The sequence below is a fragment of the Triplophysa rosa genome, linkage group LG25 (genome assembly GCF_024868665.1).
Source record: "Triplophysa rosa linkage group LG25, Trosa_1v2, whole genome shotgun sequence".
NCBI lineage: Eukaryota > Metazoa > Chordata > Actinopteri > Cypriniformes > Nemacheilidae > Triplophysa > Triplophysa rosa.
This window is the reverse complement of record NC_079914.1, coordinates 13737846-13877772: the sequence shown is the minus strand read 5'-3', so window position 1 is coordinate 13877772 and position 139927 is coordinate 13737846. Positions and strand designations below refer to the sequence as shown.

General features: G+C 37.4%; 15 protein-coding genes and 2 long non-coding RNA genes across 32 annotated transcripts in view; 14 read left to right on the top strand and 3 right to left on the bottom strand.

Moving 5' to 3' along the window:
- Positions 1-3187, bottom strand: part of LOC130548630 (uncharacterized) — a 3818-nt gene extending 631 nt beyond the window's left edge. Inside the window, exons 1-2 of the long non-coding RNA XR_008962062.1 lie at positions 3139-3187; positions 1-2241 (exon numbers count right to left, since the gene is read on the bottom strand). The exon at positions 1-2241 is cut by the window's left edge and continues 631 nt beyond it. This is a non-coding gene — a long non-coding RNA (uncharacterized LOC130548630). The remainder of the gene's footprint in view (positions 2242-3138) is intronic.
- LOC130548629 (uncharacterized) lies at positions 3164-6396 on the top strand. The gene is made up of 4 exons (XM_057325527.1): positions 3164-3474; positions 3565-3667; positions 3742-3952; positions 4037-6396. Exons 1-4 carry the CDS (start codon positions 3208-3210, stop codon positions 4065-4067), a joined length of 612 nt encoding a protein of 203 aa, XP_057181510.1. The 5' UTR covers positions 3164-3207; the 3' UTR covers positions 4068-6396.
- A 1061-nt stretch (positions 6397-7457) lies between these two features.
- Positions 7458-12322, top strand: LOC130548625 (hepatic and glial cell adhesion molecule-like). The gene is made up of 6 exons (XM_057325519.1): positions 7458-7707; positions 8120-8428; positions 8658-8945; positions 9560-9877; positions 10138-10257; positions 10863-12322. Exons 1-6 carry the CDS (start codon positions 7665-7667, stop codon positions 10973-10975), a joined length of 1191 nt encoding a protein of 396 aa, XP_057181502.1. The 5' UTR covers positions 7458-7664; the 3' UTR covers positions 10976-12322.
- Positions 12323-12611: 289 nt separating this feature from the next.
- On the top strand, positions 12612-17332 carry LOC130548624 (uncharacterized). Its single transcript, XM_057325518.1, has 7 exons — positions 12612-12921; positions 13102-13410; positions 14106-14384; positions 14505-14819; positions 15224-15517; positions 15864-15971; positions 16542-17332. Exons 1-7 carry the CDS (start codon positions 12804-12806, stop codon positions 16655-16657), a joined length of 1539 nt encoding a protein of 512 aa, XP_057181501.1. The 5' UTR covers positions 12612-12803; the 3' UTR covers positions 16658-17332.
- Positions 17333-31641: 14309 nt separating this feature from the next.
- LOC130548593 (natural killer cell receptor 2B4-like) lies at positions 31642-37707 on the top strand. The gene is made up of 5 exons (XM_057325442.1): positions 31642-31663; positions 32910-32984; positions 33400-34408; positions 34505-34768; positions 34857-37707. The coding sequence occupies exons 3-5, from the start codon at positions 34141-34143 to the stop codon at positions 34919-34921; spliced, it is 597 nt and encodes a 198-aa protein (XP_057181425.1). The 5' UTR covers positions 31642-31663; positions 32910-32984; positions 33400-34140; the 3' UTR covers positions 34922-37707.
- Positions 37708-38514: 807 nt separating this feature from the next.
- Positions 38515-54073, top strand: LOC130548590 (uncharacterized). Of its 5 annotated transcripts, XM_057325435.1 has the most exons (10): positions 38515-38529; positions 38623-38698; positions 38988-39010; positions 39682-39967; positions 50222-50530; positions 50605-50874; positions 51275-51361; positions 51946-51999; positions 52237-52311; positions 52416-54073. In XM_057325435.1, exons 2-10 carry the CDS (start codon positions 38650-38652, stop codon positions 52535-52537), a joined length of 1275 nt encoding a protein of 424 aa, XP_057181418.1. In that variant the 5' UTR covers positions 38515-38529; positions 38623-38649; the 3' UTR covers positions 52538-54073. The 5 variants fall into 5 exon arrangements, with proteins under 5 accessions (XP_057181418.1, XP_057181417.1, XP_057181419.1 ...); XM_057325434.1 differs by lacking the exon at positions 38515-38529 and having other exon boundaries at positions 38600-38698; XM_057325436.1 differs by lacking the exon at positions 38515-38529 and having other exon boundaries at positions 38601-38698; positions 51949-51999.
- Positions 54074-62142: 8069 nt separating this feature from the next.
- Positions 62143-67869, bottom strand: LOC130548591 (serine/threonine-protein kinase pim-1-like). The gene is made up of 9 exons (XM_057325440.1): positions 67718-67869; positions 66893-67168; positions 66628-66777; positions 66344-66432; positions 65539-65592; positions 65030-65402; positions 64812-64904; positions 64542-64644; positions 62143-62230 (listed from the first exon to the last, which is right to left on the bottom strand). Exons 2-9 carry the CDS (start codon positions 67125-67127, stop codon positions 62182-62184), a joined length of 1146 nt encoding a protein of 381 aa, XP_057181423.1. The 5' UTR covers positions 67128-67168; positions 67718-67869; the 3' UTR covers positions 62143-62181.
- A 1365-nt stretch (positions 67870-69234) lies between these two features.
- On the top strand, positions 69235-73271 carry LOC130548592 (uncharacterized). The gene is made up of 7 exons (XM_057325441.1): positions 69235-69390; positions 70416-70493; positions 70805-70857; positions 70937-71216; positions 71778-72101; positions 72336-72611; positions 72825-73271. The coding sequence occupies exons 2-7, from the start codon at positions 70436-70438 to the stop codon at positions 72920-72922; spliced, it is 1089 nt and encodes a 362-aa protein (XP_057181424.1). The 5' UTR covers positions 69235-69390; positions 70416-70435; the 3' UTR covers positions 72923-73271.
- A 1060-nt stretch (positions 73272-74331) lies between these two features.
- Positions 74332-78863, top strand: LOC130548521 (uncharacterized). The gene is made up of 7 exons (XM_057325360.1): positions 74332-75459; positions 75596-75648; positions 76471-76729; positions 76900-77202; positions 78087-78386; positions 78614-78708; positions 78840-78863. Exons 1-7 carry the CDS (start codon positions 75399-75401, stop codon positions 78861-78863), a joined length of 1095 nt encoding a protein of 364 aa, XP_057181343.1. The 5' UTR covers positions 74332-75398.
- Positions 78864-78877: 14 nt separating this feature from the next.
- On the top strand, positions 78878-80333 carry LOC130549174 (uncharacterized). The gene is made up of 3 exons (XM_057326377.1): positions 78878-79163; positions 79398-79673; positions 79887-80333. Exons 1-3 carry the CDS (start codon positions 78929-78931, stop codon positions 79982-79984), a joined length of 609 nt encoding a protein of 202 aa, XP_057182360.1. The 5' UTR covers positions 78878-78928; the 3' UTR covers positions 79985-80333.
- Positions 80334-81393: 1060 nt separating this feature from the next.
- LOC130548915 (uncharacterized) lies at positions 81394-87579 on the top strand. Of its 7 annotated transcripts, XM_057325976.1 has the most exons (9): positions 81394-81547; positions 82440-82521; positions 82658-82710; positions 83533-83791; positions 83962-84264; positions 85678-85971; positions 86440-86586; positions 86989-87039; positions 87133-87579. In XM_057325976.1, exons 2-9 carry the CDS (start codon positions 82461-82463, stop codon positions 87237-87239), a joined length of 1275 nt encoding a protein of 424 aa, XP_057181959.1. In that variant the 5' UTR covers positions 81394-81547; positions 82440-82460; the 3' UTR covers positions 87240-87579. The 7 variants fall into 7 exon arrangements, with proteins under 7 accessions (XP_057181959.1, XP_057181957.1, XP_057181958.1 ...); XM_057325974.1 differs by having other exon boundaries at positions 81887-82710; XM_057325975.1 differs by having other exon boundaries at positions 81394-82521.
- A 567-nt stretch (positions 87580-88146) lies between these two features.
- LOC130548288 (uncharacterized) lies at positions 88147-90655 on the top strand. Its single transcript, XM_057324958.1, has 5 exons — positions 88147-88478; positions 88668-89006; positions 89190-89474; positions 89650-89741; positions 89943-90655. The coding sequence occupies exons 1-5, from the start codon at positions 88436-88438 to the stop codon at positions 90006-90008; spliced, it is 825 nt and encodes a 274-aa protein (XP_057180941.1). The 5' UTR covers positions 88147-88435; the 3' UTR covers positions 90009-90655.
- Positions 90656-107678: 17023 nt separating this feature from the next.
- Positions 107679-116131, top strand: LOC130548291 (natural killer cell receptor 2B4-like). 2 transcript variants are annotated; one of them, XM_057324962.1, is made up of 4 exons: positions 107679-108006; positions 114635-114841; positions 115004-115095; positions 115196-116131. In XM_057324962.1, exons 1-4 carry the CDS (start codon positions 107955-107957, stop codon positions 115238-115240), a joined length of 396 nt encoding a protein of 131 aa, XP_057180945.1. In that variant the 5' UTR covers positions 107679-107954; the 3' UTR covers positions 115241-116131. The 2 variants fall into 2 exon arrangements, with proteins under 2 accessions (XP_057180945.1, XP_057180944.1); XM_057324961.1 differs by having other exon boundaries at positions 114596-114841.
- Positions 116132-119412: 3281 nt separating this feature from the next.
- On the bottom strand, positions 119413-120358 carry LOC130548293 (uncharacterized). The gene is made up of 3 exons (XR_008962002.1): positions 120303-120358; positions 119920-119965; positions 119413-119818 (listed from the first exon to the last, which is right to left on the bottom strand). It is a non-coding gene; the product is annotated as an uncharacterized LOC130548293 (long non-coding RNA).
- A 6478-nt stretch (positions 120359-126836) lies between these two features.
- LOC130548292 (natural killer cell receptor 2B4-like) lies at positions 126837-129185 on the top strand. Its single transcript, XM_057324963.1, has 3 exons — positions 126837-127116; positions 127308-127395; positions 127577-129185. Exons 1-3 carry the CDS (start codon positions 126921-126923, stop codon positions 127644-127646), a joined length of 354 nt encoding a protein of 117 aa, XP_057180946.1. The 5' UTR covers positions 126837-126920; the 3' UTR covers positions 127647-129185.
- An 801-nt stretch (positions 129186-129986) lies between these two features.
- Positions 129987-136629, top strand: LOC130548287 (SLAM family member 9-like). 4 transcript variants are annotated; one of them, XR_008962001.1, is made up of 6 exons: positions 129987-130109; positions 134062-134394; positions 134520-134822; positions 135188-135288; positions 135441-135584; positions 135672-136629. XR_008962001.1 is itself a non-coding variant. In XM_057324957.1 (5 exons), exons 1-5 carry the CDS (start codon positions 130058-130060, stop codon positions 135525-135527), a joined length of 801 nt encoding a protein of 266 aa, XP_057180940.1. In that variant the 5' UTR covers positions 129987-130057; the 3' UTR covers positions 135528-136629. The 4 variants fall into 4 exon arrangements, 3 of the variants coding, with proteins under 3 accessions (XP_057180940.1, XP_057180939.1, XP_057180938.1); XM_057324957.1 differs by having other exon boundaries at positions 135263-135288; positions 135441-136629; XM_057324956.1 differs by having other exon boundaries at positions 135191-135288; positions 135441-136629.
- A 1964-nt stretch (positions 136630-138593) lies between these two features.
- LOC130548289 (uncharacterized) overlaps positions 138594-139927 on the top strand; it is a 1829-nt gene continuing 495 nt past the window's right edge. The window contains exons 1-4 of one of the 2 annotated variants that reach the window (XM_057324959.1): positions 138594-138703; positions 138932-139258; positions 139476-139778; positions 139859-139927. The exon at positions 139859-139927 is cut by the window's right edge and continues 26 nt beyond it. In XM_057324959.1, the coding sequence (XP_057180942.1) occupies positions 138970-139258; positions 139476-139778; positions 139859-139927 (661 nt within the window). In that variant the 5' untranslated portion in view covers positions 138594-138703; positions 138932-138969. Of the gene's footprint in view, positions 138704-138790; positions 138819-138931; positions 139259-139475; positions 139779-139858 lie in introns of those variants that run through there. The other variant, XM_057324960.1, reaches the window with a different exon arrangement.

The window sequence follows — 139927 nt, the reverse complement described above, 5'->3', positions numbered from 1 at the left end:
ATTTTTTTATGAAATATTGCAGCATTTATTGTAAATAGTTTATCAATGTGGGTCATTCGCTTTTTAAAAACCATGTGCTCTCTTAATCTTTAGTTAAAGTCTGAAAATGCACTTCTGTCCTGTAACGACTATCCATTGTATATGACTTATGTTAGACGGCTTGGGCGGGGTTAACTCCTCCCCTTCAAATGTCAGTCTGCTCCCAGTTCCATTTCAAAATGCGACGGCTGTTTTTATACATCCAATCAAATCGCAGAGAAAGACGAAAGCCACGGCCGCTATTTTTCTCATTCAAAATTCCATTTCACTCGGAAATGCGTCAAAATGTGGAATTAAAAACGATCGCAACTTCCAGTTCACGGGGACTTTAACAACACATGAGTAACGTTAGATTATTGTCGTCAACAGGGTTTGGCTTTGACTAAAACCCCATTCACACAGACCGCTGTTCCCAGAAAGGTGCTGCTCTACCTGTTATTTACAGGTCAGCTTTGTATTGTTTTAGGAAAAAATAATTGAAGGTTTACCCGAATTTAGGCTTTAAAATAGTGAAAGTCAGTGTTTAGTAAACGTTCCAGTTGGCTGGTTTTAGTGATGCTAACATTACATAAAACACCCACTGTTTACAATAAAAACATAAGATTAAAACATGTTTTCATGTTTTGTTCATCTTCACAGTTTACATGTACGACCATATCTTTTGACTTTAATGAAAAACCTCTCTCACAGCTAAACTTAGTCCCACTGTTAAGTGTGTGTTGTGGAATGCAAATACATTGCTTACATGTATCTTATTTACTTGTTCACTTTAAGATATTTCGTTTAGTGAGATTCTATTTCCATAGATCTTTATTAAGGCCCTTGTCCTGCCCAGATTAAGAGATGAATCAATAGCCAACTAAAGAATGCCTAGATGTCAAGATCTTGCCTCGACTTGCAATTCTTGCAATTCTCTGCATATTGCATCTCATGATCTTATGTTAAAGCATGCCATTACATAACCTCTTTTTTTCATCTTTATCTATGGGGTAAAGCTCATTTTTGTCTTAAAAAACTATGTAACATACTATTTTTCAAACCTAAAGCAATGCAGCTTTGAAGTCTTAACTGAACAAAAATGGTTTCTTGATAGTTAGACACATAAGAACTTGGTGCTTATTACTTTCACATTTCATTATCCAGTATTCCTATCTGACAGACAGGTTTTTACATGCTCATGGCGGGAATTCTGGAAGAGTTCAGCCCTCGCTTATATATTGTACAAGCATTTTTAGCCGCTCCCCAGTCACTGAAAAAAAACAGTTCCTGCATATGTAGGGGTGAAGGATAATGAAGTAGTAGATACGTTTGCCAAAGAATCCATTAAGTCACAAATAATAGAAATGAAAGTTTTATTAAGTAAAGGTGAAGCAAAAACAATTATAAAAGACTATTTCTCAAAAAATATGGCAGAATTATTGGGACACAAACAGTACAGTACAAGACATTTATATAATATTACGAGGTATATTGGTATTAGAAATTTCATGGGGAAAAATAGAAGGGAAGGAGTAGTGCTCTCGCGTCTGAGAAAAGGATACACAGGACTCAATAAGACACTTTATTTAATAAATAAACACCCAAATGGAATATATCAAAAGTTTAGTCAACAAGAATCTGTAGAAAATGGGTTAAAAGGCCCTTTTCACAATGATGTACCTCAACTTTCGCCTTTTCGCAAAGCAGTGTTTCATAACATCCGTCTTGCAACGAACAAGAAGAAGAGGAAGAAGAAGAACGTCTATTTTGCTGTTGCGCTGGAATTTAACAGCAGTGAAAAAAAAAACTGATAGAACACGTATTCAAGTACTTTATCCTAGCACCTTCGCTAACACAAAAAGAAAACAAAACAAAACCTTCAGAATCAAACAGGTACTGTTCAATGAAGAATTTGTATCCTTTATTTAGCTTTGATCTTGTCATAAGCGAAAATTTGTCTGCAAGATGTTGTATATCATCTAGCCGTATTTGTGACAGCTGTGCAAGGGACTTGGTAAACTCCATTCTGAGGCGCTAGCGGAAGTAACGATACACTGCTTCGCGGCAGAACGGAAGATGCGTGACGTCACGTGAAAAGGGCCTATAGAATGTAAAGGATATGATAAAAAAAGGGAATTAAAAGAAGCAGTTGTACAATTGTAATTACAAAATTACAAAAATAATTGGATCCACACTCCAGTTCAGAAGGTGGCGGTAGTGCACCTATAAGCTGGTTTGCCAACCGCCAGTAAAACTCAAGAAGAAAAAAAAATGCGGCAAACGACAACAGCAAACATGCTAAACGATCGTTGATTAAAAATAATATAGAAATTTATGTAAAGATCAGCAAAGCAGAAGCAAAGACAATTATCAAACAAGCTGTAATTAAATCTTGGCAACATAATTGGGATATGGAGAAGACAGGAAGACATTTCTATAATATTCAAAAGAAAGTGGGATTACAAAATAATGAGACCGGAAGTGACTTTAAAAGAAGAGAAGAAGTAATAATGGCCCTGTCCCAAATGGCGCACTTCATGTGGACTTGCGGTCTCGTGGACTTAAATTGCGCTTGCTCGCCAAGTCTACGAGTCCGTAGGGTGTCCCATTTGTCTTTTTAGCGCTCAGATGTCTGCTCGCGAGCGCCTCCTTTGTGCCCTCGATGCGGTGGGGGTATTTGTACGCAGCCTTCCTGACGTCACCAAGCGTGGACACGGAGGAGGTCCACAAGACCGGAGTGCGCCATTTGTGACAGGGCGAATAACAAGACTAAGATTAGGACATTCATCTTTAAATGGAAATTTATATAAAACCAGGAAACATCCTTCTGGATTATGTATATTTTGTGGTGAAACTGAAACAGTGCAGCATATTTTATTACAGTGTAGAGCATACTGTAAAGAGAGACAGTTTCTGGAAACAAAGTTACAGACAGAAGACACAGATCATTATGTTTTTAGAGCTAATATTAGGTAACAAAACATTCAGAAGAATAATAATAAGTTATATAATATACACAGGAAGTTTCATGAGAATATAAGTTATTTTGTTCTATTTTTTATTATTTATTTTTCCCCATTGTCACTTCACACTCCAGTTCGGTTGGTGGCGGTAATGCACCAGAAGTTGGCTTGTCCACCGCCAATAAACCTTACAAGAAGAAGAAGAAGAAACGACGGCAACAACAACATGGTGGTACGTTGTGTATTTGGTTGCGCTCTTCCCCACGTTCTCTTTTCTATCCCCAAACTACCGACTTTGCGTTCCCGCTGGCTCGAATTCCTACATTTTGAAGAAGGAGGAATAAATGAGTATTCGCGTGTGTGCGCAAGGCATTTTCCAAAAGAGTGCTTCACAAATTTGAGGCAATATGAAATGGGCAGCGCGAGCTGTCTGCATTTGACAGACGCGGCTGTGCCATCTCTGTACACGGTCGGAGTGTCAATGAATGTGAAGGTTAGTAAAGCTAATGACTCGAAATAATCGCAACGTTTCTACTTGTTACACATTTTTAAACTCCATTTGCACGTTGCAATTGTTTGACAGCCACTTACACGAGACGTGGCATGCCAGTGTTCCGTCAAATCTGTGAGGAGCACCGGAGCGCAAGCAGCCATCTCACGTCCAAAGCCGAAACTACGGAGTAAAGGTAAAGTCACAGTAAAGCTAGTTCTCTACGTACGTGTCGTTGGTTTGATCATTTTCTTTGTTTTGAAATTTCAGCGATTCAGGTCAAACTTTTTGACTGCTCCACGAAGGATTTTGGCTCCATCTTCAATGCTCCATTTCTAACATCTGCACCAATCAAAAGGCCCCGTTTGGAAGATAGCGCGGATGAGATCGACAACACTTCATTGAGTATACTAAGGGAACCAACAACGTGTGATTCCACACATGAGCCCCATGTGACTATAAAGAGGACAGTCAAAAGAAAGTCAGTGCTGTGTTTGTGAGTTTTGTAATTTAGTTGAGGAATATTGTTCTGTACAAATGTGTTTGTGTCCTGCGTTCTGTATAGGGTTTGCCAACCGCTCTACAGTGCACCATGAGCTTGGATGACAACATGGTTGTGGACATACACAGGGGCGGACTGGCCATCTGGCGTACCGGGAATGTGTTCCCGGTGGGCCGCTAACATATGGGCCTGGAACGGACGCGTTGGCCGCTAACATATGGGGCCGTAACGGACACGTTGGCCGCTTAGATGGACGTATTATAAATGTGAATGCACGCAACGCGAATGCAAAAGGCACGTATGCAAAGAGTCTGTATATAATAATTTTTGTGTGAAAATTATTTGTGCCTCAGAGCGTGCAGATTAAATGCAACAAATCCATGCATGATTTCTTATGGGTTAAGAAATTTATCTGACACAATTAAGATCATTTTTTGTTGTTTCCATCCAGAGATTTTTTTATTTGTGAACAGAGCTTACGAATGATTTATCTGCACACATCAGTTTTTTATTGTTTGTGTACTGTAATCTTTTATAAGAAATAGTAACATGCCATGCAAATTGTTCACAGGTGTACATATTACTAAATTACTGCAATCATGTAGTGAACATGGACAACCATGAGATAAACAAGGCTTTAATACGGCTTAAATTTAGTTTGCCACAAATGCGGTGTAACCGTTAATTTAGAAAAAAAAGAAAATATGGGAAAAGGGAAAATCAGTGACACCAAAACAAAAGAAATAATCAAAACCAAACAACCCAAATATCTAATAACCCCCAACTAAACTAACTACCAAAAAGAAAATGTAGAATTAAACCGAAAGCTTCGGCGTATGAGACGACCAACTAAACTACACTAAATAATGACAAAAGTACAAAGGTGGCCGTCACCTCAAATCTATAATTAACAGAAGAATCGCTAAATCAATAGAAACAGATAAAAAGCTTACCTAACCCCCTTTATCAGAAAAGGATTTGATTGACAAAGACCACGTGCCTTGCACATACAATTATGCTCAGCATTAACGAAGAGAAGACCAAACCTTGAGGAACCGATTTAAACGAGTATCATCTGGAAAACAGCTGTTTCTGTGTTTTGATCGAGGATGTGAACCCTTACGAAAATTGGTAAAAGTTTAGTAACCATGTTTTTGCTGTATGATTACTATTGGCAAAACCATTGTTTAACTATATTTTCAAAACCATGATTATTTTGTGGTTTGGTTGGGCTTCTTTTGGCCTGATGCTGATGCAGTTGCTATAGTAACTGAAGGTGTGTAGTTTTGTTGTGTGTAAAGCTCTAGTTCACAGTTCACGTGGGAGATTGTCTTGATGGAATGATCAATGCTTTCCTGCTTATTTGAGATGTTCTGCTGTATTTGATGCAGCTTGGATTCTCAGATTTACACATTATAGTTACAGTGATTTGTGCAAATGTCATTTGAAGATATTTGAAGTGTATAGAGATCTTAGTTCTGCTGGATCTTTCTCAGTGTTCTTTCCAGTAGTTTAGGAGCTTATTTTTTACTCACTAGTTTAGTTTAGTGAGTTACTGAGACATTCCTGTAATTTTCATAGATCTCAATAAAAAAGTCCAACTAGGGACCAACTATTCCTTTAAAAAAACAAGCCATCGGTGTTTTTAAGAATATTAAATTATGTATCAGTAATCTCCTGCGTATTGCAGTGATCTCGTGTTAATACTATTACAGTGTGGAGGAGATCTACAGTATTCGTCTTAAAAACGAACATACTATTTTTTAAACCTTAAGCAATGCAGCACCAAAGCCTTCATCTTGATCGAACACAAATGATTCCTTGATAGTTACACATTGGAACTCAGTGCTTGTTTAAACTGTCAATTTCACAATTCCATTACTTTCCACTATTCCTGTCTGACAAGAAAGGTTTGCACGGAACGGTTCAGCCCTCATTTTCATATTGTGTTGCTCTTACATGTTTATTAACAATCAACTAATTCCTCTATTCATTTTTAGTTTCTTCTTTAAAAAAAAACAATTTGCACGCACTGTCAACTAAGGAGGGCACAATTGGCAGCCATGCTGATTATATGACTTCAATGTTTTCCTGCTGACGAATGAGGCAATGAAAGTAAAATGCTGCCCTCTAGTGTACACTGTAAAGGTGGAAACTGGCCATAAATGTAACTACACTGGAAATAAGTTATCATTTTTTACCTTCAGTTTGTTGTCACGGTCCTGTCTGTCTCCTATCGATCCCCTGCCTGTTTCTCCCCGTGTTTCCCCCGGACTACACTTCCCATGATGCTCCACGCTCCCTCACCTGTCGCGTATTGACAATCATCCTCGGACTCTTCTATACCGTGTTTGCACACTGTCAGGTCTTACGTTAGTATTGAGTGTTTTTAAAGTGTAGCCTGTCTTTTGTTTAATAAATAATAAATACCTGTCTAGAATCTCTCCGTCTCCGGTCTGTGACTACAACACGTGACGTTTCTGTTACTTGACATAGACCTACAAAATAAGTTCTGGTTCTGATTTTGTTTGTTTGTTGGATTTTCACATTGATTTCAGTGTAATCGGGCTCTAGGAGTCTAGTATTTTTTTAAGGTAAAAGTGTTTTTTTTTTTTTTTTAGAAAAATAGACTGTGTGTTAGCTAGGCCTATTAAAAAAAACAAATGTATCTTTGTTCGTTAATATTAACGAGCCTTAACTAGCCTACATTAAAATGGGAATCGAAATTGAACAACTTTGATGTATAACGTTGTGGCAAAGTGTGCCGCAGCCTGACACATGACACATGACATGGACTGTGGCGAGATTTCCCATAAGCCTTCAACAGTAAATGAATCAGCAATATTTTTGTTGCAAACAATAAGCATTGGCGAACTGGCAAAAGTCAGCGGGAACTTTTATGTAGGGTCGAAGATGTTATAAACCCGACTTTTTATAACTGCGTTACGTGAAGTGTGACAACTGCATTCTTTTCACGGCCTGATGTGCACGCTCATCTCCAGTACGCGCTTTGTCCTCCTCCCCACTCTTCAGCGCGCGCCCTCATCTCCATCACTGAACACTGAAGACAAATTACAGAAACGTACTTAAGTAAATAAAAACGTGGTATTTGTAGCAAAACATGGTTACTTTAACTATAATAAAACTATGATTAATTCATCTTTAAATATTTAATTCTTAGTATTTTATGGGGTGGTGTGTTTAATTTGTTATTGACGTTCAGTGACACAGAAGGATCCCGAATAAAGAGGGTAATTTTCCCAAAAGTGGCCAAATAGACCACAAGGCAAAAGTCCAGTCATCCCCTTAGCTCACATGAGCGGGTGCAGCAATGTGTCTGAAAACCCCCAGTTCCGTTTTTTAATAGTTAAACAAAAGCAATTTAGACACATTTTTTAAGTGCGAAAATGACGTGAGCAAATCCATGCGTTTGAACATTTCGTGTGCTCAAAGAAACACCATTGATCCTTTTCATTTCAAACATCTTGGACATGGATTTTTTTAGATAAGTTTCTTAACAAACATACTTTGCACAGCGTGGTTATACATGAGGCTATAAGCTAACTGTACACAATATTGAAAATGAAAGCTATGCTCTGCCCCAACAGTGCGGTTGCGCGCTTTTAAGTTTGGAGTACGCGCAGTCGCTTCAAATACCCGCACGCACGGATCGATCCAACCGATAAAGAACATGAAGGAATCACAATTACTTATTTTTTTATGTGCCCTCAGTGGTAAGTCGATTTTTTCGTTTTAATGAAATAATACACTTTAAAATTGACTGTATTGTATGCCTCTTTTTGTAATGAACAGCTCTACTTCGTTTCTACACATTTCATTTACACTATATCATTAACTTTAGTGAATTGATACTTACTGTAGCAGATAGGCTACTTTACTATGTATATGGTAAGATAAAAAACTGTAGTATCCCAGATTTTTACTACAGTTTGAATGCATATTTTCCCAATGGGTTTTTTCATTGCTTGGGAAAAAAGCACAAATAATATTTTTCTTCAAGTTGAACCGACATTATTTCTCATCTGCCTCTTATTTGTGAGTTCTCAAATCAAATCACATGCTAGTTTCAAACAACCTGTTGTATAGTATTGATAAGTTGTGTTGGAATCATCATTCCTGTTTCAGGTGTGTTTGGCGCTGATGAAGTGAAGTCAGTGTCAGTGATGGAGGGACATTCTGTTACACTACATACTCATCTTACCGACATACAGACAGATGATCACATATTGTGGATGTTTGGACCTCAAGAGACTCTTATAGCTGAGATCTTCAAGCTGAACAGCTCTGTATGTGATAACAACAGGTTCAGAGACAGATTGAAGCTAGATCATACTGGATCTCTCACCATCACAGACATCAGAATCACAGACACTGGACTTTATCAACTAGAGATTGAGAAAACAAGTAGATCAGCTTTCAACGTCACTGTCTTTGGTTAGTAAACCAGAACCATATGGAACCTTTTGTTATTTAAAAAAAAATGGCACATGTAATCTTAATTTGCTTTTATATTTACAATTCATGCAGAATATTACGCTCAACTATTATTATGCGTTAAAAATCACATTAGAAATCAGTCGACCACATAATGAAATCTAATCCTTTTAATAACAGAGTAACAGTTCATTCAATTATTCAGGTTTTTCTTTTTTATGGGTTTCAGCTCCTCTTCCCAATCCTAAAATGACCATAAAACCGTTTGCATCGGGCAGCTCAGCAAAATGTGAGGTACAGTGTTCATCAAGCAACGTGAGCCACGTGAGCCTCTCTTTGTACAAAAATAGAAGAATATTAAGCTCTGTGACGAACTCGGACTTCAGTAAAAACCTCTTTCTGAGTGTCAATGTGAATTATGAGGATGCAAACACCTTCAGCTGCGTGCTGCGTCATCTAATCAGCAATCAGACTACGTTCTTCAGTATTGCTGACCCCTGTAATATCAATTGTAAAGGTGAGTTTATCATGGACTGATTATTGTATAATACTAATTCGATCAAATGAAGATTTTTCCGAAATCTTATACATTGGTCAGTACTTTCTCTCATACAGTACACAGCAGTCAAACGTTTTTGAACACCTGAGTGAAATGTTTCTTATTTAAGAGGTTTTGATCTGAAGGTGTATGCTTATATGTCTGAAATTAGTTTTATAGACAAGAATATTACAGTGCAAATACAGACATTACAGAAGGAAAAAAAGCAGCCAGTAGGAGCACAGTATAGATGAAAAATCCTTTCATATTCCTTTAAAAAGCATCTCAAGGCGAAACCTCAAGAAGCTGCTGGATCAATTTGCCAAGAGAACACTTTTTCCAACTCTAGGCCAAAGGTGAAGATGCCAAAATATAACAAGTTTTATTTTTATCTTAAATTAAAACATAATTCCCTTTGTGTTATTTTTACAGTTTTGATGAGCTTACTATTTTTTTTAAATGTGGAAAAAATATGAATAAGTGTTCAAAAACGTTTGACTGGTAGTGTAGTCACTTTAAACAAGTGCAAAAAACATAATAATTGAAGATACATGAAGATCTGAAGCAGCGGTATTTTATTGTTTATGATGCAGCTGCACACGAACCGAAGATAGTTTCAGCGACAGCGGGGGTTTCTCTCACACTTCAAGCTGATGAATTTGATAAAGAAGCAGAGGATCACATTCTGTGGACGTTTAGACCTTATGATGCTTATATAGCTGAAATGAAGAAATCCACACATTTTCACCATATATATAGGAACAGTGAAGGGGGGATTTTTACAGATGTGATGCTAGACAATGACACTGGATCTCTCACCATCCTGAACATCACTGAACGACACACTGGTCTCTATAAACGATTCGCTCTGAAAAAGGACAAGTGCTTGATTTTCAATGTCACCCTCTATGGTGAGTAAACGAACAAACCTTTAAAAAAAACCATACTATTGAATGGTCAGGGGTCAGTGGGAAGAGATGAAGTTAGAGAATAGAATAGAATAAAATAACTATTCAGCAAAATGGCCAGTGTTAAAAAGGGTCAAATTAACTTTCACAGTGTTTATATAATCCGCACTTTGAGAGTGTGGATTATATATACACCGTGAGTGTTGATTTGACTTTTTGTAACACTGGCGATTTTACTACACTTAACTGTGTTTTTATTACAGAAGAGATCCACAAGTTAAAGGTTGATAACAACACCTACAACATTGTTGGTGTTGTTGTAGGTGTTTTTGGTGTCCTGGTCTCAGTTGTGTGGGGCCTATACTATTGCAAGGGGTGTAATGGTAAGTATTACCTATAACTGATATATCAACCCTTAGTGTCTGAATGAACTTCCAAATTATTAGTTTATAGTCAACATTTAAGATTAATGAAAATGTTTTATCTTTTAAAAAATATGCATTGTTAAAACAGTGTAGATTTGAAAGGCACAACTCCTTTATTACAGTTTTGTAATACTCAGGTTGCATTGCATTGCTGTGATGTAAAACATACAGTGTTTCTTTAAAGCTTCCTGAGCTTTTTTGTGCAGTATATGACTTCACAGTCATTGGAATACATTAAAGCTTTTATAGCTTTAAGGGAGAGTTCATCCAAACAATGAACGTTCTGTCATCATTTATTCACCCTCATGTCATTCCAAACCTGTGACTTTATTCTTCTGTGGAACACTAAAGAAGATATTTTGAAGAACGTTGATAACCAAACAACACTGGACCCATTTGACTTCAAAATATCCCAACATTTCTCAAAACATTTTATGTGTTCCACAGAAGATTTATATGCTGTACAAGATTTTAACCACACGATGGTTCATAAAAAAGGTAATGAATATAAAAGTTGTCAAATGACATTTTCATGACTGGATGTTTTCATGATGTTGTAACAGGTGCGTTTAGAAATGACTCAGACAGACCAGTGTCAGAGCGGATTCTCCTTTCATCATCTAGCGATCCGTTACTGCCATCCACACCTTCATCTCCTCCGATGTACTGTCTATAGTTACAGAGACCTCCTGTTGCTATATTACATACCAGCCAAATGTTTGGAATCTTAGATTTGTTTGCATTATTACATTTCTATAAAAAATTCCCCTAGTCTGTCTCGAAGTTCTCTTAAAGTTAAAGTTCTCTTGTGACTCCTAATTTTTAAAAACACCAGTGCATTACATTTTTTGTGCATTACACAATATACAGTAAATTTCTCACTGGTATAGTGATGTTATATTATTCATCGAGATCCTGTGATACTATTGTTGTTGTCGTCTTGTTTTTGTGAGTCCGGAGTTTTATCGTCCGGAGATGATGATCCAGCAGGTCACACTTCTCGTCCAAGTATTACTTTGGGTTTTTTCCAGTAAGCTTCTTATGATGTTTCACAATGTGCTGAGTACTGTATATCATAATGTAGTTCCTCAATATTATTGTATTTTCATGTTTAGACTGATCCTAATAATGTCATATGACCTTTTAGCAGTAAACAACCTTTGGACCTCAAATGTTTTCAGAGACTGTTGCAGTCGTGCGGTACATTGACAAATGTGAAGCCAGTTAATGGCCAAAGTGCAATTTAGGAAGTCAGAAATGTCTGACATTGTATTAACAACTCACTAAAGCAAAGTTTTACCTTGTTTTTGCCCAGATATAATATAAATAAGATATGGAAATAAATGAGATTAAAAATGAACAACTTAAAAAAATCTTTTGATGAGTTAACATATGGTGGCATGTCTCAAAGCATCTTCTCACATTTACTTTCAGTTTTTTTGCTTTCTGTTTTTTACAGTCTGTATATGTCTCCCTATACTGGTGCTGTTTGAAATGTACAACTGTGTGGTACTTAATGTCAGCTTTAGTGATGCTAGAAACCAGAGGTGCCTTTCGTGTCCTGATTGAAGTGAAGCCAAGTGATCACCCCCAGATGCCTGGATGGAAAATGGATCATAAATCTCTTTCGGTGTTAACAAATGGGGCATGAGCCAAAATGAAATTAAATGATGGTTTCTGTCATTTTAGTAGTTATAACTCTGATGTATGTTTTTTCTGATAAGTTTGGTTTTAGCGTGAGGCCTGCGGAAATATTTGTCATCCATCTTTGGCAATGCTACCGGACAGAAGAAACATATAGTGCTTTATCTACTGCGATAAAGATGATGGATTTACTACATATAGCTTTCATTATACAATTGCTACATGATGAATGTATGGATTGTCTGCTCCTAAGTCTATTGTCTGCTGTCAATGACTTTGACAGTGTTGGTAAATGTGGCAAAAATGTTAACCTGTAGCTTCCCACTTTATTAACTTCCCATTAAGTGGGGAAGAAATACTTACAGTACACTAAAATTGTTGGTTCAACTTAAAAAAATAAGTTACGTGGTTGCATTGAAATTTTAGTTTATTCAACTTAATAATATTAGTCAACACAACGAGTTTCCATCAAATTCATTGAGTAAACTAATATTTTTAAGTGGAATCAACTCAAAATTTTAAGACAACCAGGTAGCTTGTTTTTTTAAGTTGAACGGACCAACAATTTTTTTTTTACATGAACCCAACTATTGAGGTAGAGAAACATTATGATAGTAAACCATTCTGTACAATCTATTGCTCTATGCACCTGCTTATTTACAGCTAAGCACCAATGAAGAAATAACGTTTGTGGGTTTTCTTACATTTTAACATAACCAAGCAGGAATGACAAAAAAGGAATTATATTAAATCTATAGTGCTTTTTATATGCTGTTATTTTCACAGCGGGACTTTCCAGTCTGACAGGTTCCCATGTGCCATGTGTTCTCATTCAAGGAAGATACACTGATGCACTTTCGATGTGCACTCTTGAAAGGTGCATGTGCAGCAGTGTAAAGATATCTTTTAGAAACCTAATTTTTAAATCGCTAAGGATGAGGTTGTCACTGTTGTTTGTTCTTTTACTGGTGGTCAATGGTAAGTCTGAACTTTTCCAAATTGTTTTCATTTCTGCTGGAACAAAATAAACATTTTGTTTGAATTTGTAAAACATGTTTTACTCTTTCTCATTTGTCTTGGACCAACAGCTCACATAAGACTACATGTTTTCCAGTATTTAGGAGCAGTGTTAAACTCATTCTTTTGTTTTATCAATAGTTGTTGATCCAGATGAAGTGAAGTCAGTGTCGGTGATGGAGGGAAATTCTGTCACTCTACACACTGATCTCACTGAAATACGGGGAGATGATTTGATACTGTGGATGTTTGGACCCCAAGAGACTCCTATAGCTGAGATCTATCAACAGAACATCTCTATATATAATGACGAGAGATTCAGAGACAAACTGATGCTGGACAATCGGACTGGGTCTCTCACCATCACAAACATCAGCATCACAAACTCTGGACTTTATCAACTACTGATCATGACGAGAAACAGAACGAGTTTTAACGTTACTGTCACTGGTAAGTGTAAATTAATTTGTATACATCAAACTCATTTTCTGTCGACATGACTACCGCAGGTATTTATAAACGACAAGCAGGACTGATAGGTTTCTGGCATTCGTTGCGATGTTTAATGTACATTATGAAAAATGTTTGTACTATATCCAGTCTTTCAGGTTTTATGATGTTTCTTGAGATGCATTTGACGTATGAAAATGATAATAAAATGAATGAACTGCATATTCCTCAAATGGAGCGCTATGAAGGGTATATTTTTCTATTATAGCATAAATATCATAAAGTCATATGGTTAAATTACTTAATTGATTTTTAGGGCTAATAACTATTTTTTCTTTAATTTAAGCCTTGTGCTATATTTGTTTATATAGTCCTTTTTAAAAGATGTAAACATCCTCGGTCCTGAAAGCACTTCCTGTTTCAATACATTTCTTAGTCTTAAATATGTTTGTTTAACATTTTGATTCTGTTTGTTCTTTAGTGTAATAAGCTGCTTGAGACAGGCTCACAATTTTTTGTCCAAGAAATATGTACACTTTATAAGGAATATAAGGAAATGTACATAAAAAATGAATTGATTTACATCCTGCATACACAGGATTGACCTTGTCTGCAATAACCCTGTTAAACAGAATGAATTTTTTACACTCAAATTCTAATGACAAACTGGTTCTCTTTTCTATAATGTGTTTCAGCTCCTCTCCCCACTCCTACCCTTACCAGACTGCTTTCTGCATCAAACAATCCCTCACAATGTCAAGTGCGTTGTTCAGTGAGCGATGTACAGCAAGTGCTGCTCTCTTTATACAAAGGAACCAATTTAGTTTCCTCTTCAAGTTGCTCTGGTTTCAGTCAAATCTTCTCTCTGAGTATCGAGGTTGACTATCAGGACCCAAACACCTACATATGTTCGGTGTCTAATCAAAATGACCATAGAAACATGACTATAAAAGAGCCCTGTGTGATTTGTAAAGGTACGTATGCGTTGATGTTGTATATATAGTTATTTCATTTGAAGACATTTACACGGTGAATTCAAAACCTGCTTAATTCATTTATTCGGAGACTGAAATACATTTTTCCACATGATGCAGGTGCAGAGGGTACAAAAATAGTTCCAGTGATAGCCGGAGTTTCTCTCACACTTCAAGCTGATCAATTTGACAAAGAAGCAGAGGATGATATTCTGTGGACCTTTACAGCTGACGAGCATTATATTGCTAAAATGAAGAAATCCACACATGATATCCGTATATATGAAAGTTTTTTTTTTAAAGATGCGTTTCTAAACAATGACACTGGATCTCTCACCATCCCCAATATCAGAGAAGAACACACTGGTCTCTATAAACGAATTGTTCTAGATCAGGGCAAGATCAAGTGCTGGATTTTCAATGTCACCGTCTATGGTGAATAAACAAACCTTGTCATGCATATTTTTACTCGCTGGTTAGGGCGAAATGGAAAGAAATGTGAGAGTTGAATATAGAATAATTTAGACACAGCAAAATCGCCAGTGTCACTTTGAGAGTGTGGTTTATATATACACTGTGCGTGTTAATTTGTTGTTTTTTAACACTGGCGATTGTACTGTGGATGTTATAGTACAATGTTCTGTCAACATAAATACAAGTATGGTAGAAAACTAGTGCAATGCAGCTAACTGTAGAGTTCTACTAAAAGTAGGTGAAATCTTGAAAAAATCATTTTATAAAGCTTTGATTTTTGTTTATTTTGCAAACTACCTAATGTTTTATTTGATTACAATTGTTATTAAAATATTTCTAATGCCAACATTTCTTTTACATTCCAGCTCCTTTGTTCTTCTTTCCTAATATTACCATGGAGCCATCAATAATGAAAATGATCCTCAGCTCAAGATGTGTGTTGTTGTGTTCAGTGATGAATGTGTCACATGTGAGTCTCTCCTGGTACAAAGGAAAGAGTTTATTGTCCAGCATCAGTGTGTCTGATCTCAACATCAGACTCTCTCTACCTCTGGAGGTGGAATATCAGGATACAAACACATACAGATGTGTGGTGTCCAATCCGGTCAGCAACCAGACTCAGTATGTGAATGTGACTGAAGTCTGTCGAAAATGTGCAGGTATGTCAGGGTATGAGAGGAATTCTGAATTAGTCAAAGATATTTTGGTAAACAGAGTACGCTATCATAAATGTGGTACTGGACGCCTTTTCTGCCTTTCTGATACACTGTCAGAACGTAAACAAAAGCTATTGTTGCACTTGAGGATTTTGAAATACAATTTTAAACCTTTAACTGCCATAGATTCATTTTTTTGAGTGTTTGCTAAGGTAAGCATGACTAATCTCATAGTCATTAACATGTTTGAAACATGTAGCATGAGTCCTGAATAATATTTCACATCATGTGGCTCAGTGGCTGTTGAGGATTCATTAATAACACTTGTGTTTTATTTTTTCCTTTACAGAAGAGAGCAACCATTTGAAAAATTTAATCGTTTGTGTCGTGGTTGTGCTTGCGCTCCTGGTTGTGATACTGATAGTGATACTGATAACCAAAAAACTTTGCGGCAACGGTGAGTATTTTATCTATAATAGTCTTAAGAGTTTCAATGAAGTGCAAAAAAATCTGTTGTAGTCACCAATCCAGAGTAGGCCTATTGGGATCCTTTGTATTGCACTCTGTATCGCTATGATATGGAAAACACAACATTTACCATAGATTTGTATTTGTAAGGAGCAATCTTTTTGTGCATTTTCTATGTTTAACAGTCTTTGCCACCACTTCACAAAAAATAAAGTGCAATACATAAAGGTGAGCGGCGACAACGATTAAAGGGTTAGTTCACTTCAGAGTGAAAATTCTGTCATGAAGTACTTACACTGAAGATACACAAATAAAGATAGTTTTGATGAGGTCTGAGAACTTTCTGACTCCCCCATATTACGTGCACTCAAAGCACAGAAAGTTAGTAAAAGCATCATTAAAATAGTGATTCCATGTGACTCCACCTTCATTTTACGAAGCGATGAGAATACCTTTTATGCGCAATAAAACAAAAACTATGACTCTCGTGGATGCAGTTCACGCTCTACATTATCTAATGATTAGTTATTAATAATTGAAATAAATGTGTGTCTAACAGGAACATCTACAGAGGATCTCTTAGAGGACGAGACTAATGATGATTTGACATCCCCTTTATCTCCTACACAGCATCTTGGAGGTGCTAGGGGGCGTCATCAAAGTAGGCCTATTTAAAAAGAAAGCTAAAACAACTAAGCGATAGAACTCAATGTTTGGTTCTTTTTTAGAACAATTATATGAAGAGTTTGGTTCCAAAATGAGAACTCAGTTTTTTAAATATTCAAAAATCATGTTTCTTATTATGTTATCATATTTTTATTGGGTTTTATTTTGTTAGTTAGCTAACAAAGTTAGTTATTATTTGTTTTGATTCATTAAGTACGGTGGCCGTTAAGTGCAAAACAAAACAACAAATCGCAAAACTAAAAACAAATCTAAAAGCAAAATTAAAAATCTAAAATCAAAATGACAAATCTGAAAACGCAATATCAAATCTAAAAACAACGGCATTTTTATTGATAATAATTGGAATGCACAATAAAAAAACATGATTTTTGAAATTGAAAATGAGTTATCTCATTTTGGAACCAAACTCTTCATATATCTTTGTTATGCCAGGCTCTGGAACATTCTACACTTGCTGCCTTAAAAAAAGTGTGAAAACTTCAATTTGAAATTGTGTTATTACAAACTTTACATTCTCATTACACACTACTGTTATATGCACGTTATTTTTATACTTTACACTTTTGTAAATTGGTTTTGTTATATTATGTGGGGAAAGTCTGTTCATAAAATATGATATATTTTATTTTATAAATGTAATTAAAAACTGTTTAATAAATCATTTAACACTACTCAATATGATGTGTATACATGCTGTGTTCCTTATTTTCCAGTCTTTCATTATTGGCTTTATATGAGCTTGTCTAATGTAGACATGAATAATAATCAATTCACAAGTTTGTTATTACAAGTGTCTAAACTCTCAGCAAAGTGAAAGGACAGTGTTACCAGTCAGGGGTGCGTTTCCAAAAAGCATCGTTAGCCAACAGCATAGTTCAACGAAACCATCATTCCAACGAGCAATCGCAAGCAGCATTGCAAAGTTGCCGGTTGGAACTACAGGTTTAGGGCTGTGGAGTTCCTTGATATTATGACATGTAGACTTGCATCATGCTTTTAAGCAAAGTAAGCAAACAACATGCAGTGCATTCTATATCCATCATTCTAAATATATACAATTTCAATTTTACATCTTTTAGCTTGTCAAGAAAATAAGAGGCGTTGTTTTTTAAAAGTGCGCATGCGTTGGGCCTCTAGGACCCTGGGGAATCCCTGGACGGAGTTACGCAGGAGGAAACTTATGAATGAGTTAAATATCGTGAAATAAAACAATATAGTGCAAAAACACGATCCCAAAAATAGTTTTCAGATGCCGTTTACATTTTTTACAGCAATAATATGACATTAAATCGATCTAAACGGATTAATTAGAGGACAGTGGTATTACTCCACCACATATGCGACGTCATCAACTATTTTGTTGAACCAACGTGGTTCAAACGACAGATGTGCGACAAAGTTACTATGTTTTCGGGAAACAGTCGAGTAGCTAGTTAGTTTCTCAAACGATGGTGGTTAAGCGAGTTATGTACGGTTGTTCAGGAAAGGCACCACAGAACAGGAATTTTGGCATGATGCCTTGTTTATTCACTGTAAAAATTGATTTGTTGTTTCAACTTAAAAGATTAGGTTACCCGGGTGCCTTTAAATTTTATTCAACGTAAAAATATTTGTTATTAAATGAATTTGGAGCATGTTAACTAATATTTTTAAGTTGATTAACTAAAAATTTTAAGGCAGCCAACTTCATTTTTTAAGTTAAAACAACAAATCAATTTTACAGTGTTGTTATAAATGTGAACTTGTTTAGTTTCATTTTCATATCATGCTTTACATCTTCATAATAACAGTCACATTTTGCACACTTTAAAATTATGTCTGGCATTGATATCATACAGTGTAACTTGATTTTGTACAGCAGACCAGGGGTGCGTTTCCCAAAAGCATCGTTAGCCAACTATGGTCGCAAGTTCCGTCGTTCCAGCATAGTTGAACGATTTAAGTGTTTCCCGAAACCATCGCTCCAACGATCAATCGCAAACAGCATTGCAAAGTTGCGTTGTTGTAACTACAGGTCTGGTTGTGGTTAGAAGCATAGTTCCTTTTTATTATGACATGTAGACTACAAGCATAATGTCTTTGAGCAAAGACAATTTAATTTTACATCTTTTAGTTTGTTAAGAAAATATAAGCGCTGTTTTTTGAAATGTGCGCATGCGTACGAGTGTACGTGCACCAGGACCCTGGGGAATCCCTGGGCGGAGTGAGGAAACTTATGAATGAATGAAATATCGTGAAATAAAACAACAGGTAACAAAATAGGATAACTAAAGTCGCCGTTAAATGCAACGTATGTTATTTACAGCAAGAATTTGACATTAATTCGATCTGAACGTATTTATTAGTAGACGTCATTACATTTGCATTCTATGCTAAAATCCTTGCTTAAGTACTTTTTTTAGAACCTAGTGATGGAAATGTTACAGTACATTTTACATTCTTTTTTAACATTTGTTGCATTTTTGTGTATTCATTTGGCCGAATATTTACTCGTTGAATTGAGAGATTGTCAGTTTGCAGCTTGTCTTAGAAACTCACAACACAAAAAATAAATTCCACTAACTGAGTTTTTGGTTTCGTCAGTCATTACTTTCAAACCCTTTACTGTATTGTAACTTCAGACCCGAAGAGCACACACGATGCCAAGCTCATGTTCCTTAATAAGAAATGAAAATATTAGGCCTAAAAGCCTTTTTCTAACATTTTATACAGCTTAGTTATAAAATGCACTGTTATTAGACCCATTTGCATTTCTCAACTGCCATGTCCTCAAGCGATGTCATGTGCCATCTCAGTTTGATGGATTTTTGGAAGACAGCCCATTTCACATGCTTCATTCAACCTCCTTAAAAGAATGCGTAAAGTGTTGTCTCTGTGTCTTCCATTCACCCACAATTGTTTGCAAACATTCCAAAAACAAGTCGGACTTGTGCTCACCAGATTTGTTCAATCAAAAACTATTGCATTGAACTGGATTGTACTGGCATTAATGCAAACTATAATGGTCTTTGTTGGTCTCTACTGGTCATGTGTTGGGTGGGACGCTATCTGGCAGATGGTAATTAATAGAACACCATTAAATCCTACTGGAATAATGTCCAAAACACACTACAGAATTTTGTAATGGTTTTAATGGAAAAAGCCAGTGGTTTATAATGGTATTTTAATGGAAAACATTACAATTTATGTGATGATTTCTACTGTTTTAGCAGAGCGTTTGTTTTAATAGTTTTAGATTTATTGTTTTCACCTCATTCGGTGTTCGAGTGAATGAATGACGACTGTCCAATATCCGTGTGTAGATAACAGCCCCATCTGTTGGCTGGAATAGGTACTGCTTTACAATCCAACACATTAATCGTCTAGCTATGTGTCAAATAAAATGTAATCTACCACGGAGGGTGTCATAACAAAATCTGACACCCAGTGAGATTTCGGATACATAATATGACTCCCCTTACTATTAGTTAGCATTAGTTGTGAAGGTGGGCTTTACAGATAGGAACCAGTAAATGATCAGAATAGACATGCCACTAGATGGCGCGATTTTCAATCAAAATCAAGTTTACAGAGAGCGATACCTACAGTACAGGATACTAGATTTGAAACTCTGCCTATGTTAGCTTTTGTTTCACTTTAATGTTTGTATCTCAAATATAAATCAATACATTTAAGATGTTTTATGAAAGTTAAAATACAAATACTGTTATTTTTCTGCCATCATTTACTCTTGACATTTCAAACCTGTATGAGTTTCTTTCTTCTGCAGAACACAAAATAATATATTTTGAAGAATGTTGGTAAAAAAAACCTGGTCCCCATTGACTTGCATTGGTTTTGTGTCCATACAATAAGACTAAATGGGGACCAGCGTTTTTTGGTTACCAGCATTCTTCAAAATATTGTAATGTCATTATAGTTGTGATTTAATGTTATTAGGGGATAGCGTAAGGTAATTACTCCCTGTGCCCTTAAGACGAGAGAGAAGGGGGGGGCTAGGGAGGGAGGGGCTTGTGGGGTTTGGTTAAGGTTGGTGCGTATGTTCGGTGTGTGTTACGGCCAGTGCAGTGAACCTGAATTATATTGTTAAACTCTCCAATAAAGAAGTTGAACGGAGGAACGCCTGGTCATTTTGTTCGAAGAATGCTACAATATCTTCTTTTGTGTTCATTTTGGGGTGAACTATCACTTTAAGAGACATGGATCTGTTTTAGTTCCTGTGATCTGATGGCTTTGCAGGATGTGGTTTGTTGGTGAAAAGTTGGAGAGGTCAGTTAAGGAGGTGAGAGGTCATGTAGGAAAGTGCACCATGTCTGGTAGACTTTAGGTCTGAGTGCTTTTATAATCAGTGCTCATAAATTCTACATAACGTTGATTTGATTCTCTGACATAATACAGGATGTTCAGGATGTTAGAGAAGGTACTATCCGTATAAGAAAAGAGGATGACTGCATTGATGCATTAACTGTTACTGAAGTGCATGCAACATGACAGACATATTGATGCATTAGGCATTTAAAAACCCTCAAGAGCTTTCATGTAAGCGGAAAACAAAGCATCAATATGGGTTGAGCGTACACAGTGTAAATTCTCATGGTCGGGAGATTGTAAGCCCCACATCACAAGTTAGATCACTTTATGACAAATCATACTGATGCCGTGGTACATGTATGACATGACTGTACAACTCTTTCCCCGCCAATGACAAGTTATCTTGTCAATTAAAGTGATAGTTTAGTGATAGTTAATCACTTTAGTTAGTGATAGCCGGCGTCCAGTCCGGTGCAGCCGGCGTCCCAGCCGGCATTCCAGCCGGTGTCCAGTCTGGTGCAGCCGGCCTCCCAGCCGGCGTTCCAGCCGGCGTTCCTGCCGGCGACTTAGCCGGCAGTCCACACGGTCCCTAGCCGTATCCGGCCGGCAGCCAAGCCTACCCCGGCTACTGTCAAGTCCCCCCGAACTCAGCGCTCTCGAACGCCTCCCCCTAAGACTGTCCCACCCTGTCCTAACCCATTTGGACTCCCCCCATGGACTTTAGGGTTCCCCCTCCCTTGTTTGTTATTTTTATTATCCCACCCCAACCCGTTTGTCATTCTTGCTTGTGTGCCCCTAGTTATGTTTACTATGTTCTGTTGGTTATTGTCTCCTACCCAGTCGGTCTTGTCCCGTTAGTCTACCCCTTGGTGAACACCTGGGGGTGTTCATTAAGGGGGGGCTTCTGTCATGATTCTTCCCCATCATGTCATGTCTTTCTTGGTCTTGTGGCAGGATCATGGCAAAGCCTTAGGTTTTATGTGGAGAGAGGAGTTTTGGCCTTGTAGGCCTTCCATATACTCTCTCTACAGTGTCTCGTATTTGGCCCCGCCCCTCTCGTTCTCTCGTTAACTTCCCTTCAGTGTTTCATCCCCGACACCTGTCCCTTGTTAATTATCCTTTGTTTGTTCTCCCTATATAAAGCCCTCGTGTCTTTTGTCTTGGGCTCGTTCGTTGTGTATTCATGGTGTGTATTCATTGTGCTACCGCTGTACCCATGTGCTTACCTGTTTCTCATGCTCTTGTTCCTGTTGTGGATTCTTCTGGCTAGTCTTAGTAAGTGTTGAGTTTAGTTCATGTCTAGTGTTCGTTAGTCTAGTGTTTAGTTAGTCTTCGTTTCTGTTTGCCTGTCTTGTTATCCCCTGTGATTATTGCTTTGCCCCCTTGTGGGTCCTTGCTTTGTGTTTTATAAATAAATCCTTGTGTTAACCCCTTCACTACTGCTGCCTGCAATTGGGTTCTTCTTCGTATTCCCTGACAAGTTCACCTAAAGATGAAAATTCTGTCATCACCCTCTTGTCATTTCAAACCTGTATGACTTCCTTCCTTCCGCAGAACACCAAAGATATTTTGAAGAATGTTGTTAACTGGCACCCATTCACTTGCACTGGTTTGTGTCCATACAGCAGAAGTGAATGGGTGCCACAGCTATTCGATACCAACTTTCTTCCGCTATTAAGCAGTAGGTATACACCTTATAAACAGTACAGCATATACGGATTCAAAAGCAGTAAATACTCTGTGTATGTTTGTTTCATCGTTCTGGATTTGTGGAAAAATGCTGGCGGGGAGAGAGTTAATGTGATAAATATCTTGTTCTTAAGAACCTTCCCTTTAATTTCTCACCCTCATGTGAGATAATACTTTGCTCAACCATGCGGCAGATACACAGATGAAAGCTAATGTAGGCAGGAGACAAAATGATGCTCAACTGAATTAGACATTATAGGTTTATTGAATGATCTAAGTTCCACTGTCTGTCTAAAAGCAGATTTAGTGGGTGTTATTTTACAGTGTCTCATGACGCTGTAAAACACTTGGAGACACCTACAGTATGGTTACTTGTGAAGACGAGACAACACCCAATGTGAGATTAAACAAGTGTTTACAAAGTTGATCCTCTGACATAATACAGGACGTTCAGGATGTTAGAGAAGGTACTATCCGTATAAGAAAAGAGGATGACTGCATTGATGCATTAACTGTTACTGAAGTGCATGCAACATGACAGACATAATGATGCATTAGGCATTTAAAAACCCTCAAGAGCTTTCATGTAATCGGAAAACAAAGCATCAATATGGGTTGAGCGTACACAGTGTAAATTCTCATGGTCGGGAGATTGTAAGCCCCACATCACAAGTTAGATCACTGTATGACAAATCATACTGATGCCGTGATACACGACATGACTGTTTAATCTGACGAATTCCGACGCAAACACAGAACGTTTGCACTATTTATAGTGAAAATTATGTTAGAGGAAGATTATAAATTGCTTGACTATGGATCATGTGTGTTTTTTAATATATTATATTACTGTTTGCATTATCATAAACTATAAACTATTGTTATTTTAATGATTTCATAAACAAAACAAATGCTGTTAAAAATGTTCAGGCCTATCATCCTACTTACAGAGTTTTGTATGAGCAAGTCATGCTTGGGGTAAAATATGGTTTTGGAGATCAAATATCCAGGGGCGTGTTTATCATTTTGGGGGCCCTAAGCAAATACAAGACCTGAGGCCCCCCACACATGCATACTAACTTTTTTTTCTTTGAATTGCACAACAGTAATATTGAGTAGGCCTATATGGAATTATATGTAATATATATATAACCTGGATTTATTTTACTTTGAACCGCATAACAGCACACACAATTGTTTACAGTTTGGTATAAAAATAAACCATCTTTGTTTTGGAATCAAATATTTGATATGTGCGCTTCATGATGGGTGTTATACCAGGGGCGGCACCACTCCAAAACTTGTGGGGCAAATTTTGATACTTTAAAATGTAATAAAATTTGAGCTATCAATAATAATTTAAACTAAATACAGCAGCATGAACACAAATCAAGTAAATATTACTGAAATTATTTTTATTAAATAGTGGCTTTCTAGACATGGTGAACCCAGATTCCACTATACAAATGTAATTGCTGGAGATATTTAGGAATAAAGCAATTTAAGACATATTTAAGTGTATCAAACATCTTTTCCTCCCTAAAAAATTATATGATGGATGCTGTGATCTAACTAACATAAAAACTGACTTAAACTAGGCAATTACAACAATTGCATTAGTCCTATTTTCATTGCTAGATGGTATTCAAACTAACCCTATAAGCAACCTATCTGTTTCCAGGGAAATCAGAATTCAAGGCACTGGTCTCAAATCTGCTTTTTGTCTGTTATTTGTCTATAAAACATACTATGCAGTTTGCTTTTAACGCTATATGGAGCCAGGGTCTAATTATCATACAATTTTAGCAGACGCATCTAATGACAGCAAAATATAATTCACAATATCAGACAGCAGTCATTTTAAGACGTCTTAAAAATCACATGTTGACATTCCGCTGTGTCACTTTACTCTATTTCAGCCTAAACTTATCTCCGCCACCACTTACTTTATTTGAAGGACTCCATATAAAGTATGTTGTTCCTGAAAAGGAACTGATTGAGAGTCAAAGCGAGGGTAACCCCCCTCCTAGCTGAATTAGAAGTTTTGATTGGTTTATCCACCGAGTCAGACCTGTTTGTTATTAGGTGTGTTTAACTTATTTGGTGCAGGCCGATCAGGCGTCTAAACCATCAAATGATTTAACCGCTTTTGGCCCCTAGGGGGCCCCTAAGCTTGCGGGGCCCTATGCATTTGCGTGGTTTGCCTTGTGGTTAACACCGCTACTGCAAATATCCACAGGTTTGTACAGCACGGCCAAAAGTATGTGACTCAAACAGGTGGACTTTGACTCTTTCCCCGCCAATGACAAGTTATTTTGTCAATTAAAGATGAAAATTCTGTCATCACCCTCTTGTCATTTCAAACCTGTATGACTTTCTTTCTTCCGCAGAACACCAAAGATGATATTTTGAAGAACGTTGTTAACCGGTTAACCTGGTTTGTGTCCATACAGCAGATGTGAATGGGTGCCACAGCTATTCTTTACCGACTTTCTTCAAAATATCTTCTTTTGTGTTCTGCGGAAGAAAGAAAGTCATACAGGTTTGAAATGACAAGAGGTTGAGTAAATGATGACAGTATTCTTATTTTTGGGTGAACTGTCCCTTTAAGAGACTTTTACAGCAATCCGTGTTTCCGCTATTAAGCAGGTGGTGCTGCTACCCACATTATAGTACAGCATATACGGATCTAAAAACAGTAAATACGCTGTGTATGGTTGCTTCGTCATTCTGGATCTTTGGAAAAATGCTGGCGGGGATAGAGTTAATGTGATAAATATCTTGTTCTTAAGAACCATTCCTTTAATTTCTAACCCTGATGTGAGATAATACTTTGCTCAACCATGCGGCAGATACACAGATGAAAGGTTACTTGTGAAGACGAGACAACACCCAATGTGAGATTAAACAAGTGTTGAAAAATAAGAATAACGATAAGATTGAATGTTGTAATGAAATGAATGAAGTAAATACATCTATGAGGAATAATAATTACATTTATGATTATGAAATAATGTAAAGATAACACAACAATTGGAAGCTCAGATCCAAAGATACTGAATGTGCTACCACACCACACAATAATGACTCAACATAAAAACTTTAGTTTTAAACTCCATATAGTCATATCTTAAGAACGCATTAGGAGGGGATCAATTACTGTTAATGACAGACTAAACTAGCACTCTTTATTATATAGGGAAGCATCCAACTGGATAAATATAAATAATATTAATAGGATTAATAGTGTAAGAGGCATACTGAAATGTGGAGGGAGTGCCCTGCAAAAAAAAGTTGAATGCAAATTCTGATGGTCTCTGTTATGAGCAGTCAACTGCAGCATTAAACTTTCTGCTGGTTTGTTTTGATAATATGATCAAACATACAATAGAACCCAATACTATTCCCATTATAACCACTGCATCTTTCAAAATGTATTTGATGGTTTCTATTTTATATATTTTTTGTACCTGAAATGGTATCAAATCGCATCAAAATGATACGTGTCGTAGTCAAGCAACTCCACTAGATGGCAGTAGTGCACGCTTCCTTTTCAAACCCTACAAAGGATTACATTTTGGCTCTTACATTTACACATACGTCCACTTGACGGGTACTGGAAACCATAGACATATGCTGGAAACTTTTGCTGATTGGCTTTCAGCCAGGGTTTAATTTGTGCCAGAACAAGCCGGATCCTGCACCTCCGAAATCCGATCCGGCACCTCATTTAGCAGATCGCGAGATTACGACTCCACTGTTTTCCCATACGAAGGTTAGGGTTAGGGTTAGGATTAGGTGTGGGGCGGGATTTAGAGATAGGGACCAATCACAAAGCAGCCTCCTAAGTGAATGAACCAATCAGAAGTAGGGGAGTCGTAATCTCACGGGAGTCGAATTTCGGTACAAGCGCAATCGCTTGAGCTGTTATAACGGCAGAAACTATTTAAAATACTCTGTGATGAGTTTTGGTTCAACAGAGATGACTATGAGTACGTCATTAGATACTGCAAAGTTAGCTACTTTTAGTCGTGTACAGTACACACAACATTGTGCTTTTGTAATATAAAGAAAACTTTCAGGACCCGCAGGTGTAATTTAATTTTTAAATTAAACTTCTGAATTCTACACAAATGTTGAGGGCGGTGTTGTATTTGTTTACATGCACAAATATTCACAACATCATCATTATGACAATAAACTGTTTCCATCACCTTAACGCGCATTTGAACTAAAAGGCATACAAACTCGAGATAAAATCCCATTAAATTTCTTTGATAATTCTGAGATTATCTTCGCATGTCTTTTTATGCGCATTTTAAAAACATCCAAATAGAAAACCCCACAGAGATTACACATTCCGTTACTTCTCCCCACCCCACTAATGTGCCGGATCTGCCACGCCCCCTTATTGCAGCACCTCGAAAAACCCTGCTTTCAGCAGTTTATAATCGACCCGTGTCACATGACACTTCCTGCAGCTCTATACAGTATAAAGGTTGGCCTAATGGTATTTGTGAGTAGAGACGAGAGAGACAGTTTCAGGCAGACGAACCTCAGACACAAAGTAAGTAAAACGTTCAATAGGTTTGCTTGTTTTACCAAGGTATGGCTGTTTACACACGCGTGTTTTCTGTATTTTTTTCGTTAGATTGTGATTGTTAGATTGATCTCACATGTTTGTATTCTGTATTTATGACGGATTTGGATTAGTAGTTTTTGGCAACATTTACTCTATTGTCATATTGTTAATCCGTTTTATTAATGAATATTTACGTGATGTGCACAGATTTCCCGAGGTTTATTCCTTCCCAGCAAACAATTTTTGGTTCCCAGAACGTTAGTTTTTGGTTCCCAGAACGTTATTATCTGGTTATTTAAAAAAAACCCAGCCTGCAACGTTCTGGGAACGTTATTTTCTGGTTGCAAAAATAAAACCGGAAAAGAACGTTCTTAGAACGTTATTTTTTGGTTCTCAGAAAAATAACCAAAAGGGAACCAAAAACTAACGTTAGTGGAACGTTCTGTGTTTGCTGGGTTAAAACACCTAATGATGTAATGTATCGCACACGAAAATATACCGTGGTTCAACGACATTAAATATAATTTGTTTTACTTTAATTAACCATTGTACTATCAAAATTACTATGGGTTCGCTACAATAAGCACAGTCTAACCATGCCCACATAAAAAAACATAGTAAAAAATATAGTATTTATTTTAAGGCTAAAATACACTACAAGACTTTTGCTCAGATTTTGCCCAGATTTTCAGTCTGGACCAGTCTGCAGATTTGATCAGTTAGTGTGTTTCTATCTGAAACTTTCAAAAAGTCTGCAAGTGTAGTCTTGTAAAAAAGTATTGTAGTGTATCCCAGCCATTAGTAAACAGTAAAGTGTTTTTTAAAATTGTACTATAGTTAAATGCCCTGCTAAAAAACTATAGAAACAATCACAGAAATTCCATTTAAATACCAATTATGAAGCATTATTCGCTTTTTCCATTAAAAACATTACAAAACTTGTTTTTGTACTGGGCATTATTCCACTAGGATTTAATGGCGTTCTATTGGTCCCCACCTGCCAGATAACATCCCATCATTAGAATTCATCACATAGCGGACATCATTATAGTTTATATTAAAACCAATACAATTTCCTTTATAATAATTCAATCAAATTAAATGTTTTATTGTGTTTTGGGCAGGGTTGTATTATTTTATTCATATTGGTACTATACGGTAGTAAAATTTACTACAGGACATACTGTAGTATTTTTTTTAAATGGATGGTATTGTAAGTAAAACTATGATAATATTAATGGTAACCAATCTGCCAAAAAGAATGTGATTATTACCAAAGGGATGGCAAATGGTTAGTTCACCTATTACTGTAACTCTTTCATGTGGATGAGTTACATGTCTTTATAAAACATGAAAAATTAGAAGCTTTTAACTCTTAGGGGTGGTTTCCCGTACAGGTTTTAAAACTAGTCCTAGACTAAAATAAATGTTAGAGCTGTCTAAACTGAAAACAGCTTGCACTGGCATCTCTTAAAATGCATGAATACCATAGTTTTGTCTCAAGATGCACACATGTAATGTTTTTTGTAACACATTTTTGTAAAAATTACTTAAATGTCCTAACTTAACTACGACACTGTATAACCTGACAAGTTACTATAACTCAAACCGTTTGAGGAAACCGATAGCCTTAAACCATTCAAGTTTTAAAACTAATAAATATGATTATTGTAAACTCATTTACTTGGAGTTGAAATTAAGTTTATTTCACTCAGTCAGTTTGAATTCAGGTAACAAATCTAAATAAGTCTTCACAACTATATGATTACTTAAATGGTTTGAGGAAACCGATTGCCTCAAATGATTTAAAGGGGTCGTATGACACGGCTAAAACGAATATTATGGTTTGTTTTAGATGTAATGCATGGTGCATACACGATTTAAGGTTCAAAAACGCTGTATTTTCCACATACCATGCATGTTTGTATCTCCTCTTTGCCCCGCCTCTCTGAAACGCACAGATATTTAACAAAACTCATGGCTCTGAAAAGCGAGGTGTGCTATGATTGGCCAGTTCACCAGTGCGTAGTGATTGGTCGAATACTGCAAGCGTGTGACGGAAATGTAACTCCTCTTACCATATTTGGAACATCAGGTTCCAAAGCAATTGTACTGACATGTACGCCCACCTTACTTGCGTAAGGTCTGGGTGAGCATTCGCGTTTAGATAAAATGCATCTTTTGTTCCGACACTTTAATTTTTGCAATTTTACGTGTCTAATACATGCATGGGCAACTTATAACACACCAAAGACACAGAAAAACACGTATTCGCGACTTATGACCCCTTTAAGTTCAACAAACTCAAAGTAATAAAGTTATATTAGACTAAGCAAAAACTAACATTGATACAAAGAAATGATGACAAAACATATTTATTGAAATACAACTTTTACTTTACAAGATGTTTCAAACATTCAAATATAACAAGTCAATGGGCTTGTAGAGTCAAAAATATAACGCTTCAATCTTATCAGACTTCACCAAATACGTCAAAACTGCACAAACAAGGAAATGTTAAAAATGAGTGCAAAAAAAAAAACTTCACCAGTGCACTGACCCAAGACTTGGCACAAGTTGGCAGACATCACCTTATCTTCAAATACAATAAAAACATCCACTGGTTTACTCTTCAATGTTCACTCTTTATTGATGGTGACTGCTGTCTACTGCACCTGTTCAGGATCCCTTTCTAAGTGCAGTGAAAAAACAGTGTATGAGTTAGTGTATGTCACTACATATCATAAAATTACCCTTGTGAGGGTAGACACAATGTGAAAACATATCTAAGTTTTTACATTTACAATATGTTCTGTGCTCTACAATGGATAGACAAAAAGAAAAAAAACAGAATGTATACATTTTTTCTATGTTACTGCGGGGACATTTCCACGCCTCTAAACATGACGTGGCACAAAACTAATCTTGGGCGGGCCTTGGCCAGCAGCCATATCACCCTGTAGCCCAAGACTGGTTGCCCACTGAAGCTAAGCAGGGCTGAGCCTGGTCAGTACCTGGATGGGAGACCTCTTGGGAAAGCTAGGTTGCTGCTGGAAGAGGTGTTAGTGAGACCAGCAGGGGGTGCTCACCCTGTGGTCTGTATGGGTTCTAAGGCCCCAGGATAGTGATGGGGACACTATACTGTAAAAAGCACTGTCCTTCGGATGAGACGTTAAACTGAGGTCCTGACTCCCTGTGGTCATTAAAGATCCCACGGCACTTCTCGTAAAGAGTAGGGGTGTAACCCCGGTGTCCTAGCCAGATCCCCGGCCCTTGTCAATCATGGCCTCCTAATGATCCCCACCCTCTGAATTAGCTCTATCTCTCTCCTCTCCACCTATAGCTGGTGTGTGGTGTGTGGTGTGTGGTGAGCTCACTGGCGCCGTTGTACTGTGGCTGCCGTCGCATCAGCCAGGTGGATGCTGCACACTGGTAGTGGTTGAGGAGAGACCCCCCTCATATGATTGTAAAGTGCTTTGGGTTTACAGCAATACACAGAAAAGCGCTATATAAATGCCTCATTCATTCATTCATTCAAAGAAAGCGTCGATAAGTTCCAGACCTTCATGAAGGAGAGAGAGCGATATATACAGCATTTGTTTTTATTCATTTATTTATTAGAGTTTAATATTTAAAAATGCTAAATAAGTTGTTTGATCTTATTTGTTAACGCTTTTTTATTTCTCCTGATGAAGAATTTTTTGGTCGCTTAAGCTGACGTATGTTGTGACGCAAGATGGGAACACAAGTCTGGTGACTTACTGTAACATGGCGCCGTGACCATCGTAAATCTTCTTCGGTGTGAATTAAGTGCAGACGTCTTCAGTGTGTATAGTACAGTATAAGGCAATTACTCTTAACACTAAAGTAATCATTTCCTGAAATCAATGTACAAAATATGTCCATTCAACATGATACAACACTTACTGCAAGCATGCAGCTTTGGAGTGAATGTGCTTTTTGACGTCATGATTCCTGTTTTTTTAAACATGTTTATTTACTTGCCTAAATGTGAATTTCTTTTTAATGTTTCAGGTGTGTTTGGTGTTGATGCAGATGAAGTGAAGTCAGTGATGGAGGGAGATTCTGTCACTCTACACACTCATCTTACTCACATACAGAGAGATGATCACAAAGTGTGGGTGTTTGGACCTCAAGGGACTCGTATCGCTGAAATCTATGAACAGCATGTTATATACTTTAGAGGCAGACTGAAGTTGGACGGTCAGACTGGATCTCTCACCATCACAAACATCATTATCACAGACTCTGGACTTTATCAACTACTGATCTGCAGACACACAGGAACTTCATACAAGAGATTCAATGTTACTGTCTACGGTGATTAAATTGGGTTTAGAGAACCTGAATCTTCGAACTGCTTGGAGCCGTTTAGAGATCTTTGAGAAATGGTATGATATTAAATGCATATTTTGAGAAAATGACAACGTTATTTGACCTTGGATGCATTTAAACCTGTTGTTGGGGACTCAAATACAATATTAGAACAAAATAGAACATAACGGGCTCCTTTAACACCTGTTAGGCATTTTTTAAACAGTTTCTTCATTTTGTTGAAAATAAATGCCTGTATGATCTAATATGTGATGTGAAAATGAAGACAAGTTAAAGGTGGATTCAAACCTGCAATGCTAAAAGTGTCAAAAATTACTATTCAGGCATCTTACCCACTGCATCATTGAAGCTGTTGATGATCAAGTATTGTTTTTACACTCTAAAATATACATGCTTCCGGTGTCCATGCTAAAGATATACAGTAGTCTAAAATATTTTGATTATCTTTAATGACATCAATATGCACACTTTGTTTCCACTGTTTTGTCTGAATGCTAGGCTATGGAAACAGCCATATGCAAACGCTGCCCCTGCTTGAGACCTTAACTATTCGCATCTGGTCACCTAAAAAAAAATTGCCTTTCACAATATGAGGGCTTTTCTTACAATCTTGGTTTGTACTGTTGTTGTTAATGGTTTGCACTGTTTATTCATATGCACCTCTGTTGCGAATGCTTTATTCTAAGCCTCAGACATCATGCATCAAGGCCTGTCCACACCGGGACGATAATTGCATGCGCTTATCGCCATCGTTTTTCAAGACGTTTTTCGGCGTTCATACCTAAACGATTTTTACTGGCGATGAGCCGAGTGAAAGTGCAAATTCACTCCCTGACATAGATGGCGTTTATTGAAAAACAGAAACACCCCAGTACACAAGGTGGCGCTGCACAACTTTATGCTTCTGACACTCGCTTGTCGCACAGAAGAAGAATTCATTTTGGTTCCTCTTCGTCAATGTGTGCTTGGCAAGACCGTTTTGTGCTTGAGTGCCACCAAGTCATGTTTTACTGTAACTTCAGCAGCTACAGGCATGTGAACAAAAGCGGCAATCTTGGTCGAACAGTTTTTAACGCGGCGCATCAAACCAAAAAAACGAGCCCGAGGCGTTAAAAAAAAATGACGCTTTTACAACTGGTGTTTTGCGCGTCGGTGTGCACACTCACATTGGCGCCCTTTGTTTAGTCATGACGCATTAAACGTCAATGATTATCGTCCCGGTGTGGACAGGCCATAAGGCACACTTTTCTGGAAACACTTCAGCATGTTCAAAGTCGTCATCTCATTGGTTGAATTTCACAGGATTTCCGGGAGACGTACGTGTCGCATTTTTCAACGGTCCGCCTGGAAACAACACAAAGCCGTCTGATCTAAGAAGTAAGCTGCCATGTTTACAACGGTTGCTATAAGAATTCATCACGATCAACTAAACGTTTAATTCTTAAAAGTATGCAAGGTTCACGGCATAAACTTATAATAATTTTGTTGCTGTTAACTTTTGACACGTTCGTGAATTTACACCGGTCTGTTGCTGCGGGGACATTTCCACGCCTCTAAACATGACGCAGCACAAAACTAAATGTGATTGGTTGCTTTACCTGTCAGTCATATGGCCTCATGGGCGGGCCTTGGCCAAAGAAAGCGTCGATAAGTTCCAGACCTTCAGTATGAAGTAGAGAGAGCGATATATACAGCATTTGTTTTTATTCATTTATTTGAGTTTAATATTTAAAAATGCTAAATGAGTTGTTTGATCTTATTTGTTAACGCTTTTTTATTTCTCCTGATGTAGAATTTTTTGGTCGCTTAAGGTGACGTGTGTTGTGACGCAAGATGGGAACACAAGTCTGGTGACTTACTGTAACATGGCGCCGTGACCATCTACGCACTTCTTCGTAATATGGATTTGATACAGCTATATCCAATCTAAATATATATACGTTCAGAAATATGACTCACTACGCAATGTTTCTCTGTTTGTATTTACTTGCTACAAGAAATTTAAAAGGTAAGTAAATTTAAAGTAAATCTTCTTTGGTGTGAATTAAGTGCAGTCGCCTTCAGCATGTATACACTCTAAAAAAAGCAGTAAAAATTGGGCACAATATAGTGTATTAATATGAAGGAATTTTCCGTGATCATTTTTATAGTTGTTTTACCTGTATTTTACATTTTGCACTGCATTCATTTGCATTTTAGCATTAACGGAAATGTCCGTAAAGTAAAGAGGAAAATGTACTGGTAATTTTCTGCCAGTACTTTATCTTTTTTTTACGGGATTTTTTTTACAGTGTAGTACAGTATAATGCAATTACTCTTAACACTAAAGTAATCATTTCCTGAAATCAATGTACAAAATATGTCCATTCAACATGATACAACACATACTGCAAGCATGCAGCTTTGGAGTGAATGTGCGTTTTGACGTCATGATTCCTGTTTTTTGAAACATGTTTATTTACTTGCCTAAATGTGAATTTCTTTTTAATTTTCAGGTGTGTTTGGTGTTGATGCAGATGAAGTGAAGTCAGTGATGGAGGGAGATTCTGTCACTCTACACACTCATCTCACTCACATACAGAGAGACGATTTGATACAGTGGAAGTTTGCTCCTCAAGGGACTCTTATAGCTCAAATCCATAACCAGCGTGTTAAATACTTTAGAGACCGACTGAAGCTGGATTGTCAGACTGGATCTCTCACCATCACAAACATCACAAGCACAGACTCTGGACTTTATAAACTACAGATCAGCAGACGCACAGGACCTTCATACAAGAGATTCAATGTTACTGTCTACGGTGATTAAATTATATACATATATATCTTTCAAAGTTGCTGATGTTGAGAGAAAAAGTGGGATCAGTGGTAACATTCATGTCCTTTTATGTTTCCAGCTCTTCTACCTGTTCCTGTCATCAGCAGAGTCTCAAATTGTTCTGTGTTGTGTTCAGTGATGAATGTGACACATGTGAGTCTCTCCTGGTACAAAGGAAAGAGTTTATTGTCCAGCATCAGTGTGTCTGATCTCAACATCAGACTCTCTCTACCTCTGGAGGTGGAATATCAGGACACAAACACATACAGATGTGTCATCAACAATCCCATCACAAACCACACACAACATCTACACATCAATGATGTCTGTGAGTCGTGTTCAGGTAATGATGGCATATCTTGGCTTGTGTGTTTTTGTGATGGCATAAGATTGGCATTGGCTCTATTCTGTTTTTTGTTTTTTCATTTCAGATCTGAGCCGATCTTTGTACCACGCTGCACTGATAACAGGCCTGGTTCTGTTGGTCATGCTGTGAATGAAAAATCCAAACAATGCAAACTTTTTAGCAGCAGATTTAGTGTGTGCCATAGTGCTTTAGTGTGTGCTATAGTGCTTTAGTGTGTGCCATACTACTTAGTGTGTGCCATACTGCTTTAGTGTGTGCCATACTACTTAGTGTGTGCCATACTGCTTTAGTGTGTGCCATACTGCTTAGTGTGTGCCATACTGCTTTAGTGTGTGCCATACTACTTAGTGTGTGCCATACTGCTTTAGTGTGTGCTATAGTGCTTTAGTGTGTGCCATACTACTTAGTGTGTGCTATAGTGCTTTACTGTGTGCCATACTACTTAGTGTGTGCCATACTGCTTTAGTGTGTGCCATACTACTTAGTGTGTGCCATAGTGCTTTAGCTTCTTCACCATCATTGTAAAACAAAAGAAAAAAATAACTTTGCATTCTTACTTATTATTTCACATACAAAGTTAGTTTTAAAGAAAATCGGACTGTTTGTAGCAAGATGTAAAAAAAAGTAGGGATGGGGAGGGTGTTGGTTTTGGAGGATGTTCGTCAGTTGACCAATCTCAGATCTTCCATCTTTTTGCACTTCGCACAGACAATGAAGAGAATGACAACAATATGATGCAGCAAATCAACGCTATAAAAGCTATTGATAGTAAAATAAGCTTCTTAAAACGATCGTTGCATTTGCCTTAAACTAGACTTTACACACTACAAACACTGTGTTACGATCTTTCTAATATGGGAATACGTAATGGAAAAATAAAGTGGATGGTGGTGAATGAAGTTGCAACAGCAGGGACAAAACAACATGTTTCCAGACCCCCAAAAATGTTCAAATAAAACAATTTGTTTCAAAAAGACAAAGTCAAAATAAACAAAAGAGGGGTGTTGTGTTCAGAAGGGGGTATTGCCAACATAAACATAACCAAACAAACTACTTTTAAACCAACTATACTCAAAAGAAGAGAAAACTAAATACAGCAAACTAAACCAACTACCAAGAGAAAAGTTTTAATCCAACATAAACTGGCACCCACCTCCCTACTAACCCCTAAAAATATATATCAATTCTTAAATTTTAGAATCTTAAACTTTTAAAGCATAATCAAACTTGAATCTGAAGTCTCAGAGAGACAACAGAAATTACATCTGTAAAGATGACGGAAATAATAAAGATTCGCAGAGTAGTGATGTTAGCTGTGACACCAAAGCTCCGATGCGTGTGTCAAAAAATTGAAGCGATTTTCAGTGAAGCTTTGTATCGATGCTTGATTCGTTCTCGTGGGTTGCTCTCGTGTGTTGTTGAGGTGTACTGTATTGCTTTGCATTGAATTGTTTGATTCTAGCCTACTGTAGGAGTTTATTGTTGCGAGAATTTGGGACTCATGGAACCTGTTGCAAAGAGAGGACGTTCTGAGATGTGGGAACACTTTTATTTGCGTTCTCCCAATAAGGTTACTATTATATTTGCCTTTTTATGTGAATCATAAAATGTATTGCTTAAATCACTATCTTTTGGAAATTATACACTGTATATGGCTAATTATATAGCTAGACAAAGGTAGACTACCTCATTATGAGTGCTGAAAAGAATTGGAACATGTCTTCATTTTTCATATATTGTTTTGGGTAGTAATGTAATAATCTGTGAAATAGCTAACATATGGGCCTTGCTACACTACAGTGAATTATTTGTATTAGAAGAATGGGCCAAACTGTGTGTCTGAGTTAATTTATTTTATTCATTAGTTTGCAAACAAGAAAAATGTCTACACCCACAATACAAAACGTTATCTTTATTGTTTTGACTTAAAAGTATGCATTGGAACAGATTGTTGTCATGAACTTCATATACTGATTCATTTATTTATTAATCTCATTCATTTTTGCGTTGGTCTGCTGTGAAACATTTTGCAACACAGCTCATTCCCTCACTTTCACCAGCAGAGGTCCTAGTCGAGCTCTGATTTGAAAAGCTTCGAGTAATGAACCTTTTTCCGAATCATTTTTTTTAAAGCTTCGGTGGTTCAAAAAGCTTCACGTCGCCATCACTATCACTATTACTGAGTCACCACCCAACTGGCGTCATCAGCACCATCAACAAGACTGGGGAAAGTTGAGCCCTCCACTGTTGCAAACAATCAAGCCACCAACACTACTCTGATGATAGCTGCCGTCAGGGCTGGACTGGGAAGAAAAATTTGGCCCTCCACTGAATCTGTCGACGGGGGATGGTGGTGCATGCATGCGTGTCTTTTGCATTCGCGTTGCGTGCATTCGAGTCCGTTACGGCCCCATACGATAGCGGCAATCGTGTCTGTTACGGCACCATACGTTAGCGGCCACAGCCTCCGTTCCGGCCCCATACGTTAGCGGCCCACCGGGAAAACTCCTGGTACGCCAGATGGCCAGTCCGCCCCTGGCTGCCGTTTAAATACTCTCTTTCCCCTCCCATCATCCAATCACAGCTGGGCACTCATTATTGGAGTCAGGTGGTTCTGTGGGGAAAGAGTAACAGAGTGAGAGAGACAAAGAGAGAAAAAACCTTACGAACCTGTGGACGTAACAGCTGATAGTATGAAAGTACAGCGTGCTTGCTTTATACCTGGAGATTTTTAATTGAAAGTGTTCTCGTCTGTTCTGGCCTCTTTTTCTTGGTTTTTAGTTAACATTCAGTATATGACTTGGATTTTTATTCTCGGCTAAATGTTGAGACTTGTTTTCACGTATTTAATTGGTTTTTCTATTAGAAACTTGCAATAAACCCATGTTGAAGCATAACTTTGAATAAACAGCTATTTTCATCTTACAGAGTAGATCTCCTTTTGTCTCAAGATGTACATGTACAATGTCTCCTATCTAAAGCAACGCAGAAGTGTCGTTTTTCAATTTAAATGAACAATTCATTTTTTTTAAGATACATAAGAAAGTTAATAAGAACGTTTATTAATAAAAATGAAACTGAAATAAATGTATATTATGAGTAGTGGTCACCACTCGTGAGAAAACAAACTGTTGGATCATTTCTATGAATGCACTTATTCCTTATAAAACTGTACAAGGGAATTATTAAAGCAATGTCAGACAGGCAATCTCTGTTGTCATATTTAACACAATCTGTGAATACATGCGGTACAAGTCTGATAAACGAATATGAGCCTTTCATCCGGTCCTGCTGGTGTATGAAGAAAAGATAAGGAGGAGAAATGCTGCCCTCTAGCACACACAGTGTGCCTCAGACAACACAGTTTACCTATTAAAAAAATCACAAATTCAAATGGATTTCATTGTTTTAATGGGAATTAGATTGATTAGAGTTGTCTCACGTTTTTATAACTGTATATATGCGATCAAATAAACTGTAATGAAACTTTTTGAGAGTCTTCATAGAAAGGACAAAAAACAGCAGAGACGAGTACTTCCTGAAACTAGATCACAGCTACACCCACACACCCTGCACAGCATGAATTCTAAATGTAATTTAATTTAATAAAAAAGCAATATGTATATTAAGTAGCCTATATTTGATATAATTCTATATTTCATTGTTTTTTCTTTGCTACAGTGTAAACAGAAGCCACCCAGTGAAAGATCAGAGTTGATAATGGAAGTCAGTCAATAGTGAGTGTGAGACACTGTGTAAAGCGTTTTCCTGTGTGGTTAAAGCATGCAGAGGAAGACATTCTGGTTTTGTTTAGGTTCTTTTTTCTTTAGCTTCTTTAGATGCTGAACTGTTGAAGAATGACTCGCTCTCAAATCGTTTTGATTTGTCTGCTATATCTCTCGGATGGTAAATTCAACTTTCTACATTGATAAACGTTTGCATTTTGAGAACAAAAGCCAGGTGTACATCATCAATTGTTTATGCGAATAACAAATTTGCTGCAATGCTTCATTTCATCTCTTTGTTCTAACCACTGCTGACAAAATGGAAAAAACATTAAGTTTGCTTAGTTTTTGCTGGTTTCTTGGAGGTTTGATCAAGTTCCAGACCAGAAAACCAACCAGTTTTTTTTATTTTTCTTACTCGAATCCCATGATTTGATTTTATCTATTACTCATTTCTGTCTGTGTTCCAGGTGTTTTTTATGATGCCGTGGAGGTAAGATGAGCCATTTTTCTTTAATCCTCAAAATATGGGGCATAAGTACAATAAAAGTCTACCGTTTCATATCAAATTAAATGATTATAATACATCTCTCAGTTCAGCACGTGTTGGAACCTTTCAGGTTGTGGGTTTAAATCCTTTGTGGCGCATGTCTTAAATTATATTACAATTCATTTCATTTCGTTATTTATATATTTTTACGATAGATATATATTATTAATTACATAGTTGCGGCCTAAAACGTGATCACATGTCGAGAACATATGACCAATGCAGCATGTGATCACATGTTATTCAAATGAGAATTTACATAGGATTTACACTTAAATGTTCCAAAAAACACACATTTCACGTGTCTTTTCTGTAAGAGTATAACAGTTCCATAAAATGACTTTGACATTAAACAACATCACACTTGATGACTTTGATGATTTTTAACCACTGGCTCAGTTTACCCCACAGCATTTGGCTCACATTGCCCTGCCATTTTGGATAAAACGTGCCAGATTACAAATTCAGATTAAAATTTAGCTAAATTATTTTCTTGTTATTTTAAATGTATGTTTTGGTTTTTTTTGGCCTTTATTCATATATTGGACAGTGGAGACAGACAGGACTCAGGAACATAAGGGTGTGGGACTTGAACTTGAACTTTGACTTTTCAGATCCCACCTCCTAAAATTACCAGAAAATATAAACCATGTACAGGAGGAAAGTCAAGTCAAAATTGCCTTGTCGAATGTTCATTGTTCGATGCGGCACCGGCTCTGCTCTCGTGGTATAACGGAAGCGATCCTCTCTACAACCTCACAGTTTCTCCTCATAACACCAGACTATATCTCGAGGTGGATTGTCAGGATCAAAACAGCTACTTTAACTGTACAGTGTCCAGTTCGGGCGTCAATCAGACGACACATCTCGACAAAAACCTGATCTGTCAACCGTGTCCAGGTATAGGACAGCTGTGACGTTAATACTGTCATTTCATCTTTTGTTTAACTGTCTGTCACTCTTTGTTTCTAACAGAAATCACTAATAATGCAGATTGAGATGGTGTCTGGAAAACTGTATTTTATGTTTTATATGGTTAATGTTTTCTAAAACAGATATAACAATGATGCTCGTGAGTGAGGGGGGGTCTGTCACTTTATCCACCCACCTTAAGGAACGACATAATGAGGACATAGAGTGGGTGTACGAGGAAAACTATCTCATTGCTGAACTCCTTGGACAAAACGATGACTATCATTTCTGTGACGATGGGAGATTTAGAGACAGACTGCAGCTGGACTTTAAGACTGGCTCTCTCACCATCAAAAACATCAGTCAAATCCACTCTGGAACATATGATCCAAAGATCACTGATGACTCAGTAATGGCCCGGCAATGCTTGAGTTATAATGTTACTGTATACGGTGAGTTTGAATTCACTTACCTAAAATCGCTGTGAGGCAGGCGTGACCGTTCTTTGTTCTCTGATGTTCTCCAGATCCTCTGCCCCTGCCTGTCATCACCAAAAACTCAACACGATGTTCTTCATCATCAAAATGTGTGGTGATGTGTTCAGTGAATGTGACTTGTGTGACTCTCTCCTGGTATAATGGAAGCAGATTAAACTCCAGCATCATTGTGTCTGATCTCAAAAGCAACTTTCTGTGTCTGGAGGTGTAATATCAGGACACAAACACATACAGATGTGTGGTGAACAATTCATTCGTCAACAGAACTACACAACTCAACATTGGTGAATTCTGTAAAGGTATGACAACAATTGATATATTCTTGTTTATTTAAGATTATATTTTCTTCTGAGATGAAAATATTTAGAGGATGAGATACCCTTACCATTCCTACCAGTTTGATCAGACAAATTCTTTACCTTTTGACACATTTTATAATAACACCAAACTCATCAAAATTATAATAGAATAATGGAAATCATGTAATGACAAAAAATACTAAAATACTAAAATAATTACATTTAAATAAACATCAGAATATTAGCTTTCTGCAAATGGATTGGCCGTCTATCAGGGTATACTGACCTCTAACTTTCTGGGCATGAGGCGGTTAAGACTCCTGCTCCGTCCCATAACTGTCTCTTGAAAAAAGACTGAAATCTTTTACTCTAATAACTGTTTTCTGTTTGTTCAATACAGATCAAGGGAATAATCTTGGTCTTCTTGGTTTTCTTGGTTTGATCATTCTTTGCCCGATCTGTTACTACCTGTATAAGTGTCAAAAAGGCTAGTATCACCTACAGCATAAATATACATATTTTGTGAAGTGGCATCAGTAAACATCCTTTGATACGCCAGGCACCATAAATTATGTGATGTGTACATATAGGCCCTTTTCACATGACGTCACGCATCTTCCGTTCTGCCGCGAAGCGGTGTATCGTTACGTCCGCTAGCGCCTCAGAATGGAGTTTACCAAGTCCCTTGCACTGCTGTCACAAATACGGCTAAATGATGTACAACGTCTTGCAGACAAATTTTCTCTTATGACAAGATCAACGCTAGATAAAGGATACAAATACTTCGTTGAACAGTACCTGTTTGATTATGAAGGTAAGTGTTTTTTTTTCTTTTTGTGTTAGCGAAGGCGCTAGGATAAGTTCTTGAATAAGTGTTCTGTCAGTTTTTCTGTCACTGTTGTTAAATTCCAGCGCGACGGCAAAACGGAAGTTCTTTTTTTTCTTCTTCTTGTTTGTTGCAAGATGGATGTCATGATACACTGCTATGTTATGAAGTTAAGTGACGTCATTGTGAAAAGGGCCTATTGTACTGTATATATACAGTATTTATACATTATGTGATATAGTTTATGTTCTATTTTTTCACGTTTTTGATACATTTTCTGAGTACAGTAGTGTTCAATATATAAAAACGTTGTTTTGAAAGGATGTGGGTTGATATAGCACAGCAATGACAATCTCACAGTCATTATAACGAGACTCTGAATGTGTGTGTTCAGCAGTTGCCAGCAGAGGTCAACATGTGGTCACTTATACTGCTGCACAAGGAAATGGTAGTTGATGCTTTACATTTTTACAGTACATGGTAAACCACTCAATATGTAAAATAACACAAATAACATTTTGGTAAGACACAACTTTGACGGCATCAAACTTTTTGTTTTGATGTTTACACATGTAAAATTGCAAATGGCACTGAATGTCCAAAACGTTGCGGAGGCCTAAGTGATGCATAAGAACATTAATGAAGTTAAAAAGGAAATAACAGAAATAAAAATGGTCAGACACTGTTTCATCTCACAACTGTGATGAGACTGAATGTGTGTGTTCAGCAGGGACCAGCGGAGGTCACCAGGGGACAAGTGGAGGTCACCAGGGGACCAGTGGAGGTCACCAGGGGACCAGTGGAGGTTACCAGGGGACCAGTGGAGGTTACTAGGGGACCAGTGGAGGTTACCAGGGGACCAGTGGAGGTTACTAGGGGACCAGTGGCACTGCTGCACAAGAGAATGGTAGCTGGTGTTTCATATCTTCACACAGTACATTTCTACAGTTTAAATCATTGAATAAGCTGTGAGTGATTATTTAATGGAAAATGTGTTTATGTAATAGATGCATCTGGACAGGGCACATCAGGCAACGATGCTACTGAAGAGACAAGCCTGATAGATTGTCCATCATCACAGGAGTCCGTGCCCTCAAGTACACTTTGCTGTTCAAAGTCACAGTGACCTTCTGTTATATACACCAAACACTATAAACCATTAGATGTTTTGGAATCACTGAGAAAGCTTCAAGGTTCTGACGAGTCGTCAAATCTCATTGGTTCTTGTGTCTCGTCACTAGTCGCTGTCGTGATAGACACAGATGACTGCATGTGAGAACCAACAAGATTCAGCGTGCCGCCATGTTTAACCTGACCTTGATGAGCTTCACATTTACATTTACATTTAGTCATTTAACAGACGCTTTTATCCAAAGCGACTTACAGATGAGGGAAACAATGGAAGCAATTGGAACAACATAAGGACAACAAAAAGCATGAGTGCAATAAAAGAAAACTGGTCTCATATAGCTTACCACAGTATACAGAGCTAAGTTTTTTTTTTTTTTTGAAAGAGTAGAAAAGAGAATATGAATTACTTTTATGATGAATGGATGCACTTTTCACTGGCATTACAAGCGGAAACCCATTTATCTAAACATATTTTTAACTGATCTTGATGGATGGGTGAGCAAACTGATGTGTTTGTTAAGACAGTTTACTTTCTCTTAGAAAAGCTGTCAATATGGGGAGAGAAAACTAGAAAAACTGTGACTTGCTCAAGATTTCTATGACAGTTTGATTTCAGATTTCAGTATGACAGACCAGATTTCCCTCTTTTGTATTGTCCCTTGTCATGGTTCTGCTCCCACCTTGTCTTGCTTCTTCTTGACCTAGTGGCAGTAACCATGATAGAACCTCTTGTTTTATGTGGAGAGAGCGTTTTGCGCATCCATGTCTCCACCTCTCCGGTGTGGCGTCTCTGTTCCCGCCCTTTCGTCCTCGTTATTGTTTGTTAATTAGTTCATGTCCTGCACCTGTCCCCTCTTGATTTATCCCCTTTATAATGCCCTTGTGTCTTCTGTCTCGTGCTGGTTCATTGTTCTTTGTGTTCGTGTTGTGTCATGTGGTGAGTTACCTGTCTGTTAGTTAGTTTAGTTTATTGTGTGTATGTCAGTGTTGTTATTAGTCTGTTAGTCTTAGTTAGTCCTGTTCCTGTGTCATGTTTGTTATGTTCCCCCACGTGGGTCTTTGTTTTGTTGCTTTTTAGTTATATTAAGTTTCTTGTTAACCCCTTACCCGCTGTCTGCACTTGGGTCCTCTGTCCTTGTCCTCACCACCCACGTTCATGACAGAATGAATCCAGCCAACGTGGACCCAGCAGACAGAGGGATCTCAGCGGAAGGGGTCGATGCCGCCGGGCTCCCCTCCAGGGTCGAAGCCACCGGACTCCCTTACAGGGTTGAGGCCGCTGGGCTCCAGTCCAGAGTCGGGGCCGCCGGGCTCCCTTCCAGGGTCGAGGCTACCGGAACCCCGTCCGGGATCGAGACCGCCGGGGCTCCCTTCCAGGGTTGAGGTCGTCGGATTCCCCTCCAGGGTTGAGGCCGCCGGTGTCCTGTTCTCGCCGCAGATCCCTGCCGGCATCCCAGCTGGTACCCAGGCCTGTCGAGTCGACCCCTTGTCTTGTTTGTTGTTTCTGTCCTTGTTTGGCCATCAGAGAGCGCTGCCCAGCCGTCGGAGATGCTGCCCAGCCGCCGACATCCTGTCCTGTCATGTCGACATCCAGGCCTGCCCAGCCGGTGATAGCCGGTCTCCCAGCCGGCCATCCAGCCGGCGCCATGTCCTGTCCAGCCGGCCTTCCAGCCGGCGCCATGTACTGTCCAGCCGGCCTTCCAGCCGGCACCATGTACTGTCCAGCCGGCCTTCCAGCCGGCGCCATGTACTGTCCAGCCGGCCTTCCAGCCGGCGCCATGTACTGTCCAGCCGGCCTTCCAGCCGGCACCATGTACTGTCCAGCCGGCCTTCCAGCCGGCACCATGTGCTGTCCAGCCGGCCTTCGTGCCGGCACCATGTCTTTGTTTGGACTTTTTTCCCCATGTATCACGTTTTTGGTCGTGTTTTGTATAATGTTTTTTTTGTCACAGTCTGTCTAGTCTTGTTTGTTCCTTGAGGAGCATCAGGATGCTGCTCCTTAAGGAGGGGCTTCTGTCATGGTTCTGCCCCACCTTGTCTTGCTTCTCTTGACCTAGTGGCAGAACCATGATAGAACCTCTTGTTTTATGTGGAGAGATGTTTTGTCCCTCATGGTCTTCCACTCTCCGGTGTGGCGTCTCTGTTCCCGCCCTTTCGTCTCGTTATTGTTTGTTAATTAGTTCATGTCCTGCACCTGTCCCCTCTTGATTTATCCCCTTTATTATGCCCTTGTGTCTTCTGTCTCGTGCTGGTTCATTGTTCTGTTGTGTTCTGTTTGTGTCATGTGGGTGAGTTACTGTCTGTAGTTAGTTTAGTTTATTGTGGTTATGTCAAGTGTTGTTATTATTTCTAGTCTAGTTAGTCCCTGTCCTTGTTGCTATGTTTTGTTATGTTCCCCCACGTGGGTCTTTGTTTTGTATTTTTTAGTTATAATTAAAGTCTGTCTTGTTAACCCCTTACCCGCTGTCTGCACTTGGGTCCTCTGTCCTTGTCCTCACCACCCACGTTCATGACAGCGATGATGATTATCGTGATACTGAGGCAAAGTTTCACTTTCTGTGTTCTCACTGACCTCAAATATACATTTTTTTCCGTTCAATATATTTAACGTTTCTCTACTGTGTAACCAAGTTCCTCTAAAATGTAAAACTTTCTATGGTTCCAAATACACCAGTGAGAATTACATTGGTTACATTTGTTTTTAATTCTTGTTATATATTTGAAAAGGCTTTTTTGTTTGTCTTGTACATTCATCATTGAATGTGAAACTGACTCCAGACTTTTGGAATTGGCACGATTTAGGTTTGGCTAAAACAACCACGAATACTGACCTTGTGGATCTTCTGACAAACAGTTTTGTTGGAAACAGAAGTGTCACTTTTCTCCATCAATGAATTTGTTTAATGTGCTTTTATACAGTATTTATAGCAATATATTTGACTTTACTGTGCCTAATTTTTATATCGAACAGCTATGTAATCTTTGTCTAGCTCTGGAACCGCCAGCCTATTAAACGGAGTTATGGTTGCTGGTTCTGTTATTCCTTTTCTCCTGCTGAGCGCTGGTTAATATCAATAAACTGTCTGTCTGTCTGTGCCTGCACTTCAATACCTGTGTTTTTCCTGACAGTAAGTGAAAGAGGGATGCCGGAAGGTTTCTGTATAGACCACTTCACACGATGTAAACACTGGTGCAGAAGCACTTCCGGTTTCATTTATTTTACTTGATTCGTTTATTTTTTCAATCTTATATGTTTCAATCTTAAAGACATTTGTTTAATATGTTCTGTTGGTTGTATCATGTTCAAACTATGGTGTATTTTTTAAGCACAAACACAAAGTTCTTCTGGACCAGCGTTGTTTACATCTGTTTACATCTACACATGTTAATACACCCATAATGATAGCTAACGCACGCAAGTTTTCACCCATCAGTTGCCCATAATGCAGTCATGCAGGCCCATGATGTGTGCAAAAATATGCATGAGATTTAGTTTGCTCTCACACAGAAAGCAACTTTATATAAATCCATAGTATAAGGTTTACAAATGCTAGTGCAAATTATTAGTTTTTTTACTTAAAATGTCACTCACACCGTGCACAGCATAAACTTTCAGTTTTAAAAAGCATCTGAAATATTAGCAAACAAATCAATATTTTAAAGGCTTTTAATCTGCTTACAATTGCATCAGACTGTGACGTGAGAGGATGTGGTAGATGTGTGCAGAAAGTGAGGAAGCACGACTGTTACATTTCCTCTACCCGAATGTTAAGTTTTCGAAGCGTTTAGTTTTTATGCTTGTTTTTGTTTTCTTTAAGTTTGTCCTGACGGTTGAATGTAAACATGAATCGCTCTCTGATCGTTGTGCTCTGTCTTCTGCAGTTGGATGGTAAATTCTATTTTAACTTTTGCAGTTTTAGCACAAAACCCAGTTTATTAAATCAAGTTTATTGAAATTCGAAATCTTTTTTTAATACCAAATTTGTAACTTGGTGTGTACTAAGCTTCTTTACTTTTGTGTTTCTCTCTTGGATTTAACCACCGCTATCCTGCTGATAACAAAAACAAGATGGTTTAAGAGGATTTGCTGGTTTTAGATGGGTTGGCAAGCTGATCTGTTATGATTTCTGTCTGTGTTCCAGATGTGTCTTGTGATGGACTGAAGACAGGGATGGACAACACTCATAATGCTGAAGTAATACTGATACTTAGACGCTCTAGAAAGTTCCTGTTACTGCTTTATTGCATTATCAAACTGCTTCAGCTTTATCATAATTTTTAGTTTTTAATTGTTTTCTCATGTTTTTTAGATTGCAACTCCAAAAATTACAGGTAGGACAGCTATGATATTACTGTCTAGTCTCTGAGGTGATGCAGCCTCACTTAAATGTCAGTCAGACATTTTGTTTGTTCTCTGTATTCACGTTTCTGTTGACGCCATTTTCTATTGTTATATGTATAATGAAATTTGCCACTGAGATTATACACTCAAAAGGGTAAAAATTGGATGAACCCAAGCGTTGGGTTTTAAATGGACCTGGGTTATTTCAACAAAAAAATGCTGGGTTTTTCTAACCCATTGTTGGGTCAAATACAGTTTTTTTCAACTGCTTACACACATTTTCAAAAAGCTGCCTCTTTTTTTCAAAACTTTACACACAAATCCAAGAATTGCACACACAAAATGCAAAATGCCTCACATCTCTTTCAAAATGAAGCACTACATTAAAAATATCACAAACACATTTCAAAAGCAAACATTTGTCTTCTGTTGCAAACACTTTTACCGTAATGTTATATTTTGGGATATATCATGTACACACAGTTATTCAAAACCTAAAGCTCTTAGTTCATGAGCTCCTCTGTACATTTCTGTACAAGATTGAAAGAAATTGGCAGAGAGATGTTTACAGTAAAATTCACTGTAAAAACAAAAGCCAAACTTTTTATTTCTTGTGTTTATTTATGTTTTTGCTGGTTGTGAATACAGTATTACTGTACACGGTACGGAAAAAAAAATTCTGGAGGACACAATGTATTGTTGAGGGGCTCACAGCATTTATGTTCGCAAAAATTGTGGCATCATTACAGTAAGCATATGGTTGCGTATATTTCACGAATTCTAAAAGCATTATTGGCCAAAACCAAATTCACGATAGCCGTCTCTTGCTCTTCAGTGAACATGAAACCTTCGCCTTTCCACTCTGTAGAAGATTCAGGAACAGTGTGAGTATGTGCCATAAACTGTAACATAATATACTATTTTATACAATAAGGTCAGAATGTCTTCTTACAGTTGGCTGTACTGCTGTACAGTGTGATACCTCACCAGACTGTGACCAATGCAGTGCACCGTAGTAAATGAATGCAAGGGTACTACTGTAAAATACTGTATATGTATTATAGCCTACTGTTTGTGTACATTAGATCATGTGTACATAACAGTAGATTGTTACATACCTGTTCTCATTTCTAAAAGTTCAAATTATACCTGCCACTGTAAATCGACTCAAATTGGGCTGGACTCTCTGTACAGCCTCTCTCGTTGTTACAGTAAACTGTGGTTTATCACATGATCAATGACTGTAGCCCTGATCTCATTCAAGACCACACTTCTTGTTCCTCGTCTTCCTCCTCTTCTTCCGACTCGTCCTCTAATTTGAACTCTGCCTCGTCCTCTGGCTCTCCCTCCAACTCCCCTTACTCTGTCTACATTGTTCGCATCCATTGTTCAAAACCTATAACTTGACCCTTGGCCTATTTATAGGCCTCTGCTGAAGTCATGATTGGTTGGTGTTAAGTAAAGCAATGTGTGTTTGCACATGTGAGGAGTTAGTGTGAGGCACTGAAGAATTAGTGTGGCATTTTGATTGGTTGTGTTTGAAAAAGGAAATCAATATACTTCCTGTAAGATTGTTGTGTGTTACATAGAGAATTGTGTGTTGTGTTTTGCAAAAAGTGATTTATGAAACTGAAAACTGAGTCAAAGGTGGAGAATTAGTGTATGGTTTTGCCGATTTGGTGTGTGGTTCTGGTGTTTGCGTGTCAGGTTTCAGAAATTGTGTGACAAGTAAACATTTTGTGTGTAAGCAGTTGAAAAAAACTGTAATATGTAGCCGAGTCAGTAGGGGGTGCTGTTGGACTGTCACTGCATGCGATAGCAGTTGTAGAAGGAGCGTTGGACCTGTTATACACGCCGCCTCTGTGGCCGTAAGTCATGCCATAGTTAAATTGGTTGGCGTGCTGGTGGTGGTCGGACTCTGGAAGAAGTTGTCGGCGGTAGGTCTTTTAAAAGAGTCTGGTTGTTTGGTTTATATTTGTGATGGTACATGGTTGGTTTTATGACTGTGTTTGTGGTAGTTATCGAGCCGATCTGGGTGCGTGTATGTTACAAGTGGTGGACTGCTTATACAGCCATTGGAAAAGCGGTGGACATTAAATCCACGGTATGTGAATGTGGGGTTGGAATATGCTGCACACACTGGTTATATACACCGTTACGTGTTTCGTGACTGTGTATTTGCATCTCAAAGATTTCGTCCGCTTTGACTATCGGATCGACGAGTGATATTGAGAGTGGCGAGTAACGCCAGACCGCTGTACTTTCCCTCTTCAGAATTGCGCATGCCCTTAAGAGCATGAAGGTAATTATTAAACTCTTAAGTTTTTTATTGTAGATTTTTATACTGGTTTTGTAATAAAGAAATGAATGTTTTAATTGTTTAAATTGAAAAATGTTATAAGATGTGGTGGTATGAGGGTGTGGTGGAGTATGGGTTTTATTGTCATGTTCTTTTTCTTTGCAGCGTTATGTGTGCTTTTGAAGTGTAGATCACCGTTTTCCCTACCTAAGTTTTGGATATGTTTACTTTTATATATTTGTTTATTGTATTAGTTTGATATTTTGTTTCTTTTGTTTGATTGTCGGCCCATGACCACTTTATTATACTGCTTCTTTATTGGACGTGTCCGTGCACTGACTGAGCCATAATTTATATCTGCCCTGCATATAGTGACTGAGAGAGACGCACTTATTCTTATTTTGGGCGTGATGTGGCAGTGACATGTATACACTGATTTGTGTTTGGGTATTGGTGTGACGTGAGATATTGTATTTGGTTTCTTTTGCTTTATTATTCTCTGAAGATACTATATTTGCCTAGGCGACTGTGGCCGGTGTTTGTGCAAGGTCAGACCAACCTGATACCAGTAAATAAAGATTTATGTCTGACTATAATACTCTGCTATATCCATTCATTTATTTGATTGACTGTGTGGGGAACTCATCTGGGAACTCCTACCCGAATCTAATTTGGAGTGGCGTAGTCTTGGGTGGTTGTGTATAACAACCCGCTCTGTTACATATACAAGCCATTTTCTTGGCTGATTGAATCCAGTGTCTGGACATTAAAAATGATTTTAATCCAGAGTTTAATTCAGACAGTGTATGTATCAGTTTTATATGGTCTCTTAATGTTTTCTAAAACAGAAACAACAATGATGCCCGTGAGTGAGGGGGGGTCTGTCACTTTATCCACCCACCTTAAGGAACGACATAATGAGGACATAGAGTGGGTGTACGAGGAAAACTATCTCATTGCTGAACTCCACGGACAAAACGATGACTATCATTTCTGTGATGATGGGAGATTTAGAGACAGACTGCAGCTGGACCTTAAGACTGGCTCTCTCACCATCAAAAACATCAGTCAAATCCACTCTGGAACATATGAACCAAAGATCACTGATGACTCAGTAATGGCCCGGCAATGCTTGAGTTATAATGTTACTGTATACGGTGAGTTTGAATTCACTTACCTAAAATCGCTGTGAGGCAGGCGTGACCGTTCTTTGTTCTCTGATGTTTTCCAGATCCTCTGCCCTTGCCTGTCATCACCAAAAACTCAACACGATGTTCTTCATCATCAAAATGTGTGGTGATGTGCTCAGTGAATGTGACACGTGTGACTCTCTCCTGGTATAATGGAAGCAGATTAAACTCCAGCATCAGTGTGTCTGATCTCAAAAGCAACTTTCTGTGTCTGGAGGTGAAATATCAGGACACAAACACATACAGATGTGTGGTGAACAATTCATTCGTCAACATAACTACACAACTCAACATCGGTGAATTCTGTAAAGGTATGACAACAGTTGATATATTCTTGTTTATTTAAGATTATATTTTCTTCTGAGATGAAAATATTTAGAGGATGAGATGCCCTTACCATTCCTACCAGTTTGATCAGACAAATTCTTTACTATTAAACACATTTTATAATAACACCAAACTCATCAAAATTATAATAGAATAATGGAAATCATGTAATGACAAAAAAAACTAAAATACTAAAATAATTACATTTAAATAATCATCAGAATATTAGCTTTCTGCAAATGGTTTGGCCGTCTATCAGGGTATACTGACCTCTAACTTTCTGGGCATGAGGTGGTTAAGACTCCTGCTCAGTCCCATAACTGTCTCTTGAAAAAAGACTGAAATCTTTTACTCTAATAACTGTTTTCTGTTTGTTCAATACAGATCAAGGGAAATATCTTGGTTATCTTGGTTTTCTTGGTTTGATCATTCTTTGCCCGATCTGTTACTGCCTATATAAGTGTCAAAAAGGCTAGTATCACCTACAGCATAAATATACATATTTCGTGAAGTGGCATCAGTAAACATCCTTTGATACGCCAGGCACCATAAATGATGTGATGTGTACATATAGGCCCTTTTCACATGACGTCACGCATCTTCCGTTCTGCCGCGAAGCGTTGTATCGTTACGTCCGCTAGCGCCTCAGAATGGAGTTTACCAAGTCCCTTGCACCGCTGCCACAAATACGGCTAAATGATGTACAACATCTTGCAGACAAATTTTCGCTTATGACAAGATCAACGCTAGATAAAGGATACAAATACAAAAACGGAAGTTCTTTTTTTTTCTTGTTTGTTGCAAGATGGATGTCATGATACACTGCTATGTTATGAAGTTAAGTGACGTCATTGTGAAAAGGGCCTATTGTACTGTATATATATTTATACATTGTGATATAGTTTATGTTCTATTTTTTCACGTTTCTGATACATTTTCTGAGTACAGTAATGTTAAATATATAAAAACATTGTATTGAAAGGATGTGGGTTGATATAGCACAGCAATGACAATCTCACAGTCATTATAACGAGACTCTGAATGTGTGTGTTCAGCAGATGCCAGCAGAGGTCAACATCCGGTCACTTATACTGTTGCACTAGGAAATGGTAGTTGATGCTTTACATTTTTACAGTACATGGTAAACCACTCAATATGTAAAAACAAATTTGGTAAAAAAAAAACATTTTGGTAAGACACAACTTTGACGGCATCAACCTTTTTGTTGCGGAGGCCTAAGTAATGCAAAAGAACATTAATGAAGTTAAAAGGGAAATAACAGAAATAAAAATGGTCAGACACTGTTTCATCTCACAACTGTGATGAGACTGAATGTGTGTGTTCAGCAGGGACCAGTGGAGGTCACCAGGGGACCAGTGGAGGTCACCAGGAGACCAGTGGCACTGCTGCACAAGAGAATGGTAGCTGGTGTTTCATATCTTCACACAGTACATTTCTACATGCAGTTTAAATCATTGAATAAGCTGTGAGTGATTATTTAATGGAAAATGTGTTTATGTAATAGATGCATCTGGACAGGGCACATCAGGCAACGATGCTATTGAAAAGACAAGCCTGATAGTTCGTCCATCATCATCACAGGAGTCCGTGTCCTCAAATACACTTTGCTGTTCAAAGTCACAGTGACCTTCATGTTATATACACCAAACACTATAAACCATTTGAAGTCTCATCACAACTCGTCACTAGTCCCCATATCTGTCGTGACTCGAGTCTCGACACAGATGACTACATGTGAGAACCCACAAGATTCAGCGTGCCGCCACGTTTGACCTGACTTTGATGATCTTTACTGGATTACTTTTATGATGCCAACGCTGGGAAGTACCATATTATTTTGTTTAACTAGAGAATTCTAATTTGTCTGTGACTGATTTCTCTAATTCTACCAATGCTGCAATTTATTTGAATATTTACAGTAAAAATAATTGCAATTTGACTAAAATTACTGTTTTGGTTTAATTGAATGCTGTTGTCATGATTCTGTCCTTATTGTCATGAGTTTTCTAATCCTGTGGACAGAGTCGCCACAAGTACCATGTATCTTGTGCTTGTTGTGTATGTGTGGAGACACGTGGCCTTTGTTTTGACTTTGCGCCATGTGTCCTCTTGTCGCGTTGCCTTGGCCCCGCCCCCTTGTTTCACTGTCATTTTGTCATTAGTGTTTCATGCCCCTCACCTGCCCTGTGTAATCTCCCTGTTAGTGTTTCATTTCCCTCACCTGCCCAGTGTTATTTCCCCTCATTAGTCTCCCCATTTAAGGTCCTCGTGCGCTCTGTCACATGCGAATGAGATTGTTAATCTATTGTTCTCGGCCCTTGGCCTTGACCTTGGCCTTGACCTTGCATTGTCGTTGTTTGGATTATTCCCTGTGCTTTATTTTGTTTTGCTCCTTGTGGCACGTTTTATGTTTATTCCATGTTTTGAGTTCCTGTTTTCCCCATCGCGGGATTATTTAATAAAAGTGTTTGGCAAAATTTTGCTGTCTGCGCTTTGGTTCTGTCTTCGATTCATGACAGCTGTTTTCTTCTGACTTTTCATTGAAGAATCGCCTTGCAGTGATTAAGCGATGATGATTATCGTGATATTGAGGTCAAGTTTCTCACTGACCTACATTCATTATTGACAATTCCATTCACTATATTTAATGTTTCTCTACGTGTAACTAAATTCCTCTAAAATGTAAAACTTTCTATGGTTCCAAATACACCAGTGAGAATTACATTGGTTACATTTGTTTTTAATTCTTGTTATATATTTGAAAAGGCTTTTTTGTTTATCTTGTACATTCATCATTGAATGTGAAACTGACTCCAGACTTTTGGAATTGGCACGATTTAGGTTTGGCTAAAACAGCTATGAATACTGACCTTGCTGGTCTTCTGACAAACAGTTTTGTTGGAAACAGAAGTGTCACTTTTCTCCATCAATGAATTTGTTTATTGTGCTTTTATACAGTATTTATAGCAATATATTTGACTTTATTGTGCCGAATTTTTATATCGAACAGCTATGTAATCTTTGTCTAGCTCTGGAACCGCCAGCCTATTAAACGGAGTTATGGTTGCTGGTTCTGTTATTCTTTTTCTCCTGCTGAGCGCTGGTTAATATCAATAAACTGTCTGTCTGTGCCTGCACTTCAATACCTGTGTTTTTCCTGACAGTAAGGTGAAAGAGGGATGCCGGAAGGTTTCTGTATAGATGGTTACTGTTCGCGGAATCCTCCATTATTATCATCTTTTAACTCCAAATGTGTGTTGTTCAGTGATGAATGTGACACATGTGAGTCTCTCCTGGTACAAAGGAAAGAGTTTATTGTCCAGCATCATTGTGTCTGATCTCAACATCAGACTCTCTCTACCTCTGGAGGTGGAATATCAGGACACAAACACATACAGATGTGTCATCAACAATCCCATCACAAACCACACATAACATCTACACATCATTTATGTCTGTCAGTCGTGTTCAGGTAGGACAGAAATAATTATTAAAATGTATTAACTGATTTGTTGCATCTCATGTTGTGTGTACTCTGAAAAGGTGACAGAATCATCTTTTGGTAGATTTCTCTTTCTGCTAAAATAATTATATACTGGCTATCCTAAAAATATCATAAACTGTTTTGAAATTAAATAGAAATGAAAGTTTATCATTACAGAACTCCAGTATATACTGCTGATAGCTGCTGGTTCTGTGGGGCTGCTGCTGATTGTACTTGTTATCACATGTGTGTGTGTTGCTGCTTCAACAAGAAAAGCAACCAGGGCAAGTATTTACAAGCAAAAAGTATCCCTTTTTAATAAGCTTTACTTTAGATTCAGAAATTTAGCAGACAAACAGAAATGCAAAGCGCATACAACAGTACACATACAGAAGTTTACTTTCAGGAGAACATCTGTCTTCACATCCATTTGAGAAAACTCATCACTCATCTGTTCTTCCTGTATTCTTTTTCATTTTTTTATTCAGGCTCAAGTCCCTCCATTAGAAACTGAGCTGTCATTCTTTATATGAAAGCAAAGTTCGCCTGCCATTGGCATCGCATCACGGGCAGTGTGAAAAAACATTACTTGAATTGGATGTATGCGGAGTATTTCGGGGGTCAAGTGTTGAGGCTCTTTAGGCATCCGATGTTTTCATCCGTGTCCTCATTTTTATTACTTATATGTGGTGACACATATTGCTTTTGTTGTGAAATTTGCAAAGATCAAAACCAACCATAGCATATTGAACTTCTCAGATCTCTTTAGCAGTTAAAAAACACTAGCAAAGCTAGCAACTGTTTGGACAAACTTTAGCTTAAATATAATCTGTTTCTTTTAAATATGACAGCGCATATTTAATAATTAATAACTCATTTGGCTTGTGGTCATGCCGAGATCTGATTACATGTACTGTATATATCTCATTGTCATCAACCAATTGTAACTAAAATGATGTATCCTCATTACAGCAAATTAGCACTTGAATATATTCAGACATGATAAGGATCATAGTTGTTGAATGAATATTGTCATGTTACGCGAACAGTGACCAGTAGAGGGTATTGAGCTCTATCCACCTGTTGTGTAGTATGGCGTAAGTGATATTATTTATGTTTTGTCGACTGTAAACTACTTATCATCTCTAATGACGTGCAAAAACAAATTAAGACTAATACATTTTTTATTTATAGTTTTTGTTTCTAAATATGTATTTGGCATGAATTATTGTGGTTTCATTAAACAAATCCTTTCTTACTCAATCAGTGATGTCATCCTCATGTGACAACAGACAATGATATATCGTTCTATAATATATAAAATGCAGTAAAGAGAAAGAGGGATGGAGTCTCCCTATGCGTTATTGTGATATCTTGTGATTGCACTGTAGTAAAAGATTTTTATTTTGCATCTTTTTTGTCACTCTTTGTGATAGGGTAATCATATAGGAAAATAGATTAAAAATAAGATACAATAGACATGTAGTGTTTCATTAACAAACCGTATTTAACAGATTTTTAGGTTTAGTAATTATATTAAAGACTTATCAAGAGTAAAACTCTTTCATTAAAATACATGCCACACCACCCTTGCGCTCTAACTCGAGGCAAAGAAAGGTGGAAATCTCCTCATGGTGTATCTTGAAGTCACTTTGGATAGAAATGTCAAATGCATCAATGTAATAGTTTTATGTAAAGGAGACTTAATGTTTCTAGATCAATTCTTGCTATGGAAACCATATCGAGGGCTCAAGTAATACATTTGTTTTTATTTACATTTTTTACTTCACAGTTATTATGTATTACATGTAAACCATCACCTACAGAGACCACAGAAGTAATTAGATGTTAGATGTGCTACATATATTAGATGTGCTACATATTTCCATATAATATTTCCACGTTTCAGTACAGATTTTTTAATAATTATCTAAAGCCTTACTTTTTTGCATGATTAAGACTTTTTGACTAGTACATTAGACATGCTGAGGAGCAGCACACCAGTGAATTAATGAAGAGGAAAAGGGCTATAGAAACAGCAATCCTAAATCTAGTTTTACAAGATTTCATTTTTTTTTATTTACAATGAATATCTTGTTAAATGTGAAAATCAGTAAACATTTGGATAAATAAGGAATGTACTATAATAGCTAACAATAAAAGCAATTTACATTTATTTTTGACCGTCTTTAACCTCCTTAAGCAGAATTCCATAAGGGCGGATGGAGCTTTCCACTATTTCTTTCTCTTTCGCAGGAGATGACCCAGCAGGGATGGGAACCAGCCAATAGTCCTTTTCCTCGGTGAATGTCCTCTTCTCAGGGTGGATTCTTTTCTGCATGATGACTTTGTAAGTCTTTCCATTTTTTTGAGATGTGAATTGCTTGCTACGAGCGTACCCATCTGCCACTTTTATGTCTGGAGTTGAATAAATTCCTCTTCCGTGAACTTCACGGTCGCCCGCCTTGTAGTGGGTTTTGACTACGCCCTCAGCTCCTTCCAAACTGGTTCCATGGTAGGACACTGGCCACTCATTTGGAGTAGATTTGTTCCTCCATCCACCGGTTCCCAGCCAAGCTTTCCCGTCTGGGTACTTATCTCTTACCTTTAGGGCGAAACGTTTCCACCCGTACGGGCGCTTGTACGGCTCGTTCCCGCGCTTGCAGTCAGAATCAGATTTAGACTTGGACTTGTGAGTGAAGTCAAAGTCATACGCTGGGTCAAAGAATTCTTCTGGAATTACAAATAGTACTTTGCGCCCAGAGGGTCTCGCGCTTTTGATTCTTGGGGTTTTTGTGGGCACTGAGTTTGCATCTTGAGTTGCACCTGGCTTTGCATCTTGAGTTCCACCTGGGTTTGCATCTTGACTCGCACCTGGGTTTGCATCTTGAGTTGCACCTGGGTTTGCATCTTGACTCGCACCTGGGTTTGCATCACGAGTTTGCACCTCATCAAGATCAAGCAACCTCCTCAGTAATGAAGTCAAATATGCCCACAGCCCCTTTGCTTCATCACTCAGAAGAACAGCAGCTGGTAGATTGGTAACATCCAACTGAACAGCATCATCTGTATCTAAAACCTCTGACTTCAATATCACTTTTTGTCCTATGAGGGTTGAGAGCGCTTCTGCTAAGATGTGAAAGTTGACATCCATCGCGTTAGTTTGGTGTTTGACCTTGTCGAGAGAGCAGAAGAGCTGATCTGTTGCTACTGTCATCAGGTGAAGGAGATTTATAAGTGTATCACACGCCTATTGAAACTGAAAGGAATTTTTCATTCTTGCGGATTCATATAGAAGACTTCAAAACACTTGGCAGTACTCTTCATGATCTCGAGTTCTGCAGAATTAACCTGTAATTCATATACAGAAGAATGCAATAAACTGGTTTTTCTACAAAAGACAAAGAGAAACTTGGCACAGATGTAAGATCATGTTGGCCATCACCAACAGGGTCTGTAACTTGACAACTGTGAAGAACAAGGCAAAACAACAAGCAGAAAAAAAACTGAACTGATAACCATTGACCTTCTGCTTAAAATAGATCAATGTAATTGAACATGATGAAAATAGCATGTGAGATTGTGAAAATCTTTGCTCTTGTTTAACACGATGTCACTGAGAGGCATTTACTTGTCATTTACACTGTTACATATAGGGAACCTGAGCATTGAAATGCTTGTAATGTGGCTCACACTTGAAGTAGCATAAACATTTTCACTAACATTTACACAACATGAAAGATAACTTAAAGTACTGTTTACAGGGACTACAGGGATTATGACTTCTAACCTTAGCTTGGTTAATAATTTTTTTTTTTAAAGATGTTGTCACAACCCTGCAAAACACAATAGAAACCATTGAAGGGACCGGTGCCTTGGCTCCATTGTGCGCCTGATATATCCTTTTGTGTGATTTTATGAAATTATTAATCAATGAATGATCAGTATACTCGTTGTTAAGATTGATTTAAATATGATTACAAGCAGTGTTGGGTAAGTTACTCTGAAAAAGTAATTAATTACTAGTTACTAATTACATATTCAATAGTGTAATTAGATTACTGTGTAAATGACTCTTTACAAAAAGTATTTAATTACTTATGACTAATTACTTTCTAAATCCTATATCAACCTTGATTAGTTAAGTGATTCAAGGATAGACATGAAACGTCTCTTAATTAATTCAAGCAAATAATATAAAACTACATAAATTATTCTTATTAAAAACAGTATACAAATGTGAGAAGGATACGTTAAAGCATACATTTTAAAGTTAGACTTATAATTTTTATGTCATTTCCACTATTGAATATATTACACAGTATTTAGTTCAATTACATCAGAAGTAACTGTAGTTAAATTACAGAAAAAAATAAGAGTAATCCCTTACTTTATTTTTTCAAAGGGAAAGTAGTTAAATTACAGTAACTAATTACTTAGTAACTAGTTATACCCAACACTGATTACAAGCAAATCATTAGTTAACCTTTCATGGCACAATTGTTATTATATTAGTAGTCTCTCCATCTATTCCTACATGTGTCATTCTAAGATGTCAAGGATGTTAGAATTACAGCCAGACAGGTATCTCTGTGGTATGTGTAAAATTCACAGAGACCCTTACTTTAATTCCTTAAATCAAAACGATTCCTATAACCAGTCATTGTTTAATCTTAGCAAAATGACGTGTGTGTGTGTGTGTGTGATCTATGGAACCATATGTTCTACAACGTATATTCTAAAATTGTTCTGGGCTTTTTGTCCTTTTACAGAGATTATCTTTTGTCTAACCAATCAAGGAAGGATGCCTTAACTAAGTAATGATTTACTCAGAATTTATGCTCTGCATTTAACCCATCCAAGTGCACACACACACCGTGAACACACACCCAGAGCAGTGAGCCATTGCCGCGGCACCCGGGGAGCTCAAGGGTCTCACCTCAGCCGTGGTATTGAAGGTGGAGGAGAGCGCTGATCATTCATTTCCCCCACCTACAACCCCTGCTGGTATGAGGCTCGAACCGGCAACGTTTGGGTTACAAGTCTGAGTCGCTAACCATTAGGACTGCCTTTAGTTGACTCTGTTAGCATAAATATCTCTTGTTTTCCTTGTTCTTTATACCCTGCTTATGTCACTCTGGTTACACAGGTGTGTCTTGTAACACCAGATGCGTTCCTTGCTAACTTCCAAACATTGGTATACCTTGAAATATGTAACCAGCCTACACACCTAATGTTGTGAAAAGAAAAGCCTAAACCGTGGCAGATTTTATTTTGAAATGTTGTTCTAATTGAATATTTAATGTAACTGAAAATGAAACTAAAGTTTTAAAGTGATAGTAATTTGAAATTGACATTTTGATGCTTTTCACTTAACTTCAACAAATCACTTCCACGTAACACAATTGTATAGGCTTCTAGCTCAAACTTGCACTAAAAAAGAAGCTCTTTGTTTGAACATGATTCAATCATGGACATTGGTTCCACATGTTGGAGTCATCTTTTCTTAACATGAAATTAACATGTTGCATGAACATGAGTAAAACGTGTAAACTCAACATGAAAGTAACATGTTAAGTGAACATGACTGAATCAAGTTAACCCAACAATATACGCTTCTGCACAACTCCTGAAACAGACGTCACAAAAACTCTTTAAAATGCCAACACAACAATACTAAATACTGATGGCAAGCAACCATTAAATCAATGTTAAAAATGATTGATTTCTCATTGTTAATGGCATTGAATCAAGATAACTTTTGCACCCGCAGTTCATGTTGAAAAAATGTAATTTTATCAAACCATTATTGTGATCAGTGTTTGCTTTAGTTGGGCTCTTGATTCTTGACATTGTTAAGTCAGTTCCTCCTTTCTTCGTTCTTCAATGCTTGTGAATGTGTTTAATGAATTTACATGTAAAGCACAAAAAGTGATGTGTCACAAGAGGTTTTTGGTATGCTATTAAATAAAGAAGCTGCTTTACATTTATAGTAAGATTGATGATTGATTGATGTGTTCTGGTCACAAATGCAAAATTTCTGGGGCAAAATAGGTGAAGTTGTTTCCGACACGTTTAAACATCAACACGCATTATACAAATATCAACAATGGTGACAATCATCAAACCAATTCAGATAAACGGATCAACAACAATGCATGCTGGGATGTTACACAGCATGCATTGTAGCATGAAGCTTTCTTTTGTTGATTGTTACCATTGTTGAGTTTCATACATTGATTCTTGATGTCTAATTGATTCAACAATATAATTTTCCTCTATATTATCACATATTGTTAACAATAACACAACAATCTCGTGAACAACATATCAACCTCAGTAACTTCATAACACTGGATCCTGCTGGACCCTCATTTTCTTTGCCACAACAAATGTATAACAAAACTATTTCAATAGGCAAAGAAAATCTAACAATAAAAGACAAATCAAGAGCCCAACTAAAGCAAACACTGATCACGATAATGGTGATTTGTTTTTCTACATGTTTATTTCATGTTGAGGTTACTTGATTCATTTAAGTTCTTTCTACGTGTTAATTTCTTGTTGAGAAAACATGACTCAAACATGTGGAACCACTGTCCATGATTGAATTATGTTAAACCAAAGAATCATTTTTTGAGTGCATATTTGGAACAATATGAGGGTGAGTAAATGATGAAAGAATTGTCATTTTTGGATGAAATTTCCTTTTAAGCGTCAGCAAATCGGCAGTGGTTCAACTTTCTTTGGAAATTCTGTGATGATCCTGCCTCACATTGTCATGCTTTTCTAGTCTTGTGAAATTTCCTTTTAAGCGTCAGACATGCCCATGCCCATGGCAAATCGGCAGTGGTTCAAATTCTTTGGAAATTCTGTCATGATCCTTCCTTACCTTGTCATGCTTTTCTAGTCTTGTGACAGGATTATGACAGTCCCACGTGTTTTGTGTGAGACTCAATTTGCTATTGCCATGCCATGTGTTCTCCTGTCTCGTCTCTTGACCCCCCCCCCTTGCTTATGAAATGTATTCATTTATTAATGACTCAAAGACGTTAAGATGTCCCCACCACAAGAAATTTGCAAAAGCGATTTTGTATCCATAGAAAGCCCATTAAATGTAAGTAAAATGTCTACTTTATGGTTTCAACTAAGTTTTGGGAGAATAAAATGTCAAAGTTTGGATGAAATAATGTTACATTGTCATTCAGTGTAACACAATATTTATGTACAAATTCAAACAACAACATTCTGACTTGTACATATTAAAATATATAAAAGAATAAGGACGCATATTACATTTTATTGTGCTTAAAATGAGTAAAAAAATGGGTAAAACCTAGAATAGATGTATTTTTACCACTTTTTTATTTGCCACTAATTAGCATTTGGGGTGAAAGTAATTAGTCTATTAATATGTCATAAATTGATTTTTAAATTAAGTAATATCAGTTTTAGTTATATTTGGGAGGTTGCATTTAATGAGAACTCCTTGAGAATGCGCGGACAATGACTTTTTTGTCATTGCTGGTCACTTACCTTCAGGAACACCGTCCAGACAGCCACGTCTTATCATAACATGCAGCACGCGACCCAAACAACCGACCAGCCAGCCTTGCTGAATTAAAACCTTGCCCTGTAGCGCAAACAAGAATTTATGAGAAAAACTTAAATTCAGCAACAGAGAAACTTAACTCACGGAAGCTTTCAGGGTCTTCGAAGGAATTTAAGATGAGTTCGCCAAGTTCTTGTCCGCAAACGATTGTAGACGTTGTATTTATTTTCCCTACTATGGCAGTAAATGGTGGGTGAGATCTGACATTCTTCCAAATTTCTTCCTGTGTGTTCATCAAAACAAAGACATTTATACAGGTTTAGAACAATCTGGTGAGTAAAGGATGACAGAATTTTCACTTTTGGGTGAAGTATCCCTTTAAATCAGCATTGCTCACAAATATGACCTCCTTTACATATACCAGAATTCATTTGAAGGTTTGAATGCACTGAGAAGTGTTCATGCATCTGATCATGATTTCATCAAGGCTGTATCAAATGGTTTTATATTCACCGTCAACACATTAATCGTGTTAGAAATTACGATTTCGATTTTAAACTAAACACTGTTCATCAAACGATGATTGGAGTAATGACGTCTGCAGAGATTGTTGAGATATTTCAATTAAAGTTTTATTCTAGGATTTCTGTAGCACTCCCAGTATTATGGGATGGTTGCTGTTTTCTACAGACCTTTCATTTTCTACATCAAATTCACATGTTTGTTAAGTCAGATGATTATTTTGTTGTTTATATATCAAGAAGTCACAGCACATCAGATCTCAATTCCGAATCATTTGAGTCGATTCCTTTGCAAAACGATTCAGTGTTTCGAAACGCCGCTCACTGGCGACACCTGGTGCTCAAAACTGTGTTAATGCAACAGTGCACTTCAGTCATATCAAATACATTCAACATCATGAAAATAATGTTCTATTAAGTAGTATTTTGTAACTTCATACTTTTCTCAGTTTACTAAACAACTGTAATAATAACATTTTGAAACCAGTTAACTGTTGCCCAGTATTAACTCTTAAAGTGTATTTCGGCACCATATGATCTCAATATTGCACTGAACCCATGTTAAAGAATGCCATTAAATAAAGTTTTCATTTTTATTTTCAACTTCTGGAATGGGTCTCCTCGTTTTGTAAATTTACTTCTTTCCAAATCTATATGGACATTTATTACTATTGATAACAAAAACTCGTACTATATCACTCACATTCCTACAATTACATACATTTAGACATCCACGCATTATAACACGAATCATTAACATTGCCTTTTTCAACAATAAAGGTGTATTAAAGCCTTTGCAATGTTCTTTGTGGAAAGCAAAGGTTCGTTAAGATATCAAATCAGTTGTAAAAGTCATTTGTGAGTGGAAAGAGAAAGGTCATTTCACTTTCACTTCATAACAGTTAAAAATAATGCATTTGTTTATTTGTAAATGCGGAAGAACAGAGAACAATGAGGTGGACACAAGGTAGGTGATTAAATTCAATTTTATTTATATAGCGCCTTTCACAATTTCATTGTTGTAAAGCACCTTTACATACATTATGATTATTTTAAAAAAAATAATTCATCGATTTTAATTAATAATTGCGGGTTTTTCACCATGTTGTATTATCAAAAACTATCAATTTTTACTAAATGTACCTTGCATTAGAAATATTGTGATTGTCAATACATTTGATAACATACTTTTATTACTTTCATGCATTTTAGGTGAACCGTCCCTTTAAATTTCAAGGAAAAGACCAGACACGGACCTGTCTTATAAAGGTTGTGTTCACTTGGGAAATCTTGTAAAAAAGTAATTTATTGTTAAATAATGCATTTGCAAATACGTTTTTACTTTTTATAGGCTTACCACATTCTATAAACAGACTTTACCATGTTTTAGCGAAGGTCTGTTATTCATTTAAAGTAGTGAATTTCCTTGGTAACCATTTAATTAATTCACAATATGCGCACATTTATTCCTAATCTTATCCCTAACAAATTGCTGAAAATGGCACCGTCTCTTGTCTTCACACTTTTAATTGCGAATTACATTACATCAATCACATAAATAACGTATTTTTCATCTAAAACAGCGTTTTGCAGTTTGCACCAGTGGATACTGCCGGTCAAAATTTCTATTTTTCTATCGTTGCGTTGTGATATTATCGGTATCGAATCGTATCGTGAGGTAGCCTGTGATTCCCACCCCTAAAGTAAATTATAATACTGTAATAATCGCAGTTCATAGCACAGCTAATGCTTATGTTTATGGAGTATAAACTTCATGAAGCAACGTCAGCAGTCTCCCGGTGAGCAACAGCGGCAAGGAACCAAAACTCCACTATAAATGTATAAACGTGGAGAAAAAAACCTTGGGAGAGACCAGACTCAACCGGGAGGACCAGCTCTCCTCTGGCATAATATCGTAACACTGCTGCGACTACAGAGAGGATGAATACTCCTCGTAAGCTGTGAGACTCGCTAACCGTGTCAAAATCAAGAGGCAGGTGCCGAATTAAGTGCCTTACGCTTAAATATTTAAATCGGTCCAACTTTCTTTACTTACCTTGAAGTTATGCTTACCAGCGATATATATCTAGGATACTTCTAAGATCAAGTGGTTCTCTGTAGTAGCGACTCAAGTAAAACCAGCGAATTGACACGTATCGACATTCTTTGGCGAATTCTGTTGACGAAAGCACAAATGAGTCAATACGTTCTTCTACCGTCTTATCGTATATTTTCAAGTTTAGAAAGTAATATCAGTTTTAGTTATATTTGGGAGGTTGCATTTTATGAGAACTCCTTGAGAATGCGCGGACAATGACTTTTTTGTCATTGCTGGTCACTTACCTTCAGGAACACCGTCCAGACAGCCACGTCTTATCATAACATGCAGCACGCGACCCAAACAACCGACCAGCCTTGCTGCATTAAAAGCTTGCCCTGTAGCGCAAACAAGAATTTATGAGAAAAACGTCATTCAAGTCACGGAGTACAATCTTGATAATGTCAGTGTGCTATTGGGTTGGACACATTTTTCGTCACAGCAACAGAGAAATGTAACTCACAGTATCTCTCAGGGTGTTTGAAGGAATTTAAGATGAGATCGCCAAGTCCTTCTCCAAATTCTGATACTTTGAGCTCCATCGTGTCCGTGTTGATCAGGAGACTCCACAAACGATTGTAGACGTTGTGGTCGATTAAGTGTTTGACGGCGGTCACTACTTGCCGCATTAAATCCCGGAATTGGTGTTCAGACAGAACGTTCTTATTAATGAATTCCCCAAAGGACACGGAGGGAAACGGATAATCCAGAATGAGGATGTGCTGGTTTTCTTCTTCGAACCAGTCCAACATTTGTACGATGTTGGGACATTTCTCAGGTTTATGAAGCAGCAGATTTAGGGCCACTTCTTTGAGCAGAGGCTTGTCATAGCCAGGCTGGTAAAAGAAAGACAACATTAAGAAAGGTTAGCTGACTGTAGTGTGATCGTCTAAAATTTGATTTGTAACTTAATGCAGAATCTTAAAGATTGGACTTGATATTTTAGATATATTATATATATTGCCGACTTACAATGTTGATGTAAGTGTCAAACCTCGACCCCTTTGGAACAAATTTGATGGCGACCTGCGAACAGAAATCATTACATTTAAGATTTACAGCAGTACATCACACGCTACAGTCTGTAAATTCATTGAAACACATTTGGATAGAAAAATCACTACACTTGTATCTGTGCGTTTGATGAATAGTAGGGTTGGGCGATGTCTACAGTGAAACATGGATAGTGTCTAATAATATGACTATTTATATTTGATTTCATTTATGTTAATTTATATTATTATTTTATTGTATAATAGTTTTATCAAATAAACAATTTGTTTTATGCATCCTGTTGTTTTGACAGATTAAAACAATCCGTACGATACATTGACATCTAGCGGTTGAGCTTGGTATCGCAATCTCAATTCAAAATATTGGAGAGACAAGTTTAGCAATGCAACGATTCTTCTCGGTTTCTTTTGATTGTTATCAGAAATAATCTACAGGCGCTCTATTGTTTGTGAATGTGTACCGGAAGTTAAGTTGGGGTCACAAAAGTGCGCATGTGCAGTAACGTTTGCGTATGTTGTTAAGATGAAACCGTCTTTACAACGCGGGCTGCGCAGACACGCGTGTTCTTTATACAACACCGGTCTTCTTTACACACTTATAGTCAGGTGGGTCTGCGCAAACTGCGCGAGTCACGTGACGAAAGTGAAACATTTGCTGTAATCACTATATCGGTTCAACATCGTCATGTCTGTCAGCCATCGGCGATGGACGATGGCATCGTCTATCGGCCCAACCCTAATGAATACAGCCAAAGCGTTTCTACCTTTAGGCCATCAGATCTGCGAGTCCCCTCATAGATCAACCTATGATTTGTAATCCTTATTCCCACTTCATAAAGCGACGCCAATGTTCCTAAAACATTAAAGACAAAAGGATCATGTCAGATTCATTTTTGCTTGACTTTCGATAGCAGCGCTGCTTGCGATTTAACACAAGAACTATTCATTCAAAAACACGTGCGGGGTTCATTACATTCACTGCGATTCAACAGAATGAAAAGATGAATTATAAATTGAGAATAAAAGCATATTTCTTTCATCTACTCACTAGATGACTGGGAATCAGCTGGTTTTGTCGGCTCGAGACCTGACTGAGGATCAGCTGTTCGGAAGCGAGAGAAGGTGCTCTTTATAGCCTGCCATCTTTTCTTCAGGCCGGCACGAACACCCTTCTTTTTGTTTTCTGTTGTTTGTTGTTCTGTAAGATAAAGAAAATCATAGTTACCACCTGATACAGCAATATATCACCGACTAGCCTAGTTACTAAATCTGATCAAATATGAAATCTGTTGAACGTCACATGTTTGACATGCCTGCCATTGTAGTTGGAGCTGTCGGGTCGAGTCCTGATGGAACTTGCTGATGATCGGCCTGATCTTCGGGAGGGGTTTGCTCCCGGTTACAACAACCAGGAAGGACATCGACCGGGTCTTGCAAGACTGATGTCTTAAAGACACTTAGACGTGTCTGCTCGGATGGACCCGGTTGAGGATCCGATGGATCCGGGTCAGAGCGAGAGAAGGTGGTCTTTGTAGCCCGCCATTTCATCTTGAAGCAGGCGCGGACACCCTTCTTCTTCTTGCCTTCTTCTGTTTGAATGAAAAAACAAACACAAATAAGCCAATGTGAGAAGATTTGATAAATAAGGTGCTAAAATTAAACGCCCGTTACCACTAACACAGCCCAAATTCTCTTGTGAAATGACTCCAAAGATTTACATGATAAAATAAAGCACATAATCTATGTAAACAAGTAAAAATAAGAGACATTTTCCTTCATTTCTTAAATGATCACCCAACATTACATTACATTAAACGGAAACTAAAGTGCATTAATACGATCTCTGAGAAAAGTGTACTAAAACGGCAAATAAACAGATAAGGATTTTAAACTATGAAGTATTTTAAAACATATTTAAACTTAAAAACATCCTCAAGTTCGACCGTAACATAAACACACTGGAATCGAGTCACCAAACAACCGTATTCAGTAACTTATATATTTCCCTTCTTTTATTTTAAATCACATTTTACTTCCGAGATATACAGAGTTTGTTATTGTGCACATTGGTATCTTGTTGTAATGGCGTGACTGACCTGCTAGTTTTCTCTCCATGTCGCGTGCTTTATAATACTTACACAGATGTAAATCTGATGATAATCGCGGCAACTGCGTCTATTTCGCCAAAATCTGACCGTGTGGACTTGAACAGTCGCTCGGGTAGACTTGTGTAGGTTTGTATCGTGTCAAAACCTCTGAAAAGACCGGAGAGTGACAGCTCGTGTTGACGCTTTCGCTCGGACCACTAACTGAAGAAATTCGATGACGCTGCGCGTGTTTGCATCTTTTGATGCGCGCGGTCTATGACGTCACCAAGGTAAACGAATGCTGCGGGACGTTTCGCTCAAAACACACCAGAAAATCATTAAATTGCTTGTTGTGACTTACTATGTGTTATAAAATAGCTTTTACACTCACTTTTATTAATAATATTCACCCGTTCAAAAAATATCGACATTATTGAACTTTCCTTGAAAGTTACCAGGTAGGTGCATTACTCTTAAACGTTTGTATTGTATTTATATCCCCGACATGTTCTGACACGCACTGTAGCTAGAGATTTTTCTATAGCCTAAATACAATACTAAATACAAACTAAATACAATACTAAATACAATACTAAATACAAACTAAATACAATAAATACAAACTAAATACAGTACTAAATACAAACTAAATAGGCCTACAGTACTTTTTTCTGAGGGAAAACGCTCTTCTGCTTCTGTTTGTCTTGTTTGAACCCATTCGTATGTGTACAGTATTCATTAACATGCCATTAAAACAGTATCAACAAAGTAACTTTCTCAATGCTTCCATCTTCAGAAAGAAGATTCACTCTTGCTTTTTTCCGAAGAAGATGCCATCATGCATGAACACGATGAGGATGATGACGATTTTGCACAATTCTAAACAAAATATTCAATAATATATACTTTTATAATAATAATAATAATATAACTTCGGATTGTTGTATTCCTGTTTGAGCGTTAAGAGTTTCCACAGCTGATGATGCGTGACGTCAAGCAAATGAAGCGAAATGCTGCCATCTAGCGCACGCGGTGTTTCTCAGCATCTAAGAAAACGACCTGGCAAAAAATCTCACAGAAATCGAAATGGTTGTGTTGTTACTGGTTTAATCGGGAATTATATTGGGTGGTATCTGGTGGTGAAAGAACCAGACCAAAGTGCCCCAGAACGGTTTGCTGTCCTACATTCTTCAAAAAGTCGTCAAAAATATATATATAAAGTAATATTTCCTACTATGGTAGTCAATGGGGGGAAAGATCTGTCTGGTTATAAGCATTCTTACAAATATCTTTCTCTGTGTTCATCAAAACAAAGACATTTATACAGATTTGGAACAACTCGAAGGAGAGTAAATGATGACAGCATTTTCATTGGGTGAATTTTTGGGAGGAAAATATCCCTTCAAACATTGAAACTGACTGAAGACGGGCACTTTGTCCGTAAAAGTAAAAAACACCAGACAGGAAGCTACTAACCCACAGCAGCATCACGGGAATCACAACCACAGCCAGATACTTATTCTGTACTTTTAGTTTTGTTTTGGTTTTGAAATAAGCACTCAGATGAATTTCAGAAACGTTCTTGTAAATAGGAGCACCAGCAAAATATTTAGCAGCACACATAGGCCTACAGCTTCTTCTGCAGGTCATCGTTTCTTTCATCTCTCGCTGTCTCAATTTCCTTTAAGCTGAAGATTCTTCTGCCTGCCATACTGTAGTCACAGGTGGGATGAAATGTTTAATACAGCATTATTTTGAGTGAGATGGTTTTAATTAACCTCCTTCGTGTAGCTTTTGGTTTTGAATAGAATGTAAAAATGTGGCGATTCATATAGAAGCATTTTACTCAAATGTTTTGTAAATTTGTTTAATTTCTGTTTTTAAGAAATGCATATACAGTATTAGCTTTATCTTTTACATTTCTCTATTGAACTGTAATGTTTTTAGGGGAATTTTTGCAGTTTAGGTTTAATATTCTATAGCCTACTTTTGAAAGTATATTTTACTTTCTTACAACACATTTGTTGGTCAACCCGTTCTCATCAATCTGCGTATAAATAACACGACTTTACACGTTCCAATTGCATATAATGCATATAATTGCTGCCATATATTGCTTGAATAACTATTGTATCCTGTTTAGCTGACAGTCTGAACTTTATCACACCAGTTTTTATATTTTTGAAAAAACCTGTTAGAGGTCAGACATTTGACACGGACGCTTCAAAGCATTTATGTCAAAACATAAAAATTCTGTTTCGGAGCTTGATTCCTTTTTTCCCATGATCATGTGATCAGTAACTGCTTCTATTTTTGTTTTGTAAAGTGCATCTCATTACAGTTTCAAAATCATCACTCACTTCTCAATAAACATTTGTCCCTATACTCCAGATCATCGGTCATCCTGCTTATGTTTTTTATGTAACAATTGTGGCTAAACAAAAGTATTTCACATACTTTTTCTTACTCCATAACTTTTTAAATGATTATAAATAGTTTGTGTGACCTAAAAGTATTATCCTGTTATTATTAGTCATCGAAAATTTGAGAACATAATACTCGATTCTGTCCTACAAGCACATACATGAAGACATTAAGGAATAAGGTTTGTAAACAAAGAAAAAAGTGATTCCTCAATTGCAAGGTTTGAAGCTTTAATCAAACATTTCAGTACATCAACAATTTGTTCACGTGAACGTTTGTTTCAGTTTTCAGAACATTCTGTTGTTTTGTTTTCTGTGTGTTTCAGGTGAAGAGTTTCTCTGACAGATGAAGAATATGGCTCACACTTGGTTTATTTTACTCTTTCTACTAAAGCTCTTGTGTGGTAAAAAATAGTTGATTCACTTTCGGTTTTAACCTATCCATTTCAGCATTAATGAATTTAGATTACATTGAAATGGTTTGTTTAACTACATGAACGTTTGGAGTATGCCTTTACAAGTCATCTGCTTGTTTGTGTTCTCGAAACAAAAACAATGTAAGCGTCAAGTTGGTCTGTTGCTTGTTTTAGAAGGAATTTGGGAACTTTTGGTCACTTTAAACCAGATAAGATCAGCAAACCACCTGGGTTTTTTACTCAACAAGATATTCACATGATTCAGTTTGATCGGTAAGTAATTTCTGTTTTTGTTTCAGATGCGTCTTGTGATGGAGAGAAGACAGTGATGCACAACACTCATAATACTGAAGTAATACTAAGACAATTTTATCACAATGTTAATGGTTTTTTTAATATGTCTTTTTAATGATTATCTCGTCGTTTTTCAGATCCCAGCTCCTGAAATTATCAGAGATTATCCACCATGTGAAGGAAGCACAAGCTCTAAATGCCTTGTTGCATGTTCAGTATCGAACGTGGCACAAGCTCAGCTCTCGTGGTATAACGGAAGCAAGTTGTACTCAAGCCTCAGGATTTCTGATCTTAATAAAATACTATATCTTGCGGTGAAATATAATGAGACAAACAACTACAGCTGTATGGTTTCCAGTTCAGGCATCAGTAATACTTCATATTTCAATATTTCCAGTCTCTGTCAGCCATGTTCAGGTAGGATGGCTGTGATTTAATTTGTTTGTTTGTTTGTTTGTTGCCAGTAAAACACAGTTTTGTCATGTAAAATCACATGTTTTCCTTTTAAATTGGCAATCTTTTTCTGTAATTGGACGTTTTTTTGCTGTATTTCAAAAATACACAGTAAAAAAAATTACTGTCAAAAACAGTAATTTCCATCAGCCAGGGCGCCAGTAAAATACCGTACAATAACCGTTTGTCATGTAAAATTACATGTTTTTCTTGTAAATTTGCAGTCTTTTACTGTAATTTGACGTGGTTTTTTTCCATATTTCAAAAAAATGTAAAAATTCTAGGGACAAAAATGTAATTTTCCACCATCTGGGGCGCTAGTAGAATACCGTAGAATAACAGTTTGTCATGTAAAATTATATGTTTTCCTTGTAAATTTGCCGTCTTTTTCTGTAATTTGATGTTTTTTAGCATATTTCAAAAATACCTGAAAATCTATAAAAATAAATTCTGTTAAATGAGTTTTTTTGGGGGGAAACTGCCTGGGAAACATTTTTATCTGTCTCTTGATGTGTTTTAAAACAGTTAAAACAACGACAACAATTCTAGCGAGTGAAGGGGAGTCGGTCACTTTACCCACTTACCTTACTGAACTGAAGGACGGAGATGACATCATGTGGTTTTATGAGCACACTTTCATTTCTGAATTCTATAAAAGCAGAATTACATATCATGACTGTAACGATGGAAGATTCTCTAACAGACTTCAGCTGGATAGTAATAATGGATCTCTCACCATCGCAAACCTCATTAAAACCCACTCTGGAGTGTATAAATTAAAGAGTCCTACTGCGTCGCTAATTGATCACAATCAACAGTTGTGTCAGGGTTATAACATTACTGTCTATGGTGAGTTTAGATCTCTTATAATATAACTCATATTGTGTTCATAGCATATCAGAATAATAATAACTAATGTTCAAACGGTTATATATATACTGTATATACAGGTATATTGTTTTTATGTATCGGATACATGAATAATTATTGATCTGGACTGATGTCTCTGAACATTAAACCAATAATGTTGTATATTGTTTGTTCATTGATTTATTGATTTATTTTTTCTCTGATGTTCTCCAGATACTTTGCCAGTTCCTGTCATCACCAATGACTCAACACAGTGTTCATCATCATCATCAAAATGTGTGTTTTTGTGCTCAGTGAATGTGACACGTGTGAGTCTCTCCTGGCACAAAGGAAAGAGTTTATTGTCCAGCATCAGTGTGTCTGATCTCAAAAGAAGCAACTTTCTGTGTCTGGAGGTGGAATACCAGGACACAAACACGTACAGCTGTGTGGTGAACAACTCATTCACCAACAAAACTACACGACTTAACATCCGTGACCTATGTAAAGGTATGATGACAGCAGATTATTACAAGCTTGAGGTGATCTCTTCAGGCATTTGTTTTCTCCTGAGCTCTATTAACAATGAGTCAAAGTTTGATCACCTTCAAATACTTTATATTTTCTATTTACCCCCATTATTGTTATATAGAGCAATAAGTGCAAACTATTTGCAAGTATGCATTCTGAAATTTGTTTGTTTTCTATTTCCTATAATTACAGAACACATCCAGCATCACAATATTTATCTTGTAATTGGCATAGATTTTGCTTTTATTATTACTATTGTGTTGATCTGGTGCTGCTGCAGGAGGGGGTGAGCAAGTCAAGGCCACAAATATAATTGACAGCATATGAGACTTGTGCAAAAGTCATTTTTAAAGAAATGAAGTGTTGTTTGTAGATGAGCAATATTCAGTCTTTCTTTGCCTGTGTTTTTATATGAATTGAATGAAGTGGCACCATTAAGAGCCTTTAAACATTGCTTTATAATATATTCAAAATATAAAACTTTGTTTTGGTTAGGTCCTATTAAGGTTGTCTGAGTTGGTAAATCACTTGTTAGATTTTGTTTAGCTGTACATTTTTTTGTTAAGATTTTCACAAAAATCTCAAAATAATTGCGGCTACATTAGATTGTGAAACAGAATAAATGTTATAAACATGAGAATAAACACAGAAGTTTTGTCAGTTTTTTTCATGTGTAAGTGTTGTCTGACCGTTTTGTAATCTGATGTTCAATAAATTGACTTTTAAACCAATTGTCTCACTGGAAAAAATGATTATGTGCCTTTGTAGATTTTATGAAAAGAACTTATTAAAATATACTTTGTTCCTGTTTTAAAAACAATTGAGTTCAAATAACGTAAACATTTTGGGAATAAAATCTACTTATTTCGGTTGTTAAGATTTTAATTATTTTGTTTGAGTAATTTTAAGTGAATCCAACTCAATTTTACTATGTAACTATGTTCAGAAGCACAGTGCTTATCCCAAGGCTGAGGGAGGCACAATATTCATCATGAAGTGTGTTATTTCACTTATTGTGTAACTGTGCTACCAGTACAGAGAAAGTACGTGAAACGTGAAGTTTGAGTTGGACAAATTGTTTTTGTTCAATGTAATCTTTTTATTTGTTTACTTTAAGTAATATTTACTTAATATTTTAACAAATAAATGTATTTAATAAGTAGAATTTACTTTATTCTGGTTAGTAAGTTGTACTTGAATTTAATTTTTATTTTAGTTAAAAGTGCCACTGAATTACACTTAAGATGATTACTTATCAACTCCCAGAACGACCATGTCTCATATTGCAAACATTATTAATGTCATATTTGTCATTTGATACTTTGTATTTTCGTCAGCTTTTGAACTTGCTGTCTATCTCTGCATGTCTTTGAAATGTACAACTACACCAATGACAGCTGAGCAAATAAGGCAACAAGACAGGTCATACAAATGATCAAAAGTCTTTTTAAAAAATCTGCATGATTCTGGGAAAGAAAATGAGACCTAATAAGGAAAGAGGGTGTACGAGGAACTGATTAGCATTCACACAGTGTAACGCTGTATTTGTTAAACATGTGTCAAATAACGTGAAATGACGGCAGAAGTCACTTTGTCTGACATCTGCAAATAAAAATCTCCCCAGAGGAACTTACAACCCAAAGCAACATGCGATTCAACCACATGCAGCACAAACCTTGTGTATAGTTTTAGTTTTGCTTTACATCTTTCTGAAGACGGCAGATAAATCTCAACACCGTTAGAGCACCAACGAATACACAAAACCCGGTCTTCTTCTACAGGCCATCGTTTCTTTTGTCTTTCTCTGTGTCCAGTAAGGCACATTTTCTTCAAGCTGAAGATTTCTCTGACAGGTGGGATGAAATGCACATTCTATAAGCGATACAGTATGTCGTTTAATCTCTTTTACGGCTTTCGAGTTTTTCAGCTTTTCAAAAACATTTTGCATCGTATCTTGTGTTGACATCGAGATTCATCATTTAATGATAACATTTTTATATGCCAGAAAGTATTTAGATTTTTGATAGCCAAAATGTACGATTCCAGAACACAAGTGTTTATGATTTTCTTTTCATTTTTCAATCGAGCAGTTTAGTTTAATAGCATGTGACTGCTGTTCAAAGTGTGATTCGATGCTGTTTAAAAATGATTCGTAACTAACTATTAAGTTAATAAAAGTTTTGTGCCTGCAGGTAATCCTGCATTCATAAATGAATGAACGTTTCATGTGATACTTTGGATCTTTGGATTTTCCAAGGCACAGTACTTTGATGACTTTTGCAAAACTCTTCACACAGTTCTCCTAACTAACTTTCAACTTGGCACAGCAGTTCATTTCAAAATCAAAACACTTCGTATGTCTCAGATCAGCACATTAAAGCAAAGGTTTTCACCCAACAAACACACATTGTCACTTATAAAACACAGACCTAAAAAACACTAACTAACATTATACAGTGTTTCCTTTTGTATTTTGTTTTACAAAACAGGAATGACTCTCCCTACTGTTTACAATTCACTGCATGTTACACATTTGAAGTTTAGCAAATGATTTATTCCAAATGGTTCATTTAGCTGATTTTTGTGCCATGCTGGAAATATACATTTTAATGTTTTTATATATATAAAAGAGGACTTGCGAATGTTCTCCCCAATGGAAAATACACATCTTCGGACCATGATTAAAAATTACACAAAAAATAATCATATTGACTTATGTGATATTTTGTCTTTTGCGTGTTTCAGATAATGGGCGAGTTTCACTGAATGATGAAGAATATGTCCCATCCGCTGTTTATTTTGTTCTTTCTACTGAGACTCTTGTGTGGTGAATTTTAAACTTTAATTCAATAGCGTTTGCCCACAAATCTTCTGTATGTTTGTGTCCCCCGGATATTTTTTTCTTTTATTATTTTACTGTATTATTTACAGTTTGTATAACATGATTTCTGTCTGTGTTTCAGATGTGTCTAGCGATGGAGTGCAGACAGGAATGGTCAACTCTCATGATACTGAGGTAATACTGTGACTTTGAAACAGTTTATCCCCATGTCAAAATGTTTCGTTTGTTTTTTGTATGTTTTTTCAAACATATAAAGTTGTTTTTCTCGTGGTGTGAATTATATATACACTGTGAGTGTTAAATTGACCTTTTTAACACTCACTGTGTGTTCCCACGCGAATGAAGCGTTAAGCGAGAGTGATTTACATGTTAAGTCAATGCAAAGACGCGATAGACCTACTTGCGGCGCGATTCGCGCGAATTGAGCGTTTCGGGCGTTTGACGCGTGATTCGCGCGAGTTGAAAAATCTGAATTTTGGCGAAAATTCGCGCCGCGTTAACCAATCAGGAGCTTGCTCTAGTAGTGACGTGCAGCGTCTGTGCACGAAGGCAGCCCAGAGAAACAGATAAGCACCGCAACTGAAGTCTATTTGAATTATAAACAGACAGCGTCTTTGCAATAACTAATCACATATTTAAAAACTAGAATACTAATTTCTCGCTAGAAATGCAATCAGAAGTTGTTGAAAGTGAAAATGAAACTTACATTTACACAAAACTATGCTCCAACGGGCGTTTCGGCCGCCATTTTATTTTTTCGACCTTGCGTCTGTTGTGAATTTCACGCGCGAATGACGCGAATTTCACGCGCGAATGACGCGAGTAAACTCAAAATGTTCAAGCGTCCAACTAGGCGCGAATAGCACGATTCATTCGCGCAAACCTCGTCTGGTGGGAACACACAGTCAGGGTTTTGCTGTGCATGTCAAACTTTATCATTTGTTTTTTGTGAATGTTTTTTCAAACAAATAAAATGTTTTTTCTCGTGGTTTTCAGATCCCAGAGATTACCAGAGATTATTTAATTGGATCAAAATGTGCCGTGGTGTGTTCAGTGTCGAGTGTGTCGCAGGCGAATCTCACGTGGTATAACGGAAGCAATTTATACTCCAGCGTCATGATTTCTGATTTCAACACCAAACTCTACTTAGAGGTGGAACATCAGGATAAAAGCAACTACAGCTGCGTGCTGTCCAGTACACACATCAATAGCATTATATATTTAAACGTTTCCCGTCTGTGTCAGTCATGTTCAGGTAGAACAGCTGTGATACTAGACTATTTGTTTATCGATTGGGTTCATTTAATTTGAGATTGAAACAAGCATATAAACAGAATTCAGTGATAATCCAGGCATAAATTGTGCCTGAAAAAGAACCGTTTAATATGTTTTATTAACGTCTCATGATGCTTTCTAATACAACAGGTGGAACAATAAAAATGATGCCAGTGAGTGAGGGAGAGTCGGTCACTTTATCCACAAACCTTAAGGAAAGACAAAAAGACATGCAGTGGTATTATTATGAAAACTCGTTTATCTGGAAACTTCTTGAAAACACGACTATATACCATAAGCATGATGATGGTAGATTCACAAACAAACTGCAGGTGGACAATAACACTGGATCTCTTACCATCAACAACATCCGTGAAATAAATGCAGGGCTCTTTCTACTGATCACTTATAAACCACTCATGGATCAACTATGTTATAAAGTTACTGTGAACGGTGAGTTAAAATACACATGCACGACTTATCTGTGGCATTATCTGTAAGTTTACCTATCAGGACTGAACATTTTTTAATGTGTTTACCTCTAATGCTCAGAGATGATGTATTTTTGTAGGCTAACTCGGAAGAAAATGCCTCACGGCTGGTTCCCTCGACCGAAAGCCTGCATTTTTCCCATAGACTTGGAAGATTGCAAAAAATAAGTTTGGAAGATCGCAAAAAATAAGTTATGTGATTAACAAAGGTTTATGATGTTTACACGTTTTGTCTATCAAGATAATCTTTACAAATTAACACAACATTTGTTACTTTTGAAGCCGAAATACAATCGGCAGAAGTAAAAAGCTAACACGATGCTATAAACAGACTACACTTGAGTTCGCTCAATTTCAACGTGACCAAGCATCCGACAACTCTTTCAAACTTTATAAAAATGTGTTCCCTTGTGAGTAATTACTCCGTGAATGAATCCGCATCTACGTTTTCAGAGATTTGTGCCCATGTTTCATTATTTGTGAGCTTTATATGCGCGTTGACGTCTAACTTCCCCGCCAAAGGAAGTAGTCTTGTTTGCCACCGCCGTTTATAATACACAATAATGCTTTAAAAAATCACAAGCGGGTTATAACTGGTGTGTTTTATGTCATAGAATAAAGCGTGAAAATATTTAGAAGTTTTGTTTACCACAGACCTAATTTCGGGCGATGTACCCAAAACCCGTTATAAAACACATAGACTTTGGGGCATGGGACCGGAAGTCCTAAAATGATAACTCGCTTCCGGGGTTAGCCTACAAAAATACGTCATCTCTGAGCCTCTCCATTCACCCTTTTTAAACTGTTTTATGTAAAACCATGGTCTCTTGATGTTTTCTGAAACAGACAGACCAACAATGATGTCGGTCCATGAAAAAGAGTGTGCCATTATACCCACTAATCTTACTGAACAGAACGAGGATTGCATAGACTGGTTGTATAAAGATGCTGTCATTGCTGAACTCCGTATAAATCAGAGCACAATCCAACATTATGATGGTAGATTCAAAGACAGACTGCAGCTGGACAATAAGATCGGATCTCTCACCATCAAAAACATCAGTAAAATTCACTCTGGACTCTATAAACTAAAAATCACTAAAGATTACGAAATAATAAGCGAGAGGTTTAATGTTACTGTCTATGGTGAGTGAGTAAAAACACAGGCATTGACTGTTGCAATGTTGCTTTAATAGATTTATTTTTCTTAATTCTCCAAAAAAATGCTCAAAATTGAAGCTCATGACAACGATTTACATGTCAAATCTAACTAACAGTAGAATAGCGTTAGAATTGTAGAATATAATTATATAGAATGAAGTTGTGTAGTTCAGTCATTGATTAATCATTCTTTACTCTTTGATGTTCTCTAGATCATCTGCCTGTTCCTGTCATCACCAGAAACTCTTCTCAATGTTCTTCATCATCAGAAAGATCTTCAGTGTCAAAATGTGTGTTGTTGTGTTCAGTGATGAATGTGACACTCATATTTCAAAAATACCTGAAAATCTATAAAAATAAATTCTGTTAAATGAGTTTTTTTGGGGGGAAACTGCCTGGGAAACATTTTTATCTGTCTCTTGATGTGTTTTAAAACAGTTAAAACAACGACAACAATTCTAGCGAGTGAAGGGGAGTCGGTCACTTTACCCACTTACCTTACTGAACTGAAGGACGGAGATGACATCATGTGGTTTTATGAGCACACTTTCATTTCTGAATTCTATAAAAGCAGAATTACATATCATGACTGTAACGATGGAAGATTCTCTAACAGACTTCAGCTGGATAGTAATAATGGATCTCTCACCATCGCAAACCTCATTAAAACCCACTCTGGAGTGTATAAATTAAAGAGTCCTACTGCGTCGCTAATTGATCACAATCAACAGTTGTGTCAGGGTTATAACATTACTGTCTATGGTGAGTTTAGATCTCTTATAATATAACTCATATTGTGTTCATAGCATATCAGAATAATAATAACTAATGTTCAAACGGTTATATATATACTGTATATACAGGTATATTGTTTTTATGTATCGGATACATGAATAATTATTGATCTGGACTGATGTCTCTGAACATTAAACCAATAATGTTGTATATTGTTTGTTCATTGATTTATTGATTTATTTTTTCTCTGATGTTCTCCAGATACTTTGCCAGTTCCTGTCATCACCAATGACTCAACACAGTGTTCATCATCATCATCAAAATGTGTGTTTTTGTGCTCAGTGAATGTGACACGTGTGAGTCTCTCCTGGCACAAAGGAAAGAGTTTATTGTCCAGCATCAGTGTGTCTGATCTCAAAAGAAGCAACTTTCTGTGTCTGGAGGTGGAATACCAGGACACAAACACGTACAGCTGTGTGGTGAACAACTCATTCACCAACAAAACTACACGACTTAACATCCGTGACCTATGTAAAGGTATGATGACAGCAGATTATTACAAGCTTGAGGTGATCTCTTCAGGCATTTGTTTTCTCCTGAGCTCTATTAACAATGAGTCAAAGTTTGATCACCTTCAAATACTTTATATTTTCTATTTACCCCCATTATTGTTATATAGAGCAATAAGTGCAAACTATTTGCAAGTATGCATTCTGAAATTTGTTTGTTTTCTATTTCCTATAATTACAGAACACATCCAGCATCACAATATTTATCTTGTAATTGGCATAGATTTTGCTTTTATTATTACTATTGTGTTGATCTGGTGCTGCTGCAGGAGGGGGTGAGCAAGTCAAGGCCACAAATATAATTGACAGCATATGAGACTTGTGCAAAAGTCATTTTTAAAGAAATGAAGTGTTGTTTGTAGATGAGCAATATTCAGTCTTTCTTTGCCTGTGTTTTTATATGAATTGAATGAAGTGGCACCATTAAGAGCCTTTAAACATTGCTTTATAATATATTCAAAATATAAAACTTTGTTTTGGTTAGGTCCTATTAAGGTTGTCTGAGTTGGTAAATCACTTGTTAGATTTTGTTTAGCTGTACATTTTTTTGTTAAGATTTTCACAAAAATCTCAAAATAATTGCGGCTACATTAGATTGTGAAACAGAATAAATGTTATAAACATGAGAATAAACACAGAAGTTTTGTCAGTTTTTTTCATGTGTAAGTGTTGTCTGACCGTTTTGTAATCTGATGTTCAATAAATTGACTTTTAAACCAATTGTCTCACTGGAAAAAATGATTATGTGCCTTTGTAGATTTTATGAAAAGAACTTATTAAAATATACTTTGTTCCTGTTTTAAAAACAATTGAGTTCAAATAACGTAAACATTTTGGGAATAAAATCTACTTATTTCGGTTGTTAAGATTTTAATTATTTTGTTTGAGTAATTTTAAGTGAATCCAACTCAATTTTACTATGTAACTATGTTCAGAAGCACAGTGCTTATCCCAAGGCTGAGGGAGGCACAATATTCATCATGAAGTGTGTTATTTCACTTATTGTGTAACTGTGCTACCAGTACAGAGAAAGTACGTGAAACGTGAAGTTTGAGTTGGACAAATTGTTTTTGTTCAATGTAATCTTTTTATTTGTTTACTTTAAGTAATATTTACTTAATATTTTAACAAATAAATGTATTTAATAAGTAGAATTTACTTTATTCTGGTTAGTAAGTTGTACTTGAATTTAATTTTTATTTTAGTTAAAAGTGCCACTGAATTACACTTAAGATGATTACTTATCAACTCCCAGAACGACCATGTCTCATATTGCAAACATTATTAATGTCATATTTGTCATTTGATACTTTGTATTTTCGTCAGCTTTTGAACTTGCTGTCTATCTCTGCATGTCTTTGAAATGTACAACTACACCAATGACAGCTGAGCAAATAAGGCAACAAGACAGGTCATACAAATGATCAAAAGTCTTTTTAAAAAATCTGCATGATTCTGGGAAAGAAAATGAGACCTAATAAGGAAAGAGGGTGTACGAGGAACTGATTAGCATTCACACAGTGTAACGCTGTATTTGTTAAACATGTGTCAAATAACGTGAAATGACGGCAGAAGTCACTTTGTCTGACATCTGCAAATAAAAATCTCCCCAGAGGAACTTACAACCCAAAGCAACATGCGATTCAACCACATGCAGCACAAACCTTGTGTATAGTTTTAGTTTTGCTTTACATCTTTCTGAAGACGGCAGATAAATCTCAACACCGTTAGAGCACCAACGAATACACAAAACCCGGTCTTCTTCTACAGGCCATCGTTTCTTTTGTCTTTCTCTGTGTCCAGTAAGGCACATTTTCTTCAAGCTGAAGATTTCTCTGACAGGTGGGATGAAATGCACATTCTATAAGCGATACAGTATGTCGTTTAATCTCTTTTACGGCTTTCGAGTTTTTCAGCTTTTCAAAAACATTTTGCATCGTATCTTGTGTTGACATCGAGATTCATCATTTAATGATAACATTTTTATATGCCAGAAAGTATTTAGATTTTTGATAGCCAAAATGTACGATTCCAGAACACAAGTGTTTATGATTTTCTTTTCATTTTTCAATCGAGCAGTTTAGTTTAATAGCATGTGACTGCTGTTCAAAGTGTGATTCGATGCTGTTTAAAAATGATTCGTAACTAACTATTAAGTTAATAAAAGTTTTGTGCCTGCAGGTAATCCTGCATTCATAAATGAATGAACGTTTCATGTGATACTTTGGATCTTTGGATTTTCCAAGGCACAGTACTTTGATGACTTTTGCAAAACTCTTCACACAGTTCTCCTAACTAACTTTCAACTTGGCACAGCAGTTCATTTCAAAATCAAAACACTTCGTATGTCTCAGATCAGCACATTAAAGCAAAGGTTTTCACCCAACAAACACACATTGTCACTTATAAAACACAGACCTAAAAAACACTAACTAACATTATACAGTGTTTCCTTTTGTATTTTGTTTTACAAAACAGGAATGACTCTCCCTACTGTTTACAATTCACTGCATGTTACACATTTGAAGTTTAGCAAATGATTTATTCCAAATGGTTCATTTAGCTGATTTTTGTGCCATGCTGGAAATATACATTTTAATGTTTTTATATATATAAAAGAGGACTTGCGAATGTTCTCCCCAATGGAAAATACACATCTTCGGACCATGATTAAAAATTACACAAAAAATAATCATATTGACTTATGTGATATTTTGTCTTTTGCGTGTTTCAGATAATGGGCGAGTTTCACTGAATGATGAAGAATATGTCCCATCCGCTGTTTATTTTGTTCTTTCTACTGAGACTCTTGTGTGGTGAATTTTAAACTTTAATTCAATAGCGTTTGCCCACAAATCTTCTGTATGTTTGTGTCCCCCGGATATTTTTTTCTTTTATTATTTTACTGTATTATTTACAGTTTGTATAACATGATTTCTGTCTGTGTTTCAGATGTGTCTAGCGATGGAGTGCAGACAGGAATGGTCAACTCTCATGATACTGAGGTAATACTGTGACTTTGAAACAGTTTATCCCCATGTCAAAATGTTTCGTTTGTTTTTTGTATGTTTTTTCAAACATATAAAGTTGTTTTTCTCGTGGTGTGAATTATATATACACTGTGAGTGTTAAATTGACCTTTTTAACACTCACTGTGTGTTCCCACGCGAATGAAGCGTTAAGCGAGAGTGATTTACATGTTAAGTCAATGCAAAGACGCGATAGACCTACTTGCGGCGCGATTCGCGCGAATTGAGCGTTTCGGGCGTTTGACGCGTGATTCGCGCGAGTTGAAAAATCTGAATTTTGGCGAAAATTCGCGCCGCGTTAACCAATCAGGAGCTTGCTCTAGTAGTGACGTGCAGCGTCTGTGCACGAAGGCAGCCCAGAGAAACAGATAAGCACCGCAACTGAAGTCTATTTGAATTATAAACAGACAGCGTCTTTGCAATAACTAATCACATATTTAAAAACTAGAATACTAATTTCTCGCTAGAAATGCAATCAGAAGTTGTTGAAAGTGAAAATGAAACTTACATTTACACAAAACTATGCTCCAACGGGCGTTTCGGCCGCCATTTTATTTTTTCGACCTTGCGTCTGTTGTGAATTTCACGCGCGAATGACGCGAATTTCACGCGCGAATGACGCGAGTAAACTCAAAATGTTCAAGCGTCCAACTAGGCGCGAATAGCACGATTCATTCGCGCAAACCTCGTCTGGTGGGAACACACAGTCAGGGTTTTGCTGTGCATGTCAAACTTTATCATTTGTTTTTTGTGAATGTTTTTTCAAACAAATAAAATGTTTTTTCTCGTGGTTTTCAGATCCCAGAGATTACCAGAGATTATTTAATTGGATCAAAATGTGCCGTGGTGTGTTCAGTGTCGAGTGTGTCGCAGGCGAATCTCACGTGGTATAACGGAAGCAATTTATACTCCAGCGTCATGATTTCTGATTTCAACACCAAACTCTACTTAGAGGTGGAACATCAGGATAAAAGCAACTACAGCTGCGTGCTGTCCAGTACACACATCAATAGCATTATATATTTAAACGTTTCCCGTCTGTGTCAGTCATGTTCAGGTAGAACAGCTGTGATACTAGACTATTTGTTTATCGATTGGGTTCATTTAATTTGAGATTGAAACAAGCATATAAACAGAATTCAGTGATAATCCAGGCATAAATTGTGCCTGAAAAAGAACCGTTTAATATGTTTTATTAACGTCTCATGATGCTTTCTAATACAACAGGTGGAACAATAAAAATGATGCCAGTGAGTGATGGAGAGTCGGTCACTTTATCCACAAACCTTAAGGAAAGACAAAAAGACATGCAGTGGTATTATTATGAAAACTCGTTTATCTGGAAACTTCTTGAAAACACGACTATATACCATAAGCATGATGATGGTAGATTCACAAACAAACTGCAGGTGGACAATAACACTGGATCTCTTACCATCAACAACATCCGTGAAATAAATGCAGGGCTCTTTCTACTGATCACTTATAAACCACTCATGGATCAACTATGTTATAAAGTTACTGTGAACGGTGAGTTAAAATACACATGCACGACTTATCTGTGGCATTATCTGTAAGTTTACCTATCAGGACTGAACATTTTTTAATGTGTTTACCTCTAATGCTCAGAGATGATGTATTTTTGTAGGCTAACTCGGAAGAAAATGCCTCTCGGCTGGTTCCCTCGACCGAAAGCCTGCATTTTTCCCATAGACTTGGAAGATTGCAAAAAATAAGTTTGGAAGATCGCAAAAAATAAGTTATGTGATTAACAAAGGTTTATGATGTTTACACGTTTTGTCTATCAAGATAATCTTTACAAATTAACACAACATTTGTTACTTTTGAAGCCGAAATACAATCGGCAGAAGTAAAAAGCTAACACGATGCTATAAACAGACTACACTTGAGTTCGCTCAATTTCAACGTGACCAAGCATCCGACAACTCTTTCAAACTTTATAAAAATGTGTTCCCTTGTGAGTAATTACTCCGTGAATGAATCCGCATCTACGTTTTCAGAGATTTGTGCCCATGTTTCATTATTTGTGAGCTTTATATGCGCGTTGACGTCTAACTTCCCCGCCAAAGGAAGTAGTCTTGTTTGCCACCGCCGTTTATAATACACAATAATGCTTTAAAAAATCACAAGCGGGTTATAACTGGTGTGTTTTATGTCATAGAATAAAGCGTGAAAATATTTAGAAGTTTTGTTTACCACAGACCTAATTTCGGGCGATGTACCCAAAACCCGTTATAAAACACATAGACTTTGGGGCATGGGACCGGAAGTCCTAAAATGATAACTCGCTTCCGGGGTTAGCCTACAAAAATACGTCATCTCTGAGCCTCTCCATTCACCCTTTTTAAACTGTTTTATGTAAAACCATGGTCTCTTGATGTTTTCTGAAACAGACAGACCAACAATGATGTCGGTCCATGAAAAAGAGTGTGCCATTATACCCACTAATCTTACTGAACAGAACGAGGATTGCATAGACTGGTTGTATAAAGATGCTGTCATTGCTGAACTCCGTATAAATCAGAGCACAATCCAACATTATGATGGTATAGATTCAAAGACAGACTGCAGCTGGACAATAAGATCGGATCTCTCACCATCAAAAACATCAGTAAAATTCACTCTGGACTCTATAAACTAAAAATCACTAAAGATTACGAAATAATAAGCGAGAGGTTTAATGTTACTGTCTATGGTGAGTGAGTAAAAACACAGGCATTGACTGTTGCAATGTTGCTTTAATAGATTTATTTTTCTTAATTCTCCAAAAAAATGCTCAAAATTGAAGCTCATGACAACGATTTACATGTCAAATCTAACTAACAGTAGAATAGCGTTAGAATTGTAGAATATAATTATATAGAATGAAGTTGTGTAGTTCAGTCATTGATTAATCATTCTTTACTCTTTGATGTTCTCTAGATCATCTGCCTGTTCCTGTCATCACCAGAAACTCTTCTCAATGTTCTTCATCATCAGAAAGATCTTCAGTGTCAAAATGTGTGTTGTTGTGTTCAGTGATGAATGTGACACATGTGAGTCTCTCCTGGTACAAAGGAAAGAGTTTATTGTCCAGCATCAGTGTGTCTGATCTCATCATCAGTCTCTCTCTACATCTGGAGGTGGAATTTCAGGATACAAACACATACAGATGTGTCATCAAAAGTTCATTTTCCAACAAAACTACACAACTCAACTTCAATGAACTATGTAAAGGTATGACAGCAGTCGATCGTGCACTCTAAAAAGTGCTGGGTTGTTTTTGAGCCGTGCTGGGTAAATATTGGACAAAACGCAGTGTTGGGTTACCAGCATCCTAACTGTTGGTTTGTGGTCGCAATGGATGTCAAATGTGGTGTTAATTTGCCAGACAATTTGCATATGGCAACGTGCGCAAGAGAGTACCAGCAGCAGGCTTCCTGGATCATTGTGAAATAATTTTATAGCGTTTTACCGATTTGATCATAAGCAATTTAGAACAATAAATCATCAACATTATGATGAATTAATGGAAATTGTGTATTGACTCGCCTATCTTTTAAAAAATATACATAGCATAATCTATGTTTGCTTACCAAGCCAATCTTATTTTATTAAGCATTATCTCGTAGTCGTTTATTTTCTGGTTGAAATTTAGTTGAAAACAGTTATTCAAGAGTAAAAGTTTCTCTTTGTTTATTGCAGATCACCAGCAATCAAATGTTATTGCTTTTGTTGGTGTTGCTCTTGCTGTTGTTGCTGTTGCTGCTTGTGTTCTGTTGATCTGGTGGAAAAGGAAATTTCCACGTCAAAAGGGCAACTACCATCTGGCTACATGTACTTTATACCTATGTGCATATTTTTTGCAAAATATATTATTTCTTGTTAGAGAGAAGAAAGTTGACTTAGTCATTGTCTTTTTGTTGTTGTTTGTGAAGTTGCATCATAAGCACCTTGAAGAACATCATTTAAAATATACAGTATACATTAATATAGTATACAATTACTGCTTTGCCTTTTCACAATACACATTTAAATGTAAAATGTGTGTATTGTAAACCATTCAATTTATGTTATAAAGCATTACTTTGGCCCAAAAGGAAGTTGTTGATAACACAGTGATTACAAATGTAAACTTCAAAATGGCACCTAATCTCCATACAACCAATAATTGATGCTAAACTCATTAGCTAAATGCACTCATGCCTTGTAAGATCTCACAGTTTTTAAGATGCATTTGGTTTTGTTCAACAGATGCCAGTGCAGAACACGATGTGGTCAGATTTGTTGCTGCACAAGCAAATGGTTGATGCTTTACACCTTCACAGTACATTTTTACAGTGTAAACCATTGAATGTCAAATTACCTCATTTAATGCAGTGTGTGTTTATGTAACAGGGGCATCTGCACAGGACACATCAGACAACAGACCTAATGAGGAGTCACGTTTGATCACATCATTATCACAGGAGAACATGCCCTCAAATCAACATTGCTGCTTTTAGTTAGAATTTTGTTTCTGATAACGATGTATCCACAAAAACAGTTGTACACTGAGAACATCTGAGTACATTTATGTTGCACTTATTTATGTATATCAAGAACAAGTCAACAAACATAAGCGGGGCATATACTGCTCATATATATCATGCGTCTATGTGTGTTTTTTCATTTGTACTGTTCTTTTTTGTATGCTTTGAGTTTGTTTTATTTCTTCGTTCACGTTAGACAGTTTTATGCAAAAACGGCTGTGTGAAATAAAAATGATTGTGATAATGAAAATACACGTAATGAGCTGTACACAGACTTCTATTCTCGTCTATGCACATCACTGTATTTAAATGCATAGTAAATAAAACAATGAAAGTGTGTGTAATGAATAATGAAAATGAGTTTGTATCTAAACACTATGTGCAGCAGATGTATGACCATTAGATGGATTATTATGGGGTTTTGAGTCACAACATGGATGTATTTTTGCGGTAAGACAACTGGGATCAAGTCATGCACGTGATTTTTTTTTTTTAATAGTGCCAAACATCAGACAACGATCTCCTTACTCGACTGTACCAGACTTTTACTGTGCACGTGTTATCTGCCACGAACAACGTTTATTGGGTGTGTCATACCCTTGCATATTTGGACATGTTTTTTTCTCTCTCCCGCCTACATTCGTTATACTTTTTGTTTGGCTTCATGTTGCGCTGCGCAGACCTAACGGCGTATGATATCAAACTACCGCGAGAGCGCTTCGAACCAGCCTACTCTCGCGGTACTTTTGTGTCATTTGTCGATCGGTCTGCGCAGCGGCATCTGAGGTACTGCAAACAAATTCAGCACACGTAAGCGGGAGAGAAACCACGTACGTGCAAAGCAGACGTTTGCTGTGAAGAATGTGGTCGGCGCCCCCGAGATTAAAGAGACATCTTGAGGCGTGCGCTGACCGCAGATCAGTACAAACACCGGCAAATAGTTTAAGTTTTAAGGACCTACGTCTTTAAACTGACCCGAGAGCGCAGAAGTGGGTCTCAAAGTGTTATGTTTCAAAACACCCATTTCTAGGACATCGTGCCTCTGACTGAAAACATCGCTTTATAAAGGCGACGGGAACCCCAAACGTGCTTTTTGACCACATTAAAAGAAGAAATCAAACATTTTAAATGTTACTTAAACGACGTTGTTTTATATTACGGCGATATCCATGAGGGATGTTTTCTTTTGGGTGTGTATGTTGATTATTAACGGTAAGTTTTGACATTTAGGCTTTGTTTGCCTTATGTTTTAGCATGTTAACAATGCAAAATACTGAAGTTGGGTAACAGTTTGAAAGATATTCCCATTTTCCACAGTAACAGAAAAGTGAATAGTGTTCCAGAGTACACTTTTAGTCATCCAAACTATTTCAAGTTTGTGTTTTTTTGTGTGTGCTTCAGTTGTGTTTGGTGCTGATGCAGAAGAAGTGAAGTCAGTGTCAGTGATGGAGGGAGATTCTGTCACTCTTTACACGGATGTTACTCACATACAGAGATATGATAAGATCGAGTGGATAGATGAATCTCAAAGTGCTCTTATGGCTCAAATCAATACACGGGCCAAATCTAGCTCTATGTGTGATGGTTATGACGAGAGATTCAGAGTCAAACTAAAGCTGGAAAACCAGACCGGATCTCTCACCATCACAAACATCAGCATTGCACAATCTGGGCTTTATAAACTACACATCATCTGGAACAATAAAACTTCATACATGAGGTTCAATGTTACTGTCTATGGTGAGTTTTGCTCTTAGTTTTGTCGATTTTATGCATGTTAATCTTACCAATGTAGTTCATTGGGCCCATAACAAGGTCTCCCTAAAGAATAACGTATGAATTATTATTCAAAGCTATTGTGACGTGAATATAAAACATCTTTCAGGATTTACTTTCAATTCAGTTTCTCTTTGTTTCTTTCAGCTCGTCTGCCCGTTCCCGTCATCACCGATGACTTTCTAAACTGTTCATCATCAGAACGATCTTCGAACTGTTCTTTTCTGTGTTCAGTGATGAATGTGACACATGTGAGTCTCTCCTGGTACAAAGGAAAGAGTTTATTGTCCAGCATCAGTGTGTCTGATCTCATCATCAGACTCTCTCTACCTCTGGAGGTGGAATATCAGGATACAAACACATACAGATGTGTCGTCAACAATCCCATCACAAACCACACACAACATCTCACCGACGTCTGTAAGTGTTCAGGTGAGACATCTGTGACAACACAACCATGAGGTGGACAGGAGACAAAGAGATGTAGAATAAAACCTCAAAGACAGTTAGAAGATAGTTAACGACATAAAAGTAATTTTCAATTAATGTAACTTTACACTGCTTGAGATTACAATTACAATGAATGAGTTTCATGTTTGTATCACAGAACACCACATTACATTGATAACTGCTGCGGTTGTGGTCACTGCTTTGTGTCTGCTGGGGATCATAGCAGGTGCCGTTCACCATCGCAAAAAGGCAAGCGTTAACAAGCAAATACATCATAAAATATTGCTCTTTATCCATTATTTAGGATGTATACACATTGAACAAATGTGAGCATCAAACAACAACAGACAATAGAAGTTATCTGGTGAACATCTGTCTTTTCACAACACTGAATGAGAATGTGAAACTCATTATTAAGTTTTATTTCTCTCTTTCCCTTATCTTACTCAGGGTCAGATCGCTCATCTACAATCACACCATTCAGAAAGTACCGGGGAAACGAGCGGTCGATGCTAGCCGGAGACCAATATTGGACAATTTAGCTATACACCTGCACTTTTAGTTGCAGCAGAAGTTTGCGGAGTATTTAGGAGTCCAACCTTAAAAACTTGTGGTACCTGTTGATTTCACCAGTGTTGTTCTTCTTATTATTAATCCATACTGTTGGTCTATTGTGGCGCATAAACCCTTTTGTAGAAAAGTTGTGAAAGTTAATACACTGAAAACTGTAATCGCTTATGATGGAGAAAAGTCACTAGATTTAGCAACTTTTCAGATGCCTTTAGCATTTATTTCCATAAAAAGCACCTAACAACAAATCTAGTGACTTTTCGACTTTTTGGACCAATAATAATTAAAAATAAGGCCATATGATTTGTTTCATAAATCATAGATTGTTACCAAAATGGAGAGTGTACCACATACAGAAAGTAATACCGTCAGAAAAGTGCAACTAGACACATTTGTTGCATGTTTTTAAAACATTTTTATATATGTTTTCATATTAATTTATTTTTGGGGGAGTCACTCTTTTGACTGGCTGTTGTTCGCATTCTTCTTACGAAATGTATTGAATCTGCTGTGGAAAAGCTCAGCTTTAAGCTTAAATCTTTGTAAGAAATCATAAAACTTTTGTATACTCTGCCGTAAAAATAAATCTTTAACTATCTAAAAGTTACGTATTTTAAATAATACACATTCAGTTTTGTTTGAGAGCTTTTATGTGTAACAAAATCTGGTGTCTGGCGCCATCTGCTGCTCAAAACAGTGTAAATGCAACTCAAACAGTACCAACATGTAGGCTGAAAGAAAATAGTGACCGGCTCTAAACATTGTTTCATTTATTTCAACATGTTTTATGTTGGAAAAGATGATGAATCATCATTTACATCACACTGTGGGCACAGTTTGAATTTTGTGAAATGATTTATAACACAAGTATCATAGTTTTATAGTCAAACATATTACTTAGATATTGTTTGCTAAGGTGATTGTAACTGATATTTTAACAGAAAGATAATATGTTGTATAAAACATCTTAAAAGAGGAAACGTATGAAACTGCTTATACATTTCAAACACTTCTCTTTTGAATGCAAGTACATACAAGACCTCAAAATGGTCATAAGCTGTAGAGTGCGTGTTTGGGGAAATCCAGTTTGCATGCTTAACATTATTGATTGGTTGTGTTTATTGTTTCTCTGTATGTAGTGTTTAGCCATAACAAATAGTCAAAATAATCTATATTTCATTTATTCAATCATTGATTTCACGGTATTTCAAGGTTTCTTGTAAAATTAATTTAAAAAATGTTAAACGTTAAACAGAGCCTGCACCACCCTGATGTGGCACCGATGTGGAGACCAAACTTAAAAGGTGGAGCTCATCCAAGTAAAACATTTGTGGTAAAATGTATACATGAATGTCTGTCATTAGTTTTAAACTTTTATTCCATCGGGGTACATACAAATAGTTTAAAAGTAAGAATAGGCCTATGTGAGATCATTTGTAGGGTGTGTATGAGAAATGATAAGCTCATGTGACAAGTAGCCTATTTGTTTATAGACCATGACGATGAAGAAATAATATCAGTTTCAATGCTGCCATTTGCCTACAAGAAACCACGTGTTTCTTTTCATGAGATTACAGTCATAACTTGGACATTTTCCAGACATATTCTCAATCTCTGCTAATGAGCAATTTAATAAATGTAGCCTTAAATTGATCACAAACTAAATGTATCCTTAAATCTCTGTTGCGCTGTAAAAAATCAGTAACACCATAGGCTATAGGCTTATTTTACATTTTGAATGTATTTTTTTTTTTCATTTTCACATTTATTTTGAATTATTCACGAAATTTCGTTTCATGGTCAACGAAGCTGTCCAAAATGTACAAATAATGTCCTGCCAGAATCAGACCGTTTTTCTATTTCTTTTTAAAAGTGTGTACGAGGTTGTGGTTGTCTTATTCTCTTCACATAAATGTAAACCCAGCAGCACAATTATAAACCAAGTAAAACAGTGTTACTGACATGTCTGTTTTCAAAATATAGGCTATGTCTTCACAAACTCTCGTTTATATTTTGTTTAAGAAAAGTGATTTGCACAAAATACTATGATAAAAACACTTTAATTTCAAAGCACACTTGTAAATTACCGGTGACCCTTTGGGGGCTAAAACGGATACGTGTTTATGACAAATGTTTCAGTCGTCATGTTTAAGTTGGCTACAGATACGTTTTAAAGTAGTCAACAGCGAATCAATGAACAGATAAAAATGACAGAAAATAGGTTCATTTGTAGATGATTTCAGATGATTTTGTTAAACGTATAAGTCATTGAATATGAGAAATGTATGTCCCCGAACAGCTTATATTTGATTAAACTGCTTCATTTGAACTTGAATTGCTCTTCTACACCTCTTTAAGCAGAAGTCCATAAGGGCGGATGGAGCTCTCCACTATTTCCTTCTCTTTCTCAGCAGATGTCCCCTTAGGGATGGGGATCAACCAAAAGTTCTTACCCTCGATAATTGTTCTCTTCTTGGGGTTGACTCTGTTCTGCATGATGACTTTGTACGTCTTTCCATTTTTTTGAGATGTGAATCGCTTGCTTTGAGAATACCCATCTGCCACGTCTATGTCTGGAGTTGAATAAATTCCTCTTCCGTAAGCTTCACGATCGCCCGTCTTGTAGTGGGTTTTAATGATCCCCTCCGCTCCTTCCAAACCGGTTCCATGGTAGGACACTGGCCACTCACCGGGATCAGAGTGGTTCCTCCATCCACCTGTTCCCAGCCAAGCGTTCCCGTCCGGGTACTTATCGCGAACCTTCAGCGCGAAACGCTTCCACCCGTACGGGCGCTCGTACGACTCGTCCCCGCGCTTGCAGTCAGAATCAGAGCTAGACTTGGACATGTGAGTGAAGTCAAAGTCATACTGTGGGTCGAAGAATTCATCTGGAATCACAAATAATACTTTTCTCAGAGAAGAGCTCGTGTTTTCTTTTTTCCGGGTTTCCTGTGATGTTTGTGGCTGGTCACCAATAAACCAGCCTGCCAGCAACCAAGTCAAATACGACACAGGACTGAGCAGCAACTCTGTCAGCGCTTCATAACCAAGAAGAGCAATCGTCGGCAGACTGGTAACGTCCAGTTTAACAGCTCCGTCTGAATCTGAAACCTCTGACTGCAGTTTCACTGCGACCCCCAGAAGGGCTGAGAGCCCTTCAGCTAACACAAACTTGTCTACTGCCATCGCGTTGAGGTTTGGCCTTGTCAAGAGAGCAAGAGATCTGTGTTAATGTCGACAGGTGCAAGATGTTTATCAATGTGTCACATGCTCATTTCAAAACTGAAAGTAAAAATAATTGTATATATATAGTCATTGACCTTTGCTGCTTCAGTTTCTCAGAGACTGTTTTTAGTGGCCAAAATTTGTATATGTTAAACCCACATCCTGATCTCATGAATTGCGTATAAATAACATGCGGGTGGCATTTTTCGTGAAATACGTACGCCAAAGTTCGATTTTGCGTGCATATGATACGCCGATTTATCGCGCGTGCATATTAACCGGCAATTTCTATTATTAACCTGTCCCTTAACCCAAACCCTAAACCTAACAGTATTATTTTAATTATTTCAGTGTTTCCTCTTCATGTACGTTTCAAAATGGCTGCTCTCCAGCGAGGTGCGCGCGAACATTGGCGTGGTGTGAATTGCCCTAAAGTGGGACATTTTTTGCATTTCAGATTTGGTGAAATATTGAGATGTGTAGCCAAAACATGACATGCACAACCAATACCATTTTAAAATACCCAGGATGTGTCCTAATCAAATTAAAAAAGAAAATGCAGATAACACATTCATAAAATAAATTATAGACATATTAGTGCTCTTAGTGCCAATCGTCTGAGAAAATGAGCAGTTTCCTACAGTTGTTTTCCTAATTTGGGACATTGAAAAGTCTATGATAAAAGCCAATCTCTCCTTGATTTAATAGTAAAATGCTCTTTGTTATGGATGGTTGAAACATGGAAAACTGAACATCATCAGACAAATAATACAATATGATGCATTTATTATAAAGACATTAAGCAACTATTATGATAGGCCTATGTTGTTATGATAGAAACAAGTTGCACAGAAAATGCAAAGTCAAAATTTCTTTACTGATGTCTTATTTCTTTCACTTTACTTAACAAACACATAAGCTACAACAACAACATGCATAGGCCTTTTTGCAGAAGAAAGAAAGTTGTACAGGTTTGAAATGACAAGACGGTGAGTAAATAATGACAGAATTTTCATTTTGAAGGTGAACTACTCCTTTAAACATCTGCAGTAATAGCATTCTAATATTGCAAAATATATATATATAATATATAAACGCTTTGACTAACCAATAGTTTCACTGTCATTCGTACATTTAGGGGGGGCTACAAACATTACCCCTTAAGTGTCCCACATTAGGCAGTGTCCCACTTTAGGGCAATTCACCCTATCATATGCACGCAAAAATAGGCGTATTTATGCACGCAAAATCGAACTTTGACGTACGTATTTCACGATAATGCAACCCGCGTGTACGCAATTCATGAGACTGGGCTGGTCAGCTACCTACCGTATGACCATAACTGGGGACAGTTGCAACATTAATCAAAATGTAATAAAAAATATTCTAGAACATAATTTTGCAATTTCTTTACTTTATTTGTGAACAAATTTACCGGCAAGTGCGTGCGTGCGTGTGTGAACAGTTAAATTGATAAAGACTAAATTGAAAAAAAAGCATATTTCCAAGACTCCTGTATCACTCACAGACAGTCTCTTAAGACGGCAGTTTCATCCCATCACTGTAAGGACATTATCCACATTACAGACAGTGCTTGATACGCAGAATGAATCATTATTGGTGCTCCTGTGCAGTACATTTCCCATGATCTATTTTCTCTAAACCAGTCATCTATAACATATTGTTGGAGCCATTTTATTGAATTGTAATTTTGTTTATAACACTAGAGGGCCTATGAGAATTTTTAGTAGGCTATATTTAAGACAAGTGCTGATGAGTTACAGGTGGCGCAATGGAAGGTCAAACAAACTTAATGACCGTGCCGTGTCCACTGTGCAGCGTATGGTGCTGGACTGTGCTCGTGCACGTTAACAGTTTGTTTTGAACAGAATACATGTTTATTAATAGAAAATCGAAGTTAAGTTTGAAGTTTTATTTTTGTTATTTGCAATAAAGGACAATAAATGGATTGGCATATCTGACTTTCTTCCAATGGTATGGACAATGACTTTATTTATTCAAGGCAAAGCACGTGTCAGAAACAACCTTCTAAACCCCATCTGCGTCATCTGAAACATCGGTTATATGATTATGGTTATATGTACATCGGTTGCTCATAATAAAGTTGTTTAATACTCAGCATAATTTCATTATGTTCAAGTTGCCAAATTTATGTTTGTTAAACAAACATGATTTTTATATATTAACGTTTCATATTTTCATTTAACGTCCTCAACATAAGTGTTTTTAGTTAATGTGACATATAATTTATTTTATCTCTAACAATATAGCTACTAAGCTATAAGAGCTTAACAGAAGTTATATATTATTATAAATTTATAATATGACTGCCTAAGCAACGCAAAGGCAACGCTTTATATGGTAACTACAAAACTTAAAAATACGAATAACTCCTCTAAATCTCAAAGATAAATGAACATTAAACACTAACAAGTCTTTTTCTTTACTGAAAAACACATAAAACAACACTTATGAAAATAACTCTTAAAATGCAGTTTTACGCAAAGCATGCTGGGAAATATAAATCCTCTGCCTAGTTGTAACAATTATATGTTAACACAACACAAATTATTTACGTAGTGCCAACATGAATGGATTAAGTTACATAACTGAACATGAAAAAATTACGTTGTGACCAAAATTTGCAAAAAATTGTGTTGAGTTACCTCATTTAAATTAATCGCAGCAAAAATCATTTTCTGCTTAAAAAACATTGTGGGTTACAACATGCTAAAATCAAAGTTGTTTTAGGTATTTAACAGATAGCTCGATTATATATAGCTGTCCCTCAGTTTTTGCAGCCCTGCCAACATCGCCTCATTTGGCCAGGAATAGAAAGAGTATCATATCTGATTACATGCTTGTGTGAAGTTGTTGTAAGTACAAATGCTAAGACAAACTTCAAGAACACTTTAACTGGAGATTTCTTTACAAATTCCACCAAAAAACCTCAATTTCCCTTTTCCCACATGAGTACAAACATGATCAGGGAAAACATTCATATCACAAATATGACCGTGTGGGCAGAAATGGGCAGTGAGTTCAACAGTAAAAAGAAAAAGGGACGCAGCCCGATTATTAAGGCAGTGATTGCAAACATAAACACGTTTTAATTCCACATCTAGAAACCAACCAGAACGCAGTCTGTAAGTGTAACCAAGTAAAAAGTAAGGTAATTAACTCGATCAAACGCAAACAAAATGTTGCATTTATTGGGATTCAAAGATTTATTTTTAATTTGCAATACAAAATATGCATTACATGTAAATCATTAATGATCCCATATAGAGTTTGCAGAATATGCGTTACATTTCATATACGTGTTACAGATATGAAATCAATGACTAAATAACTACTAAAGGATATTGCAAAGCAAATAATTCTATAGTAGGTTTCAAGATTTTTTTAAACTAAGAAATGTCTAACTAAAATAATATCGGTTTACTGAAAAAAAGCTGAATTAATGAACAGGAAAAAAATCTAAACATTTTAAATTTTAAATCACAATAAACACAATCTTGTTAATGTGAAAGCTATTGATTATTTGGATATAGAAATATTGCCCCAAAGAGCCAGAATCATAGAGCAAAAACACTGTTTGCTCTTCTACACCTCTTTAAGCAGAAGTCCATAAGGACGGATGGATCTCTCCACTATTTCCTTCTCTTTCTCAGCAGATGTCCCATCAGGGATGGGGATCAACCAATAGTCGTCGATGTCCTCGATGATTTTCCTCTCCTTGGGGTTGACTCTGTTCTGCATGATGATACTATAAGTCTTTCCATTCTTCTGTGATTTGAATGTCTTGCTGTATGAATCTGCCTCGTCTATGTCTGGAGTTGAATAAATTCCTCTCCCGTGAACTTGACCATCGCCCACCTTGTAGCGGGTTTTAATGATCCCCTTAGCTCCTTGTACACTAGTCCCATGGTAGGACACTGGCCACTCACCGGGATCAGAGTGGTTCCTCCACCCGTCTGTTCCCAGCCAAGCGTTCCCGTCCGGGTACTTATTCCACACCTTCAGTGCGAAACGCTTCCACCCGTACGGGCGCTCGTACGGCTCGTCTCCGCGCTTGCAGTCAGAATCAGAGTTAGACTTGGACATGTGAGTGAAGTCAAAGTCATACTGTGGGTCGAAGAATTCATCTGGGATCACAAATAATACTTTGGTCAGAGAGGAGCTTGTGTTTTCTTTTTTCTGGGATTCCTGTGATGTTTGTGGCTGGTCACCAATAAACCAGCCTGCCAGCAATGAAGTCAAATTCGACACAGGACCGGTCGCCAACTCTGACAGCGATTCATAACAAAGAAGGGTAATCGTCGGAAGACTGGTAACATCCAGTTTAACAGTTCCGTCTGAATCTGAAACCTCTGACTGCAGTTTCACTGTGACTCCCAGAAGGGCTGAGAGTTCTTCAGCTAACACAAACTTGTCTACTGTCATCGCGTTGACGTTTGGCCTTGTCAAGAGAGCAAGAGATCTGTGTTAATGTCGACAGGCAAGGGATATTTATAACATCGTGTAACACTAACTCTGTAACTGAAAGTAAAAGCAATATTTTCCGCTAACTTTGCCTTTAGTTTATCTATAGGCCTATCTAAAATAATTTCAGAGATGATATTGTTAGTTTTAAAATAAAGTAGATCACTTCTGAAAATGAGATACATAACACTACACTGTTAGAATTTTCCTGTAGAATTTACAGTAACTTACTGGCAGCAGTTTGCCAGTAACTTGTAAATTATACTTAGTAAAAATACTGTATTAATATTTACAGTAATATTAACTTGCTGTAAATGTATTTAAAGTATTATTTAATTCGCTGTAAATGTATTTACTGTACAGTTTTTTTACTGTAAAACGTAATTAAGAAAATTTGTAAAACTGTACACATTTTAAATGACTGTATTTACTGTAACATGTTCCAGTAAATAAAAATAAACAATGACAAAAAGTCACTTTTTAAAACTTTATTGTTCAATTGCAACAGTTCTTTCCACAAACATTTTTCTCTGTTTTTCAAACTTGCAGAAACATTTCGTCAAGAGTATTTTAAATAAATTCATGAACAATTTTAGTCATAAGAACAATCTTCAAAACTTACAAATTCAAAAAACTCCTGAGTGGAATGCATTTGCTTAAAGTAGTTTTGTTCCAACCTGGCAGTCACATTGATACACAAAAGCATCATATTGAAGTATTTAAAATCAGTTCATTAACAGCTACAAATAAAAAATACTCTCCTGAGTTTGCTTAACCGCAACTGTTCTTTCAAACCTGCTCTCAGACACTCTCAAACCTGCAGTCACATCTGCACACAATAGAGTATTTTAAATCAATACACCACCAATTTCAGTCATAAGAACAATCTTTAAAACTTACAAATTCAAAAACTCCTAAGTAGACTGTATTTGCTTAAACTAGCAACCGTTCTCTCAAAACTGCGCTCAAACCTGCAGTCACATTTATACACAAACACAATAGAGATTTAAAATCAATTCATCAACAAATTCAGTCACAAGATCAATCTTCAAAACTTACAAATTCAAAAACTCCTGAGTGAAATGCATTTGCTTAAAGTAGTGTTTTGTGCAAACCTGCAGTCACATTTATAGTGTCATATGGCTGAATTTGTTCATGAATTGATTAAAAATACTGTAATAACAAGATCAATCTATGAACAATCAAACAATCAAAGAACACGTACAAATCCAACAGACTCTCCTGGGTAGAATGCATTTGCTCTATCTTAACTGTAATCCAGAAACTCTTTAATGAAGGCGGATACATGAGGGTTCAGGCCAGTGTTCTTTGCACCATCTTCCCACTTTGTTTGCTGACTTGGAACTTAGAGGAGCACTTGATGTTGGGGTTGATCCTCACAATGAACCTTTACATAAAACAACGAATTCATTCGATATTTTTACATGTAAATGTGTTTTAAACATTAGTTAAGATATAAATATATTTTTTCATTGTTTGCTCACCCACAAAACTGGTTCATTTTCAGAACATAAATTCAATAATATTCTCTCTTCATTTTTATCTATCCAGGCAACCAAAGTCTTTTAGCAGCAAATGCAGAAAGATGCAAAGAAGATATTTTAAAAAGTAATCTATATTTGAGAAGTTAAAAAAACGAATTGGTTCTTTTGATATTCTGTTTATCATATTTGATGTGCTATGTATTTGGATGACCAGTGTTTGTATTCCAATAAAAGTCTAAAATAAAACTAATTAAAATAAAAAGGCTAATTTAAATTTTTATGAACTTCTTTAACTGTATTAACATATGAAAACAAAACATCTTTAAGGCTCATGAAACACTAAACTACCTTTTCTGACATGAGGTGTTTCTTACACATCATAGAAAACAATGTTAGCATTTTAATTGTAGGAGAAACCTGGTTAATTATCTATGAGTATTCATCAGACTGTAAGTGTCATGGCTCTGCTTCCTTAGTCATGTTTTTCTTGGTCCTGTAGCAGAGCCATGGCAAAGCCTTTGGTTATGTGTGGAGAGAAACATATTATTGTCCTTTTGACAATAATATGCGTTCTCTCCAGTGTCTCGTCATTGGCCCCGCTCCTTGTCGTTATCCCTCGTTTGTCTTCCCTATATATACCCTCTTGTTTCTTTGTCCTGTGCTCGTGTATTGCATTGTGTATGTGCTCATGTCGGTGCTCGTGTTCCTGTTACAGCTCGTGTTCCTGTTATAGCCCGTGTTCCTGTTACAGCCCGTGTTCCTGTTACAGCCCGTGTTCCTGTTACAGCCGTGTTCTGTTAAGCTGTGTTTCTGGTTAAGAGCGTGTGTCCTGTTTTAGGCCGGTGGGTTTGTTACAGCCCGTGTTCCTGTTATTTGCCCTGTTTGTGTAATGTGAGTGTTGTGTTTTAGTCTTAGTCACCCTGCCGTGTTTGTTTTTGTAAAACGTTGTGTCGTGCCTTGTTTTGTTAGTTTGTTTTTGCCCCCCCCCCATGGGAAGTGTTTTGTTTCAGTTTTTTATATTTAGTTCAGTACTCGTTACCCCATTGTGGGTCTTTGTTTTCTGTTTTGTTGTTTTGTAAATAAATACCCTTTGTTAACCCCTTCACGTCTGCCTGTGCTTGGGTTCTTCTGCCGCCATCCGTGACAGAATACATGAGCCCGTATTGAACCCAGCAGGCAAGATGGAGGCAAGGCGATCCAGGCAGGCCCATCTCCTCTGCGGTCTGCGACAGGGCTACTCCTGATGTCTTAGAGTTCGCAGATCGATTCTTCGAGACCGCAGGGGAGATGGTCCATGACGAGACGGAGCAGATGGCCCTGTTCAACGGCGGTCTGAATGAGCCGCTGTCTCGGGAGGAGATGAGGATGCTGAGACCGCTGGGCTTCACGGACATGATTAGGTATGCCATGAATCGGCCGGAGCCCAGGGTCTCAGCCCAACCCAATCCATCTTCCCTACCCGCGATCCCGGAGGGTCGCGTCATGGAGATCGGGGTCATCGGCATGGCCGCACCGTCCGCCTCTCCCCGGGCAGATCCTCCTCCGCCCATCAGCATCGTGGCCGGCGCAGACGAAGGGAGTCGTGGGACTCCCCGTCCGACTCCATCCGGTACGAGCTAACCGGGCTCCCCATCGCTTCTCAGCAACCGGCCACATGTCCTGTGGGCCGGTCCAGGAAGAAGAAGCCGAGGAGGGGGAAGCCCAGTCCGGTGCAGCCGGCGTCCAGCCCGGTGTCCAGTCTCGGTGTCCAGTCTTGTGTCCAGCTCCTGTGTCCAGCCCGGTGTCCTAGCTTGTGTCCAGCCCGGTGTCCAGTCTTGTGTCCAGTCCGGTACTGCCGATGTCCAGTCCAGTGTCCAGTCTCGGTGCAGCCGGCGTCCAGTCCGGTGCCAGCCGTCAGCCGGGTCCAGTCCAGGTCGTCTCTAGTCTTGTGTCCTTGGAGTCTTGTGTCTGTCTTGGTCCGTCCGTGTCTAGTCTTGTGTCAGTCCTGTGTCTCAGTCCTGTGTCTAGTCTTGTGTCGAGTCCTGTGTCTAGTCCTTGTGTCTCAGTCTGTGTCTAGTCTTGTGTCGTCAGTCTTGTGTCTAGTCTCGGTCGGTTGTCGCTTGCAGTCTCGTAATGTCGGTACCAGCCGGCTAGTCGGGACATGGCTCGCGTCAGTCCGGCGTCCAGTCGGTGGTCAGCGCTCCGCGGATCCGTCGTGCAAGTCGAGCAGTCCGGTGTCCACGGCAGCCCGGTACAGCTGCAGCCGGGTCAAGCCCTGTCCAGTCGGCTTACCCAGCCGGCGTAGTGTCCGCCGGCCGTTCCAGCCGGTCACCTGTCCGGCTTCCAGCCGGCTCAACGTTCCAGCCGGCCCAGCCGGGTCAAGCCCTGTCCAGCCGGCCTTCCAGCCGGCGTCAAGCCCTGTCCAGCCGGCCTTCCAGCCGGTGTCAAGCCTTTTCCAGCCGGCCTTCCAGCCGGCGTCAAGCCCTTTCCAGCCGGCCTTCCAGCCGGCACCCAGCCCTTTCCAGCCGGCCTTCCAGCCGGTCCCTGGGAGACTCCCAGGGCCAAAGACTGTCCCCCCAGGACTCCTCCTAAATCCCCTAGGACTACGCGCCCTCGAGCGCAGCCGGGGACTGGGACTTCTTCCCACCCCCATGGACTGCCCCCTATGGGCCCTGGTTTGGTCCCTCCCCTCCTCCCATGTTTGTTGTTCTTGTTGTCCCACCCAAGTCCCTTTGTTATTTTGTCTTGTCTTGTTTTTGTTTTTGTAAGACGTTGTGTCGTGCCTTGTTTTGTTTGTTTTTGCCCCCCCCGTGGGAAGTGTTTTGTTTCAGTTTTTTATATTTAGTTCAGTCCTCGTTACCCCATTGTGGGTCTTTGTTTTCTGTTTTGTTGTTTTGTAAATAAATACCCTTTGTTAACCCCTTCACGTCTGCCTGCGCTTGGGTTCTTCTGCCGCCATCCGTGACAATAAGTCTAAATATGGTTAAATTTATTATGGTAATGACAGTTGAAGTCTAATCAAGTGGTGTTGGTTGGTGGGCATTGAAAATGAAATTGCCATCATCTTAGCTTGATTCACTGATCTCATCTGGATTTTGTGCTGTTGTTCCTGAAAGACCATTATACGGTTATGGAGTCTAATTGCATTTTCATGTCTAAAAAGATCTGTGAAAACCACATGCAGATAATAACTTTAAAAACTTTTTACCGTCTCGAATGTGCCATTTTAGATGTTAACAAAGGATGGCGAGTTTAGTCGACACAAATGTACAGCCTTCAACACGGCATCTAGAATTGAGATCATGTTCAGATCTGTTCGTTATTTTTGCGGGCTTTCTATGTTTGCGGCACATGTGCAACTATAGTGCAGAGGCGCTTTGAAACGTGCACGGGCATTCAGGAACTGCACATGAGAACTTGAAGTTCGCCATGTTTTTGTGCAGTTTCACATGATTAATAAACGCGTATAATGTCTCCTCAGAGACGCCACAGTGTTTACGCACTGTCGCTACCCGATCCGTCCTGGAAACACGATTTGTTTCTATTCTTTTCTAATGAATTCTTTGTTTTATGTAAAGGTTCATTGTGAGGATCAACCCCAACAACGCCACTTCCGGTCAATCCAGTTCTTACGACAGTCGACTCGTTCCGTTCAGGGGTTGTTCGATTTGTACTGCGCATGTGCAAAAGCGCATCACGACCCTTGTCCTGCGGATGTGCTCGATTAGATATTTGGTGATGAGTATATGTGATAGCACTAGCAGTATGGACTCTTTTGCATTTGATGTACAACTTAAATATTATCTCTTAAAAGGAGAAATTCCTGACAGCCCTACAGAGCGTCGGAAGGTAAAACGGGCGTCTACGAATTATACCCTCAAAGGTATGGGATCAGAATTGTTGCAATATTCTGAATAAATAAACTATGATCTGCAAATAAATATAGAGAGTTTCACAAACATTTTTTAAATCCACATATGCACAAAAAGAGAACCATAAATATATGTTAGACGTTCTACAAAAAGAAATGGAATTCACAAATAAATACAATGAGATTTGCAAATAAAAAATATTTACGAATTTATTTTAATGGCATTTATTTGGCAGAATTAACGCGGAGGAAATCATCAGTGTGAATTTCTCATAAATATAGTCTAATCTGAGTCAGATATTAATATGATTGATAACTACTGTGTGTGTGTGTGTGTGTGTGTGTGTGTGTGTGTGTGCGTGCGTGCGTGCGTGCGTGCGTGCGTGCGTGCGTGCGTGCGTGCGTGCGTGCGTGTGTGTGTGTGCGTTCGTGCATGTGTGTGTTTTAGGAGGAGGTTACATTGATTTGCCAGTGGTGGTGCATTCAACAAGTGTATGATAGACTATCCTGCCAACATAATAATAGTACATCTGTAAAGTCACTGCTGGTAAAGTGAGTACATATTAGGGACTGTTTAAACTGCCATTTGCAGGTTTCATTCGCGCACATACAGCCAATCTAACGTTGTTTTTAAATGCATTATTTGTTTTTTTCATGTCACAGACACCCGATGGTAGTCCAAACCATTGCAGTCTATCTGTCCTTCTGGTTTTCTTCCCACCTTTTCGATTTCAACGTGGCAGCGGAGTGAAATCTATTGCATGTATGCTGAATATGTGCCTATATACATGCATGCACATATACATACATGAATACAAACTTGTGTCTTTACTTTACCAGGTGCAGCAGCCAGCCATTGTCAGAGACCTACTTTCAGCATGGGACTGAGTACCACGTCACAGAGACTTATTCCATGGGGAGGTGACAGAGCCTGTATTTTTGAGGATGCACAGGGACGATCAACAATATGTCCTCAGAAAGGTCCTGAGGGGTCAATTCTCCAAGGCGAATGATGACTTTTTGTTTGTATTTCAGTATCAAGAAGACATGGAAACATTTTTTGGCATACTGTATTGATAAACACGGCCTAAAGGTCAATGCCATGTTCCTCAATCAGCAATTTAAGTAGATGAATAGATGAGTGAGTGACAGAGAGGGAGGGAGGTAGTGAGTGAATGAATGACTATTCTGTGTGTTTCTTAAATACAGACATTTGTTAAAGTATGCTAAAATATGTAGAGCATAACATATAAATAAAACACACACTTTACTAAATGGTGTCTTAAAATTCAACTTAATAGTTAACATTTGTATTTAATTGTTCAATTATTTAATTGGGGTAACAATTTGTGCCACATATTAACCTCTATTTATTTTGCCAAAAAAAGTATTTAAGAGAATCATTAATAAAAAAATAAACGTTTAGTTTTACTATAAACAAAAAAACATTTTTTATAAATAAAAATATATTTCTCACTCCTTGACATATAACATTTTGTCATATTGTATTTTCATTGGTATTAAAAAATAAATTTTCGCTCTTAACAGGATTCTTAGTTTATCCCTCTTACTTTTCTCCAAACCATTACAAATTGTAATGCGTTTAATGTCTTTTGATGTTAAATGCAATGTTCAATAAAGAGTTTATTTAAAAACTATTTACGGTATGGAACGAACTTTTTTTTGTTGTGCCTATTTTCAACCCATCCCCCCCGGCTGGAGACTACCCCCCTTCGCGTGCACGCGGAGACTAACGTCGTGTCTCCTGTAGATGGCAGTAAAAACCTTCACTTGGACGAAAACTTGCGCATTTTCCTGTAGATGGCAGTAAGAAATCATAAATGTGATTCATTGATTCTCAAACCAAATCGTAAACGAGACTAGCAAATGTTAGTGGCTTCTGTTTAGGTGACGTGTGTTAGGCTTTACTATGGCAAGCCGAATTAGCTTTAAACAAGAATAGCTTTAGTATTTTTTTGGGGGGGTATTATTTGAGCAGGTTCATTTTTACACACACGCCTGGATTCTACCCCCCTGTTTTTTCTGTGTGAATACACAAAGAGTCGCTTACATGGATCTGATGAACCTACACAAGTAATGCAGTATGTAAAATGTGACACATTATTCGAGAAACATGGACAGCTTTAGTTAGCTTGTCAGACCCGAGCACACCCACCTCCATCATACTGTGTAACATTCTTATACTTTCTGTGAGCGGCCTTTACGCTAATATCAGTTTGTTTTGTTTTTCATGTGCCATCCTCGAGTTCCCAAGGACACCAGAGGTCATCAGTCCAAGCTCTGGTTCGGGCCTGATGCTCTTCCCAGTTCACTGAGACACTCGTGATGATGGGCAATCCACCTGCTAATAACTACAGCCACAACCTACAGTCATCCAGAATCAGACTAAAATTGGACAGTTTTTTCTATTCCCACAACTTTTCACTTATCAGTTACTTATCAGCTACTTACAGTATATCCGTATAATCTTACAGTTTCCTGTAATAATTCTCTCTGTAATTGCAGCAGTGCTATTTTAATATGCCAGAGGAAAATTGGCTCTCCCGATTGAGTCTGGCCTCTCCCAAGATTTTTTCTCCATTGTTATACAGTACATATATACAGTACATTTAAAGTGGAGTTTTGGTTCCTTGCCACTGTCGCCGCTGACTTATTCACAGGGAGAATGCTGATTTAGCTTAATCTATAAATATAAACGACTTACATAAATGTTAACATGCTTTGACATATAAATTGTATATATACATAATTTATAGAATTAAATGTATTGTAAAATATCCCCATCTCTCTACGATGCGCATCGTGACATTTTTGCATTGCGAAATATCATAATACGAAGTATCGTTACACCCTTAATTTTGACTGTATTTGATTGACTGAAGCTGCAAAGTTATTTAGTTAAGTGAATTTGAGTCTCGTCTGCCTGGATTAGTTTAGCAGAACTTATCCTGCAAAATGGGTTTAAATAGGATACATTTTCTTTTGCAATGCTTGGTGTACGTTGATAGACTTTCCTGTGCATTCCTGTCATTCCACTTGAATTGGTTATTTTAGATGACCTGAGCGCTGTGCCATCTCTGTGGGGAGGAAAGTGGTGATATTAACTGGGTAAGTAGTTACTGTTTACATGATACATTTCAATATTATTCACTTGTACCTATCACAATTCCATTAGTGGTTAGCATGTCTGTCTAGTACCTTACGGAAAGTTGCGTTTTTGCTCAATTTCAGATTGCCTGTGACTGCTGCAGTCGGTGGTACCACCAATCATGTGTCCAGGGGACATCAAAAGTGAACTTTCTGTGTCCTGCCTCTGAAAGTTAACCAGATATTGTAGCTTTCTTTTTTTTCATTCAAACAATGGATGCTACTGTACCAGTGTATTTATTTTCTGTTTTAATGGATAGTTCATACATTCAAAAGTTCTGTTATTACCCCCATGAGGCAGTCTGGGGCAGTTGTGGCCTAATGGTTAGCGAGTCAGACTCATGACCAGAAGGTTGCCGGTTCGATTCCCAGGGCCGGCGGGTAACAACTGAGGAGCCCTTGAGCAAGGCACCTTACCCCTACTTGCTCCCCGGGCGCTGCAGTGATAGCTGCCCACTGCTCCGGTGGTACGTGTGTTCACTACTCTCTGGATGGGTTAAATGCAGAGGTCACATTTCGTTGCCTTGTACATGTGCAATGACAATAAATTAAATCTAAATCTAAAAAAAAAAAGAAAAACAAACCTGTCTGTTCAAATCATACTAAATTTAACAGAATAAAATACTGCATTGAATATTATTACTTGTGTAGGTGCATCAGACCCATGTTAGTGACTCTCTGTGTATTCACACAGAAGAAAATAATAACCCTAATAGAATGTGTCACATTTAACATTTACATTTAGTCATTTAGCAGACGTTTTTATCCAAAGTGACTTACAGATGAGGGAAACCATGGAAGCAATTGGAACAACATGAGGACAACAAAAAGCATAAGTGCAATAAAAATCTGGTCTCATATAGACTACCACAGTATACAGAGCCAGAAAGAGTACATACTATATTACTTGTGTAGGTTCATCAGATCCATGTGAGCGACTTTTTGTGCATTCACACAGAAGAAACAGGGGGGTAGAATCCAGGCATGTGGGTAAAAATGAACCTGCTCAAATAATACCCCCCCAAAATACTAAAGCTGTCCATGTTTCTAGAATAATGTGTCACATTTTACATACTGTATTACTTGTGTAGGTTCATCAGATCCATGTGAGCGACTCTTTATGTATTCACACAGAAGAAACAGGGGATAGAATCCAGGCGTGTGGGTACTAATGAACCTGCTCAAATAATACCCCTCCCCCAAAATACTAAAGCTATTCTTGTTTAAATTATTGTTGTTGAATAAAAGCTAATTCGGCTTGCCATAGTAAAGCCTAACACGCGTCACCTAAACAGAAGCCATTTCTAGTAACATTTGCTAGTCTCGTTTACGATTTGGTTTAAGAACCAATGAATCACATTTATGATTTCTTACTGCCATCTACAGGAAAATGCGCAAGTTTTCGTCCGAGTGAAGGTTTTTAACTGCCATCTACAGGAGACACGACGTTAGTCTCCGCGCGCACGCGAAGTGGGGTAGTCTTCAGCCGGGGGGTTCGAAAAAAACCAGGCACAACAACTGTTAGCGACAGAGCTACCGCCAAGCTACTGAATAATGTTAGTAGCGAGCTACTCCCCAACACTGCTTATTTTTACTGGTTATTTCTGAAATGTCGTTTCTTGTCACGGAGATATATTAATGCTGTCGTTGACGGATGTTTTCTTGTGGCTGTGTATGATGATCTGTAACGGTAAGTCTAATGACATGTTATGTTTTGGCTTTTTATTTTATTTCCAACAGTACAAAACTACTGAAGTTGGGTGACAGTAAGTACAGTACAGAGTCTGTGCAGCTCTACAAATATGGATATGGCATGGTATAGTGGTGTAGTCTACGTGATACGCAGGTATACGCCGTATACTCACTAGAAAAGATCAAGGATTTCCGTATACCCACTTAAAATAGCGCGAGTATACGTAACAACGTCGTTTTGTGTCTGAAAAGTGCGACGCACTGACTTTTGGACCAGCGCCGGTGGATGAAACTTTCTCTTCTTCTGCTGATCACTCGCCCTCACTTTTAAAACCTCTGCGTATTCTTTAATAAAATGAGCATATTTGTAACATAACTGTAAGGGGTATAATTGTATCTAACTAGCTAACTTCACTAACGTTTGTTTGCGGGGTGAATCAATAAATGAGGGCGGAAGGGAGAGAAAACTTATATTACAATGTATATAATGATGAGAGATGAGAACTGGCCAACCTTGTGAAAGTCAGGCTAGAGACAGGTCCGTGCACGTTTTATTCATTTGATATCCTATTTCAGAGTCGGCGCCACGAGGGGGCACTAGGGGGCATGGCCCGGCCACTTCAGTCACTGTGCCCCCTCACTTTTTAAAATGAAAAAAGGCAATATCATTACAAAACATTTGGAGAATGAATTTGGTTTATATTTATTAAAGAAACAACAAGAGCAGAGGGTAAAAAATAATGTATTTATTCGTTAACAGAATTTAAAGACATTGTCTTGTGCTGTACTTTCATGTGTTGTTAAAAACACAAGCTAAAGGGCTGCTTGCGTCCAGCGGCAACGTTTCTGTATGCATTGCTTAACAAGAAACGGGCATTACTATTATGTAGACGGTGACAGGTGGAGATACAGGCTGTCTATCATAAAGCAAGAGCTCGCTCTTTAGTGTTGTGATGCGATCGTTTTGTTAGACATAAAGCTCTACTGGGGAACAATCCATTCTTTTTCTGTCACTTTTTCTTTAAAGTCTGCTTTTGACATTTCTCTATATTTTTTTCTATATATGCGTCTAAATTAACAATCTTCATTTATTAACTTCCGCTGAATTTATGTAGGCTATGATCGGTGTATTTCCAGTTCTTTTTGTCAAAACGTCATACAACATTTGCTCTCCTCCAAGAATGAAAAAAAATTGCCTTTCAGTTCAGTGTCTTTCATACAGTGTCTTTCATCTCTTTTATTTCAGTTCAATTTATTAGCTTTGAAAAAGCTATGCGAAATATGAAATGCTGTCCTCGAAATGGACATTTAGAATTGTTAAACTTCAAAACGGCAGTGCGCACTGGATGAAAAGCTTTGTTATCTACAACTCGCAGGTATTGCGCACGCATAGGCAGGATTTAACTAGTTTTTAGTTAAAAATGTCTGGCTCTCAATGAAAAAGGCAGTGCGCGGCTGACGTGTGCGGACATGGATTTCTTCGCGCACTCGTTATGTGCGAATGTGCCGCTTTTACAAGTATGATTTGGTTAGCCTACCACGTTGCATATAGATCAGGTTTTCCGCGATTATCTGTGATAAAAAAGTAAACTGTTAAAACTTAAACTTGAGAAGAAAACTGGGGCATGGCGGAGTGCCGCTTCTTAACACCAAGAGCCGCACACTGAAACAGAACAGAGCGAGACCTCAGCATATGTGCCGTGTCTCAACCTCGAATTGTCCAACCTGTCAGATTTTCCTACCGCAGGGCAAAATTTAGGCTATAATCTAAACCAGAATGTAGAATGATTTTACAATGCAAAATACCCTGTCAGATAGTCCTACCAGTTTAAAATGAACACATTAAATAAATTTACATCGTAAATACCCTGTCAGATTATCATACCAGCATAAAAGAAACATGATTAATTTACAGTGCAATACCCTATAATTGTACTACCAGTACTAAATAAATATGTAGGCCTAGAATGATTTAACAACGAAAATACACAATCAGATTGCCGTAACAGTATAAAATAAACAAGTATGATTTTATAGCGCAAGAAAATGACGTAACATTGATGTGCGCATGCCTGGTAGGATAATCTGACGGGTAGAATGAAATTTCGGGACACTATCCCCTTCTAAACCCCTAAACCCTGCCCACATCCCCACCCCCCCCCCCCCCACACACACACTAACCATAGCAGCCCCCTCACTTTGTGCACCCTCGCGCCGACTCTGAGCCTAGGTGTCGACACAGTTTACAGGCAGATAAAGCCGTGTTTTAAAGGTTGAAGCGATCAAGCTTTGAAGCGCTTTGTATTAATTAATTTTAAAGTAATTTTAAAACTGCGTTTAGCCGCAGATTCTCATGTTGTTGTTTTTTTAGAATAATTGACGAACATAAATTACTCGCTTGTTTTCATAGCCACTTCATTTGTCATCACAATACGGACCTCTAAGCTTACGGCATTATGCCTTTTGTTCACACAGGGCGCTTTCTGATGCAGGCAACGTTATTAATACTACTACTACTAATAATAATAATAGGTACCTTTCTAGATCAATCCCACTGAAAGCAGCAATTTTCTGGGATCAGCGTCTGTGAAAGGGGTGTTAGATGTGGAAGTTATACTGTATACAGCACACTGCGTGGCGTACATTGCAACACATATTTCTGCTTAAATATCACGCACAGTTCACAGCAAGCGGTGGTTCGCGTTGCGACAATAACTTGTATTGCATTCTGAACTAACTGTAGTTTGTTTATTGATGCTGCAGGACAACCACTAAGTAGTGCATTACAGTAGTCAAGTCTTGAGGTCACAAATGCATGAATAAGCTTCTCTGTGTCAGCAACACATAAAATATTTCACAATTTGGCAACATTTCTAAGGTGGAAGAAGGCTGTTTTTGTGACATTTGAGATGTGATTTTTAAATGACAGGTTGCTGTCTAATATAACGCCAAGGTCTTTTGCGATTTGACCAATCGGGTGAAAGAGGCGTTACAGCGCCGCCCACATGTACGAATGCCAATTGAGTCCAGAATCCGTTTTTAAACCGCAAACGAAAAATAAAATATCGGGTCAAAAACGAAATTTCCGTTTGGTGAACTAAACGAAAAAACGAGAAACTAGTCATTTTTCAATTTCTCGTTATGTGATTTCAAATAGGATATCAAATGAATAAAACGTACACGGACCGAGACACTGCCAGCAATCTAAGTGCAACGGGTGCTTGATAAACTACACAAATTGTCATTGTTAATTATTATAGTTAACTATCAATGTCAATAATAGGCGCAACTTGCACTCATAAGTGTGACCCTGTGTGTGAAAACTAGGCTAAAAATCTAGTTATTAGTGAGTAGCTTTAGAGTTTGATTTTAACCATTTATGTCAATATGATTTACTGTAAGGCTTTAGTCAGTCAAAATCAAACTAAATTAAAATCTAAAGATTATACTTTCACAGGATATTCTTTACATTATGTTGGTTGCCCTGCTGAAGAAAATAATAGAACCCTGCCCAAAACACAATAGATGCAGATGGGAACAATAGAACACCCATTAATGCCAAAGACATTTTTTTTTATTTTGTAATAGAAAGATTTGTGGTTCATAATGGTATTATAAAAACCACTAGAATTTATGTAATACTATTTTTAGCAGGGTGGGTTTATGTAGAAATAGTATATCACAAATAAATGACTTTATAGCTGGGTTTTCAAATGGATCACAAATGTGCATTGAAAATTGCCAGCTGATAAAACCTGTGCTTTAGGGATTGTATACATATACCATCTAAGGCTAAACGAAACTCTTAACTGGCTGAGTAAGACATTGATTAACAAAACCAGCAAGTCCCCCAGCTGTCATTGGCTATTGAAATCTTTCAGAATGCTCTTGATATATGAGGCATGCATTCGTGAGTGTGGTGGTGCTCATGGGTTGTGAAAGTGACCTTTTTGTCAGATATGGTGACCCATACCCGAAATGTGACCTCTACTCCATGAACCATGAACACACGCACAGCAAGTGGTGAACACACGTACACCCGGAGCAGTGGGCAGTTATCACTGCAGCACATGGGGGGCAGGTAGGGGTTGGTGCCTTGCTCAAGGGCACCTCAGTGGTTACCCGCCAAATCGAACCGGCAACCTTCTGGTCACGAGTCCGACTCTCTAACCATTAGGCCACGACTGCCCCTTAAATTGTCATCTGGGACGGGTGAGTAGGGTGGGGGGTATCTCACTACAAAAAACTAGATACCACTGTGTGCTGTTGGACTTGGCAAAGCAATCCTCAAGTCCGCGTGTTCAATAACTCAGGAGAGTAGAAATTCTCTTCAAAGATTTATTAAGTCAAACACCACATGAATAAAGCATACAGAGCTCTGGGTTCGTCTGTCCGTAGTGTAAGGTCGGAGCCAAGATGTCCCGACCAGAGACTATTCTTCTCCTGAGAAACAAAGAATGGTTCTAAGCACAGTGGGGAACCTAGGCCAAAAGGATACCTTCCTTTGAGAAACAACGGACTCCCTCCAGTACAGCAAACTCCTACTGAGCTAACACCTACATCTCAAACGATGCATACAAGTGAATCACAGATGCAGACCTCACCCTGCACCCCCAACTGTTCCTTTCCTCCCCTCTCACTCAACGCAGGACACCCAAAAGCTCTGAGGACCGTACACAAGAAAAGAACACTGCACATACACAAAAAAACATACACATGTTTGGTATCATCCAAAAGGTCTCAGTGCAGCTGGTACAATGGTCTCACTCCCATAACAACAGAATGTAATGACAAAGTTTTGTAAGAACTTAACAAACTTCCCTCAGTGCTGGAACATTTCTCACACATTTGGTGACTTTCACCAATCACCTACTGTATGCAGATGAAGTACAGCCCCAAGGATCACAAGACCCAATCACAGCCAAATTCCTAACTCTAAAGAACATTTCCATAATGCTTTGTTCTGGTTTGGTATTTAAGGGAAGTTGACAAAAATATCAGGGAATCTGTAGCCAGATCTCCCGCACAAATTCCTGTGTGTCGTCTCTTGTCAGGTATGCAACATTGAACTTCTCTTTGCTTTATTTCTTATGATTTTCTGTTATTTGTTATTGATTTATATTGATTGCCATTGATTATTGAATTGAACCTTGAATTGGATTTTGAATTATTCTTACCTGGCTAATAAATTGTTATGTTTGAATTCATTCTGTATTGTTCTGAGTTTATAAACTTTAGTAGATCACTCTATATCCTTTGTTACTGCAAATCTACGTTCAGGTTGGTGACGGACTAGAATCCTGTATTAGGTGGAGCATTGGGCACGCCAGCTGAGATTTTAGAGCTCCGGCTAACTGCTTGGCATTAGTTTAAGTGTAATTAGACCGTAGGGGCTATCGTTTCCGTTTAGAACAGCACATAGGTTGTCTGACCAATCTAAATAGGGCAAGTCACCAAAACCTCTGGTTATTGTAATATTATTCTAACTAAGTGTACATAGGAAACTATGGCATGATTATATAAAGCTACCGTCAGAGGAAGTAAGATTGGTCTATTTATCTCTATGGATTGGTCATGACCTCTGGTTGGAAATAATCATTACTTTAATTAAGTTGTCAATAGTCTAAGTGGACTAGATCAAATAATGTTTCAGGAAGTGCTGGTTGGAGACGGCCATCTGAGCATTACTAGTCATAGAAACCTCTGGCAGTGACCAAGACTGACGAGTTTGTGACCGTGAGATCCGCGTATAACGGCCGGCGCGAGACTCTAAGCGACATTGAGAATCGGATGAAGGAGTGTAATTTACAATAAAACAGAGGAATCAGACATCCGTCCAAATTTCACAATTATTAATGATAAAAGTTAAATGTAAACTAAATGAGAAGTCGAGATATTATTATTAAATTGGAGTCAGATAAAATAGAGGTAATTAAGTGAAATGTGCTTTCATTCAAATACTGTTTCACTAAACACAAAGGAAGACAAGAACACTTGTGAAGCCTTCGCCACTCCTCTGGATACCGTCATTGGACCAGTGGGTGGTGCCTACACTAGTTACACAAAACTACACAAGTCTTATGTCAGGAACTCTGAACTGCTTGTCTTTCCCTTAACCCAGTATTTATAAACAGGCACAAATAAGTTCAGTTTCGAGGTGGTCTCTTCTTCAGAAATCAGCTGATTTCTTGTAATCCCTTGCAAGCTTCAGTTTTCAGTTAGACCGCACTCTGGTTTCCTGTTTCTCTGCAAACATACAGTGGGGCAAAAAAGTATTTAGTCAGCCACCAATTATGCAAGTTCTCCCACTTAAAAAGATGAGAGAGGCCTGTAATTTCCATCATAGGTACACTTCAACTATGAGAGACAGAATGAGAAAAAAAATCCAGAAAATCACATTGTCTGATTTTTAAAGAATTTATTTGCAAGTTATGGTGGAAAATAAGTATTTGGTCAATAACAAAAGTTCATCTCAATACTTTGTTATATACCCTTTGTTGGCAATGACAGAGGTCAAACGTTTTCTGTAAGTCGCCACAAGGTTTTTACACACTGTTGCAACTCTTCTCAATGTTCTTCATCATCAGAAAGATCTTCAGTGTCAAAATGTGTGTTGTTGTGTTCAGTGATGAATGTGACACGTGTGAGTCTCTCCTGGTACAAAGGAAAGAGTTTATTGTCCAGCATCAGTGTGTCTGATCTCAACATCAGACTCTCTCTACCTCTGGAGGTGGAATATCAGGACACAAACACATACAGATGTGTCTTCAACAATCCCATCACAAACCACACACAACATCTACACATCACTGATGTCTGGCAGACATGTTCAGGTGAGTCAGCAATTAATGTCTTCTTACAGCAACTTTATTGATTTTAATGGACACAACATTAAGTCATCAAGACATTAAACATTGTCATCATGATGATGATATTTTATGTAACTTTTATGTAAAATGTTATTAGATGACATGATTTTTTTTGTGCATTGCCAGAATTCAGATACTTCACACTGCTGAAAGCTGTTGCTGTTGTTGTTGTGTGTCTGTTGGGGATCACAGCATGTGTCATTCACCACAGCAAAAAGGCAAGTATTTACAAGCTCTAAATAAAACATGAAAATATTGTTTTCAACCACTATTCATAAATATTCATTTCTCTCTACATCACTCTTTGTTGCTTCTCAGGCTGAAATCCAAGCTCGCTTACAGCCATACTGGGATTTAATTTGAGAAACTATTGGGGAGATTTATCTAGATGCAAGCTGGACACAAACGGCAGACAACATTGCCTTCATTGAAACAAAGGCTGGTTAGATTTAACAGTAGCAGACTTTTAAAACCCTTTAGAGACATTTTTCCTATAAAACGCACCTTGTAACAAAGCAACTTTCTGGACAAACACTTATCTTAAATATGCACTTTTGTTGAATTGACCATTGTTACCTAGATTTAAAAAAATGTGTGTGATTGATTTCTGCTTCATCATGTTGATATTTCATCTGTTACAACCGCCCACTGTACCTTGTTTATTTTTCTTAAATGTCTTACATTTTACCAGTTGTTAAAAGCTGCTTGAATATATTGCACACTTGATCTTGTGAAATTTGTGTAAATGTTTACTTCTTATTTCAGTTCATATTTTTAGCCCTCCTTTTTTCCTTCTTATAGGTCTTTTCTTATAGTCTATCTTAGAGCTAGAGCTTCTGAGAGACACATTTTTAAATTACCTCTTTAATTGATGATTTGATTAAACAACATTGTGATAAAGATCAAATAAAAGCTATTTAAGATATGTGTGCGCTCATGTTTATTGGATGACCACATACCTAATGTTAAATTAAAAGTGTTACTTTGACACCATCTATTCTTGGATATACAGTAGGTGTACACTCCTCAGATTTGTTCCTTTTTCGGCGGAGGATCCCTTTAAATATGGCATAGTATTGCATATTTTTGTCTGTTGCTTTTAACTGTCCAAGAGGTCATTTTACAAGTCACATTAGTCACATGCTAATAACCACTTAAATCAGAATACAACATGTCTTGGTGCATATTGCGGTCATTTGGTAAAAAAAACATGTATTCAGACATGATTAGGTATTAAAGATCATGATTGTGGTGTGAATTTTGTCATGTTATGAGAACATTGACCGGTAGGGGGCATCACTGCTCTATGCAGCCACCTGTTGTGTAGTTACAAATATAATCCAAAATTTTGGCCAAAAGTTCTTATCTTTTGTATTATGGTGTAACTGTTATTTATGTTTTTTCCACTTTAAACTACTAATCTCTAATGATGTCCATAAACATTTTAAGACACTGGTTTTGTTTGTATTTGGCATGATTGTTATGGCTTCATTAAACATAAATCCTTTCTTAATGAGGTCATCTCTTGTGACAACCAGCACATGACAATGATATACTGTATATATGGTAAAAAGCAAGAGGGATGCAGCCCTCATTATTTATTCCACATCTTGTAGAAACTAGAAACCAACTAACAGTCTGTAACTAACAAAGTATAAAAAAGCATTTATTGGGTCAAATATTTATTTTTAATTTGAAATACAAAATATGCATTACATGTCAATCATTAATGATCCTATAGAGTGCGTAGAATATCATGATAAGTGTTACAGATATGAAATCAATGACTAAATAACTAATCAAAGATTTTTGTAAAGCATCGATAGTTTCAAGATTTTTTTAAACTAAGAAATGTCTTACTAAAATAATATCTACTGAAAAAAAGCTGAATTAATGAACAATTTTTTTTAGATCACAATAAACATGGTCTTCTTAATGTGAAAGCCATTGATTATTTGGATATAGAAATATTGCCCCAAAGAGCTAGAATCATAGAGCAAAAACACTGTTTGCTCTTCTACACCTCTTTAAGCAGAAGTCCATAAGGACGGATGGAGCTCTCCACTATTTCCTTCTCTTTCTTAGCAGATGTCCCCTTAGGGATGGGGATCAACCAATAGTCATCCATGTCCTCGATGATTTTCCTCTTCTTGGGGTTGACTCTGTTCTGCATGATGATACTATAAGTCTTTCCATTCTTCTGTGATTTGAATGTCTTGCTGTATGAATCTGCCACGTCTATGTCTGGAGTTGAATAAATTCCTCTCCCGTGAACTTTACCATTGCCCACCTTGTAGTGGGTTTTAATGATCCCCTCAGCTCCTTGTACACTAGTCCCATGGTAGGACACTGGCCACTCACCGGGATCAGAGTGGTTCCTCCACCCGACTGTTCCTAGCCAAGCGTTCCCGTCTGGGTACTTATCACGAACCTTCAGCCCGAAACGCTTCCACCCGTACGGGCGCTCGTACGGCTCATTCCCGCGCTTGCAGCCAGAGTCAGAATCAGAGTCAGAATCAGAGTCAGAATCAGAGTCAGAATCAGAATCAGAATCAGAATCAGAGTCAGAATCAGAGTCAGAATCAGAGTTAGACTTGGACATGTGAGTGAAGTCAAAGTCATACGCTGGGTCGAAAAATTCATCTGGAATCACAAATACTTTTCTCAGAGAAGAGCTCGTGTTTTCTTTTTTCCGGGTTTCCTGTGATGTTTGTGGCTGGTCACCAATAAACCAGCCTGCCAGCAATGAAGTCAAATACGACACAGGACTGAGCAACAGCCCCAGCGCTTCATAACCAAGAAGAGCAATCGTCGGCAGACTGGTAACATCCAGTTTAACAGATCCGTCTGAATCTGAAACCTCTGACTGCAGTTTCACTGTGACCCCCAGAAGGGCTGAGAGCCCTTCAGCTAACACAAACTTGTCTACTGCCATCGCGTTGAGGTTTGGCCTTGTCAAGAGAGCAAAAGATCTGTGTTAATGTCGACAGGTACACGATATTTATCACAGCGTGTAACACTCATTTTGTAACTGAAAGTAAAAGCAATATTTTCCGCTACCTTTGCCTTTAGTTTATCTATATAGGCCTATTTGAAATGATTTCAGAGATTATATTGTTAGTTTTAAAATAAAGTAGATCACTTCTGAGAAAGAGATAAATAACACTATTGTAAATCATTAACACTTTCCCCTCAAGAGGAATTTAAGGAATCAAACAATTTGATTATTCTTTGTTTATACTGTCAAAAAATGGTAAAATCTGTACAAAATACTAGTTGTACCTCTAGTAAAGTTTGGATAATATAATTGTTTGCAACAGGATATTGCACAATTAGTTTTTCAAAATGTAAAAGAATAACTTTGTAAAAAAGACACATTAGCAGATTGTTAATGATCTTAACTCCTACATATTCAAAGAATTACAGAAGCACAATTTTATTTAAACAACTTCAATACTTCAGAGTAAAAAAGACACTATTTCGTGTAATTTTATCATTCTTAAATGACAATAATGGTTTTCTGACAGGAGCATGACCGCATCCACTCACAGCACCTTTTACTTTTTTACCAGGGTGAATCGTGCCCTGGCTAAAGGTTCCTGACCTATACCTCAGCTCTCAGCCTGTACTCAATGATTGCCCCTTTCATTCGTTCTTCACCCACTGATGATACCTCTTCTGTTGGGCTGACATGTTTTTCTAGCGTTTCTATCTTTTACATTTTCTGTAAAACAAATACATTTCTCACATGAGGCAAATGTATTATTTGTATATAGGATTTCACACTTGAGCTGAATGCTATGTCCCATTTTATCTAGGATGTCCGGTTTTTATGGAGGGCATATACCATAGCAACTGGGCGTATAGGTCTGTTTTATCATTTGAACAGAACAGCACTGAATGACTAATGAGGTTATATTGCACAATGAGCTGAACTTATGTAGTGCCATATAAAGGGAACAATGCCAAATACTATTTACAGCAGCAACTAAAAAAATAAAACACCTGGGGGGGCCAGGCAGGGGGCACTTATGCTTGTAGGGGGTACACTAACTTGTGTCATGATTCATTTTCAGTCATTTTTCACTGTCATGTATTACTGTTTTCTCTAGAAGTAAACTAATAAGCTAATAAAAAATGTTCAGCTCAAATTAATGTTCCATGGTCATTTATTTCACAACATATTGTATATAGTCAAAATAACAATGACAACAATAATAACATTTAGCCACTTTTCTGCATCTTAAATGTACATACATGAATGAAAAACTACACTCTAAGAAGAAAAGGTTCAAAAATGAACCTTTTGAGATTCCTGGAGATTGCAACTGTGGGGGAACCTTAAAGGTTCATTTTTTAACCTTTTTAAAAAGGTTCCAATTGGAACCCTCTCTTAAAGGTGCATTAAAGAACCAGCAGAGTTCCTTTTGGAACCCTTTTCTAGTCACCATTTCAGTATTATTACTATTGTTATTATTATATTACACATTATACTATAACATTTCATAACACATGACACACCACCATGATTCTCCATCAAATATTTATTGCGTGCATGCAAAAATTTCAGACAAAACACAAAATTACAATACATTTTATTTAACATCTGATTGTGATGTGTATGACATTAACAAAGTAAAATAATTATGAAATAAATAAACATCACCTCACTGCACACATTTATTTAAACAAACAAAAATGCCCATTTTAATCTGTAATATGTGATCATTTACTCACCATCACATTCCAAACCCTCCGGACTCTCTTTCCTTAGCAGAGCACAAGAGAAAAATGTTTGCTTTTTGACTAGTGTTCTTGTATGTAAGTGAATGGTGACTCAGTAACATTCTTCCTAACATCAGCCATAAACAGAGAGAAAGTCCATAAAGTAATGTATGCAGTGAAGAGCGGTGTAAATCCCAGTTGTATGATCCTTCAGTACTGCAGGGTGACAGTTTCAGGACTGTTTTTTATTTTAAGTGCAATAATAAGTCATACAAATACAACACTAAAAAAACAATTTAAAAAACATTTACAATTACCTTTTGCCCATCAGCTACATTGCACTGATGTAGGCTTCACTGACACCTGAGAGAAATAAAAACAGACAAATTAATAAAATAACAATTAACTTTAACATCTTCAACTCTGTAATTTAGATTTAGATCCTAATGACATCTCACACAATGGATCACAGTAGAGGGAGATGTATCATCAGTAAACATCAAGATGCCACAGCCTGAGGTAATGATAAGGATCATTCATTCATGTTCATATTGCTGTTATTGTGTATTGCCCAAAGATTTGAACACATGACGCGAGTGATAATGAGTGTCAGCTGCGCGTTGCACCGGTCTCGCACCGTTCCCTCACGGCTGTCGTCCCGCCTTCCTCGTTACACCTGAATATAAATAATGTTATTTACCTGCGATGGTAATCCAGATCATTGAGGAAAACTTGCTCAGCGTCTTGCACGGACAAATCTTGCATCTGGAAAACCACAAATTCAACAGAAAACACATTGAATGATTAAAAGCTATACAGTAATATACCACAGTAAATTTGAACAAGAAATCAATAGGTTGGTTTCAGTTAAATATTCAGTCTTGTCATGTAAATAATCTTAATTAAGATTAAACCAACTTTCACACTTAAAGGAATACAGTACTTCACCCAAAAATGAAAATTCTTTCATCATTTCCTCACCCTCTGATTGTTCCAAACCTGTATACATTTCTTTGTTCTGCTGGAAGATATTTGGAAGAATGTCAGATCTCATCCCCTACTGACTCCCATAGTATTTATTTTCCCTATGGCAGTGGGGGATGAGATCTGACATTCTTCAAAATATCTTCCGGTGTGTTCAGCAAAACAAAGAAATGTATACATGTTTGGAACAATCAGAGGGTGAGGAAATGATGACAGAATTTTCATTTTTCAAAGTATCCCTTTACAATAGACTACTGCTGACTTTGTCATGGCTCTGCTTCATTTAGTCATGTTTTTCTTGGTCCTGTAGCAGAGCCATGGCAAAGCCTTTGGTTATGTGTGGAGAGAAACATATTATTGTCCTTTTGACAATAATATACGTTCTCTCCAGTGTCTCGTCATTGGCCCCGCTCCTCTCGTTTCCTTGTTATCTTTCCCTGAGTGTTTGATTACCCACACCTGCCCCGTGTCGTTATCCCTCGTTTGTGTTCCCTTTAAATACCCTCTTGTTTCTTTGTCCTGTGCTCGTGGATTGTTCTGAGTATTTACGTTCTGTGTACCTGTAACTTGTCTTTTGTTTCGCTCCATGGTCGTGTGCTTCGTGTTTTTTTCCTTACTCCCGGATACCATTGTCGTACCTTGTCTAGTTTTACATTTCTTGTTTATTTAAGACGTTGTGTCGTTGGTTGTTTTGTTAGTTTGTTTTTGCCCCCTCGTGGGAAGTGTTTTGTTTCAGTTTTTATTTTAGTTATAGATCAGTTTTCCCCAATTGTGGGTGTTTTTGTTTCCGTTTTTGTGTCAATAAAGTGTTTTGTTAGACCCTTCATTGCCTGCCTGCATCTGGGTTCTTCCACGCACCACCCGTGACAGACTTAATGCAGCTGACCGACACAGAATGTATTAACATGTTAATATCTTACGAAGTTTAGTTCATGTACTGGACATGAATAAATTATAATAGTCACTAAATCAGCACATAGTTTACATTAATAAACAGACTGTTTATTTCTGCTAGAACAGATGTATGTTTGTTGTGCCGCCTTGAAGACGACTTTGGCTGTTCAATAAGAAAGCACAATGTTTTTAATGTTAAACACATAAATATTAATTTACATTCATTACTTGCGCTCCGATTGTTGTCCATATTGTGTTAATGCGGTTCATCCATTTGGCACCTGCGTCTTTTAACATCCCTTTTCAGTGATATATGTTTATCGTTTTCTCTAAAGTGAGGGGTGAAATAATTAACACAAATGTTGCCTTTGTAGCCCTAAACATCTCTCTTAATAACTTTTTCACTTTCCCAAATAGAAAAAAAGGTCACTTTGACATCGGTGAACTAACAGAGCTTCAGTCTGTATTTTAATGTACATTAACCGCATCTAAACTTTAATCTTGCATTTCATGGGTTTTATTTTCATGTTTTCATAAAGGTCATAGTAATTTTGTCTTACCTCAGATATTCGAGCATTTCCTCTAAAGTTTGTAACGGTTTTGTGTCAGGAATGGTGGGTGGTGAGAGACACGGAGACAAGGACAGAGGACCCAAGTGCAGACAGCGGGTAAGGGGTTAACACAAACTTTAATAAATAATAAGCAACAAAACAAAGACCCACGTGGGGGTAAAGTAACAAACATGGAAACCGGCACAAGACTAACTAAACTAACAGGACTAGACTAAAACACATCACAACTACAAAATAAACTAAACTAACTCAAAGACAGGAACTCACCACATTACACAAACACGACACAGTACAATGAACCAGCACGAGACAGAAGACACAAGGGCATTATAAAGGGGAGGGACAGGTGCAGGACATGAACTAATTAACAAACAATAACGAGGAGACGAAAGGGCGGGAACAGAGACGCCACACCGGAGAGAGGGAGTATATGGAATGCCAAAACTGACTCTCTCCACATAAAACAAGAGGTTCTATCATGGTTCTGCCACTAGGTCAAGAAAAGCAAGACAAGGTGGGACAGAACCATGACAGTTTTGAGTTGCGCCACGGGCGCGAGAGAGAGACATTTTAAGGCAAGACTTCGTTCGAAACGAAGTCAAGTTGAAATATCCCACTTCCGACCTCACTGCGTTCCAGTCAAATGCTTTAGTTTCTTAACGTTTCGCATCAGTTGCACATTAGTTGTCTCTCTGCACAACTAAATCACCTTGCTGATGGGTCCTCGATCTGTTCTTCTGGACTTTCTTCATTCTCTAAGCTTTTGTGCATTTCTTACTCTTTTTCAGAAGCATCTCTTTCTCCAGCCTTGACTGACTATTATCTTTAGTTTTCTTATTAAAAAAGGACATTATGTCCTTAGGATTTTTTCTTTTCATTTTAACTGCAAATGGGAAAATTATGAAAATGTGTAAATGAAAAGAGGACTCTCAAAATACACCACAAGTAATATACAGGACAGGACACTATAGAATAAGTTGTATTGATTACTTGAACTCTGCTTATTCCTTGGAAATGACATAATTAAAATAAATGGTCTAAGGCAAAAGTGCATTTTATCAAACATTCACCCCAATAAATGTAAGTTACATTTTATCTCATTTCATTAACAAATAAAATTTTTTTAGTGTGTTACACGTTCTCTGGCAGCAGCTGATTCTTTGTATTTTCTTGTTTCTTTTTTTTTATATGTAGATTTAACATGCACAACACCGGAAAATATAGGTCAGTATTTTAATATGATGTGTAATGATATGCATTTTCATTACATTTTTACAAAATATTTCCATTACCTGTATGATGTAGACGTTATCTCGCTGAAGGCGCACAGACTCGACATTGTTTGTGTCTCGCTTGCGTAATCTTTCTTTTGCACACAAGCATCATTACTGCTACTCGCAGGACAAACTGTGCATTGCACCTGAAATTTCTCGGTTGTGGTAAAAAATTCCAGAAACGATTCCAGATTTCGGGGGGCCAGTGCGGTGGCCAAGTGTGCTGACACAGGGGCACTGGCCCCCTCTGGCCCCCCCTAGAACCGTCCCTGTCTATCAGCTCAAGCGAGCTCTCCCATAAATACACAAAGCTGTCTTAACTGCTTTATCTAAATATACATATGTATAAAGGTTTATAAGGAAATAGTAATTTCTTTTTATTTATTATTATTATTTAGTATTTTTTAAGATCTTCAGTGTTTCTAATGTCGGTGGTCAGTGATCACACGCAAAATGACTCGCGCATGCAGTGGCGTAACTGTCATTTGGAGGTCACCATGCTGTTGCAGTGCATTACACTTAAAACAGTTTATTCATAAGACGTAAAAATGTCACTTGTTCGTTGGTGTACGCGTTTTTGTGCTTTGACACTGGATGCGCAAGCAAGCGCCACGAGCGTGGATGATGCACGCATTTCATACTGTCCGCGTATCTGGAGTCGCGGCTTTCTGTCTTCAGCGAATATAACTTACGAGTGTGTGCAACGGGAGATGGTGAGAAAGTGGCGCATTTTAATGTTGAGTTTGTCTGAAAGACAACATCAGTCTATTCACAATTGTGAATGATCCGCGGGTCTGTCAGTGATGGTAAACTGCACAGTTTTCAGTACTATCTCATGCGGGAGATGACATCAACTGCTGACATCCTATTTATATTTTCAATTAGCCTAATATGATAGCCCATTCCATATTGTCAGACCTTTAGCTATATTTTGTAAAACTGATACTTATTACCAAGACATTATTAGATGAATAAAAGTAAATAGATAAATGATTTAAAATAAATTATTGACGTTGTTGTTTTAGGGCCTATTTATAACATTTCCATCTATATACTGTATTTACTTAATAAAAGTAAACCAAATAAATGCATCATACATAACAAATCTTTATACAGTAAATACCTAAATAATTAGTGTCTTGTTAAACTTATTCTTAACCTCGTTTTAATGTCAAGCTGTCATGTGTGAATTAAAGTTCTTGAACTGGTGTTTGTATTGGTGTTTTTCACCTCATTTTGGCACACTGAAAGTGGCAACTCTACACGTTACAGAGTTTGCTTAGTTGCACCTGAAAAGTGGAACAAAGAATTTCAGGTAATTCAAATAGACCCACAATTATAGACTAAATAAAAGGCCATAAACTGGAGGTTCAATCTGGGCTGTTTTTTTTTCAACTTTTTGAGTGGCAGATCTTACCTTTCAACAATTCTGAGGTCGGGGATCATGGGCTCAAAAAGGTTGGTGACCACTGATATAGGGGAACTCAGCAAAATTGGGACATATTTTTGGTTAAATCTGTACAAAATGCAAATAATATAAATAATCTATTGTTTTAAACAAATTCTCAAAGTCACTTGTATCGGTTTTTTAAGAAAGTGTAACCCATTTTATTCTAAAGCCATTTTCATTTAAACGGACAGTAGGCTACAACTGCTAAACTGGGACTTACTTAGTTTGTGATAAAACTAAATATCACTGATATCTCTGTGTTTTTATTGTGTGAATTGTGAAGCACTTTGGGCAACGCAAGTTGCATTAAATTGTGCTAGGCTATATAAACAAACAAATAAATATAAAGTTTGGATAATAGAATTGTTTGCAACAGGATATTGCACAATTTGTTTTTCAAAATGTAAAAGAATAACTTTGTGTGTCTTTGTAAAAAAGACACATTTGCAGATTGTTAATGATGATGTGTTGCAAAATTCAAAGAATTACAGAAGCACAAAAAAATTGAAACAACTTCAATATACTTCAGAGGTTATCATAGCTAATTTTATCATTCTTAAATGACAATAATGGGTTTCTGCCCGGAGCATGACCGCATTCACTCACAGCACCTTTGACTTTTACATAGTATTGTTTATGTATTTTTTTAAAGGGAAACATTTTGCGAAATCTCTTTTTTTTTGTCATGAGTTAAAGCACACTGATGGGCAGCGCTCGAAACGCCGCTCGCTAGTGACACCTGCTGCTCGAAACGGTAAATGCAAACCACACAGCCCAAACATATAAAACAACTCTTATCAAACCAATTTCAAATGTTTTCATGAAATCTAAATGTAGTCTACAAACCATTAAATGCTGTTCAATATTAAGCGTTTGGAAAACGTATGTGTTCTTGTTTGGTGTTTTAACAGTTTTTATTTTTATAACAACATATTCAATATTAGGACTTTTATATCTATATTATAATTCAACGCCATTTTTATTGCATTGGCCTAGGAAAATATTTTAAATGTGAAAAGTTTTAGCAATGGGTCTACACATCACAGCGTGTCTTCCGAAACATAAATAATTGATGAGGCCATTCACAAAACAAAGCGTCTCTTTACGTAAGATCAACGCCCCCAAACTGCGTTCCACCCATCCTGACCATTGATCAGTACAAACGCTATGAGATCATTTCAGTTTCACGGACTTCAGTTTCATCTGTCTCTGGCTTTCCAGAAACAACATTTAGCATGACACACTTTATAGGAGAAACGTGTTTTTGCTGGTTGTTTCTTGAACATTGTTCCATGTCAATATACGTTTTCATGCAACTTTTGAAGAAAATGTTTGCAGAGACTGTTTATGTTTGTCTGTGTATCGTGATCTCTAACGGTAAGATTATCTTAAGTTATATTTTTGTATTCCTATTTCCAACAGCTATAGAAAAGTCCACAATTGTGTTCCCGTGAAGGCAGAGAGATGCATTACAAAGATGAACAAAGTTCATATTTAGTCCGTTTGCAATTTGTATGAAATCTTTTTTTCTTTCAGGTGTGTTTGGTGCTGATGCAGAAGAAGTGAAGTCAGTGTCAGTGATGGAGGGAGATTCTGTCACTCTTCACACGGATGTTACTCACATACAGAGATATGATAAGATAGAGTGGATAGATGAATCTCAAAGGGCTCTTATGGCTCAAATCAATACACGAGCCAAATCTAGCTCTATTTGTGATGGTTATGACGAGAGATTCAGAGTCAAACTAAAGCTGGAAAACCAGACTGGATCTCTTACCATCACAAACATCAGCATCATTCAGTCTGGGCTTTATAAACTTAAGATCTGGAACAATAAAACTTCATACAGGAGGTTCAATGTTTCTGTCTATGGTGAGTTTTGCTCGTAGTTTTGTCGATTTTATGCATGTTAATCTTACCAATGTAGTTCATTGCGCCCATAACAAGGTCTCCCTAAAGAATAACGTATGAATTATTATTCAAAGCTATTGTGACGTGAATATAAAACATCTTTCAGGATTTACTTACAATTCAGTTTCTCTTTGTTTCTTTCAGCTCGTCTGCCCGTTCCCGTCATCACCGATGACTTTCTAAACTGTTCATCATCAGAACGATCTTCGAACTGTTCTTTTCTGTGTTCAGTGATGAATGTGACACATGTGAGTCTCTCCTGGTACAAAGGAAAGAGTTTATTGTCCAGCATCAGTGTGTCTGATCTCAACATCAGACTCTCTCTACCTCTGGAGGTGGAATATCAGGATACAAACACATACAGATGTGTCGTCAACAATCCCATCACAAACCACACACAACATCTCACCGACGTCTGTAAGTGTTCAGGTAAGACATCTGAAGTCATCGGAACACAGCCATGAGGTGGACAGGAGACAAAGAGATGTAGAATAAAACATCAAGACGCGAATCATATTAGGAGACAGTTAACATAAAAATTATTTTCAAAGTAGTTTTTTTTCCGTAACTTTATACTAGTTACAATTCAAATGAATGAGTTTCATGTTTGTGTATCACAGAACACGAAGTCGCGGCGATAGTTGCTGTTGTTGTGGTCACTGCTTTGTGTCTGCTTGGGATTATAGGTGTCATTCACCACGTGAAAAGGCAAGTATTTAAAATAAAAAAATATGAATTCTTTTTAATTATTCAAATTTAGCTTTTAACAAATGTGAAAGTCAAACAACTACAGACAAGAGAAGTTATTGGGTGAACACTTGTCTCTACACACTGCTGAATGAGAATGTGAGAAAACTCATTGTCTAATGTCTCTCTGTTCTTTACTCAGATCGTTCAGCTACAAGCTCACCATTCAGAAAATACTGGCGACACAAGCGATCAGTGTCAACTGGAGATGAATACTGGATGGGTTTCGGCATGCTTTACACCTGCAGTTTTATTTGCAGCAGAACTTTTCCATTAAAGGGGCAAGATTTACCCCTTCAAAGTGATTTCCAGGGGCATTTTTTATCTTTTTTAGGGCAATTTTTCTAACTACCTTATTCAACATTAATGCATTGTCTTTTATGTTAAATACTTAAATTTAATCAATTAATTCAGCCAAAAAGAATAAGGACGTTGTATAGAGAGTAAAATATTAGCAACAAAAGCCAACTTTAAACTGCAAAGGTCTTTCATGGCTTATTACAAAGACAGTTTAATGCAGCTCAAATGTGCCATAATTGTATTAAAGTGGATGTAAAACACGCAGTTTCTATCTCATATTAATCTTGAGAGTGTACACAGCAAAATCGCCAGTGTTAAAAAATGTCAAATTAACACTGGCAGTGTAAATACACAGTGTATATACATTCACAGTATATACACTGTGAGTGTTAATTCGAACTTTTTTAACACTGGCGATTTTGCTTTGTAGTATTGCTTACTTTGTATCTTTGAAGAGTCTTTAGTTTGATCACATTTATGAAAGACAGATGCAGCTGTATGATTATTTATGGACACAGGCGACCTCCTGAACGCGTGCGGGTTCATGTCCGGCATCTTTTGGCGCTGGGACCACTCCATCTATCAGTTTCAAACGATCTCCAAATCCAGCGTTATATCCACCGTTTATATAACATTCCTCACCCAAATGCAGTGAACAAACAAACACATCTGAACTTAGCGAACGCAGTGCTCTCTCTCTCTTGCTCCAGCTGGTTGACGTGTGCACAACTGCACATGCTCCTTCTCTCGCTCTCACGGGTTGACGCGTGGGTGTGCTTTTCTGGGAGAACAGTCCGATACGGGACTAAGAAAAGTTGTTACGTAGGGGAATTTCACTGTGGCACCCAACCCCCATCCCCCCCCCTTTAGAAAACAATTGTATAATGTTTTAGGATATAATTCAAAGTGTATATAAGTACATCGGGGCTGAGTGATTTTGCCTCTTTCCAGGTGTTTCAGGTTGGTGTATTGTAGTTATCAGGTACAGAAATTAAATCGTGTAAAATAACACTTTGTCTTCCCTGTATAAATTAAATATAGATTAAACCTTAGTAAAGTTAATCGGTCGGGAGGAGTGAGTGTTTTTGTCTTCTTCCTGTTGTTTGATGAACATTAAAAAGTGCTGAACATTACAGTATGCTGCTGCCCCTTTAAGAGATGTATGAAACGAATATACTGATACACAAATATGCGTCTTGTTTAAGCAGGCGCTATAACGGACTGTGAGTGCACGCTCGTTGACAGCTACCCCGACTGTGCGCGCTCGCTGCCAGCTGCCTCTACTGTTTGCGCTTGCGGGTTTGTATTGGTGCTTAAACGGACCGTGTGTTCGCGCTCACCTCAAGCCTTGATGGGTGCATATACATTTTATAGCTACATGTAGACACATCTTTATTAAGACAAAGTTTGTGGGTCCTGCAAATTCAATCAGATATGTGGTAATAACAGTTACTGTAGGCTATGTTGTATAACATTTATTCAACAACAAAGAGAAAAGTAATAAATGAAGTAAGCAACGTTTAGACTGAAATACCTTTTTAAATAAAAATATTAAATAAGAATACTGCTCTTACTTGTATTTGAAAAGCTATTTTATGGTGTTTAAATAGATCTACATTAATGCTACATTACTTTTTCAGTCTTCTTTATACAATTATCATTACAGAGTGTCCATTTACACTCAAATAACCTTACAGTAGGACCTAACACCGCCCACCAGTATCTGATTGAAATAAAAAGTGTACTGTCGATGCCTTAGTGGCTTCTGTGCTGTAGAGAGTAAGTGGTTTTCAAGCGGCTTTCCGAAAGTTCAGATGTCAGAGACCCGAGTTTATAGAGGACAGAGGGTACAAGACACACCAGGCTTTTAGTAAAGAATATCAATGTGGTTTCTGACTTATTTTGTTTCCTGAATTGTTGTTGTGTTTTAAGATTTGCAATTCTGTTTTTAGATTTGATATTGCGTTTTCAGATTTGTCATTTTGATTTTGGATTTATTATTTTGCTTTTAGATTTGTTTTTAGTTTTGCAACTTGTTGTTTTGTTTTGCACTTCTCGGCCACGGTAGATAGGTGTTTATGTTTATGGGTGGAAGTGAGACTTAAGCTATTCTTAGCTAACGGGGTGCGAGGGTTTAGTGCTGGCAGCCTTCTGTGCCTATAAATTCCTTCACCAATTTGGAATTGATTTATTATTAGACTCATTCACTAGACGTTTGGTATCTTAACCGTGCTTGCTTAACCATGCTGCTGAAAAGAGGAACTGAGACTTATTTTTCACCGGTTATTTCTGGAATATCGCTTCTTGTCACGCCGCTATATTCATGCAGCTGTCGAAGAAAGTTTTCTTGTGCCTGTGCATGATGATCTCTAAAAGTAAGTGTAATGACATGTAATGAAATATGGGCTTCTATTTTATTATTTCAACAGTAGAAAACTACTGAAGTTGGGTGAGATAAAAGAGAGCGGGGTAAAAACTACCCTAACGCTGTTTGGTTGTAGCTCAATAACTAAAAAAAATGTAAGCTTGATTAATCAGATTTTTGCACAAGCAACATACACATCTTTGCTACAAATGAACACTTAAAGTTTGTTTATAGAGCATATCGTTCTTGTACAATAACAATTGCCCCATGGGTGGGTTCATTGTAACAGACAGAGGGTTAGTTAGAAAATTCTGTTTCAACACAAATAATTCAGGATTATTCTGTCCATACACTAAAGGTGGATATTGTTTGTACATCTGTCTATAACACATATGATGAAGAAATTGTCACACTTTGTCCAATATCTCCATGAAAACACATCAAAACCTTTAAAAATTTCACAGATGATCATCATCTTGGAATGAGAGAAAAAGAGCGAAAGCACAACTCAGTCCACGCTGTGTAACTATGAAAATCATCCGTGTTACAGCGTTACTTTGTGACCCGCTAAGTAATATTGAAAGATGTAAGCCACATTTCACTTTTTTGATTTGTGGGCACTATATGGGAGACCAATGTAGTTTTTCAAACAGCTGTAGATGTAAATGTCCACTATTCCCTAGTTCCCATGCATTTCTGAATGAGACATTAGGACTGTGCTCACAACTCCTGCATGAGTCATCCAGACTATTTTAATAGTACCCTTTTAACTCCCCCAATTCCACACAACGGTTCGGTAATAACAAACACATTTAAAAAGGACGAGTTTACAGTACGCCGAAAATATGTAAAAATCCGACACTAATGAAAAGCTTAAAGCTAAATGACAGAAAGTCCATGGCCTGAGTAATTTATGGAGCAACCTTCATTTTTTAACGAACTTTTTAAGAAACAAACTAAATATACATTTACATTTAGATTAAATGAACCAGCCAAACAAATATTTTCTTGCGAATGCACCTTAAAAACAATGCTTAAATATGCACATAATTTGTTTTCTCTGTTACCCAGATGGTAATAGTGTGTTTGCTTCATGTTGACATCACATGTGATATTTGTGACAGCAATTCCATCAAGACAGCCATGGCAGATGCAACCACTATGGAATTTAGTGTTCCTCATTTGTCACACACCCACTTGGCCAGGAATAGAAATGAGGGCCACCTCAGAAAGCATTCCACATGGGTTATATTACATCATTACGTGACAGTGCAACTTTTTAAAGTTGTTGTAGGTAGGGTTGGGAATCGAAAATCAATTCCAATTTGGAATCGGAATCGAAAGTCTAGGAATCGGATCGGAATCGAAAGGAATAGGATACTTGAGATTAAAATTTGAATTCCTCTTATCAATTCCTGTGTGCATATTTTCAGAAAAGTGCATGCGTTGCATGATCTGCTGATATCTCAATAAAAGCCCTTATGAAAATTATCGATATTTTTTACTATAGTAAGTATAGTTTAGCTATAGAATTTGCATTAAAGCACAGGAATCACAAATTAACCATAGTTGCATTATAGTAACTGCAGTTTAACCATGATGTAGTTCAACTATGATAATACAAATTGTAATAAATCAGAAAAGGTGTGTTTCTATGTGTAAATATACACAAAACGGTGCTCATAAATATATAAATATATTTAGCAAACAAGTCAATAAGCAGGCTAAATGACCATACAGGTTGATATCTGAATGTTTTACTTCAACTGTGGAATCGAAACTGGGAATCGATAAGAATCGAAATCGATAAGCAGAATCGGAATTGGAATCGGAATCGATAAAATTGAAACGATTCCCAACCCTAGTTGTAGGAAGCACATATGCTGAGTAAATCCAAAGACGATAGATACAGTAGTAACAAGATGCACCACTGCTGTTAAGAGTGACTAGCGAAGGAAGTCCCGCCTTCCAGTAATAAGAGCCAATCATCAATCAATAAAGTTCATTCTCTGAGAGGGGCCTCTCAGGCGCGATTAAAGCCGAGCTGACACGACGGGACTGTGAGACAACTTGAATTGCTATGGCGCTTACACTACACAACAAAGTTCCTTCTCATCTGTCGTCGTCTTGTCATAGCTGCGCGCATACTACACAACACACCGCTGACGAGGTGCACACACCAGCGTTTTAATGTATATTTTAATGTGTATGTAACTTTAGAGACGGTCCCTACATTCAGGAATATCCAACGTCAAACCAACTTTATCCCAGTAATAGACAGACAACCGTCACTTCCTAATAAACTGCCACTAATATCAGTAAGAAAAGTAAGAGAAGCCACTGAATATAATGATTTTCATATATAATAATACTTGCGCAAGCAGACGATTACGAAACACAATAAATGCGCTGCTTTTGTGGATGTCTGCTGTTTGGGAAACACAGTTGTGACAGTTCTAAGAGGCAATTACAGAAATACTTGACGACTTTGCTCAGGCATTTAAGAATGACCGTAACAACATTTCTGATGCTGTGTAACAAGATCAGTTCTCTGGTTAGTCAGGTTATGCAGTCTCATAGTGCAGTTATGTGACTTTTTGGAGGAATTTATTCGGCAAATGCGTTTCCATCTCCCATTATTCGCATTAACCCTTTTTCGAAAAAATGAAAAACCACCTCAAGCGAGTGTAAAAACTTTTTGCGAATTAAGGATTTTTAATTCGAAATTTGGCGTTTCCATCACTCGTTTCTGATGCGAAACTTCAAAATGCGAATAAAACCAGAGTGATGGAAACCCACTTAATGAAAGATATAAGCCTTTTTAAAAATGCATATAAGGTAAGGTGTGTGGGCTCTATGGGAGATTGTAGGCAAGTACTTACAATGCTATGCAGGGATGCATATACAGGTATGTGGCCAATGTTTGGACTATCAGATCATGAGTCATTCAGATCCAGGCAATTTTAGGTATAGCTGCTGCTGCCAAGCAAGCGATACCCTGCTGCCCCATTCCTCATTCCTCCCTTCGGGGTAAATTTACCACAGTACACACCATTATAAACAACTGTATGCCACAAATATGTCAAAATCCAACACAAATGAAAGCACAGATTAAAGTTAAATGTCAGGATGTCAATGGCCTGAGGGAGAGTAATTTAAGGAGTGTGTTGGAGTTACGCCACCACTAATTTTACACCGGTTGAGGCGGCTAAATATGGACAGGATTCCGGTCAGAGAATCAGAGATTGGAGAAGAGATTCTTCACAATGATGTTTATTGAACAGCCTCAGAACACTTGAACAGTTCCTTGGCAATGATCTGCATTAATGTTCTAAAGGAACAACAAAAATATATAATCACAATCACATTCTGAGAACCATTTACACTAACAAAAACAAATATATGCAAATAAACACAGAGCAGACAATCAAGTATGCACCCTTAACATTAATAGAAACCCAACCAGTGCATATAAGCATGATATAGTTGGGCTATAGCTCGTTACTAATTTAAACATACGGGTGACGCAGCATAATAAAACAGCAGGTGCTAACGCTAATTAGCGTATTTCTCGCGCTGCAATTACCAGCCGCTACGGCGCTCAGAACTCGGCGATAGTAACCGCAAACAATCGCGGGACCATCTATAACATGTACTATATGAACATACACCTGTACAGATTACTTGCATTAAGGCATAAAACGCATTATACAGAGCATGAACAAAGGTGCACATATGAGCATTCAGCTTACTGTCTTTTGCGTGCAACACTCAAAACCGTCCGTCCTTAACAGTAACTTCGGTTCTTAGGACAGGCTTTTGTACAAGGAGGAACAAACAAATTAGCCATTTACATTTAGGTTAAATGAACCAGTGGAACAAATATTTTCTTGCGAATCCACCTTAATGTTGGTTCAATAGATAATGTTCAAGTTGTGTCTGTTTGTCTCTTTGTGTTTCAGGTGTGTTTGGTGTTGATTCAGATGAAGTGAAGTCTGTGATGGAGGGAGATTCTGTCACTCTTCACACTCATCTCACTGACATACAGACAGATGATCAGATACTTTGGATGTTTGAACCTCAGGGGTATCTTATAGCTAAGATCTATAAACAGGCCAACTCAAGTTATATATATGAGGATGATGAGAGATTCAAAGGCAAACTACAGCTGGATGATCAGACTGGATCTCTCACCATCACAAACATCAGCATCACAAACTCTGGACTTTATAAACTAACCGTGATGAACAACAAAAGCGGAAATTCATACAAGAAATTAAATCTTGCTGTTTATGGTGAGTGTCATTCATTGAGTCCATAACTTAAAAAATGAATTTTTAGACAAAGCTATTTTGACATGAATTTGAGAAACTTCTTCCAGAGGATTTATTTACATTCCTGTTTCTCTTTGGTTTTTCAGCTCGTCTGTCTGTTCCTGTCATCATCAGAAACTCTTCTCAATGTTCTTCATCATCAGAAAGATCTTCAGTGTCAAAATGTGTGTTGTTGTGTTCTGTGATGAATGTGACACTTGTGAGTCTCTCCTGGTACAAAGGAAAGAGTTTATTGTCCAGCTTCAGTGTGTCTGATCTCAACATCAGTCTCTCTCTACCTCTGGAGGTGGAATATCAGGATACAAACACATACAGATGTGTCTTCAACAATCCCATCACAAACCACACACAACATCTTTACATCACTGATGTCTGTCAGCCGTGTTCAGGTAAGACATCAGGTTATGTCTTTTTAAGTCATACAACAGCTTCATAAATAACAGACATACTTTTAAGTCATATCAAGACATGAAACAACATTTTTTTACAATTTATTTGGCATCAATTTGAGAACCATGACATCATTTTTCAAAACATGTAGTACGCAGTACTTGTAATACAGACCAATGTTCAAAACTTAGTGTATCCATTCCTTTAAAGAAGTCTTGCACTTATTAATAATTGCTTCATATTTTAGTTTTTAATTGATCATGAAATAGCTTTATTACCCCTACACAACCAATGTTGTTAGTCATTTTTTGTAACCTTGAATTTTATTAGATGAAAATTGTCTGATTTGCTTTGTTTTTTTTAGCAGAATTCAACTCCTCAAGTCTAAAAACGGCTGCTGCTGTTGTTTTTTCTGTTGTGTGTATGTTGGGGATCACAGCAGGTGTCGTTAACCACTGCAAAAGGGTAAGTATTTACAAGCAATAAATAAAATATTGTTTTCACTATCCACTATTTAAAATGTATAAATATTTTAGATATATTTAACAACTGTGAAACAAGGCACACACAGATGTCAGTTTTCATCTCTTTCTACATCACTCTTTGTTCCTTCTCAGGCTCCGATTCAAACTCAGTTACAGTCATACTGGAATTTGCTTTTAGAAAATACTGGGGAGATTTATATGGATGCAGGCTGGGGATAAATGCCGACAATTTTACATGCTATATACACCATCAGTTTTATTCGCAGTAGATGTATGGTGAGTGTTTAGTAGGGCTGACACAGAAGCCGTGTAGGTATCTTTTCCTTTCATCATTATTCATCTCTGTTCATCCCTTCTTTGTAGGAAAGCTGTGAAATTGAGCACAATGAAAAACACTGTAATCTCTAATGTTCTCCACCGTTACCAAATTCATGTACAACTCAAACTCTTTCAGGGACCTTTTCCCGTGTTACAAACAAAGTGACTTTCTGGACAGATACTTATCTTAAATACTGTTTTGTGTTTGTTGAATCATAAATGTTACCCGGGAAAACTTTTGACATTTAGTCTGAACGGTGATATTTCCACATCTTTTAAATCCCACCGCTAATGTGGCAAGTTTATTGTCTTAAATGTTAGCAGGTGGTAAACGCTGTTTTATGCACTTTATGTAGTCTATGTAAATGTTGAGTTCATGTTTTTAGTCCTCCTGTCTTAAGTTCTCATAGCTTTTTCTTATTTGTGAGATGGTTTGATGTAGTTTTAAATACAAATCCGCATACGATATTATTGCCTGTGTATGAAAAGTAATAACTTTGTGATGAGGTTGAAATGAAAGCTATTTATGAAATGTATGCACTAATGTTGATGGATGACCATGTATCTAATGTTAGATTAAGTAACTGACACCTATTGTTGGTTATACAGCAGGTGTTCACCCCTTTGAAACATTACTTGGATTGCATGCATCGTAACATTATTGTGATAAGACGGATGTTGACTCTTTTTCTACACCATATTTTTGAATAATAATTTAGAGGTGTGTGCCAGTCTGAGATTTGGCATGCATTTCAGACTTTTCTGCCTATTTTACTCCATTTAGTCATACCAAATGATATTGTACTGAAGCATCAAATCTGCATTTGCTCTTAGGTGTTTCATCTGAGAAGCAAAATGCATAGTTTTGACAACTATATTTTACAAAACAGAACAGCAAAATGATTGTAAGGACGTGAAAAAAATAAGAGGGATTGTTAGATGTTTTGTGGGCATCTTGGCTTTTTTGTCTTGAACAATAAAGTGTAGCTTTGACAGCTGACACTCGTTTAGGGAGTCTTTTTGAGAGTGAATTTGTCTGAGCGAATGAAACAGAAAAATGAAACCGAATAAATCAATAAAAATAAACGAGGAATACAAAACAAAAATCAAACATTTTATTTTATATTTTGCACCTCGTTTGCCACTGACTAATGACCCATGTAATCAGCCAGAGGACATTAGTGATGGACTAACACTGGACACGCAGCACTCTGGCGACACCTGCTGCTCAAAACTACATGCAACACAAAAGGCCCAAAACTAAAACACTTAACAAATGTTTTCGTAAAGTGTAAACGTAATCTACAAACCGTTAAATATTATGTGTCTGGATTATGTTTTCTTTTATTTATAATGTTGGGTTGTGTGCTTTTCACTACACACACATTTGTCAAATTTGAGGCTCTATAAAAAAAACTACCAGACAATGTAAATGTCAGTTTTACCAGGTAAAAGTAAATCAAAGCATGTAGAAGTACTGCATTATTTGTTGTGATAAATGTGGCTTCATTCCATTTTATTTTCATAAACACATAAACAATCGGTGATGTATAAAGTACCTAAAAGCATTACTTGAGTAAAAGCACAAATATCTTGCCAGAAAATTACTAAGTGAAAGTAAGCTTTTAGAATATGACTTGAGAAAAAGTCTTAAAGTAACAGATCAATCTTGTACTTAAGTATCAAAAGTACTTTTAATATTAAATCTGCGCAGCAAAATCGGCAGTGTTAAAAAAGGTCAAATTAACTCTCACAGTGTATATATAATCCACACTTTGAGACTCTGGATTATATATACACTGTGAGTGTTAATTTGACCTTTTTTAACAATGTGGATTATATATACACTGTGAGTGTTAATTTGACTTTTTTTAACAATGTGGATTATATATACACTGTGAGTGTTAATTTGACCTTTTTTAACACTGGTGATTTTGCTGTGTACTTACAGTAAGTATTTAAAGTAAAGTTGAAGCAAACATTGTTAATAAAAATGTTTATTTAGCATAAAGATCGAAAATGGTGCTTACATAGAAATGTACAACTTTGAAAAAGCTCTGTCTCAAGCTCAGTAGTTTTATCTGGAACAACGTGTTTCCAAATTGCAAAACTGTCAAAATACAAGTTCAGAAACCACATCTTTATAACTTTACTTTATAACTTCTAACTTTATAAAAGGATAGTTCCCTCCCACCCCCAATATTATCCCTCTAAGGAACAACTCGGAACAAAATCAGAACAAATCTGTCTGGCCCTTACTTCTTTTTTTCCTCGCATTTCCCTCACAGTAACAACAAAGTCATTTGATAATTCATTGAAACTGAGAAAAATGCAGTTTGTCTTTAAAAGAAGCAGCACATTAAAACCTTGTGTTGAAATTAACCACGGAGACCTTTTTGCCCTCGACACATTGAGCTTTAACCAATAATTGGTTCAGCACTGCCATGGTCACCGGATCGCCGACTTGTCTATTTCAGTTCTGTTTCTATGCTTTTATTTTGTAGTACTTAGGGGAAATATATCAGAGTAAAAGTATACATTTTGTTCAGAAAATGTAGTGGAGTAAAAGTAAAAGTCTGCAGAAATATAAAGACTCAAGTGAAGTACAGATACTCCCAAAAAATACTTATGTACTGTACTTACTGTACATTTAATTTGTTACATTACAACACTGTACACAATATTAGAACAGTATAGAATTTAACACAGTTTGAATGTTGTATTGGCCTGTACTGTATATAAAACATATTTTAAATGTGGCACTTGTGTGACACACATGGAGAATTTTAGCCTATGGGTCTACACATCAGTGTGAGGTCATGAACTGTCTTCTGACATATAAAGAATTCGTGTGGCCTTTCACAAGACAAAGCGTCTCTTTACACAACATCGACGCCCCCAAACATGTGCTCACTGCCCCACCCATACTGACGATTGATCAGTACAAAGGCATTTCCGTTTCATGGACTTAAGTTTGATTCTGCATCACAGGCTGGGAAAAAGGCACTTTCAGAGGCGTTTGGCATCCTAAACATCCCGAAAACGACATTTAGCATGACGGACCTTAAAGGAGAAAAGTATGTTTCATGGTATTGTTTCATGTCACAGCAATGTAAGGAGTTTTCATGCGACGTTTGAAGAGAATGTTTGCAGACACTGTTTTTGTTTGCCTGTGTGTCATGATATCTAACGGTAAGTGAGATTATCTTACATGTTATGAAAAGGTTTTGCATTCCTGTTTCCAACATAGAAATGTCCACTATTGTGTTCCAGCTTTCTCATCAATTCGTCTGTTTGTTCTGCAGGTGTGTTTGGTGTTGATGTAGATGAAGTGAAGTCAGTGATGGAGGGAGATTCTGTCACTCTTCACACTCATCTTACTCACATACAGACACAAGATCACATACTGTGGCTGTTTGTTCCTCGGGGGGATCTTATTGCTGAGATCTATAAACAGGCCAATTTGAGCTTGATATATGATGTAGGGAGATTCAGACACAGACTGAAGCTGGACACTCAGACTGGTTCTCTCACCATCACAAACATCAGCATCACAAACTCTGGACTTTATAAACTACAAATCCGCAATAACACAAAAATTTCAGACATGAGATTCAATGTTACCGTCTATGGTGAGTTTTGCTTAACACAACTTTTTAACAAATTTAAAGTCTTTGCTGGTTTCCATGACTTATTATGATCTGATGAGTCGAATCAGGTTTGATAAGGGAGACCTGGAGGCCCTGAAGTGTAAATATGATTGTATTATTACACCAAAACTATTGTGAAATGAATATGAGAAACCATCCAAAGCAATTTCTTACAGTTCTGTTCCTCTTTGGTTTCCAGCTCGTCTGCCTGTTCCTGTCATCATCAGAGACTCTTCTCAATGTTCTTCATCATCAGAAAGATCTTCAGTGTCAAAATGTGTGTTGTTGTGTTCAGTGATGAATGTGTCACGTGTGAGTCTCTCCTGGTACAAAGGAAAGAGTTTATTGTCCAGCATCAGTGTGTCTGATCTCAACATCAGACTCTCTCTACCTCTGGAGGTGGAATATCAGGATACAAACACATACAGATGTGTCATCAACAATCACATCACGAACCACACACAACATCTCAACATCAATCAACTCTGCCGGACACATTCAGGTAGGACAGTAAAAAAAATTCTGATTGTTCTTTTTTTTAGATATTCTGTTGTTGTGAGTTGCTGTTTTTCTCCGTTACAGAATCTAAACCGGCTTGCATAGTTTTAGCATTAATACTGTTTGTTCTGGTTCTCATATGTGGGATATGTT

What these genes read in the sequence shown, in the direction of transcription:
- LOC130548625 (XM_057325519.1), top strand. Translation starts at nt 7,665, where the DNA reads ATGAAGGAATCACAATTACTTATTTTTTTATGTGCCCTCAGTG. An exon ending in TTTTTTATGTGCCCTCAGTG is followed by an intron (nt 7,708 to 8,119) that starts GTAAGTCGATTT and finishes TTCCTGTTTCAG; the next exon opens with GTGTGTTTGGCGCTGATGAA. An exon ending in CTATTGCAAGGGGTGTAATG is followed by an intron (nt 10,258 to 10,862) that starts GTAAGTATTACC and finishes ATGTTGTAACAG; the next exon opens with GTGCGTTTAGAAATGACTCA.
- LOC130548287 (XM_057324955.1), top strand. Translation starts at nt 130,058, where the DNA reads ATGCAGCTGTCGAAGAAAGTTTTCTTGTGCCTGTGCATGATGATCTCT. An exon ending in GTGCATGATGATCTCTAAAA is followed by an intron (nt 130,110 to 134,061) that starts GTAAGTGTAATG and finishes TTTGTGTTTCAG; the next exon opens with GTGTGTTTGGTGTTGATTCA. An exon ending in TCGTTAACCACTGCAAAAGG is followed by an intron (nt 135,289 to 135,440) that starts GTAAGTATTTAC and finishes GTTCCTTCTCAG; the next exon opens with GCTCCGATTCAAACTCAGTT.
- LOC130548592 (XM_057325441.1), top strand. Translation starts at nt 70,436, where the DNA reads ATGAAGAATATGGCTCACACTTGGTTTATTTTACTCTTTCTACTAAAG. An exon ending in TCTACTAAAGCTCTTGTGTG is followed by an intron (nt 70,494 to 70,804) that starts GTAAAAAATAGT and finishes TTTTTGTTTCAG; the next exon opens with ATGCGTCTTGTGATGGAGAG. An exon ending in TTATAACATTACTGTCTATG is followed by an intron (nt 72,102 to 72,335) that starts GTGAGTTTAGAT and finishes GATGTTCTCCAG; the next exon opens with ATACTTTGCCAGTTCCTGTC.
- LOC130548629 (XM_057325527.1), top strand. Translation starts at nt 3,208, where the DNA reads ATGGTGGTACGTTGTGTATTTGGTTGCGCTCTTCCCCACGTTCTCTTT. An exon ending in GAGTGTCAATGAATGTGAAG is followed by an intron (nt 3,475 to 3,564) that starts GTTAGTAAAGCT and finishes ATTGTTTGACAG; the next exon opens with CCACTTACACGAGACGTGGC. An exon ending in GCCGAAACTACGGAGTAAAG is followed by an intron (nt 3,668 to 3,741) that starts GTAAAGTCACAG and finishes TTGAAATTTCAG; the next exon opens with CGATTCAGGTCAAACTTTTT.
- LOC130548292 (XM_057324963.1), top strand. Translation starts at nt 126,921, where the DNA reads ATGAATGTGACACATGTGAGTCTCTCCTGGTACAAAGGAAAGAGTTTA. An exon ending in CGACGTCTGTAAGTGTTCAG is followed by an intron (nt 127,117 to 127,307) that starts GTAAGACATCTG and finishes TGTGTATCACAG; the next exon opens with AACACGAAGTCGCGGCGATA. An exon ending in GTCATTCACCACGTGAAAAG is followed by an intron (nt 127,396 to 127,576) that starts GCAAGTATTTAA and finishes TTCTTTACTCAG; the next exon opens with ATCGTTCAGCTACAAGCTCA.
- LOC130548591 (XM_057325440.1), bottom strand. Translation starts at nt 67,127, where the DNA reads ATGAAATGGCGGGCTACAAAGACCACCTTCTCTCGCTCTGACCCGGAT. An exon ending in AGCTGATTCCCAGTCATCTA is followed by an intron (nt 66,433 to 66,627) that starts GTGAGTAGATGA and finishes TTAATGTTTTAG; the next exon opens with GAACATTGGCGTCGCTTTAT. An exon ending in CAAACACCCTGAGAGATACT is followed by an intron (nt 64,905 to 65,029) that starts GTGAGTTACATT and finishes TTTGCGCTACAG; the next exon opens with GGCAAGCTTTTAATGCAGCA.
- LOC130548915 (XM_057325974.1), top strand. Translation starts at nt 82,570, where the DNA reads ATGTTTGTGTCCCCCGGATATTTTTTTCTTTTATTATTTTACTGTATT. An exon ending in TTATAAAGTTACTGTGAACG is followed by an intron (nt 84,265 to 85,677) that starts GTGAGTTAAAAT and finishes GATGTTCTCTAG; the next exon opens with ATCATCTGCCTGTTCCTGTC. An exon ending in TGTTGCTGCACAAGCAAATG is followed by an intron (nt 87,040 to 87,132) that starts GTTGATGCTTTA and finishes TTTATGTAACAG; the next exon opens with GGGCATCTGCACAGGACACA.
- LOC130548593 (XM_057325442.1), top strand. Translation starts at nt 34,141, where the DNA reads ATGGAGGGAGATTCTGTCACTCTACACACTCATCTCACTCACATACAG. An exon ending in ATTCAATGTTACTGTCTACG is followed by an intron (nt 34,409 to 34,504) that starts GTGATTAAATTA and finishes TTATGTTTCCAG; the next exon opens with CTCTTCTACCTGTTCCTGTC. An exon ending in TGTCTGTGAGTCGTGTTCAG is followed by an intron (nt 34,769 to 34,856) that starts GTAATGATGGCA and finishes TTTTCATTTCAG; the next exon opens with ATCTGAGCCGATCTTTGTAC.
- LOC130548590 (XM_057325435.1), top strand. Translation starts at nt 38,650, where the DNA reads ATGACTCGCTCTCAAATCGTTTTGATTTGTCTGCTATATCTCTCGGAT. An exon ending in TCTGCTATATCTCTCGGATG is followed by an intron (nt 38,699 to 38,987) that starts GTAAATTCAACT and finishes TCTGTGTTCCAG; the next exon opens with GTGTTTTTTATGATGCCGTG. An exon ending in TTATAATGTTACTGTATACG is followed by an intron (nt 50,531 to 50,604) that starts GTGAGTTTGAAT and finishes GATGTTTTCCAG; the next exon opens with ATCCTCTGCCCTTGCCTGTC.
- LOC130548291 (XM_057324961.1), top strand. Translation starts at nt 107,955, where the DNA reads ATGCTGTCGTTGACGGATGTTTTCTTGTGGCTGTGTATGATGATCTGT. An exon ending in GTGTATGATGATCTGTAACG is followed by an intron (nt 108,007 to 114,595) that starts GTAAGTCTAATG and finishes CTTCATCATCAG; the next exon opens with AAAGATCTTCAGTGTCAAAA. An exon ending in TGTCTGGCAGACATGTTCAG is followed by an intron (nt 114,842 to 115,003) that starts GTGAGTCAGCAA and finishes GTGCATTGCCAG; the next exon opens with AATTCAGATACTTCACACTG.
- LOC130548521 (XM_057325360.1), top strand. Translation starts at nt 75,399, where the DNA reads ATGATGAAGAATATGTCCCATCCGCTGTTTATTTTGTTCTTTCTACTG. An exon ending in TCTACTGAGACTCTTGTGTG is followed by an intron (nt 75,460 to 75,595) that starts GTGAATTTTAAA and finishes TCTGTGTTTCAG; the next exon opens with ATGTGTCTAGCGATGGAGTG. An exon ending in AATGTGTGTTGTTGTGTTCA is followed by an intron (nt 78,709 to 78,839) that starts GTGATGAATGTG and finishes GTTTTAAAACAG; the next exon opens with TTAAAACAACGACAACAATT.
- LOC130549174 (XM_057326377.1), top strand. Translation starts at nt 78,929, where the DNA reads ATGTGGTTTTATGAGCACACTTTCATTTCTGAATTCTATAAAAGCAGA. An exon ending in TTATAACATTACTGTCTATG is followed by an intron (nt 79,164 to 79,397) that starts GTGAGTTTAGAT and finishes GATGTTCTCCAG; the next exon opens with ATACTTTGCCAGTTCCTGTC. An exon ending in CATCCGTGACCTATGTAAAG is followed by an intron (nt 79,674 to 79,886) that starts GTATGATGACAG and finishes CTATAATTACAG; the next exon opens with AACACATCCAGCATCACAAT.
- LOC130548288 (XM_057324958.1), top strand. Translation starts at nt 88,436, where the DNA reads ATGAGGGATGTTTTCTTTTGGGTGTGTATGTTGATTATTAACG. An exon ending in GTGTATGTTGATTATTAACG is followed by an intron (nt 88,479 to 88,667) that starts GTAAGTTTTGAC and finishes TGTGTGCTTCAG; the next exon opens with TTGTGTTTGGTGCTGATGCA. An exon ending in CCGTTCACCATCGCAAAAAG is followed by an intron (nt 89,742 to 89,942) that starts GCAAGCGTTAAC and finishes TATCTTACTCAG; the next exon opens with GGTCAGATCGCTCATCTACA.
- LOC130548624 (XM_057325518.1), top strand. Translation starts at nt 12,804, where the DNA reads ATGTGCACTCTTGAAAGGTGCATGTGCAGCAGTGTAAAGATATCTTTT. An exon ending in TCTTTTACTGGTGGTCAATG is followed by an intron (nt 12,922 to 13,101) that starts GTAAGTCTGAAC and finishes TTTTATCAATAG; the next exon opens with TTGTTGATCCAGATGAAGTG. An exon ending in TTTTAACGTTACTGTCACTG is followed by an intron (nt 13,411 to 14,105) that starts GTAAGTGTAAAT and finishes AATGTGTTTCAG; the next exon opens with CTCCTCTCCCCACTCCTACC.